The sequence below is a fragment of the Strix uralensis genome, chromosome 11, assembly GCF_047716275.1.
Source record: "Strix uralensis isolate ZFMK-TIS-50842 chromosome 11, bStrUra1, whole genome shotgun sequence".
NCBI lineage: Eukaryota > Metazoa > Chordata > Aves > Strigiformes > Strigidae > Strix > Strix uralensis.
Window position 1 is genome coordinate 26,019,706 of NC_133982.1, and position 101,755 is coordinate 26,121,460.

At 38.2% G+C, this 101,755-nt stretch overlaps 3 protein-coding genes across 19 annotated transcripts in view; 2 read left to right on the plus strand and 1 right to left on the minus strand.

The window, feature by feature from the left end:
* Window positions 1–7,046: 7,046 nt before the first annotated feature.
* SLTM (SAFB like transcription modulator) lies at window positions 7,047–33,207 on the minus strand. Of its 5 annotated transcripts, none has more exons than XM_074880063.1 (21): window positions 32,968–33,207; window positions 32,117–32,204; window positions 23,577–23,650; window positions 23,098–23,283; window positions 22,609–22,656; window positions 21,587–21,614; window positions 19,762–20,230; window positions 19,149–19,198; window positions 17,027–17,145; window positions 15,255–15,404; window positions 15,054–15,163; window positions 14,885–14,964; window positions 14,368–14,459; window positions 13,981–14,144; window positions 12,727–12,901; window positions 12,020–12,144; window positions 10,755–10,925; window positions 9,610–9,924; window positions 9,002–9,152; window positions 8,079–8,236; window positions 7,047–7,712 (listed from the first exon to the last, which is right to left on the minus strand). In XM_074880063.1, exons 1-21 carry the CDS (start codon window positions 33,166–33,168, stop codon window positions 7,604–7,606), a joined length of 3,063 nt encoding a protein of 1,020 aa, XP_074736164.1. In that variant the 5' UTR covers window positions 33,169–33,207; the 3' UTR covers window positions 7,047–7,603. The 5 variants fall into 5 exon arrangements, with proteins under 5 accessions (XP_074736164.1, XP_074736161.1, XP_074736160.1 ...); XM_074880060.1 differs by having other exon boundaries at window positions 14,804–14,964; window positions 23,586–23,650; window positions 32,968–33,206; XM_074880059.1 differs by having other exon boundaries at window positions 14,804–14,964; window positions 32,968–33,206.
* Window positions 33,039–95,112, plus strand: RNF111 (ring finger protein 111). Of its 12 annotated transcripts, none has more exons than XM_074880052.1 (15): window positions 42,604–42,901; window positions 43,212–45,774; window positions 51,527–52,422; window positions 64,143–64,269; window positions 71,694–71,857; window positions 74,611–74,808; window positions 75,691–76,010; window positions 76,875–77,130; window positions 77,884–78,241; window positions 81,203–81,328; window positions 82,093–82,219; window positions 90,739–90,831; window positions 91,774–91,869; window positions 92,717–92,844; window positions 93,388–95,112. In XM_074880052.1, the coding sequence occupies exons 2-15, from the start codon at window positions 45,692–45,694 to the stop codon at window positions 93,503–93,505; spliced, it is 3,090 nt and encodes a 1,029-aa protein (XP_074736153.1). In that variant the 5' UTR covers window positions 42,604–42,901; window positions 43,212–45,691; the 3' UTR covers window positions 93,506–95,112. The 12 variants fall into 12 exon arrangements, with proteins under 12 accessions (XP_074736154.1, XP_074736153.1, XP_074736156.1 ...); XM_074880055.1 differs by having other exon boundaries at window positions 43,212–43,331; XM_074880053.1 differs by lacking the exons at window positions 42,604–42,901; window positions 43,212–45,774 and adding an exon at window positions 33,039–33,057.
* Window positions 95,113–97,316: 2,204 nt separating this feature from the next.
* CCNB2 (cyclin B2) overlaps window positions 97,317–101,755 on the plus strand; it is a 5,078-nt gene continuing 639 nt past the window's right edge. The window contains exons 1-8 of one of the 2 annotated variants that reach the window (XM_074880226.1): window positions 97,317–97,459; window positions 98,469–98,597; window positions 98,678–98,800; window positions 99,201–99,371; window positions 99,445–99,603; window positions 99,912–100,148; window positions 100,957–101,097; window positions 101,679–101,755. The exon at window positions 101,679–101,755 is cut by the window's right edge and continues 34 nt beyond it. In XM_074880226.1, the coding sequence (XP_074736327.1) occupies window positions 97,430–97,459; window positions 98,469–98,597; window positions 98,678–98,800; window positions 99,201–99,371; window positions 99,445–99,603; window positions 99,912–100,148; window positions 100,957–101,097; window positions 101,679–101,755 (1,067 nt within the window). In that variant the 5' untranslated portion in view covers window positions 97,317–97,429. Of the gene's footprint in view, window positions 97,508–98,468; window positions 98,598–98,677; window positions 98,801–99,200; window positions 99,372–99,444; window positions 99,604–99,911; window positions 100,149–100,956; window positions 101,098–101,678 lie in introns of both variants that reach the window. The other variant, XM_074880225.1, reaches the window with a different exon arrangement.

The window sequence follows — 101,755 nt, forward strand, 5'->3', positions numbered from 1 at the left end:
AGCATATTAGAGAAAAGCAAAATTAACAAGCCTTAGTCTGGTTGCAATCCAATGCTTGTATTTTTTCCATCTATGCTATAACAAGACCTTGGTAGCAAGAAAAATCTGACACCGAAAAATGTTCATATAGTCCAATGATAGTAAAGGTCATATGCAAGAACTTAAACACAGGCATTTTATCTGGTGGTTCAGTGCAGGTGTCTTTTTTTAAGCGTAACTAGCAACAGACTGTTAGCAGTCAGTCTTGAGTAGGAAAATTCGGTGAGATGAATGATACTTTCTCATATAAAATCTTCCACGCAGAAGTCTGTCTGATGGTAATTTCCATAGTGTTCCCATATAGCTCCTTCTTGTTCACAGCTTGTTCTTACAGTTGTCCAGTAGAAAAGCAATGTGCTCAACTGCCCTCTGCTCTGATGGGGAAGAATTGCTGTAGTGAAATGCTGGGGAGGAAAGACAGGCCGGAAAGTCCCTAGACCCCACCTCTTGAGATTGTTTAGGGATTTGTCCTTAATTTTGCTGTTATTTCACATGTAAATAGCTGTAGCACAGCATGCAGTGGCCAAATTTTTTCACCTAGGTAATGACCAGCATACTTATTTCATAGTGGATTGGCTGTGTCTGTCCCTGCATGCACTGTTCTTCACTCTCACAGTGCTTCTGGGTCAAGACTAGCTGTTCTGACCCTCTAATAACTCAACATATTTTTATTAAATGTCGGTCATTTACTGTTCAATTTTGGTTATTATGTCAACTCTACCACTATGAGTTCTCTTTACCTGGGGAGTTAGCTCTGGAGAACTTGATGAAACCTGATAGTTCTTTAGTGCCTTTCCTGGTTTGTAGGATATTTTGTGTTTATGGAGAAGCTTCATATGCTGAAATGAGCAATTCCTTGGTTTTTGAGGTTAAGAACTTTAACTTATCTTTATAAGTCAAGATCCCCTGTTTACCTCTACTTGACAGCATAGAAAAATTTTCAACAGAATGTTGTTAGGTTCCAGAAACCCATAGGGAACAACTCAGGTAAGTTTCAGTACTCAAATTAACTGCCAAGTTTGCTGGCTTAGTATAAACAGTATGCTTACAAAATAACTTACTGTAACAATATGATGAAAATAAAGGCATCTGTTTCTCTGTTGTAATCTGTTGATGAAACATGAAATAAGGCACTGCAAATGCTTTCATTGCTAGTTGAGTCATACATTTAAGGAAGCAGGTGGTGGTGTGGCTAATGGTCTTGCTGGGGCCATCCGAACACTGAGCCAAATGTATATGGCTCTTGGGGGCAGACAGGGACACAAACTCATGTAACTTTTGTATTTCTTTATTTTCCTGTTGAAGCCAGTAGTAAAACTTGCACAGACTTTCTGAGTTAACACTTCAGCTAAGATTATGCTAAGCAGTCTTGAAAATTTCACCTGGTGTAGTTTAGTAGATTTCTTCTAAATGTGTTTCAGAGAAAGCTGGGATAACCGGTATTTTTGTCTGAAACCTTCTGTTAACTTTTGTTCTGGTTCACTGGCGTGTGCCAAGGAAAGGGTCAAAATTGCAATTAGAAAAACACCAGCATGTCAGTAAACTTAAATCAGCTGAGTAATGGGTACATCCTTGGGTTTTGTCATGTCTTGTTTTGGGGAACTCCAAAATAATATGAAAACAGGCAATTTTTTCCCCTTTATATGAACTGGCCATATCTAGTCATTAATATTTGCACTGAGTATTTTTTCTTAAGGCTTGCTTATGTGGTCCAGTCTGTGAAGCTGATGCGGTCATGTTTATGCTTGTAATCTAGTAAACCCTGCTGAGCATTCAGATACTAATAGTTCTGCCTCGAGACACAGAAATAACACTGACAAAATCAGTATTTACACTTGTCAACTCTGATGCTTTTCAATACAAGAGCTGTAGAACAGTTAGAGGAAAACTCTAAATAAAGCTTTCTACCACTGCCAAAACATTCTTTTTGACAATGATAAATCATAAAATTTAATGGAAATTATAAAATCAGATATAAGAAAATATTAGTGCTGTTATGCATTGCATCTCAATGAATACAGAATAGGCAGGAGTTTTACAAGACAAGCTGTCTTAGCCACCTGCTGTTGAAAGGCAGTTCTGATTGGGTGTCCAATTCCTTTATCGTGAATTCATGCAGCTCATGAAGACAGTGTAGTTTAACTAGACATCACCATGCTGTCTAGCTAATGCTGGCAGTTTTAATACTGACTTCTCCATGTAACACATGAATTTCAAGTACATATTGTCATTAAGTCCATATTATAATTTTTATATGTGCCAGCTATAATAAAGCTAGCATGATTACTTCTGTGCATGCTATAAATGCACTTACTTTCTGTGAAAGAAATACAGAAAACTAGATGATTGCTTTCCTAATAGACTTTGAAACTACCTTGAAATGTTCTTTGTAATACTGTCTTTTTCAGTCTTGGGAAATTAAAGAATGCATAAAAGTTTCTGAAGAAATGTAACAATATGACACAATCTTTTTCTCGTCTTGTAGTATGTCTATATAGAACATAATATTATTTTTAAAAAACCCACCTTAATTTGATTCTGTAAGAGAATGTTGTATTTAGCTATATATGCTGCAGTCAACTCTGAGAACTAACAAACTGCTGCATCAGTAGGAAACCTATGCTGTAGAAATTTCACTAGAAGGATTTAATAAATATTAGGAAAAGAATTATTTCTAACCAAAATAATACAACTTTTTTTACTCTTGTGAATTGTAATAGCCAACACTACCAGTTCAGGACTATCTTACAGTCACAGTAATTGGTGGTGGCTGAATGCATCTTGGGATCCTTTTAAACTTCTGGAGCAGCACTGCAATACTTAACACTTGTCCTATATCTTTTTTTATTAAATCTATCCAGTCCAACTTCATACTACCAGATACAGTCATGAGGAGGTACATGACATTTCAGTGTAGACACATGCAAGCCAGTTTAATCATTTATTAAAACTTTTCATAGTTAATTACCAACATGTATCAGATCTCCAAACGGAGAGCTGGGAGAAACAACTGAAACAAAAACCTGTACTTCCACCTGTAGCTGGAACTTCCAAAGGGTGTAGAGGAAGCTGGTGACCAATCCTATTCTTTTGAAAAATCTCAGACCAAATAAGAAAGTTTAATCTGTGCTGTTTCTACTTTTTCTAAGAGGAAAGCGTGTGTTAGATTATCCTGTGTATTTTTAGAGAAAAAACAAACTCGATTTTCAATTTAACTGTGTCTTCAGATTTGCTATCTTTTCAGCATGTTACCTGTTCAGTATTTTATGCCTGTTTCCAGTGTAACTTTATTTTCTCTTTAGTATTTTGGTGTCGGGGGATCAACTGGTCTCTTGATTTTAGGGCTTTTGTTACTGCAGATTAACCAGAGCCAAAGGAGCCGTTCTATATTAATTACGGGTTTTGTTTACAGTTGAGTGTTAGTGAAGTCCTTTAGATTGAAAGTTTGAAAACAGGTTCTATGTGAGGTGAGCAAATAACAGTATGGGGGTTTTCTGGCCAATGGCAGCCCTGGTAGACTTTACAATTGAGTTGTATTTACTATGGGAAAAAATTACTGCTGTGGAAATAAAATCCTTCTTTTGCTTGGAAAAATGTAGGAGCTGGCTGTCTTCAGGACTACTGCAGATAGGTACAGTGAACCAATGAAGCTGCTTGTGAGTTTTTAAACTACTTATACTTGAGCATTTGCATTTGTTATCACGAATAGTTGCAATAATTACATGTTTGCATTTCATATACTCAGTTTACAGCAGCATGCTTGCATTTCTGGATTTTCTCTTTAAGGCTGACAAGCAAAAAATGACTTTTGACAACCCATTAAGAAAGTGTCCATAGGTACAATGATTTCAAGAGACAAATCTGTTGTAGTAAGTGTTTCTTCAACTATATTTTGATAACTCATGAAATCACTAGTGTTGTTACATTATGTTAAAGAATGTGATTGGTCACACAACTACAGTACAGATATTCATTAAATAAGCAGGACTCTGGTTTTGATACAGTGTGTACTTGCAAAAAGAAAACAGTTCATACTTCCCCCCAGGTTGCTGTCAGATTGTATTGGACAAATTATGTCACTTGTGAATGTTGGGGTTTTTTTCCCTGTATTTTTGCAATGTATGATCACTGTTTACAGGTCAAGTTTCAAAAAATTTTATACTGGTTCTTTAAAACTATAGAAAGTATCAAGTATCTTGTCCAGTCCCACCAAAACAAATTCTGAATCTCTTGCTACTTGCTCAGGAGTAGTTCTTACATAAAAAAGCCACAGTGTTAATACTTTACAGCTACTTTCTTTATAAGCGAGTGAAAAATACTGTCATCAGTTCCCCCCAAAAACATGATAGAGCTTTAATGTTAAATGACAGTTTTGGTTTCTCTTTTAAGAGAAAGAAGTTCTTACCAAAGTGTTCATAAATAATTTTTCATTATCCTTTTATTTGGTCAACAGATGCATAGCTGCTATTTGTACAACTTTTCATAATCACCTTTTAGATAGATATATAAGCTCATTAAAGAAACTACAGATGAAACATACAAAGATGAATCCTACAGAAGTTGCCCCTAGTTCTCCAGTGTTAAGTCAAATATTTGTTACTGTCTTGACTGGGTCTTTTTACAATTAAATTATATATTTTTTTATATTACTTATTTTAGGAAAGTTTCCAAGGGCTTCCAGATTAGTAATGTCTTTGAGGTGCCATGCATAGACCCACCAGAATTTTGCAATTGCTGTGTTAAATCAGCAGTTTACTTAGGAGGCTGTTAGTCACCTAATGTTTACCTTGATCTCTAAGTCCAGTTGTAAAAGGAAATGAAAAAATAAAAGCTAATGTAAGCTACTGTAGATTTACCAAGAGAGGGGAGAAGTTAAATTTCTAAAAATTGTATTTTAGAAGTGCATGACGTGATTAAATCTAGTCATGCAGTATTATTTGTACCAACATCTGTGATTGAAATCCTTTACCATGATGATATACCATTATCCAACACTGTAATGGCACCTACAAGTTCAACTAATGAATGTTTTGCATCTTAAAAGCCTTAATTGTTTATACTGTATTAATGTGTTTTTAAAGAGTATAAGGAAACAACGTTTTCCTTGTAAATTGTTAAAATAATTGTTAACACTTAAATAACTTTCAGAGAAGTCCAGTTTTGTATCTTAATGGAATTTAACAGTTTTTCTTTTGTGGTACACAAACATAAAGGGTTATCTTTTTTAAAAGTGGCTCCAGTTATCAGCCTCTCTATAGCCTAAGCTCTTTACCCTACTGAGATTTTAGTGAACAGTCTTCTGAAAGTCATTGTACGTAAATAAATTTAAGTGAGCAAACTTAAATAAACATTTCATTTAGGTATCTAAGTACTTTCCTAGTAATAAAGGTTGGATGAAATCCTTAAAAAAAAAAAAATCTTGCTCTGGAAAAGAAAAGGATAGACTTCTGTTGATCTAAATAGTTTGAAAAGGAATTGCCAAAAACTTGGAATTTATAATCATTTTTTTCCCCATCATCCTAGTTTGTTTCAATATTTTAAGTGAGATGTCTACATATGCGCAATCATGTTTTCATTTAATTTAAGCAAAAATGTGACAGGAACTGTTATTTATACCTGTAATAGTTGGAATGCACCTCTAGACCTGTATGCCTTGTAGGTAAGATACCAAGTCACATTTCAAGTTTTATTTTTTGTACCTCTCTCTAGCTCTGTCTTTTAAGGTTACAAACTTCCGTATTTCCCATTTGATCTGTTAGACACTACAAATTCATCTTATAGCAAATATTTATTTTGTATGTGTTGTCACACCTACTGAAGCACTGACTGCAGCCCAATGGAGATGTACTTTTTCAAATGCACTGTTAAACTCTTTTTCTTAGTAACTCCTGCAAAAAAACTCAGTAAATTGAACTTCTTAGAAGAAAAATCAAAGAATTGAACAACAGAGAAGACATATAAAATGCATCAAGATAAGTTAGTTACTGGATTAATGTGTCCTGACATGCTGACACCAAGGTCTTTCTTTTGTTTAAACCTAAATATTTGTCACTTGTGAATATTCACAAATGATTAGTTATAGAAAATGCTGTGATACCAGGTTTCTCTCTCCTCCCATCTTTCCTGAAAGGCTACCTATTCAAACAATTTAGTTTAACTCATTTTCTGCTACTTAATTCCTCTGGAACACCGCAGATACTTAGCAGTTCTTCCACACAGCAGAGAGACTGTCACTGAGAGTGGCAAAGATCTGGGTGCAGTATCAGTATGTTCTTACTGGCTCTTGCCCTAGAATTTGTAACTGAAATCATTCTTTAGAAGACAGTCTGGACCAGTAAAACCTTTCAGTTCTTACTGAAATGCTACTTTACAAGGTTGTCTTATCTTCTGTTAGCAAGGTCCTCTGTTCATTTCTGTAACTATCCAATTTGGTAAAACCATGTAGCGAGTTAGATTTGCCTTTTTTTTTTTTTTCCCTTGCTGAACAAGTGGTGTAACTCCTGCCTGGGTAATAGATGAGTCCTGGACTGACTACCTAATGTTTCTCTGACTGGGCCCAGTCAAGAAGGATTAAACATAAGCCATTCAGTGTTAAACAAAACTAAAAGGTTCCAAAAGATGCATCCCTTTTGTTTGAGACCACATCAATCAACAGTTGTAGGTGTACCTGAACCAGACTGCATGTACAGGATTCCCCAACCACGATAAACAATGTTCATTTGTGGTAGTCTGGTTTCAAAAACAGCTCTATCAAAGTTCTGCTAGAGCTTTGCTAAACATAAAGAGCAAACTGTCAAATTATTTCTTTAGGCCTCGCATGAGTGTTCCTGTCTCTTTTGGTATTAATCTTTCTTTTGCTATTAAATGTGCTTCTAGATTTTCAATTCAATAATAGGGAAGGAGACAATTAAGTCTTGGTTAGAAGCTAGTGGCACCCATGTTTTGATTTGCTATACCAACATGTCTGTTTAATTGCATCTTCCTTCCCCAAAGACTGTTTCAAAGACTTATTAGAAGCTATACAGAATATGAAGGTTTATTTCAAAAGAATACATTTGCAAGAATACACATAAATGCACTCAATGTAACAGTACCTTCTGCAAAAATAGGTTACATAATACCCAGTAATGAAAGAACAATCTTATTTCTCTACAAATTAGAAAGCAGAGATAATAGCCTGGACAACCTTCAAAATGGAGGTTATAGTTGTGTATGTTGTGATAAGTAGCTACTTTAAAGCATGACACCACAGAGCTAATGTTGGTAAATCAAACTACTAGCACACAGCTGCAAACTATTATTTTATACAGGATTAACAAAGATTTTGGTTCCAATTTGTTTTTACACAGCTCTAGTGCCTCAGGGAAAATGCTTATCAAAGATACACAAAAACTATTGAAAATTACAACGTAACTATTAAAATGCCTCCAAAATTGAGAGGAAAGTAATCATGTTAAATTAAAAAAATTTAACCAGGACTTTCAGACAAGATTTCCTGTGTTTAATCAGAGAAAGTTTACAAGAGATTTCAATAAGTTATCTTGAAACCAAGCAGCTGTAGATCTTAGAATCTTCGTGGAGGTCCACCTTTAAAGGGCTTAAATCCTGAGCCACTTCCCCTCTGCATGGAATTGCCTGTGATCTGTACAACTCTATTAATTGGTGAAGAGTTACTGGAAACAAAGGTTTTAAAATAGTGTTAAGTTATGGTAAGTATCTAAACTCTTGGTGCACAGGTGATAACACAGTTATGTCTTGTATCACTCAACTGTTAAACTTGGTCTCAAAAGAGACTTGAAACCATCTAAGAAGAGACTTTGTAAGAAGTTACTCTTCTGTGCGGCTGAACAATGCTGCCACTAGTGATATGACAGTTGTGGAGCCAGGTGCTGGCATGGAAGGACAGGTTTGTGTGTTGTGCAGCAGCAACCCATCCACAGGAAGGAATGCTGCCTGCACTCAGACCACTGTACTGCCTAAGCATAACCAAAGCTTTGAGAGCTCAGCAGGGAATGGAGAGGAAGGAGGAGTTTTTGTACCTTGTATGTGGAGACATCATGCCACCTCCTCCACGGCCATCTCCCATTCTCCTGGTGTCATGATAGCCACTTCCTTGAGAACTAGGTCCATGCCATTCTTTCCTTGGTCCAGTTTCACGGCTATGGCGTTCAACGACATGTCTGTCCTCGTTATAGTGCTAGTAAGAAAGTGATAGTCATTTTCAGAATGAAAGGCATATTTTGTTATCAACAGGAAGTGAGCTTTTCAAGAAAGTTAAGCTTACAGCTTATATAATATACAGAAGTCAAGCATCTTTTAAGATTTCAGTCTGTAGGCAGCTAACCCATGCTTACAAGAGTCCTGTTAAGCTCTAGATAACAAAAAGAAACTAATTTGCAGTAATGACTGGGTATGGGGGGAGTGAAGTTCTGTGATCTCGTACTGGACTCCCAATTCTGCCCTGATCTCATAGAATTGCTGACAAATGTGTTCCATATAGCTACAGAAAAAGAAACACAGTGTTTTCTCAAATGCTTCAGGATCCAGTAGCATGGAGCAATTTAGCCTGCAGACTTTGAAGACAAGCCTTAACAGAAGGTGTTTCTCTCAGTAGTACGTTACAGATCACAATGACCAACTGCACTGGAAGGAGTAGGCAGGGTAAGGATAAGACCCTGAAAATACAAGCTGACAAATTCTGAGAAGCCTAATCAGGAACTCATTTGGGTATTGTTCCGATCTACCTGAAAGATGCTAGACATAAAAAAAAAAAAAAATTGGGTAGTTTTTCTACAACTTCTTGGCTTATTAACAATGAAAAAGAACCTTTAAAACAAAAGAAAGCCAACTTGAGAATAGCTAGCATGCTTGGGTAATGATTTACATGCTGCTATACAGTCATTTTTCCAGCATGATTTGGCATTTTCCAGTGTCTCAGGCACAAAAACACAAGGTGACTCACTTGTCCTCCACCTCTTTCTCCCATCACGCCTCGTTCTCCTTCCCTGCTTCCATACCCAGAAGCACTGCTGCGGCTACCGGGGGGTGCACCTCTCACGTGTCCAGACACTTCTCTTCCTGATCGATCTGGCCTCTCGCCTCTGTAAAAATTGCTTTTATCAAAATTTTGGTTTCAGTATAATAGAATTGGTACCAAGTCGTAGCACATGTAGTAGACTTCAAAGATTCCTTTGTTTTTCAAGTTCCTAGCAACGTGCAGTTAGCTTCTTGGAAACATTCTTTCAGATCTACGTGGCTCTCAAAATAATTAAAGCTTACACATTATTTGTTTACATCTGCATTCTTGCCCAAAAGCCTCCTTACTCTATGTTGCTATACACGATTAAGAACGGACTGCTGGGAGTCAGTATCAAGTTTACAGGTGAGGCTTAGCATATGTGATGACCTACACACAGCTTTTTTCTAATGCTTTTGGAAAGAGACTTTGCCATTTGTTAGGAGGGGTTCTGGTTTTCTCTTTACACATCGATTCTTGAGGAATAGCTACTATGGATAAATTCTACAATAATCAGTACCTTCACTAGTTTGTTGGTTAGCCAGCAAACTTACCTGCCATCCCGTTTGTCCGTGCTTATGTTTCCCTCGCTCTTCCAATTTGTTTGCCTTGGTGGATTCGAACCAGTCTCTCTGGGATGTCGACCATGTGGTATTTCAGGTCTGTCATGAATGATCACTGTTCTTCTTTCATCTCTGTCTCCTCGCACTTCTCGCCTGTCTGAATCTCGAAGTTCACTTCTTGGTTGTGGCGGTTCATTTCTTCTGGACTCACTGAAGTTCTTAGGGTATCTCTCAAACCCTGGCTCTTCTCTTCGTGCTGTTGGGCGAGTCTTTTTTGCTTCACCTTGATTTACAAAACGTTCTCGCCTAAGTTGTTAAAGTAGGAAAAAGTCATTTGCTTGTCTCCCATTTCTCTGCATAGGTAAGCACATGTGTGAGTATACAAAAATATTATTCATTGTTGTATTACATGTTTATTACTACATATGTGGTATGTATCTCAAAGATCCTTCCCACCCCAAATTATATTCATTTCTACAGTTGTCATTTTGAGCTTGAGTTCTTATAGCCAGTGTAACATTTCTTTATAAATTTATCTGTTCACATGTTGGTCACCATAATTTAAGCAAAGGTAGGGTCTCCTTTTTGCCTAGTATGAAGCAGGGGAAACAGTATATTTCTCGAGCCAGCTAGAAAATTCTTAGTTTACAGCAACATAAAAGTAGAAGTCCAGAAGCTACACTTACATAGTCTTAACTTTATAGCTGGTTATGGAGATAAGTTTAACAGAAATATGAACTTGGATCTGGAACCAGCATTTACTGTACACTTGCATGGATCCTGACGAAACTCGTGCAAGTAATGCTATAAACTCTCATTAAATCACTTGCTTTTAGCCTTACTTCTTAAGGGGGTAAGTTGCCACGTAGGACACACCTAATCCATTGGAACCCACTTATGACTAGATGTGAAAGAGGAATAACAGCAAAAATTCTTCCAAAATGTCACCCAGAAAAAGACCACCAGGCAGCTAATTTAAAGTCCTTAGAGAAAAGTGGACTAGATTCCATGATATAAACAGCAAGTCCTGAAGACACAAGAAATTTTGGGACCCTACTGCAATTCTGCTGCATCAGAGCTATATAAAGCCTTTAGCACCATTTCAAATTTTGAACAATTAAGTTATCTAAACCTACCTATCAAAAGAAGATGATGGAACAGAAGAACCTTCTGGATATCGTCCCCGTTCTCTGTGATCAAAGTCATTAAACCTGTTCTGCTGGCGACTGTAATCTGAACTGTGACTAAAACGTGCATCTGTATCAAGAGCCATCTTCTTATTCTCATTCCAGTAAGGATCATCTCTCCTTGAAGGAAAACAAATGAACCCTCATCAGTTCCATATATCCAAATCAAGGCCTAATATGCAGAAAATTGTTGAGTCAGTTGTCTGTTTTAAAGACTCTCATTTGACCTTTGAAAAGCCACTAACAAAGGTAGACTCCTCTTTAAATATTAGTGAGCAAAATAAGAAAAAACAGAACACCCCTCTGTTTCAAGTACAAATTAAAGAGACAAATTATCAATAAAATATGTAATAAAATCTAAGCAATAGTATACTGTGTCAGTTTAAAACAAACAAAACAAAACCCCAACAAAAACACCACTGTAGCAAAGTTTTGCCTTGAAAATGGTCTTCTAGGGAAAAAAGTTGCCCTCCATAAAACCCAAAAACCCACCCAGAACACCCACAAACCAGAACAGCTTTCTCAGGAAACGATACTGTAGTAAATGTCACAGCCTTGCTTACTAGAAACATTAAGGTACAGAGTCTCTAGGGTAAGAATGTGAGATACTAAAGTGTATAATCAGTAGCCTTGAAAAATGAAGCTGTCTTTTTATTCTTCTGGTGAAAAAATATTAGTATTGTGCTAGTATATCTACCATGACAGCTTATGCTCACCTTCCACTGCACCACTGATATGTCAATTTTATGTCTAAGGTCTCAGTCCTATTCTTAAAATCAAATAAATGTCAAAGCCAGTTCAATTCATGTGGCTCAAACTGCAACTGATAGATGTCATCAGCTTCAATAAAAATTAAAAGCCATCACACATTGACTTCCCGTTTAACCAAAAATGTGAATTCTTAAAAAAGTAGAAGCTAGAAATTTCAACCATTAAGGCAGAACAACAGCTTTTCTCAAACACATTGTACGAAAAGAGCATGACACAATTCAGTAAGAATTAATTCACAAGATGCTTCTCTTATCCCAAAACTCTCTCCTACAGAGAAGGTGTGCTTCATGCTTGGCATAAACTGATGTCAGAAACAAATACCGGAAATCCAGTTTTTCTGTCAAGACTTGTTTCAGGTACAAATGCATTTTCAAGTCTGACAAGGCTGGTAGCTGTTTCTTTTTAATCAGTGCTGTAAAACAATAGTTTGAAAATTAGATTACCTGTGATCTACATCACGTGGACGTTTCAAAGAATTCCTCTTTTCCTGTTCATAACGAAGTTGCTGCTGCTGTCGACGAAGTTCCTCCCTTTCCCGAGCAATACGCTCTGCTTCTTTTCGACGTTCCTACCATGAAAGGGAAGGGTGAGTGAACACAACAGAACTGCTCTTTATTACAGATACCTACAGAACAGTTAGCGAGTATACAGAATTAACAGCCTTTAACAGAAAACTATCAATTATCCCATATAATTAATCCTTGGATAGCATCTAAGATTAAAGACTGTAAGCATACTTCTCTAAAGTAGACAGTAGATCTAGAGAAGCTATCGGTTGTTAAGACACAAATATCTCCAGTTAATTTCTTGTATTGATACTGTATTTGTTGCCCAGAAACACATCTCATTACGTTTGCAGCGATATTCTCTAGGAAAAATCTAGTAAAATTATGGAAGACTAGTATGGGCAATACGATCTGCTGTATTTCAGTTTTAGAGACAGATACATATAGCCACCACATAAATCAGTAGGAAGAATTTGCCTTCAAAGTACTCACAAGTCACACAAAGAAGATAAAGATGGATTATGTAATGTTTGGTTGGTTCTTTTATGGGCTGGATGGAAGGGTGAAGAGAAGAATTCACCACAAGTGCAAACTGGGTTATACTCCAACATGATATTGCACTACAGTCCAAAATATATGCCCACCTGTTCAATACGAACACGTTCTCTTTCCAAACGCTCCCGTTCCATCCTTTCCCTCTCTAGTTTTTGCCTTTCAATTTCTAATCGTTCCCTTTCTCTCTGCAAGCATTCTTCTCGTTCATGCATTATTCGTATGCGTTCTCTCTCACGACGCTCCCTCTCAGCAATTTCTCTTCGCCTAAAGAAAAAAAAAGAAGTAGCAGAAACTCATCTGAAAAATTTTCTCATCCAAAACTAACATCACCTTAGGCATAGACATGAAAACAAACAAACAAACAAAACCCACAGCGATTTGAGAGTAAGCTCTTGACAGAAGTCCTGGTATCAGGAGTCCACTCCTTTTAGTCCCAAGTAGCCAAACTGGTTTTATCATATTCTACAGAACCATTTAAGCAGACAACAGATACTAGGAAGTTATATAAAGAATCATCATTCCTGACGTGTTCTATGCTAGATTTGTATTTCTACATTGTCATCTGCCAGACAATAACATCAGCTTAACAAAGAATACGATTTGGGTCTTAAAAACTAATGCTATTTTAGCTCTTGTCCTCTTCAAGCTAACAAAAAATTTAACTTGTCTTCTCTCCAAAAGTAAGACAGAATAACATGACTACTCTGACTTGTACAGGTTAGGTATACTTGTCAACAGCTTCATTTTGCTTTCTTCTTCCCACCTCCTATAGTACAGCTTACAAAAAGGAAGAAAGGCATTTTTTTTTCCTTTAAGCTTTATTCTTGATGAGAACTCCCTTGTTTAGGGAAATCCAGCTAACCACACAAGTCACTTGACTACCCTTTGCAAACTTTTGGCGATATGAAAAGAGCAGAACAGAACAGTGTAGCCCTTTAGTCCTTTTATTTAAAGGGACAAGATTGTATTATGCTTGATTTGTCATTTAGATATACAACAGTTCTATGTTTAAAAACCAACAAAAAAAACCCCAAACACTTTTTTTGACCACATCTCCTAGTAAACTTCTCATCTTTTCAAAAAGAAGACTGGCATGCAGTAACACTGATGAGATACACCCCCCCATAACAAGCACTAAGCTATATTTGTACATATGTGACTATTAAAAGATTAAACAAAAATTTTGGAGTCTATTAATTCATATAAAGATACTGTTAGGGAGAGTCCCAGACTTTAACATCTGAGTAAAAGGCTTGACAGAATGCATTCTGATTAGGTTTCTAAGTATAGTATCTGATCAATTAATGTATAAAATAGCCTTTAGCAAAAAGTTGAATTACTACCTTCGGAGTTCAACAGCTCGTCGTATTCTTTCCAATCGAACCATGTGTTCTCGCAATCTCTGTTCCTTCATCTTTTCAAAAGGCAAGATATCCTTTCTACCCCTGTATTCCCTGAATTTCACTTTATCTTGAATAATACGCTCTTTGTTCCTCAATATCTGTGGCTATAGATAGAGATTACAATGGTTATTTCAGAAGTCTCATTCATTTAGGGAGATTTCTGGATGCTATGTTCAAGTATCATTAACTACTTAGCTATTCCAAAGCATACAAAGCTTCTATCTAAGCTTAACAGTTCGTGATAGTTTATTGACTCTTCAGTGAAAATATCAACTGTAAGGTAGTATCAAACCAGAGAAGGATTGCATCAAATCTATAGATACTTACTTTATCAAACCTTCCCCTTCTAACTGTCCTAGTGTGGCCTTGGTCTCCTTTTGTTTGGTCTAAAACTACAACTTGACCTGGGCTTTTACCACCTAGTGAACGGGGGAGAAAAAAAAAAAAAAAGAAGAAAAAAGGTTTAACACACATACATACATCCCTATTTGCCTATTACAGATTCTCCTTAGAGAAATATCCAAATCTCTTAATTGAATTGTTACTGGCAGGAGAAGCATACCAGCACATGTCTGTAATTAAGTAGTAATACAAAATATGGAAGCTTTTACATCAGCTCTAAAGTAATACGTTACTGTAGTCTAAAAAAAAAAAAAAAAGAACAGGTGTATAATTGTCTGGTTTCCAGTAAGAGCAAAAACATGCCCCCAAAACAAATCAGACACAGATATTCAACAGGAGGAAACATGGCTATATTGCATACTTATTCTTTTCTTTTCTTCAGTTTTTTTAGTGGATTCTTGATTAGGGCCACTTGCTCCATTATCACTCTTCTCATCTTTACCTTCTGTTTTCTTGGCTTCTTTACTTTCTTTTTTTTCAGATTTCTCGGATTTTTTTTCTTCTTTTTTGGTTGATGGAGTTCTTGTTAGGAAAGAAACACACAAATGCTATGAGGAAAATTCAACTTAAAAGGAGTTTCACAACTTCACAAGATACATGAAATTTCTTACTTGCTGGCTTTATCACTTGATGTGGTCTTCTTATCTCCCATGCTTCTACCCGAACCAGATTTCTCATCACTCTCCTTTTTCAACTCCTTTTTGGAGGGATCACCTTTCACCTATATGTTTTTTCCAGAAGCAAATAGGTTAATACAGATTCTTGCTTAAGATGGTCTATTTTGGGAAAAGTTTTCATCTTATTAAACCTACTTTCTCAACAGAAATTTGTTGTCCATGCAGCTCTGTTCGATGGAGGTGTGCAATACATCTAGCCACTTCTGTACTAGAAGACATTGTTACTATGCCATAACATTTTGCCCCTGGGCTTCGTGCATTTGTGACCACCTTTGCACCAAGTACCTACATAAACAGGTAAAATTTAGGTTTTGAGAGAGACAGTTCTAGTAAGGAAGCAATAGTATTCCAAAAATATTTTTCCCCTAGTATATAAAAAACAGAACCAGCCCAATAGCAACAGAAAAACCCACCCCCCCTTGAAAGACTGACACTCCCAAGTTTTCAAAAGCAGATAACTGCACAGGAAGTTGCAGCTTTGAGAACTTTATCCCAGCTTTCACATCAAGGCACATGAATGCTTACATCCTGTTTTGACCAGTCACAACCTCATGCATATTATCTAAATGCTTCTTTTGACAGTTACCGTCAGAATTCATTCACAGAAACACCACTGATGTGAATTTGATGGTTCATCTCTGACTGATGAACCCCACAAACAAGTCAGCAGCTGCCAATCAATGGCAGGAAAGTATAAGCAGTACTATGTAGTAACTTAACAAGTGAGCCAGTTCTTCAAAGGCATCTAGCAAATGTGTTAATTAAGCAATTTTAGCAACCAGCTCTTTGATACCTGCTTCTTGAGAAAGCATTAAGCTTTGTGTTCCTGCTCCCTGATAGAATTTCTGTAACTACTGGAGCCAGTATTCTTGATGTAGTGATGCTCTAATGAAACAATTTTACCCTTCTAGGAGCCTTTAATGGTACACTCATTCAGAAATTAAATATTTCCCAATTAATTTAAAACGGGGAAGCTAAATAAACACAGGTACCAAGCATCTTTACAGCGAAAACAGTCCAAGAATTGGAAGTTTTAACAAAATACACTCTCAGGTTTCAACACTTGTGAAGGCATTAAATAAAATCACCTCCTAAATTAATTAGAAGGATCAGATATCCAATAATCAGTACACATCCTTGATATTCACAGTGCCAAGGTTCTGACTAGTTCCCAAGATGCACTAATGTCATAAGCACAGTCTTATACAAACACTATGAATTCACACAGTTATCAGCAACTCCTTTGAGAAAATGAGAACAATTGCAACAAAAACTGTTCTCAGAAGACTGCTTAGCTTATATGCATTCTGCATTGTTCTATGGAATTTGTATATTAAGTTAAACCAAAATCCAGGACAACAGACTTACTTTAAGCAGCCTGTAAAGAACATTAAAAGAGTGAGTCCCTAAAGGAACAGGCATAAATGACACTTTTTTTTTTTTTACCTATTTTTCCCATTCATAAGCCCTCAGAACACATTTTAAAAGCGGTGTCCCAAAGCAGCAGGTTCTATAAAAGACTGTTTATATTAAAATTTTACTGGTTACCACATTATCTTACACTCATGGTTAAATATAGTTGCTGCAAGAGAACACAGCCATCATTTATTTAATTTTTTAAAAATTTTTTTAAAGTCAGTCCTGACCACTCATATTTGTGACATTTCTTTTGCATCTATCTTACCTCCACAGGAAGAAAAATTTCTTATAAAATTAACACATGGTTCTTCCTGTAAGCATGCACTCTTACTTTAGATGCTGAAAGTACTGGGTTTTTTTAGATTACACTGATTGACTGTTTCCTCTCAGACTTTTATTTAAATCAAGTATCACTCAATTTCTGTAACTGAATAGAGGAGGGGAAGGAGACACACACAACACACATGGTATCACACCCCATGAAATACCTTTCCATATTTGCCAAAGAGATTTTTCAAGTCAGCAGCTTTTGTGTTGGAAGACAGTCCGCTAACCCACAGGTTTCTAGTTGAACTTCCACTGCTACCACTAACACTGCTTGTACTTCCTGAAACAAGTTTCACAAAACAGCCAAAAAATTAAGGAGACAAAGGTACCAAGAATATTGAACTAAACTGTTGCTGAAAAGAGAAACTTAGCCTGTTACCTTTAAGTAACTGTTTATCCGGTTACCTTTCTTGAAAAGACTTCTATATAAAAAAAATATATGCCATAAGATTTCATTCATTTACCCATGTATTGAGACCAACAGCTTGGCTAACTCATACCCAAATGACAAGAGCTAAAAAATTAATACAATTTGTTAAAGGCATGCTTTACCCCTCATTTGAGTATGTACATCTAGTTTCAACTTCCAGTTCTTAGCAATAACTTCCATCAAAAAGTATTTTTTTTAGCACCCAACATTTGTTCTTCATCAGTACATCTTTACACTACTCACAGGACCCAAGAGATGGCAAAAAGGTAAATAGAGGAGACTTGGTTAATCCTAGCCTCCAGAAGAACGTGGTCAATTTCCACAACTTCTTCAAGTATCTGCCCTCCATCCAGAGCAGCTTTTTAAATATACTGCTGGATGGAGAACTGGATGCAACCCACCAAAATGATTTCCCGCATATTAAGGAAAATACAAAAAAGCTGGAAAAACATCACGTGCCTTAAATACCAACACCCCCTCCCCCATATATTAGCCATTTTTGCAACAACATAGAACTAAGCACTCAAGAGTTTCATGTAATTGTATTCCCAACATTTTTTAGTCTTGTATTATTTAGTTCAGCTTGGTTTTGTTTGCTGCTACACGTATGAACTGCTTTTGAGTATGTTAAAACATAGCCAGTCATACAGTCAAGACCAGAACTGGACCTCCAGCTGAACAGCTGGAAGATCTGTTATGCAGAGTTTTAAAATGTAATTTAACCTCCTTGAGGAAAAAGGGTAATTTTCCTCCTTCAATGCATCAAGATGAACTAAGAGCAAAAGGCAACAAATCTCAGTTATCGTCAAACTCAGATTATCTTGATAATTCTAGATATCTTGATAAACCATGATACTCTTAGAATATCATTAAAGAGCCACGATACTGGCTTTGGCTATGTATTTTAAGACAGCCTTATGACAGTTACTATTACAGTTATATATGCTACATGAATCCAGCAGATTTGCTGTATCTTCATTTAATTTAATTGTAAGCATGTAACTATCATGAAAGGACACGCATCTACAGAAGACCGAGTTATGTCTGTCACAAAAATTTCTCCTCAGAAATTAATTCATCGGGTAAAGTTCCATTCAACCATTAGTGATACGCAAGAGGTTCTGTGACAAAGGTTTTTGGCAGAGCAAAATAAGGAGACACATGAGCTTATACAAATGCATTTGTTCAACTATGGAAGCATCAGTATAACTGGTGACATTAACATGCTCTTGAGCTCCACTCTGTGAATCTGGAATCATAACACAGGGGTTTATGGTAACAGACGGAAACTCCAATGTAGACAAATAGGTCAAACTTTAATGCATTAAATAGCCACAAGTGCTATTTTACTAGTTTGCATCTAAACTGTTATACCTGGTTTGAGAGTTCACTTTAGTTAAAAATGAGCTAGAATTAAAAAGGAGACAAAAACTTTCATTGGCGTTACATTTAAGCACTTGCAATTATTTTTTGCGTGTTCTGCATGTAACCTCAACCCAAACTGTTTTAAGTAAGTTACAGCAGGCTTATCTGAAAATTACACCTTCTCATCAAAACAAAGACTTGGAAAACATAAAGTGGAATTTGCTCTCAAAAGTATTTTGAAATAGGAGAATGTATTTTCACTGAGTCTTTAGAATAAATATTTTCAATCTTACAAAGAATCTGGCATAAGGAGAAACAAAAAATATATATGAACACATACATATAGCTAATGACTACGGTACCTCTAGCATAATTTACTACAGATGGACGAGTTCAATTATATAAGCTGTTTTAGTACGTGGCAAGAAATTTCTCAAACAGGAAAGCATTAGTTCAAGACAATACTACCCTAAATTTGTAATAGTTACCTTTATCATCCTTTGACGTTGTCTTGCTTTCTTTAGATTCCTTAGTAGAGCTAGAGAAGCAAATTAAAAATCAGAAGAAAATTGAAAATACAGAATTTGGTAAGTGTTGCATTTTATACTACTAATACTAATAGACAAGTTAACATTTCAAAAAATAAAAATAAAAAAGGGCTAGACTGTTTATTTGAACAAATGATTCCCTTATGGATTCTTGCACTGATTTTCCCCAAGATGCCTGAAGATCTAGATTTTCTGACAACTCTATTCAGTGGATATATGGCAATCTTCTCCAGATTTCAGGACGGGGACTTGACTTCATTTTGTGTTCTTAGAACTGATAGCTGTTCATTACCATCATCACAAGGACATTTAAAAAAATCGTCAATTTGAAAAAAATAAATAAATGCTGACAATTCGACAATGCAATCAGTAGGACATAGTGTCTATACGAAGATCTTGAATTTTAAAAAGTAACTTATGGCGGTCAAAAAAATCTATAGGCAGGAGCATAGGATACTAATTACAAGATTCTTGCTGCTACCCCCTTAATGTAGAGTGATCTTATTGAATGCTGGTACTCAGTATCGTAAAGAACTGACATAGAAAAACAAACCTCTTTGCTTGACCAGAGGCCCCAGTAGACGAGGGACCTTTCTTCAAAGTATCCTTTTCTTTGTCTCCAGATTCTGCTTTCTTTGAACTTTCTCTGGCTTCCTTCTTGACGGGATCACCCTTCACGCAGTCTTCCTTCTTACCATCTTTATGGTTCTCAGTCATCTCATAGTCCTTGCTTTCCTTCTCCAGGCTCTGTGAAATGGTATCCTGCCCATCCTTTGGCTTACTTGCTTCAGAATCTGTAATTTTCACATTTTTACCTGTTTCTAGGAGGTCATCACCATCAAAATCCAGAGTGATGGCATCTTCAGCCTGGATTGTAACCGATATGTTATCATCCTCAGCTTCTTTCACAGAGGTGTTAGCTTCCATCTCTTCATGAGCCGTGTGATCAGCCTCAGCTAGGCTTTCTTCTGAAGGAAGAGGTTTAGATACTTCTTGTGTACCATCACCAGAACCTGCTTTATCTAAGAGGATTTAACAGGAATAAATATGGCAAAACAAGAAGTTTAAACAATTTCATATGCATAAGCTAGAATAGGACCTAGAAAATACAAAGCCAGTTATTAGCACTGATGGAAGGTTAGAAAAAAACACAAGGTGTATTAACACAAATATAAATCCTTTACCCAGGATCACTTATTCTTCATGGCAAAACACATTTTCTAGAGACAAATACCAAAACATTAGGAGGGAGAATATGGTTCCATCCTGGAGATACCCGTTCTTCATAAGAAGTATCCATTTTCCAGTTTAGGATTTAGCGTTCCAGAAGAAAATAGTTGCTTTGGATGCTCACAGTTTGATTTAATCTGTCTTTGAATCTTCCTGGTTCTAGGACTTCTAACCTTCCCAAATCCGGAAGAATTACAGTCTTGGAGAGTTTCAGCCAGTCTTCCACGCTGGTGTTCTCTTTTGCTTTTCCTTTCTAAACAGTTGTTTGGCAGTCAAGCGAGCTGTACAAGGCTGCTGCAGAACACAGACGAGTGAGCTTTAATCCAGAGTTCGTAGACAAATGGTTCTCAGTCTTCATCCGCTGGACAGATTTTTCCATCTCAGTCCCACAAGGCATCTCCAACCGTATTCTTGGATTTGTGCAGATGAGACACTTCAGCCATAGGGTCCCTCGTAAACATGAAGTCTGTAGTTTTATCCTGTAACTTCAGTAATGTGTTTATTCCATCTTGTGTAAAGTGATGGTGTCCCATGTCCTTTCCAGTCCACAATACGTAGAATCCTTAAGACTTCTGTCCAGGAAGTCTGTTTGCCCAAATGCATTACATTCCTTCTATAGTTTCACTAAATGAGCACAGCTTAAAAAAAGGTAGCCACTCCACAGGTTTCCAAACACTTGTTTTACCATCCTAGACACAACTGGTATTTCCAAGTGACAGTAAGCTAAGCATATGACGGTCCATACATTGTTGGGTGCTCAATTTCAGTGTAAGGGTGTATCATTTCCCTCAAACATCAGTTACTGCAGTGCAAGTTGGAAGTTTTTGCATCAAGACTTACCGTATATTAAAATCAGAGTCCTTGAATACTATGTTTTTTCATTAAGAATCATAGTATTACAACTATATTATACATCCACCCCAGTAACTGATCAGTACTGTAATCAACTCTTAAGAGTAAAATAACTCTTAGGAGTGAAATAAACCCACTGACTGCAGTGATTCCAGGTGCTGAGCTTAATAAGGAGACAACTGATACTTAGTACTGGAGACAAGCCTAGTATTAGTAAAGAGATTGAATATTACAAGAGAAAGTTGTCTGCTCTACCAGACTAGAGATCTCTGAACTCTATTAAACTTTAAACATACCTTTCTCATTTTCTTCATCTTCACCATCCTGCAAGAAAAGGAAGTCAAGACTAAATGTCTCCTACTTTAAGCAGAACAGTTCATATTTTCCACAGAATTTCTATTGCATGAAAGCAAATCAATGAACTGAAAACTGCTTCCAAAGAAAAGATGATCTAGAAACCAAGCCTGTGCATCTCTGTTGTCAAACTACTGAAAAATTGTATGGAACTTTATTAGCATCTATTTGCAACACTTGCAGTTCGCAATTGGTTGGAACACACAGCTATTTTCTTCCCCCCCATTAACTCAACAGCACATTTCTAAAATGTCCTATGTCTTGCTAAAGCCTTCAGAATGGATGTCACACTGCTGATTACTGCTTTCGATGAGATGCAAGCAATCTATCAATAGCTTTAAAAGCTTAGGACAGAAGTCAGAAACTAGGTAGACCTCCTCCACTAAGTACTTAAAAATGAAACTGTGATTTTAATAGGTATTTACTTGTTTATCATTAGCCTCACTGAGCAAGACATGCTGTGTGAGATGTCCCTTTTCAGACATCGATTCCATGTAACGCAGAATGAACTTCTGAACTTCAAAGATGTTACTGACGTTAGGTATTAACAACAAAAAAACCCCAACCAACCAACCACCCCTCTGCAAACATTGTCCCAAGGCAAATTTTTACCTTAAAACAGGAGTTCTAAACTCCTGAATAGACTGTAGATACTATGTTACCATTTGGCATAGCCTTCTACAGGATTTTTAAGAGAGTTTGAAACATACTCCTTGCTAAGTCTATGCACTGAATACTCCCAAATTGTAGACAGGAATTTGCATTTAAATAGGACATCTGATTTGGAAGTCACAATTATCTGCATTATAAAAAATATGAATGAAAGCTTCCCATGCTATTTACCTTTACTGTATTACATCATCTGACTCTAAGACGCATGCTGGAACAAAAAGCCACTCTAAAGTGATCTTTTCCAACTAAATAGACATGAAAATCAGCTTAACAGAACTGATTTGGAACTTACATGGACAGTTGGAAAAGTGTAATCTTCTACATCTTGACCTTCATTTTCCTATGAGAACATAAAAGTGACTTGCTCAGCAAACTATGTGTAAGACACTTAAACACTGAGAGTCAAGAGATTCGGTTAACTCAGAAATATTTCAGTTAAGTGGATACACACTCAGTAAGGTGAACATCAATGAGCAGTTCTCATGACTTGCATCCTTCAGTTCAGTGTTCAGGTTACGTATGTCACGACTAGTACCAAGGAAAAGGACCACTTATGAACTCTGTATGGACTGTGGTAGAATTTTATCCATCAATGCCACATTTGTTTCAGAACTATTCAAACTCAAGTCAAGGAGAAGGGAAAGTAAAAAAAGGTCCAAATTATCTCTTCAAGATAAGCAAGACAAACTGAGAAACTAGTTTGGACTTCCTAGTAATACAAACATACTAAGAAAAACGTACCCTTTGCTGATAAAAATGCATGTAAAATACAACAAAGTACCTGACTTTCAGAATCCTTTTCTGCATCTTCTGTTGTCTCTGCTGGCTCCAGGTCGTGGTATCTTTTCTTTTCTGCAGATGGTAGTTCTTTAGAATTCAAGTTCTCATCATCAACAGATTCTTTGAAGTCCTTTAATTCATCATTTCCATCTTGATCACTTGCATCTTGAGTCTCCAATTCACTTTCCTTTTGGTGTGAACAACAAATATTTGTCATAACTATGGGTATTAGCTATATTCTGAAAAATTCACTGCTAGAATCACTGTTTCTGCAAAATACTGTATCACACCCATAATAAAAATTTGTAGCGTGTTTAAAAAACCCCACACCTTCACACCCTTAGACATCACAGCTGTGAACACAGTAAAAACAATGCTCCAAATTTCCACATAAATTAGCGCAAAGAAAACGTAAGCTTTTTTTGGTAAAAAGAGCCAAACATTAAACTTAAATACAAACCGGGGAAAAAATGTACATACTTTTATTACCTTGACAAAGGAATCATCTTCAACTGAAGCATCACCAGTTAATTCATCGGCTTCCTGCTTTTTACCTGAAATAACAGGATACGCTAATGACTAGAGCTGCTACATACAGCAGACTTTCTTTCAACACTGATTATGTGTTGGGCCTTTATTTATTATTCTTTATATGCTCAAGTTTATCTGAACTGTTCACTAAAATATAACCCTCCCAAAATTGAGTATTTTTAAGGTAAGGAAAAAAAACGTCAGCTGAGTGAGCATGAACAATCAATGCTGCTGCATAAACAAGCAGTTACATCCAAGTTAGTGATTTTCATACCAGTCCTCCTACTTTGAGTGATAATGGAATTCAGGATAACATTAAACTGTACATTTCTAGAATTACTGGAGTTAAGTAGACATTATGACTTAAGACTTTGGAAAGGTCTTGCCTTATAGGATAATTAGCATCACTGAGGAACTTAGGTTAAAAGGGACCTCTAAAGGTCATCTAGTCCCCCCCAACCTCCTGCTGAAAAGTAGAGCTAAGTTCCAAATATGATCAGATTGCTCAGGGCTTTATCTAGCTGTGTTTTTGAGTATCCACAAGTATGGCAATTGCAAGCCTCTGCAAGCGACCTTTTTCAGTACTTTTCATCACCAGAGGGAACAATTACCAGAAGAATTGAGTCAGGTGAAGCACTTGGGTTTTCTACATGTTCTTTACTGTACGAAAGGCATGTTCCATTGAAGAATTCTATTCTTCCAGCACAGACACACTTTTCTCTAATAAAGGTGCCTCTGTGGAGATAACTACCAGACATAGTTCACTTTGGAATCATTTGCATTTCCTTAATCTGCTGCAAAAACAAGACCAAAGAACACTAGATACAAATATCTCCAAAAAACCACAACTTTGTATAGCATTCTGTGTCTCTGATCCATTCTATCAAAGATTAGCCTATGCAATGGTTTTCAGTAGCTCAAGATGCAAATGAGATGGCAGTCATGATCATACTTAATGTTTTATTTTTTGAGATCACATCTTCCCTCATCCCTTCATTCTCTAATGAATGGTTAAATCAATTTTATGGATATTCAAAAGGAATAAAAAAAAAAAAGCCAAAGTTTGAAATAGTATAGACATTTCTGCTACCTGGAATAGTCAACTTTTGTCAGCAATTAATTTCCATAGTCTTTCATACACAGTTCTTAACTTGCATTTCAAAGCCAGAAACTGCTCAACTACAGGGCAAGAAGAGACTACTGGTTTGGTTTTACTTAGATTCCAGCTGGTTTTATTCATTTCACTGGCAAGTGGTACTCGGACAGTACTCCTATATACAGCATATTGTCTTTTAGACATAAAGACATCTGGCATAAAAACATCTTGGCCACTGGTTTTACTTCATTTAAAACAAACAAAACATTCCTGGTTTATATTTGTAATGCAATAGATTTATGAGATTTTGGTGCAAAAAGCCAGTAGCACAGGTATACTTAGGGAAGCTAGCTTTCCTCTGAAAGAGGAGTGCACTTACACTGGAAAAGACAGTTTTTGATATGCATGACAGCTGATGCCTAAAAGCTAGACTAACCCAAATTTTATATTACTATTTGAGCATTCTGCGATATGATCCACAGCCACAGATATCTTCAATATAGATAAAAAGCAGCAAGAAACAGCAAGGATTTCTACATACATTCAACTGTTTTCTGTTTTACCCCTCTCACATTGCAGTTCTTTAGTTTGTTAAACCTGAAACACCAAGTTTTTCCTGTATCCCATATCCAGCTAAGCATACACGGAGACAGGCAAACATAGAGCAGATGCTAGACATATTTAGCAACTATCTAGCATATACTATTACGAAAGCTATTTAAATTCACTCATTTTGACTGAGGAAATCTGGCAGGCGAACTAGAATCCAGACTTTATAGGGAATAGGGAAAAAAAAAATTGACAAAGCTACCTTGTTAATCCCAACATTCTGCAACAGCAGCTAGAGAACTGCTCCATTTTACTGACATGTCCTCATCAAGAGGAAGTTATACCTTTCAGTAATGAAGCTGTCCATATCTTTTGCTTGCTGCTAGATTAAGACAGACAGGAATACGTGTTTTCATTAGCCTTTCTTTAGTCTGTCTTTCTGCAGTAAGTCCCATTTACTCTGAGTACCAGAGGTATACTAAGGCTTAAGGAGACCTGAACAATGACCTTTACTGTTCAGCTTCAAGCCAGAGTAAGAAGTTTCCTTTCCCTCTTTGTTCTGTGTTTCAGGGTACTTTGATCTAGAGTCACACTGTTCAAAAGTGGCACTTCCAAGGTTCTAATACAGATAGTTTTCAGATGTTGGTACAGTAACTTGCCAAAAAGCCAGTATCCACAAAAATTCAAAGCTTTTCCCCACTGATACTCATCCACAACGGGCTACTGAAAGGCACACTTGGCTCAATTTCACATAACTAAAATCAGATTGCAACAAACACCTTTCAGAAATGGACTGTTTCTGTGAATTTATTCAAGACCAGTATCACTCTGAAGAAAATAACTGGGATTAAAATATATGTTAACAATCACAGTCAGAACAGCTAGACCTTCTGTAGACAACAGGCATAGCAGGTTTCAAGTCACACAAGTTGTCAAAATATGATAAAATTTCTGTACAGGTTTACCAATGCAGTGGCTATTGAAAATGTCAGTGGCACTCACCACAAATCTGAGTGCCTAACACCACAGATACTAATTTACCTTGGAATGATAGCACTCCTTTATAAGCCAGGCTCAATCCCCTTTCTGGCAACGGCAATTGCTACACACCATAAAATTGCAAGAGACTATTTACATAGAGAATGAATATTCTCCTTAGAAGTAAGAAGATGATTTAGAACACCTTTAAAATGTTGGTTTGATATAATGCAAGTTTAGCTTTAATCTCATTTACAAGCCTTATAGTAGCATAAGCTTGTTCTACTTATTCATGTTCTTCTACATGAGAAATTCAGGCTACCTGAGTGTATACAGAATTATAGAAGAGTGTATTTTGGACAAGTCTTAAATACACTAGACATCCACATCTCATGCAAAAGTAGTGACACACTCATCATAAAGTTCTGGAAGAATTTGCATTTGTATTTCTTCTGGTATTCCCGCTGAAACCCCCAACAGGGTTCTGTTGTACCTGATGCTAAAGATTCATCAAAAACATGGGACAGGAGGCAAAAAGGAGGGAAGGGAGAGAAAATCTTTACAATGGAATAATCTCTTCATAACATTATTTAGTTAAGAGGTCTGCTGCAATTTGAATAGTATCATTTGCCACTCTATTAACAAAAGTAAATTATCCTGTTATATTTCTGTATTCTTAAATGGTATCATATGGTAAAAAGAATATTTAAGTCTTCTACAGTGTCTGCAGGACACTGCTCTTAGTAATTTATGGTTTTTAGAAAGGATGTACTTTGCAAAGTCAGATACCCTCTAGAAAATCACCGACTTGCTCATAAGATTTGCCATCATTTGCCAACATCCGTAACACTTTCTAGTACAGCTCATTAGAGATATCACTCGCCCCCACCTTAATGAAATTACTTAGGAAGCATTTGGCAAGATTACTTCTTCCCATCTGAGGGCACATGAGAGCCTTACCTACAGTTGTACACTGTTTATATCTTGCTTCAATAAGGCATGATTTATCACAACTTAAACAACAAAAACAACTTTCTAGTATTGGAACCACCTATGCAAAGTGTTTCTACGGTTCAGCCTGCATGTTATTTTTCAAGTGTTGATTACGACTTACTACATCTTAAATTTCTATCATCAATACTGAGTTCAGGAATTTTAGCTTAACAATTTCCTCCCTCCAGAGAAAGATTCTTTTCTATACATCATCTACTCATTAACATGCAAGAAGACAGTCTACTTTAGAATTCATGTTCTCTTTACAAATAATTTACATACATCTTTCCTCAGAAGGAGGAGAATGTATTAGTTTCCTTATAACGTACTCTTATCTTAGGTAAAACACTTGAGAAAGAGTAGGTCTCAACAGATGGTTTAATCTTGGCAGAAATATTTTAAAGTTTGCAGGGATATATAGTGATTGAAAACCACTGGTCAGATACCTAGAAACAGTAATAAATTAACAAACCTACTTTGTGAGTCAATTAAGACAGACATGCCTGGTACTGTGTGTAAGGGCACACACACCGCCACCACCCCCGCCCCGCCAACAACATTTGCAAAAGTCACTTTTCAGTCTTTACTATTTTATTCAGCAACTGCAAGCAGATCAACAGAATTGGCCACTGAGAAGAAGCGACAAAGAAGCTACCTGCTTGTCTTAAATTATTTTTAATATATAATTATTAAATAATTTTTAAAAGCAGGTCAAAGTTCAGGAAGAAGATTAATTTAGAAAATTTATTCTGAAAAAATTTATTTAGAAAAGAATTGAAAACTCAGGTTATTCAAGATTAAAATCAAGGCAATGGTACGAGCACCCCACAGATCATGTTATGTACATAGCATTTTCAGTGCAGTTGAGAATCCCTAGCTCTTCTCCAGCCATGATTCACTGGGCAGGAAAACTCTGATCTACCTCTGGACAAGCTCACTGCACAGTACAGTGTTTCAGAAATCAAATCACAGAACTGTAGTAACAGATGTTAACAACTCAGAAGAAGAAATAATAAACTGACAGTTTGTTTAAATAGTTATTTTAATATTCCTGAAGGACAGAAGACATCATGACAGACTACTTCTGACACTCCACTCTCCTTTTGAAGGCCAGCAGTGTACAACTTAGTTTTGTTGGGATTTTTTTAAATAACTAAACAGTTTTAATAAAGAAGTAAAAATTATTTTGGCAATAGCATAAGCCAGCCACGCTGTCAGCTGTGAGCATTTAAACTAAGAAACGGTATTGTCAAAATGGAACTGCAGTCGGAAACCAGAGGGATCGTTAAGACACGAAGTAGTAGATGTCTAACTGGCCTTAGAAACTTGAAAAGCAGCAAATAAACATCTTTGCTCACATTAATACTCTGGGGTTAAAATCGATTAGCCTAAAATCTGTTCTTCATCAACACTAAATTCCAAAACTTGGCCAAAAAGTAACTTTCAATCACCAAGTTATGGTGTATCAATATGCTACAGTATTTCTGACTGCAGATACTTCAAAGGAATGCTCACATCGGAAACGTTTGAAACATATTTCATACCAGCAGTAAAGTAACTGCCTCTAGATACCAGAATAAGCAGCAGAATGTTCAGGCTTGAAAAGAACAGTTTTTTCCAGAAACTGTCACCTTTTTACAAAAAGAGAAATTTGTCCATAGCTACAAAATTCCAGGGTGGAGAAGCACAGTTGAGGCAATTTAAGATGTAGCTCTTGGTATCTGTTCCATCTTTAAGCTTTCAAACTTTAATTGGCAAAACCAACTGATCTCATCTGTACAGCTCTTCTGATTAGCTGTTCTGCAGTTCTTCTTTACTCCAAATATTGAATTATATTAGCTTCTGGAAGAAGTGTTAGATTTTTATTAACTTTGCATACAGGATTGATTCTGGTTGGATTACAGAATCCTTCTGCAAGCATTCTTTAAGTCGTGATGCAAAATCCTCCAATCATACACTTTCCCAATGAAGATCCACGTGGCTCCCTCTATGTTATCTCAATTTTGGGTAAGTCAGTAAATGTCCTATATTAAATATGACTCCTTTTTCATGCAATATCTTGTGCTGCAGAACTTGGTATGGGACACTGGCGAGCTGCTGTTTGTTTTAAGAGAGAAAGAAGGTCTACATTCAAATCAGTTTAGTCAAGGCCTTTTTCTTCTACTCACAGTGTTTTATAGGTGTTTCTTTCCTATCTCATAGCAAGTTGGCTTTCTATCATCATTGTCAAAAGCTTGTCAGTGAAAAACTGCAGTATATTCTCAGCTGATAAACCAATTTATCAGGCCATTACAAAATCTTGTTCTGTGAAAGCAAGTCTCACTCTTAGTCTCATTCCTGTTCTCCATTTTTGTCAACACACACAAAAAAAAGCAATGAGAGGGAAAGCACGTATATCACTCACACACACTATTCCTGCTCTAATTCAGCCTGCACCAATATTCCAGATGAAGTTTTTCTAATAGACAATGCTAGGGAATTAGACATCTCACTTTTTCCACAGACCTTAAGAGTTGCAGTAAAACTGGCTACAAAAGACACTCAGATCTAAAATCGATAGCCATCTGACATAGTTTGTGATTTTTCACAAGGGAAACCTCCTTCCTCCCTCCCATTCACCTCTCTCTGGCCGCTGTGAGGAGGTTTATCCATTACTCCCACTCCCTGGCCTTTTCTAAGGCTGTATTTTCTTTGCAAACAAATATCTAATATTCTTACCCTCCTTTGTACAGCAATAATAGCAGGAGGAAAAAAAATACTATAGGACTAGCAGTGCCGTTAATTTTACTGCTGGACAGCAGTAAAATAATTAAAGACCCATTAGTAGTAGTCTGAAGCTGTGGGGTGGGGGGAAGCAAGCATTAGCAAAAGGCCTAGAGCAATCTGCCAGCAAAACCAGTAAAGGAGGCAACGAAGAGCGTGTACAAGCACAAGGAGGATCAAGAGAGTGAATTTTAAACTAATTTCATCTTACTGAATTCAGTTGATGGGCATGCATCTCCCACATGCCTTTGAAAGTTTCCTAGTGAGACATTAGGGAATGGATTTTTGAAATGCTAGACTTCTAAGTTTTGAGGAATGCTTTCTGGTTACTAGTAACATATTTCAGTGGAAAGCACCAGAGAGGGAGATAACATCAGAACGAGCAGTTAACACATACAAGGAATAGTTAAAAAGAAGTATTTTTTTCTTACAGCTAGAAGTAAAACAGTAAGATCAAAAAAGATTTTCCCTAGATGAATTAGCGAGTTTTTCTTGTTCCACACTTGAAGATTAATATAGCATGAACCTCTCATACTTTTGGCACAAAATTTGCTCTTAAGACTTTCACAATCCAAAAAGTAATGAGGAAAAACTCTTGAGCTTGCAAACTGAACAGATAAGAACTTCATGAAGGTCATATTTTACTTTGAGGTTCACCAGGAACGTACACGTCCTACGTATGCCTTACGATTCAATTCCACAGAAGAGATGGCAAGGAACAGCTACTACAGAAGCCCTGTCTCAGGCAGCAGCATCGCTAGCAGGCAAACTACCTTTGCAGAAGCAAAATAATATAACTAAACAAGAAGCTGGTTCAAGAACTTTATGCACATCATGATATTAGTTTGGAGAATAGGAGGATGAAAAGCAGCAGGTAAGAGAAGTATTCCATCACAGCAGAACAAGTAGCAATTTAGATCTCTACACAAAAAATGGTGGAAGCATTTCCTTATTTAGTTTCCATGTAGTTTTCTTAAGCAAGTTACCTTTCCAGAGTAGGAAATAAAGTAATGTCACAGAAGAAAATGAAACCACATTGTGAAGCAGTTTATCTCCTTTCACTTTTCTAGTGTTTCAAAAGTACAGGTAAGTTATTCAAACTTTCTAAGCAGATACTTTTTATTAAATTCCCCATCCACAGCACCAAAGGCATGAAAAATCACTTCTGCCACAAAACTCAGCCTAGGACAAGTGACAGTGGTATAAGATTGATCATTTCCAAAACAGCACGTGTATAAACATTCTTAGCATGTATGTTCAATGAAGAACGCTATGCATAAAACAGATTTCCTTTCCTAGTATTACTTGATTATGGATGTTCCTGGAACAACAGAAAACAAAAGCCCAAACAAAAATCCCCCTGAACCCAAACTCACAAAACAGTATTTAAATACTTATGCAAAAGAAAACAGAGCCGACATAGTCACTGCCAAACAGATTCATACAGAATCTAAATAATTATTTTTCACAATAGAAAGCCAAAAATCTCAATCAGACATTTCACAGTGAGCCTTCAGAGCCCATTCAGGAAATTCGTATTTATAAATCCTGTCTTCTCTAAAAAGTATGCTAATAAAGCCACACAACACAGTCCTCTTCAGGCAGTGACCCCCCTACCACTTATTATCATACACTCATGACTAGCCTAGGTCCAGCACCTTCTCATGGCTGAACAACTTTAGTTCTCCCTTCGCGGTTGCACAGATACTGTCAGACACTACAGAGATACCCGTATCCAGCACCAGAGCCACACAGCAGTTCTGCACCTGTAACACTCCCAGTTCAGGATCTCTGTTAGCACACTCCAAAAATCTCACAAATCATCTACACAGCCTCAGCACGTCTCAAAGATCTGTGGGTAGTACAGCCACCACCTCCTACCACATCTCTTAACCCACCCATTTTCTATATATATCCAGCATCCCTATACATTGCCTATATACAGTGACCGAAAATAGATGAGTGAGGCAAAAGACATCTTACATGACAGAAGTCATAAGCAATAAAGTCACAATGGTATCCAAACTACAGGCCACAATTCCACCTTCTTGAAGGTGATATATGTAACAAGAACTGCTTAAGAATGTAATGTATATCAACAGATCTTAACCTTTGCCTTTAGTTGGTTTCTTGGTGGGTGTGTCAGCCGAAACAGTTATTTCAATATTATCTGGATCACCTCCTTCCTCTTCAATAGCCTAAATGAGACAAAAAATACAATTTTTAACGTATTTCAGTGGGAAGCTCGACAATTTGACTTCAGCAGAAGTCAGTGAACCAAACACTTATTTTTTTCCATCTCAAAAATATTTTGTAAAACACGATGGCGCGAACCTTTCACTTAAAGCTGGAGGAGAGGAAGGGAACGCTAACGCTAATGGCAAGAGTTTAAGCTGGCAAAATGAAATTTTCAAAGTACAGCTTATCAAGTACCAGCAGATTTCTCTCTGAAAACATAACAGTAGAGGCCACTACGACATCCGTGATGACATTAAGGGCAGCACAAAAACAGGAGGGAGGAGGGAAGCACACAAAATCTACAGCCACACCAGCCCTGGGGCTCGCCCCGGCGGCCGCCTGACGAGCTCCAGCGCCCGGGGTGGCGGGCGGGCCGCAAGGCCGCGGGGTGAGCTCCGCCGGCCGGCCCGGCCTCCACCCGCTGGGACACCGAGCCCAGCCCGGCCCGGCCCGGCCGCCGCCCCCCACCCCGGCGACCGAGAGGGGCGCGCCGCCCTGCCGGGGCCACGCGCGCCGCTGGGGCTACCCGGTCGCGGCAGACCCTCGCCCCTCCGCCGACACCGGCGGCGGCACAGGGAGAGGTCCCGCCCCCCACACCGAGGGCAGCCGGCGGGGCCGCAAGGGCCCCGCCCCCAGAGCTGGGCGGCCAGCGGCGGCGGGCCGGGCCCCTCAGCAGGTCGGGCCGGGCCGGGCCGGCCCCCGCGGCCTGTGCCGGCCTCTCACCTGCTTGAGCCGGGAGACGAGCACGGTCTTCACCCCGGTGATGTCCAGGTTGCGCCGCTTCAGTTCCGACTTGAGGTCGATGACCCGCAGGTCGGTGATCTTCTTGCTCTCAGTAGGAGGCGGCGCCGCCGCCACCGCCGCCGGAGCGGCGGGTGCCGCGGGAGCCCCCGCGGCGGCGGGAGACGAGGCGGCGGCGGCCATTTTAGAGCGACTGAGCGCGGCAGCTGCACGCACAATGAAACCCACCCCCCCGCCCGGCCGGGCCGCCCAGTACCCGGATGGAGGCCGCGGCCGACCTGGAGACGCGCGCAGGCGCGCTGCGGCTCACCTGGCCCGGGACCTCCCCGCCAGAGGTTGGCGCCGGGCGGGCGGGGGGTGTCGGGCTGCGCCTCGGCCCTGCGGAGCCCGCCCAGGAAGGACGGGCCGGGGCTCGGCACGGCGCGGGGCTGGGCTCTTGCTTCTGCAGGGAGCGGCGCCGAGAGCCATGAGGTGCCCCAGGGCGGTGTGGGCGGCGGGGCCGGGCCGGGCCTGGCGGGAGCCGTGGGGCCGCGCTGAGGCGGGAGGTGCCGCCGTGATCGTGTGGGCTTGGGTTTTGTTGGTTTCTCGTCAGAGCTTGTGCTTGAAGACCCTCTCCTCATGCAGCTGCGAGCCTGCTAAGGAAAAATTTAAAAAGCTCACTAAGGGTGCGGTGATTGCAAGTGTGCGGTAGTGCAAAAGCGCAGTGAGTTCCGATCAAGTGTGGGGCCGTCACGGAGACGAGGGCAGCCGCCCGGCCCCCCCGGCCGCGCAGAAGGGTGGCGGGTGGCCTCCCAGGGCGGCATCTGCTCTAGGTTTTCTCTTTTTTTGTGGGCTTTTGAAAGCTTTGCTGAAGCATATCTGCTTATCCCCTGTTTTGGTTTGTTAGCTCTTGTAATGAAGCGTCCCTTGGATTCGTGTTAGTATAATTCTTTAATGATTTTTTTTCCCAAATAAAAGCAAAATATTTATTTACATATTACTGGTGCCACTCTGTTCGCGTTAACAAGTTGGATTGTACCTTCTTGCTTGCTCTGGCCACTGACTCTTCAGAGTTTAGGAAATATGCTTTAATAATTTATTCTGATTTTACCTATTTTACTCAGGTGAAATAGTAGCTCCTTTAATCAGTAACTCAAATGATTTTAAAGATTAGAGGAAGAACAATCTATGGAGAAGTAGATCTAGTTGCATAACTTTTTAATTGGAAGTATTCTAGAAGTACAATACTAATGTTTTAAGTTATTAACAAATAAAATACCTTTTGTTATGATTTATTAGGCTGTATTTGTAGCATGTAATGGAAGGTGTTACCTCTCAGTTATTTCATTCAGTTGTAGGGAACACTTGAAGTTATTTTGTCAATATTAGATGTTACAGCTACTATTAAATCGTCAAATGAGACAGAATCTGTGAATTTAAGTGTGCCTAAACCAGTTTAAGTCACAACAATCCTCTTGTTCTGTCTCTTCATGCAGAAATTGCATATTGACGAAAAAACGAATAAGGTTTCATTTTATTTAATAAATCTTGGTTAAACATCCTTTTGTGCAAATTAATTCCTGAATCCTACAAAGATTTGTTACACCATCCTCTTTTCTTTTCAACATGCATTTGAATATTTAAATAATACTTTGCTTAACTAGTTATCAGTTAACAAAGACTAACATCCCTGTGTTTAAGAGTTAAGCATGCTCAGAAGTTTAAAAGAAAATACAGTTTGGACTGATAATTGCATGTATGTTTTAGATATATAATGTTGCTGTTGCGCTTGGTATCAAGATTTTATAAAAAGAACAATCTTAAATAAGAAATTAATATATATTCTTGCTTATGCTATCTTCTGCAATAACATTTGTATTAACATCAAATATATTAGGATTGACTTTGAGGTTAATAAATGAACTCTTTAGCTTAACTTTAGACTACAGAAACAGATTTTTGTGTGTGACATTTAAACAGTGCATGAAAAAGGCCTAAATATATTTTATTTGCATATTATTTTGAATTCAGCAGTGCAACAAAGTCTCAATCAGAGCTGTCAGTTTTGCTGTGGTAAACTGTTGTACAAATACATACAAAACCCGCTGGTTAGGTTCTAGTATTGGTGAAGACAAGTTTACTGTGTCCAATTTTAGGAAAGAGGATGAGAGGACTAAAAAAATACCTATAAAAAAATGTTTTTTATAGGGTTTGCTTGACTTACATCATCCAACAGGCAGTGAGGTTTGGGTCATGTGGATGTCAAAGCTGTACATCTAACCCACCCCCAAAATAAAAAACAACCAACAGAGCTAAAAGTAACCTTAAACCTATTCTCAGTCATCCTCCTGTCTCAAGGCACAATAAGCTATTATTAACACAACCTTGATGGATGTTTGCCGAACCTGTTCTTAAAGCCTTGAACACAGATTCCACTCATTCCTCAGGCAGTCTAGTCCTTAACTATCATTTTTCAAGTGTCTGGATTAAATCCCTTTTTGCTGCAATTTAGCCTTCTTCTTTAAAGTGTCAAAAGACAGTGTTCCCTTTCTTTCTGCAGTGTCCTTTTACATAAACTAAGACTGTTACCGCATTTTTGTTCAGTCTTATTTTTTGATTAAAAACATAAATTATTTCCTTTTTTTATCAGAGTTCTGAAACACATGACCTTTTGTTGTTGCACCCTTCTAGCTCCTATCCAATCTTTGCACAACTTCTTGAAGTTACCTTGATGACAACGCTTCTGATTATGCATTTCAGTAGGATGTATGCCTCTTTCAATCTCATGAACTTGTTGACATGTTCTTGTGATCCACTCTACCTATTGGTTTCTTTTTTGCCAATTTATCACAATATCTATTTTCTGTGTAGTTGGTTATTTCTTGCTAAGTGCGGAATTTTGCATTTGTGCGTATAGAATATCCACACCACACCCCCTCCCCACCCCCCACAATGATTTCAAACTCTAATCTTGACTTCTGCTCTTTGTAGTACCTCTCAACCTGGTGTCAGCTGTAGGTTTATAAAAACAGAATCTCTTAATCCTTTACCCAAAGCTATTACAATATTGAGGTGTGTGAGGACTTTTATTTGATACAAACTTATAGTTCAATAGTAAACCACTGATAGTAATCCCCTGAGTACAACCATGCTTGCTCCAGATTTATGTCATTTCTGTCCAGATCAAATTTCCTTATCTTCCTTATGAAAATATCAAAGAAACAGAATGTCAAAGCCTCACTGAAGTGAAGATCTTCAGTTTATTTGTGTCTATGGAGCCATAAATGGAAATTGGGTTGGTTTAATAGGTTGTCATGAACAAATCATATTGGTTGTTATTTATCATTTTGTTATTTTCCAGGTACAAATATTTCAAATTTGTCCAGGAATTTTAATTAAGTTGACTGGTTTCTAGTTTCCTGTTTGTTTGTTTAAAGAAAAATACTTTGTTTGTCCTTTTGTAGTCTCTTGAAACATCTACTAGTTTTCAAAGAGAAGATTGTTTCATGCCATTAGCTTCTGAAATTTGTGGTAAAGTTTGATTAGGAAATGGTAATAGGCATTCAAAGAGGAGAAATGTTTAGCCCAGATATTCATATGTAAGCAACAACAAAGACAGAAGTCCACTACTGTGTGCCTGTAAATTCTTTTTTGTCTGTCTTGTATGTGAGACACCTGAAATTTGTGAACATCCCTAGGTTTTTGGTGGGTTTTTTTGGGCTCTGTAATTTTCTTTTTCCTGCATAGATGATTATCCCAGTTGCAGCAGTGCTGACCAGTCTATTGCAAATGGAGCATAATGGAGGACCAAACACTAGCTATTTCATTCTTTTACAGCTTAAGGCAGTTGGTATACTCCATGCAGCTTTAACATTATTGGGCTCTGTAATAGTGCAGTGATATTCAATGTTTTTAAAACATAGAGAAATGGTTCTTGCCTTTTTTTTGGTAAGGAAGCCCCCTGGTTAAAGCATTCACCTAGAGCAGAATGGGCTGTCCCAGTTTTCTCCTCTTCACACAGCCACCCATTTGTCCATATCCCCTTCTAAAAAGCCTTCTAAAAGAACAAGATATTGGTTTAAGGAAAGGGGAGGGGTTGGGAGTACTGGAAGGTCACCTCCAAATAAAGTATATACAATTAAACAGGGTCCTGTCTCATTTGAGACACATTGCTCTTCCATGTCTTTTTATCAGCAAAGCTGTATGCAGTTCTCTGCTTAACATACCGGTTGTTTAAAAACTGATTTATCCAATATGTGTTTTCACTCTTAACTTCAGGCTTTTGTTTCCTTCAGAAATCCAAGTTTCTAATACAGTAATTTGGATTCTACTTTGGGTGTTGACTACATCAAAGCTAGTTGTTACAGCAATAAATGATGCAATAACTCCGTTCCTTTTTGGATCTGGCCCTTTTTTAAAGACAGTGAGACACTGGGCTGATTAACTGAAATCAACAGGAAGAGTCCCTTTTACTCTGAAAGTCTCTGAGTCTTGTCCCAGTTCTCATGTTACATTGCCTGGTTACTACAATTTCATACTTTGCTTTTAGTAATTCCTGATATCAGTCTGACTGTATTCAAACCTCTGACCAAGTTTCAGTTTAAAATTTATTAGCTGGTGTGTTTGCTGCGCTTTCTCTACTTGCTGACAAAGCAAACATGAATAATACCATATGTTTTCAGTGAATGCCTGACAGTAGGTACGTTTTGAGATTAAGATTCACTGATACTTTAATATGCAGCACCACTATAAAAAATAACTTTTTCCACTCCAAATGTATAGTTTTCTTTTTGATGTATTATTGATATACTCTATGATGAGCAGTCAGAAGAAGATTGTAGAAATGAGTTTCTGATCTCTAAGTAGCTCTCATTGTAATTCTACAGAACAGCAAGGGGAAGAGCATAATCTACTTATAAATCAAACACAAATATTTTACTTTATTTTACTACTGAAAGTGTATGTACATGCTAGGAAATGGCTATTGAATTTTAGTGTAAAATTAGATCATTAAATGCAGGATGCTTTTGTTTGTTTTAAACCTAATTGCCCTAAAAATAGCTGCTGATTCATCATTAAAAGGCAAAAATATATATTGGCCCCATTATTGTACAAGCACTGAAAGAATATAAAGGAATATTTCATGTGATCTTTCTATTAACAAGTTGGTGGCGCATTTGTTTTTGATAGGAAGAATGCCATCAACAAAGTAGTTATTTCAAAGTAATTATATATACCACACCTTCTTAATTATATATCAATTTAAATACTTAAAGTATCTTACTTAGAATATCTAACTGCTTGAGATTTTAGTAGGGATTTGCATAATTTCTGAAATAATGTGTTGCGTTTTCAAGTGGTTTCAACCTTTCAAAGCCTTATCAGGGTGTACAATATGAAATTAAATGAGTGACTAGTGGGTTATTGCTGTATGTGTTACTGTAATGTAGGGTATTTTGTTCTTCCATATATTTTAAAAATATAGTTACCTGAGTGGTACGTGCTATTTTCCAGTGCTTTTGAAAGCTTTTAGATCAATCACATTAGAAAATTTCCTGTACTTATCATCATAAAACACATGGAACAGACAGGTGTTGAGTTTTATTTTCAACTCTGCAAATGCATCAGTCTTTTCTCGTTTTCTATGAGCAATTTTTTTTCAGCATTTTTTGTCTCTTCCCTGTTTCTACAGTTTTCACTGGTAAGACCTTCATCTGGACTGATTGGAGCTGTGACAATTTGTATCATCTGAATATCAATCCCACAATTTTTATGATATGTTTTTCTGTATTGTCCTCACAACATACTTCCACGAGAGGCTTTACGGTTACTAATACTACTAGTAATTGTAAATCGACTTAACACTTACAAGCATTTAAATATGTGTCTAAATACTGTCCATTTTAAGTTTGCACAACTACGTATGATGTAAATGTCAAGGATGGGCTGTTTCATCTGAATTAATACCCTGACTGCAAGTGATTTTGAGCTCCTCCAGAAGCAGTATTTGTGACAGGAGACACATACTCCTGCATATAGGCAGGAGATTTTAAGTGTATACTATTCACACTGTCCTGGACACTACCAGGCCTGCAGTTAACAGAGCTCTAAGTAAAAACATCTCTGAGAGTGTGCAGCTTGCATCTTGGCCACGCCGCCAGTGGGACTGCGTTCCAGAAGCTGGTGTTTGCATCTGGGAAAAGCTGTGCCTAGCTTTCATTTGTGAGCGAGCAAACTGCAACAGCACTCCTGCGCAGAACTGTGTCCAACTATGAAGCTGAGCTGCTGAAGGTACCTCAGGATAGGCGTTTGCTTTGTCTTTTTGCCACAAATGTGAAGTGCAATCTCCTGCTGGTTGGTGTATTTTGATCTTAGATAAGATAGTTTCTTCTCTATGTCTTTAGTTCTGCCAGACCCTGGGGTGCGCATATGAATGGTTTTGTTTAGCTCTAGTTAGAAGTTGGAAGAGTTCAGTATGAATTGATGACACATAGCCTGAAAGCTATTCTGAGACCTGCATTGGTGATTTAGAATGAATCGATTTAACCTTTTGGTTTTCTGTAGCTAAGAAGTGTGAAAAGGAGAATCTTTTTTTTTTTTTTTGGTGCAAGGAATCAATAAAATATTTTCAAGACATCTGTCTTATCTCTGCAAGATCCTAAAATAATGGCAGAAATAACTTTAATAAATATATGAAAGGACATAGAATTTAAAAAATAAAAAATATTTTTAAATAATTGTGAATAATTATGGGCATTAGTTCATTTTCTCCATCACTTTTTAAAAAAATTATGTTAATAATTAATAATTGACAAACTAATTTCTATCAAGTGTGAATTTAAGTGTGAGCTGGCCCACAATTTACTAGATTCCTGTCAGCTGGTAGCCCATAGTGAAACAGGAATTAGAAAATCATAGCTAATAAAGATCCTAGACATTCTGCCTTTATTTTAATTTACCCAAGGAGGAAAGCATATAAAGTTAAAGCATTTACAGATCATCTGGCCCCTCTGAGTTTGCACTGGGAGAAAATCAAGGCTATCTATACTTACCATGCATTGCTTTTTCATTTGTGAACTGAAATGTCTAGCCACTCTATAGCCCCTTGTTTTTTGTTTTTGAAATGGTCTTTGTATGTCTTTCAATCGGTGAGCACAGAGTGACTCTACATTTTCTCTGCCAAGAACTACCTTTCGGTCATCTTTGGTATGAGTGTTCAAAACAATTATTAAGTAAATTGGTAGATACATAGCTAGTTGGTATAATTTTTTTGTATTGGTATTAGCCTCTGCTCAGTTTATGGAGAATGGTTCTGTCTCATTTCTTAAGGTAATTTAGCCAAATTTCATTAGAGTCCTCTCATATTATATATGCTATGTTCCCTTGAGTGACCTGTTAAGATTAGAGTAGTTGTTCTCTGAATACATATTAAAAAAAGCTGGGTAAGTAGCTGTAAGACTACATCAGGAATAATTTTTACAATAGTATTGAAATCTCTCTCTCTGAAAAATATTTAGACTAAAATATTGTACAGACATGTTTGCTTTTTTCATGTCATTATCATGTTGTGGCTGTTGGTCTTTTTCTTAATTACGTAGTTTATTGAAGTACTCATCCTACTGCCCTCTACCTGACAAATACTCAATATATACCAAAAGTTTTAGTCATTAATATTCAAGTGCATATTCTTTATATTCTACTCTATTTTTTTTCACCTTGCTTCTATTAGTCTGGTCTTCAGAGTCATTCAGTTCTTCCCATTTATTGTCTTTATTTTTTTTCCCCAGCAGATTTTTATTAATGTATTTCAACTTCAGTCAATAATGAAAAATATTACAATTGTTTACACAATCAAGCCATTAGTCAACTCCATCGAATATGATACAACCTTCTTTCCACTGTCTGTTGCTATCTCCTGTTGAGTGTTCTAGTCATGTTTCTTAATTTTTATGCTGCTCCCCATTCTCCACAGTTTCAGTGGTTGTTTCATATGTGGCCCATTGTCATTGTTTACCAAAGTGTGGCTGGATGCAACATACTGTATTTCCTTGATTTAAAAATAAAAAAACGCCCCAAAAAACTGTGTAGAAAAAGGTAGCCAGTTAATGCTGACTGACCTGTATTTTTGTCTTTATTGAAAACTGACATGAATTATTATTTTGGTTCTGGAACCCCACCTGTGATCCTTTTTTCTGCCTTCACTGTATGTGGGTCTCACTTTTTCTGTGCTCTTGCATCACACATAAAGCTGAAAAATGTGTTTATTTTCATATCATCTGTGTGGTCTTGCAACTTCTGCACTTTGTTTCTACACTTTTTGACATACTCAGATATTCCTTTGCTTAGTAATCTTTTTTCCTGCCCCTAGAAATATATCTTCTTTTGAGGTAGGCATTTACTGAAGTAGAGTCATTCCTTAAAGCCTTTTTTCCTTGTTTGAGAAATAGTTTCCATGTTGTTTTATCCACTTTTGCTTTAAGGAAATTCCATTCAGAAACTCATTCAATTAATAGTCTCAAAATGCCTTTTTTCCCAATGACCATTTCTTTTGTAATGATGCATGAAGGTTGTTTAGCTCCTCCGAAACATGTAAGAACTCTTGTATACTGATTCTGTGGTTGCAATGCATTCTGAGTAAGATCTTTAACTACTTGTAGATCAGACTGCACCTTTCTGCTCCAAAATCTTGGTTTTATGTCTACAGCCCTTTCCTATTCAGTGTTTTAAGCTGGAAGTGTTCTGAACGTGTAGGTTAGCAGGGATGAAAGGGCGGCTGGGGCAGATACCGTGGCCTTTGGCAGACTTGGGCAGTTACAATGTTAACAAACGCTCAAGGAGAGACTTCACAAAGTTGTGATGCTTCCAGTGCGGTGAGGTAGATGTGAGCCTTGGTGGCTGTAGGAAGGCACATCCCTCAGCTGGAGAAGTTCCTGCCCAGGGTGGACTGACATCAGTAGTGTAGTGCTAAATAGGAAGAGTGGGCAGGCTCATAAGTCATTAAGTGCATTGCTGCAGTAAATGCAAATTAAATCCCTATTTCTAAAGAGAGTAAATGCGATTTGTCTGCATTTCCCAGCAGCTGCGCCTATTGTTTGGCTCCCAGACACCCTGCTCGGAGCGCGGGGCTGGCCCGGGGTGCGGGGCCGGCGCAGTGCGCTCAGGCAGGCGGCCACGGCAGCCCAGGCAGCACCGCCGAGAGGCCCGGTAGCTCACGGTTCAGCTCCGACGGCGTAGCTACAGCCGAGCAGCCGTCAGGCACCGTGGAAGAGCCATCTCTGGGCAGAGAACTGGTGCTTTTCTGCAGGATCTAGGAGGAGAAGTGCAGCAACAGCAGCAGCACCGCTGCCCCTGGGCGAGGCTGGGGATGGGCCGGGCGAGGCTGGCCGGGGCCAGGGCAGTGGTGGCTGTCCGCTGCCGCCCGCCCGAGCTGCCTTCCCCGACCTCTGCCGAGCTCTTCCTCGCCCTGGCCATGGCGAGCGGCCGCCGCTGCCGTGCCGCGGCGGGGCAGGGCCCGGGCCCCGGGGACGAGGGCAGCCCCGCGCTGCGCTGCCTCCCGGCAGGGGGCGCGGCGCCGGGCGGGAGGCGTGGCGCGCGCCGGCGCGGCTGCGCTTTGCGGACTGCTGTAAAGCAGCACCGAGTGTCGCGCCGCGCCTGGGGAGGGAGCGGCGGCGGCGGGGGCTGCGCAACAACAAAACGTCGCCCGCCTCGCGGCGTGTCACCGGGGCCCGCGCGGCTGCGGCCAGGCCGGGCGGCAGCGGCGCGGCGAGGGCCGGGCGCTGGGGCAGGGCGCCGGCGAGGAGGAGGCAGTGGCCTCCCGGGCCGCGCCAGGCAGCGACGCGGGGTCCCTGCGGTACCCGCCAGGACCGTTTCCTCCCCTCCGGCCCTGAGCAGGGCGCCGGCGGCACCCGGCTCTTCCCCCTTGGCCTCGCTGTCTCAGGTACGGGGGGGGGGGGGGGGGGGGGGGGGGTGGGCGGCGGCCGCGGTGTTGTCCCGCACCCTGCGGGGCATTATCTCCTGGCGGGTGGGGCCCGCAGGGGCCGGGAGGGGGGCGGTGGGCTCACCTCCTCTCCCCCAGCCCCGCCCCGCCCCGCCCTGCCCCGCAACGGCCGCGGCAACGGCGGCGGCCACGGTGACCGATCCGCGGCGGGGCGGGCCGCCTCTCCCGGCGGAGCTGGCCGGGGGCGCGGGGGCAGTTAGGCGGATGGGAACTTCACGCTGATTTTTTTTTTTTTTTTTTTTTTTTCCAGTGCCTCGTTGACGCACAAAGCAGTATCTTCAATGCGGGAAGCCGCAGCACTCTTTTGGGTTTTGTCTCCTTGAAAATTTGTCACACGTTTTCCCTTATGGAAATGAGTTTTATTATTCGTGTGCGTAGTAGAGTTTGTTATAACGTCATTTGTTTTGTTTGCGAAGTTGGTATTCTGTTTCTTAACCCATATTAAAAAAAAAAAATCACTGTCAGATGGTTTTTGCCTGATAAACAAGGAAGCAATGTTCATTCAGAAATGTAGGCCAGGATCTTCAGTGGTACGTAGGTTTGTAACTCTTACTGAAATGGGCAGGTGTTAAGGATCTATGTACTTTTTTAAGTGTCTGTGTTTGAGCGATTAGGGCTGAGCATATATTTATGGAATGTTTGAGTAAGCTATTTCATGGCTCAAATGGTTTTGTGAAATCATAAGCAAGGCCCGATTGCTTTAGCTGACTAAAAATGATAACCTTAATTCCTGATGCTCAGGTATTCCTCCAAAAGAAGATGTAATGCAGGAGTTAAGATCTTGCTGTAATAGCCCAACTTTATTTGATTCTAACATAATTACTTCAGAATCAAATATTTGACAAAAAAGATAAGGATTGACTGCTCAGCATGGAGATTTAGGTAGTGTTTATCATGGTGGAGTATCTTTATTGTAAGCTAATAAAGAAAAACTAGGTTTTCAGGTGGTGAAATAAGGCCTTACATTGTTGTATCCAGTAGCAAATTCCAAAGATAGATTAATTCTGGATACTTAGCAGAAACATTTTTGAGGAAAATTAATATTTAAAGAATTGGAATATTTTGTCACTCTTAAAAATTAAAGCTTCTTATAGTTCACGTACCTATCGTTCTTGCTGTTGAAGTAGTTCTCCACAAATTTAAATGTTTTTACTCATCTTATTGCTGGATAGAGGGAATACCTGAGGCAAAAAGAACAAAAACCAAGAAACAACAAAGAAGCTGTTAGGCAAGGTTATCACCAATTCAGATTTGTATTCTTGCTGATGTGCGAAGGTTGATAGGGAAAGTTGTGTTCTTGGTTCATTTGATAAAGTGAATATCTGGTCACCTGTCTTATGCTGTTATCTGCAGTATAAAATGACCTACTGAATTCATAAGACAGGAAAGGCTGTGTGCACATTTTGCATTTCACTTTAGTTAAATAAAAGTGTATAAGACACCAGGCTTCCTGTTTTAAAACTCTTGAAGTCTTGCATATTTAAAAATCTGTTTATTTTTATTGATGGTTGAAGCCCTGGCAGTTACAGCTGTGGTTATGTGTAGTGTTGGGAGCCCAGGGGTGAACAACAGCTCTTAGTATTCATGCATATTTCACGTGTCCTTTCAAAATCTGGATGAGAACATTCTGACCTCTCAGAAATGTCTGTTATTATAAAAGTGTATTAAGAGTGTATCTTAATGTATCTGTAACTTGCACTTTATCTTTAAATGAGTAACTTTGTAGACCTACGTAACCAGATCAGTTATGACAGTCTTGTCTTTCAGTGGAAGTGGCCGTGTTGCAATAACATTTAGCTGACAGCAGTTACTGCCTTTTTTTTTTTTTTTCCCCCAAGATGAAGAATCTGTCATTTCAGTTGTTTATATTTCCTCTAATGGTGAGGACATTCTTTTGAGAAGATATAGGTGATAGTGCCCTTCTCCCTGGCTGATGAACTATGGAGGCTTAGATGTCAGGCAGTTGAATAAATGGGGAAAAAATTGCAGGAGGGGATGGGAAGGGGAATGGGATGATTTAATTCACATGTAAACAATGGGGATAGTACAGAGAGATGGATTTGCCATAGGCAGATGTTGTATAGAGGTTTTCCCACAGCTTTACTGATGTGCACCCTCCTTTAGGTCAGTTTTATCCCCAGATCCGTAGTGCTTTAGCTGTTTTCATGTCAGTAACATTGAGAAGAGGTTTAGAAACATGTATATCGAGTAATGTCATATGGGATACATGTACAACATAGGGATAGGATAATTACTCCCAGTCATGGTCTCTTAAGTTTTGTCAGTGTAAGTGACAGTGATCAGCTGCTTCCAAAGTGTACAGTACTCTTAAAAGAAGCATAAAATGTATCCACAGGCGAAGTGTTACACTAGTGAACTTCCTTCAGGCTGAAGTTTAGATTAGTGTTTTTCTTGGTGGGCTGATCTCAGGACTAACAGAGACCCCTAATGGAGCAGAAGGAAAGGAAAAAAGGAAAACGTGGGGGTTTTTTTTGCTAACCCAAAATCTTGCTAACAGGATTATTTTTATGTTTTATATAGTTTATGCTATTTGGAAAAGTAACTAATGTGAATTAAAGTCGTGTCTTCCTTATTAAGTGTTTACCAAGTAAAATCTGAGAAGGCTGGTTCACGACTTTACTAGCAAGAGACTTCCTTCTGTTTGGTTTGTTTTTTTTTTTTTTTTTGCCAGTAAAATGCAGTCCTGATGCTTGACTGCTGTCAAGTAAAATGTTTGCTTTTACCCACTGCCACTTGGTTCTACTGGGTGAAGAGTGGAGAAGTCTGCTGCACTGTCCTTCTCTTTTAAACTGGTAAATCTACTAGATTTAGTATCTGAAAAATCCCCTACTTATCACAGGTTTCCCAAAGAACAGCATAAAACTGTCCTAATGGTTAACTTCATATTTCTCACTTGCAAGGTTCTTGTTAGCAGTTGTGACAAAGATCATGCCTTACTTTGCTTCTCAAAGCTTTATCTAGAAGCGTTTGCAAGATGACACTGCTTTAAGAACAGTTACACATACCTCAAAGGCTGAAACTGCCAGGAGGACTGAGAAATAATTTTTTTAATTAATTTTGATGGCAGTGTAATTCAGAACTTCCCTAGCTGTCTGTGGAAGCAGAACGCCTAGTTATGATCTTAAACTCCAATAAAAAAGTGTATTTTGTCATTCTTTTATAAAGCTACAACTCGTTATTCCCAAGTTCATTGCTGCTACGTTTGTCTTGGAGTCCACTGAAGCCAAAACATTCCTGATTGCCAAATCATAATGCTTGTGTCTTAAAACCATGATTTACATAGTGGTGATGTAGCTAAGCCTAGGACAGAGCAAAGAAGTGTCTAGACTGAAGAATGTGCTTGCGAACACTGTGTTTGTCAAATCCACCTGCTTGCATCCATTGTGCAGAGCCAAACAGATTCCTTGCCGAGGGTATGTGTGTGCTAATGCTTCTCTGATGTTGGATTGATGCTGGGATATCTATGGGTGCCTTATGGTCTTGGACTGATTTGTAGTGTATTGCAGGAGCACTTGTTGTTGGTAGGATTCTATGCAGAATTGCTCTTAGCCTGCCAGCTCATGTAGCTGAGGCGCTTCCAGCTGCGCATGCTCCACGTGTTCTGTCTGTTCCAGCTGGAGCCAGGCCATAGATCCAGTCCTAGGGAAGAGCTCTTCTGTTTGTAGCTGTCCTGTGCTGGATTATATCAGATGTGAGAGACAGACACTTTTAATAGTCTCTCCATAAGAATACAGTGGTGGTGAGTCTCAGAGGTGAATGATAACATGGCATAACAGAGGCATTCTGTAGCTATTCTATAGGTGCCCTGACATTTCTGTTGCAAGATAATTGCTTTACTGATCTGAACAGTATACACAACATCAGATTTCTTTGTGCATACCAAACTTCCAACGGTGAGGTTTTCTCGTGAAGATAATAGTACTATTAGCTTGTCAGTAAAAATGTTAAAAGTAAGATCTGATAAAAGCCACACATTAGGGAAGGGAATTAATAATAGAAGTAAATAATGCAGTGAACATACGCAAAGAAAATGAGAGTTAGGACTGAATAAAGGAACTACAAATGCAACTGATAGAAACTTTCCGAGACAATCTTAAATATTCTCTTGCCTGATACCATTCTATATATGGGCACTTGGACTGGGTACTTAAGTGGTCCAAGATAGCACAGAATTTTTATGGAAGTGGAATTGCTGTGGTCTTTCTGAGATTATGATGACAGTATGTTCCACAAGCTCTTGGTAGTTGTGAGAGCTGTTGTATCAGGAAGAATTTTTGTCTGCACTGGCCTCTAGGCTCAACACTGCTGGATAACTGAGTTGCTTGTAAGTGTGTTTAGGGTCTGAGTGGTGGAGAGTGCATCAGACAAGGGGAAATTACTGTGTTTGTAATGAGAGAGGGGCAGGAAATTGAAGATGGGGAAAAGGAGGAAATAGACTACTAACTGCTTTGTAAATGAAGCTTTTTTTGTTCACTGTTTTTCATCAAGTTGGGTAGAAGTCTAGATATTTGCTGAATAAACTATTTGGCTAGCTGGGTTTAGGTGTGTGTCTCATACTAAACAGGACAGAGACCAGTAATTTGGTGTTACGTAAGAAGCACGTGCTTAAGATAGGCATTTTCTGTAAAGTGGTTGGCTGGTCATGTGTCAAAGCAATGTGTGCTTACTGTAGCCAAGCTTGAGAGAATGGGGCAAGATGCTTTTGACACCTAAAAAGAAGATTGTTTCTTGATGTTGAAGGGAGTTGACTGTATTTTAAAATGTAACTGAAAATACATTTTCAGAGTAATGGTATAGTAGATTACATGTATTCATCAACCAATTTTACACAAAAAATGAGTTAATGTTGTGTAATGAACCATTTCACTGTTTTATAGTGCTTTAATGCTATCATACTTTTTGATTGCTAGTAATGGGATTAATTCTTAGTGACAAAATACTTTGCTCTATCTTATAACTCAACTCAGATATGTTCTGCTTATATATATGAGAACATAAACTTCTCTGCTGTAAAGATCTCAAACTTTGAGCTTGTTTTTTGAGTTGGCATTTTCAAGAGATTTCCCCAGTTTGCATGAATTTTCTTGCACTACTGTATGTCTTGGTATGATTAATATCAAAGGTCTTCAATTTGTGACACGTATGGATAAAAGTTGTGTACACTCCATGATTCTGAATAGAGTCCATACACTTCAGAGGGGAACTTAGAATAACTATAGTTTTCAGGTAGCTGTCTTAACAGCACTTCATTCAGTCTTTACTTAAAATGGCTTGAAAGAAGATGCTATCCCATTTTTCCTCTTGAAGTCTTGATTCTTTAAGTTAATAGGCAAATACTTTGATTAGGAAGGAGGAACACTAATGCTGACTGAGTTTACTGCATCTTGCTGCTTTTTGAAAAAGCTTCTGAGGACTGCTTTTAGAGGGAGATTTTGTAGGATCTTCTAAATGTTTTAACAGCAGATGATCTCATTCTAATGAGTCTTAATTATTTGCATAATACTGTTGTAGTCCCTGTTAAACTTAGTCTTCTGTGTAAAAGCATTGGACTTGTATGTAATATGGATATTTCCTATGTCTAACCACTGAAAATACTTAAAACGGATTGGAATCTAGTTAAATGCTAAGAATCTTCTTCCAGCTTCCATCTTTTTTGGTCAAATGTTTTGTTTAAAGCTTTGTAATAGCATTTCTAAATAGTGAAGGAATGGATTATTTGTCATTGCTGCCATTCACTTTGAAAATATACTCACGTTTCAGCTGTTCTGTGATTTTTTTTTTTAATTGGAAACCAGCAGCTCTCCCATGAGTAAGCAGTCCTTCACGCTCTGTACTGGTTAGCAAAAATGAAGAGTTTGGGATTACTTACTTGAGTTACTGCAGACTTTGCCATGGTTGTAAGAGTGCAAGTATACAAAACCCTTGAATCTGAGGTAACTGGCTATTATATCGAAGTTGCTCGTTGGAATAAAACTAAGCTAGTAAATAGTGTTTCAAGTGCACTAGTTTTCACTGTGTGGTGGGTTAGGTTTTTCAGGGTTTTTTTATCTTATGGCAGGTTGAGGTTTCTCAAAGTGTAAACTTTGTTGCTGTAAATTTTTTGCTGTAACTTAAATAGCTCTATCTGTACTTCAGCACAGTGGCCTCTCTGATAAAGTAAACAGAGCTTATACAAAGATAATCATTCAGAATGCAGAACTTTCATACTGATGGAGATTTCCATACTAGAATTTAACAATAAAATGGGAGGAAAGACTCCAATGAGTAGAACCGAGTCCTTTGTAAACCAGCCCCTGATTGTGTTCACATAATGAGAAAATGTTCAGATTTTTGTTTCTTAAGAAAACTTCAGAATTAAAATTGTCTCCTTAATTTATCATGTTAAAATGACAGGAAACTGTTGTGTATAGGCTGGACACATAGTATAGGATGGTAAGTTATGACTGTTTGAACACGATAAGCTCTGAACAAATTAACTTTTTTTTTCAAATTAAAATATTTTGTGGATTATCTAAAAAAACTTGTGATGAAGTACAGGGCTGTTGTGTGAGGGGCAGGCTTGCTTTGGACTGTGGAAGATTGACTAGACTAAGTGTTGCATTTCTGTAAAACAGTGGTGCCTAAATAACAGACCAAAAATACTGCCTTAAAGGTGACCTTGTGAGGATGAGAAACAGACTGTGTACTGCTTGTTCTCTGTGTGGTTATAACAGGTTTGAATTCTGATTTCCTCTCCTTGTTAGCAGTTTTATAAAATGGAAGTCTCAATCTTAATTTTTCCAAAGAAAGATGGTGCATGTACATGAGAGTAAGTACCTGCATAGGGAGGAGCATGTGAGAGCTGGTGTTTTCCCCAGAAGCAGAGAAGAGTAGATATCAGATTTCCACAGCTTTAATAGAGGCTTCTTTGTTTACTATGTAGACTTCTTACACTCTTAATGTTTATTCCAAGTTTTTTTACAATTTTGCAACTTCTTTTTTTCAGCTCTAGAGAAGAGAGTAGCCTTATATAGTGCATTCCACTAAAACTTAACTTCAATTTAAAATATATATATATTGTCCAGGATGCAACAGTCTTCTATTTAACACTTGAAAATAAGAAATATCTCCTACCATGAACTGTGCTTTGATGAAGACTGTGTTAGCATTTTGAAGAATTTGGAGGTTCAGGCAGAAGATTACAGACCTGAGTAGGCAATGCTACTTAACCTGTCATAGATGATGCTACCTTAGGACTTTTTTTGTGGCTTCATGCTGGGCTGCTTAGGGAGTCTCATTTGCAGATAAGGTATAGTTGCACGTATTTTTCTTAAGCATCCTTCCGGTAGTTCAGCACAACCTGCTGTAAGCCAGGCATAGCTGTTGTGTGCTTATGTGATGAATTGAATTGGTTTCTGATGTGGTTGGGAAATTTATTTTTCAGATTGGGCAGCTCTACATTCTGGTTCAGCACATTTCTTCTAGAAGAGCACAGGAGATGTTCCTTCAAACAAGTGGGGAGGGAGGGAGGGAGAAAAGAGGGAGCTTAAGTAGTACAAGTGTCAAATGTCTGCTACAGCCTTATTGATCTGAGGCACAAAAAAGTGATATTAGTTACAGTAAAGAGTGCTTCAGTGGCTATCACAGTGGGAACCAAATTCTTTTGTCACTTCCTTTTGGGAATTTAAACAGAAAGCAGAGATGCCAGATGAAGCAGGTTGAAGGTGAATATATTACTGAGGTTACTGTTGCCTGTGTGTCTCGTTAGTCTTCCAGTACAAAAGTGTTTCTTCCAAATAGTCTTCAAAGCTAATGTTGTGTGTTGCATGTTGACAGCCCAATAGTTTGACAGGGAGGGGGACCTGCCTGGTACCAACTGTTAAGGGAACATGTGATATGATATGCACAGTTTCTGCGCAGGGTAGAGTCAGTACATGGACTGAAAATAGCTTTGTACACTACTCTATTAATGTGTGGTGGTTTTTTAAAGAAACTCTAGGTAATAAATGGATTTCTATTACTTTGCCCCAAAATAATAAGTTTCAAAGTCAGAAAAGAACTGTGAATTCTAAGTAACCGATTTTTATAGCTCAGTTGTAACCATGCTGCAACATGTATTGTGGTCGAGGTATTTACTATCCATATGTAGAGCTATAGGGGAAGATGTAGGCCTTATTTAAGCATGCAGTTTAGTTGATGGCTATTGGAGCTATTTAACTGAAACTTATGTGACTTGTACAAGCAGTAGCCTGTAAAACTCTCATGCTTAAGCATTGGTAAGACAGACATAGTCCGTACATTTTGCCGGCAACAGACATCAATATTTGCTCTGTGAAACTGATGTTTTCACTGACTGTGAGAACTTCCCTTAAGTGCAAATTATAAGAGTGCTGTCTTAATTCAAAATTACATTGTCAAGCAGTATTTTTAATACTATGAAACACTTGTATTTCAGTTACTGCTGTCTTGCTTTTTCCAGCAGTAAATGGCTTTCTCTTATTTCACTTTTGCTCTCGAAAAATCTGATGCTTCTTTTTCTTGATGTGCATCTATTTTTATTTCTAGGCCATTCTTAAAACTTTCCATGTCTAAATGGACTCCTGAATGTAATATAGTTTATACTCTAAAAGCGGATATGAAGAGTGAAGTTCCTTCTGATGCACCAAAGAGACAGGAGAGTCTGAAGGGGATCCTCTTGAACCCTGAGCCTATTGGGGCAGCCAAAAGCTTCACTGCAGAAGTTGAGATGATTGCCAGTAAAGTAGGGAATGAGTTCTCTCACTTATGTGGTGATTCTCAAAAGCAAAAGGACATGAGTGGCAACCGTACAGACCAAGACAAAAGTATTGTGGTGCGAAAAAAACGCAAGAGCCAGCAGGCTGGTCCTTCATATACTCAAAATTGTCCTGATAAAGAAAACCAAGGAATCCTAGGATTAAGACAGCATCTAGAAACACAGAGTGAAGACAATGATTCTTCTTTTAGTGACTGTATCTCTTCGCCTTCATCTAGCCTACATTTTGGAGACTCCGACACAGTAACATCCGATGAAGAAAAAGATGCTCCTGTAAGACACTCTCAAGCAGTGTTGAATACTACCAGTAGAACTCACAGTGCAAGGTCACAAAAGTGGCCTCGGACTGAGGCAGACTCTGTACCTGGACTATTAATGAAAAGGCCCTGTTTTCACAGCAGTTCTTTAAGAAGACTTCCATATAGGAAGAGATTTGTGAAAACAAGTTCGTCACAGCGGACACAGAACCAAAAAGAACGAATTTTAATGCAGAGGAAAAAGCGGGAAGTGTTAGCTCGAAGAAAGTATGCTTTACTACCCAGCTCTAGCAGTTCCAGTGAGAATGATCTCAGTAGTGAATCTTCTTCCAGTTCATCCACTGATGGGGAGGAAGACTTATTTGTGTCGCCTGGTGAAAACCACCAGAACAGTACAGCTGTTCCTTCAGGTAAAACTAAATTCCTGAGGTACTTTTTCTTAATGAGCTTTCATCATGTACAATATGCTTTTTTTTTTTCAAAGTGCTTTCGAGCAGTTGGTTTTGTGTTTTTATAGACGTTATACTACAAATAGACTTAGTGCAAGTAGTATGAACATTACACCTTAAATTCTTGATGGGAAAAGTACATTCAGAGCTTTCAGTAAAATTACAACAAATCTCAAATCTTTAATGTAAAAGGTAAAGTTAATGGTTTCTAAACAGTGTACTAGAAGATTGCTGAATGTGATTAGTCACATGCTGTGGAGTTCCTCCATTTTCTATTTTTTTTTTAGCTGCTGAATTGTATTAAAATTTTAGCTATTATAGCTTTGTTAACTGATTGTGGGAATAACAATTCTTTCTGGTTTCAGAATGTAGAAATATCTGCTAATACCTAATTAACTACGCTTGACAACTTAAAAAAAAAAAAAAGCTCATTGTGATAAGAGCCTGAAGTAGCATTCAGTTGAAGGTAGCTTTAGTATTGCAATAATAAGAGAAAACTGTAAGGCCTGAAATTGTGGAAAGCAAAGTATTGTATATATACCAAATATTTTATCTAGATAAACTCAGTGCAGTAATCTTCCAGATGGTTTACATAGATGTTTCTCTAGTATTGACACAGTATTTGAGGGCATGCTTGAATGTTTGGAGTGGGATTTTTGAGGTGTTGGGTTGGGGAGTTGGGTTTGGGTTTTTTTCTTTTGTTTGCCAACTACCAATTTTCTTGGACTTCCTTTCATCTTAAATTTGCCAAGTGAAAGGCAGTCCTGAGACTGGGACCAGTAATATTCACAATGTTGTGGTTGTGCCTTCTGTTTATCATTTAAGCTTTTTTAGGGAGCATGGGGAAGTAGATACATAGAACACAGTATAGTGTTAATCTGTGCAACCAGGTTTTTTGCCTAGTGACAAATGTGTTTTAGAAAGTGAAACCGATCTCAGACTTTGCTGATCATTCCTCCAGGAAAAAATGACTGAAAATACAAGCACAAGTGTGGGTTTTTTAAAAAAAAAAAAAAATTATGTCCGTGTTAGGGCAGGATTTATGCTTGAACAGAACCAGAGTACTAAAGACTAGATTATTGCTTGTTATCCACTGTAGCAGGAAATAATGTGTGTGTTGGTCTTTAATGTACTGTTTAAATACAGTACATTTAATGCAGAAGTCTTACTTATGCAGTGCCAGGGCTGCATAAATAACTCTGAAACAGAAGAATTATTGCAGAGCCTTAATTATCTTCGTGCATATTTGTGGGGACAGAAATTAATTTTTTAAGTCTAAAAAAGTTACATTTGACATGCATGTTCAAGTACATTGAAGGGTATGATTTGTAAATAATTTATGTATGGGGATATGCATACATTCATATTAAAAACCAATTTGGGAAACTACTGTGTTAACAACTCTGTTTCCAAGTTAATAGCTTCTTCTCATTTTCAGAGAGGATGGAGTTTCATGTAACTGTAAAATGATGTAGGACCATTAACAACTCTCTTTCCCCATAGAGCACCCTGCAACAGTGAAAATGGTACATTGATGAGAAAATGTAGGTTGTGGCTTCTTAGGTGACCACCTATTTCTAACCATGATAAATGTATTTAAAGATAGAATTTTCAATTAATTTTTTTTAGTCTACTTGAACTGTTAAAACCTACTGCCTTTTTTCACAAATTCAATTAATACCACTTTTGTGCTTTATTTCCCTTGAAGTGTAGAACAAGTATTTCTATAGTGAGGCTTTCCATAGGCATTTCAAAAGAATCTTTTTGCTGAGAGATCTCCTTAAAAATTGATGTAATGATCAGTGAATATTCAAGCTGTTCAGGTAACTTCTGATAATTCAGTGATTCAGTGTGATGTTATTTTGATGGTAGGAGACTGAAACTTGCAGTTAGTTTCATCTAGTTATGTGAAAAAATGCATTGTTAATGGCTTAATTTTTATACTCCTTGAAAAGCACGCTTAATTCATTTATGAAATTACGTTTATTCTCATATTGTGAATGAAAAATTGATTTGCTCTGCACCAGTTAATTTTAGATTAAAATACTGACATCAGTTGTAACTGAAATAAGGTATGCTTTAAAGAATGTATGTTATGGTGGCTGTACTTCAGGACTAACACTTCCAGTGAGCTGAGAAGTAATTCTGGCAATGTAAATACTGTGGGTTTTTTTTCCAGTGAAATTATGTATTGATGGGAAGGTTTTGAGCATTTTATTTACATTGCAGATAAAATGGAAAGTTGAGCAGGCTTCCTGTATAAGTGTGCCCTATTTTTAGAAAGATAAAAGTGTGATTAACACTTTCTGTAGCTTTCTGCTGTTATATAAGGCATTTCCAGATACTGAGTTAATTGGGACAGAAATGGGGCCAGCTGGAAAAATAGCTATGCAACCTCTCTGTATAATGAGCAAGCATGATGGTGTTTCTATATGAGGAAAGGGTTGTATTGCTAGTAATGCTACACTAGCCTGTTAATGTTAGGGAAGAATTTATTCTCTCTAGATTGGCACATGAAGGTTACGTATGCATCTGCTGAAATTACAGAATATACTGAAGGACAAAGAACTTCTGCTAAGAATATGAGGCCTGCAGCATGTATGTGAAAGACTAGAGGACAGACCTGAGAAAAGAGAAGAATAATAATAATAATAATCAGAAAAGAAAATACAATTTAAAAACATATGGTAATAACTGAATTTTTAATAAGCAGGCATCAGTGTGATGTGATTAGCCTTATAGACTACTTAATAGCAATTTGTATTAAGGATATGTCACAAAATATTTCTTTGTTTTGAATGTTGATGTTGTTGTGGTTTAACCCCAGCTGTCAACGAAGCACCCCACAGCCGCGGTGGGAGAAGGGAGAGAATCGGAAGAGTTAAAGTGAGAAAACTCATGGGTTGAGATAAAGACAGTTTAACAGGTAAAGCAAAAGCCATGCACACAAGCAGAGCAAACCAAGGAATTCATTGGGCACTTCCCATGGGCAGGCAGGTGTCCAGCCACCTCCAGGACAGCAGGGCTCCATCACACGTAACGGTGACTTGGGCAGACAAACGCCGTCACTCCCAACATCCCCCCCTTCCTCCTTCTTCCCCCAGCTCTCTATGCTGAGCATGACGCCATATGGTCTGGAACATCCCTGGGGTCAGCTGGGGGCAGCTGTCCCGGCTGTGTCCCCTCCCAGCTCCTCGTGCACCCCCAGCCTCCTCGCTGGTGGGGAGGTGTGAGCAGCAGCAAAGGCCTTGACGCTGTGTAAGCCCTGCTCAGCAGGAACTCACACATCCCTGGGTTATCAACACTGTTTCCAGCACAAATCCAAAACACAGCCCCATGCTAGCTACTCTGAAGAAAATGAACTGTACCCCACCCAAAACCAGCACAGATGTTCATCTAAAGATACAGTGCATTTAAAGAACCAGTAAACTAAATTAGTTTATACTGTTCTGGAAAATGTTTCTTATTGCAAGAAATTAAAGTAACAGATCTTTTTAACCAAATAAGTGTTTAGTATGTTAGTTCTTGAATTAGTAAAACTAACTTGGCTATTTTTTGAAAATCATATGAATGGTGATGTGTGGGGGGGATTTCTTTGTTTTTTTAACAGAACCTTTACCAAAACCCCCCCAAACAACACTATATAGGGTTTTTTCTCCTTTTCTATCAGGGCTTCAGCTGTTCTGGTAGAATTTTATGCTTTGGGAATGGAAGAGTATTGAACAAGTACAGAATCCTGACACCTAGGAGTAGATTATATTGTTCTGCCAACTGTTTGCCATAAAAGGCAGTTGTCCTCAATAAATCTGGGATGTCCAGATGAAGCTTATTCAGGAGACAGAGGAGAGTTGGGAGCATAAGGACAATGTAAAAATAACTATGTGTAGTTTAATGATAGTTACATTTGAAGGTGCAAGTACTTTCAGGGGTATATATTCTAATCTGAATGTTGATCAGTTGGTTTTAACTGAAATACTGGGCTTACAGTTAAAATGATTGCAAGCAGCAACATTTTTGCTGTGAAATACAAATTTTGATTCTGTGTTTTGTTTCGGTAGCTCAGAAACTTTTCTCTAACCTTTGGAGGACCGGTATACACACCTGTAGAGATAATCCTCTTTTGAGTTGTCAAAGGTGGCAAAATTTCAACTTTTACTGTAACTGGATCTCTGTAATATTGTAATGCATATTTTCTGATATGCTTGTACAGGTATTTGATTTTCAGCTTGGATTTAAAGGGCTGGGGGAGCCATTCGGAGACAGCCCATCTGTGGAGGGAAATCTAGCAAAAGCTAAAATTGCAACAAGTTTTTAGCCTCACATACTCTGATTTGGCAGTGAAGCTGAACCCCTGGAAATGAGAAAGTGTTGTTATTAAAAAAAAGCTGGGTAGAATTTTGCATTGTCATAAACTGTTCACTTAATAGCACTAAAATTCCTTCAGGGTCTGACATGCTACTTTGCATTTTTGAGCAGCTAGTGCTAGGCAGGCCTTGCCTCTTTCCTAGAATGTAATGCCAATGAGAAGCTGCTCCAGTTTTTGTTCAGAGCTTCTTAGAATGATAAGACTTAGTTTATTCACTAGTGTCCTTTTGATTCCTCTAACCTATTTGTTGTCTGTCTCCCAAAAATGTTGAATATAGACATCTGACATTTTAAAAGCCAGAGACTGGTAAAAATGTTAAACATATACCACTTCACGTTCAGATTATTTTAACAGGTTCAAGATAAACATGCATTAAGTGGAAATAACCCGCCTGTTGTTAGAGTTGATTATTTTTCAGTTACTTAATCCCTTCTAAAACTACAGCATGTGCTCCTTTTCTCACACTAACTGGTGCAGCTCATAATTCAGAGCTTTTCTCTCAATAGCATTACTGGACAAGGAAGTGAATACATATCCTTTCTACTGTGCCTCTTAGTGGAGAGGGGTTAGGGAAGAACTGGGAAGTGGTGAGGAAAAAGCACCTGGCTTTGTGAGCAGTCAGCATTAACCATTGTTGCCATATCTATCTGCTGTGAATTGGAGCTTTAAATAGCTACAGTAATAAAAGTTAGCATGGAATGCACTTCAGCACTTCTCTGTAGCTGCTGCAGCTTTCTGTGCTGAAAAGATGCTACTTCTAGAATTGGCTTGCTGTGGCGTTGCTGATAAGACCAAGATTTATGTGCTTGGTTGAGAACAGTCATTAGAGTTTTGGATTAGCCTGTATTAGCATGACTCACAGTTGGACAAGATCCCCTAAATTCTGGTAGTTGACAGTCTTTTTCATCAGGGTGCAGACTCTTAAGCAATTTGGTTTTGAAAATGTCTCCCACCATACACAGCTGTTGGAAAGTATATTCCAAGTAAGTTTTGGATACAGAAAAACTGTCGGGTAACCTAGTGTCACCCAACACTAAGGAGACAGGCATGTCCTTTTATGAATCTGTGGCAGAAAATCGTAGTTAGAATTAAAGCTTTATTTTCTTCGCAGGTTATTATGATTAGTGTAGCAAAGAACTTATGACTAGAATGGCACAGGATTTCTACAAGCAGAATCAATATAGTACAATCTCTAAGTAGCATAATACAGAATTTATCATACAACTTTACTTATAATTTCTAATCACCTGGACCCTCTGTGGATCAGGTCAAATCTTAATATGTGGTTTGCGATATCAGTATAACAATCATAAGCTAGACTCGAAAATCATATAGAAGAGTATGAGTCACTCAGTCCTTGGAGGAAGCTGACGATGGTGGGGGTGTCCCTGGCCACTGGAGGGTCACAGTTCTCACTGTCCAGTAGCAGTTCTGGTCCAGGTTCCCACTTAGGACTTGTACCTGCTTGATTTTATAGACAGTGCTCTGTGTGCTGTTATGCTTCCCTGTTCTGTTCTGGGGTCATCAACAACACCTGGTTGGCCGGGTGCCTGGGACCTTCAAGGCTGGCAAGGAAGGGAGTAACTGTCCTGGTGCCCAGCAACCTTGAGGCTGATAGGGAGGGGAAGAAGAAATCTGTTTTGTTTGTCTTCTTGTTCACAGGACCTTCAGAGCCTGAGAGGGGAAAGGGAATGAATACGTGACCCACTCAGTCACAGAGAATGGCTGCTTGCCTCAAAAAATGGCATTAGTTATGCTAGCTGTATGGCCAGGAGTCAGAAGCAGGGGCTACTGCTCACACCTAGTTCAGGAAGTGTGAAAGTTGAAGAAGGGAGTAGTCATTAACTACTAGTAGGATATTATTATTTTATCCATTTCAAGCTGAATTACTATCCAGGTAATTATCTTTAACTCAACAGCACAAGGTGCTGTAGAGGCACATAATACCAGCAAGTTCAAGAAGGGATTAGACACGCTTACTGACAGCTGTCCATGAGCAATGAATAGACAAGAAAGTGCTCTCTGACATCTGTAACATTCTTGTGGATGCTGGGTGGCGTGAGAGGTTTCAGTTAAAGATTGTAGCCTGGATTTTCTACTCTGACCGCATAGTTTTGCCTGCTGCAGCTGGCAGAGAGAATGTGGGCCTCCAAATGAAAGCTTGGAACTCAAAATAAGTCACCTCTGTCACTGGAACTTGACAGCTTATTGTAAATCTCTTCTGTTTTTTCTTATGGCTTAGTCAGACTGTCTCGTTTGAAATTGTGTATTGTAAAACTCCTTCACTATTCTTACATGTTTAAACTAGTTAAACCCCATGTTCATTGCAAAAATAGATATCAAATACCCTTCAGGAAGGACAGCGAGCAGCCAAACATACGTTTGGATGTTATACCAGTGTTTTTTGTATATTTGGTGGGGTACTTGTGTTGATGAGGATTGAGTTATGCCATGATCTTTTAGAGTTAAGTAATAGTATAATTATGTATATTATACACACAGTATAGTTGTATATATATTATACACATTATACTGAGCAAAGCTTAGTTTCTTGCTTATAACTTCTGGATTATTAAACTATTTGATTGTAAAACTTGCTTCCCAGAACAGCATGTGGTCTATCAATGGCACCTAGCAGTTACAGTTCTGAAATAATCTTACAACTTTTGGGGGAAAAGATATCCTCATTTACTGATCTAAATATTGGACTATGCAATATTATATTATTTTTAAAGTTATATTCTGCTTAATAAAGTCCTTTAATGTGACAGATTTACTGTCTTTGTGATGTAGGGCCTAGAGGAGGAAGTGTTTTGTTTTTTGAGGGATGTTCAAATTTGAATTCAAGGCAGTGTAGTTCATCCCTTCCTCTAGGTTGGCTGAGCACTAGGTTTCTATCATAAAACAGGCTTTTAAAAGAGAGGGGAAAAGCTGTACAGAAGTTACTGATTATTACTGGTTCTTAGTCATGTACAAAGCCTAATTACTAACTGTTGTTGATGGGTCTGAATTGTTGGGATATGCAAAACTTGCATACAAAAATTTGGTGTTTTGCATGCTCTATAAAATACTATTCATGAATGTGAGTAGGGAAAAAAAAAAAAAAAAAACCAAACAAAATTCAGTGGAAACTAATAAAATTCTTGCTGTAATTTTCAGAAAAGTTTTGGTTTTAACCAGCTCGTTTAAAATGTAGAATGAGTCTTTCAGTGGTAGCCCAAAGGCTAATTTAGTCACAAACAACTACAGTATAATTTGCTTGCTGCGTTTTGTTATTCAGGAGATGACAGAGAGAAGTAGCGTATACCTGCAGGAGAATTATTTTCTGTTTGTTTTTACAGCCGTAGGTATTATCCTGAAAGAAGTACAAAATACCTCTCAGATCTGCATAACTATTTTGCTGCCAACAGTCCAGTGACTCTTCTCCTTGAAGGGAGATTGCCTTCAAGGAGTATAGGATTAGTATAGTAACACGCTCATTATACAGATTTAGCTGTTCTTTTACAGGGTCAATCATTTAGATGATACATTGATGAGTAAGGTATTCATATTTATACTTTAAGAAAGATCAAATTTACTAGAAGTTCATTCCAGACAGATGACTGGTCAGTGACTGGTATGTGCATAAAAGCAAATAAATGAAGTATACCTTGTCATGGTGGACTATATAAAACATCCTGTGTAGTGGACCACAGGGTGAAAAGTAATACTGAGAAAGATGTGCAAGTATTTTGTTATCTGGTGTGTTTCTGGATTTGGATTTCTGTTCCTTTTGTTGTGGGGTTTTTTTTCCTTGGCTGTTGGTATGTTTTGTGAATTGTGTGTAGGTTAGAACTGGTATTTACTGAAATAACAAATTCTGTTGGTTTTATGCCCTTGCTAGGAAATTTACTTTACAGGTGTGCATCTATACCAAGTATATTCCCATGCAGACACCTTAAAAATATGTTCAGCTGCTTACTGCTTACATGTAGCCTTGGATTCACCAGATGACTCCTAAGAGTTACATATGTGGTAAATCTTTCAGGCATGCAAGTGCCTCAAAATTCTCTTGAGCAAATATTTTTAGAAACAATATAGCAAAACCTCTGAAAATTAATTTGTTTTATTTCAGCACATTGGTCATCTCACTAAAGAAAGTTTCCTTCTGCCTCAGGGTTATGCACTCTTAAAGTTCAAGTCAACCATCTTGAACTACTCTGACATACCAATAAAATTCACCTTCAGATGCTAACTTAACCTGCAAAGTTGCATTATGTGGAACTGCAAATATCATGGCTTTGCTAGGATTAGGCTTGGAGTAGTTCAAACCAGTAGACTTGAATTTTAAGTGCATTTGGCAGTGAACTTTTTTTTCCTCAAGCTTTGGTACTGCAGAACATTCAAAAAGACATCTTAAATTTCACTAGTTCATTAGTATCAGTACAGTTCTAATTCTTAATTCCCTTATAAATTCTCTAATGCTAGGATAAATCCCTTATATATGGGTGTGCTGAAGTTTCAGGGGGCTTTCCTTGATAGCTGTGTTGCTGTTCATGTGCTGCAGGCACCGGGTATTCCTGTCAGCCTGTCAAGAGGCTGTCCTCTGAGACCTCATTTTGACAGATTATTTCAGAGACATTTCTTTGTTTTAACACTATCCTTTGCTCTGCTGTGTAGGAGCCTGTCTAAATCAGAATAAACTGTTGTGGTTTTGTTTGTGATGTTTCAAAAACTATGTTCTCTTTCTTGTAGTAATGTATGAGGAGAGGCAAAGAAGAAACAGTAAATCCTGTTGACAATGAAAGATCAAGTTTTCATATCACTTAGTACTGCCAGCTCTACGGCTAGTGTCTGACTACGGAAGAGCTACTCGATGAGGATTATGAACATTACTTCAGTGTTGCTTATGTTACTGAAGTTTTGTTTTTCAGATGACTTTTTATTGTTCAGATAAATGTAATGAAACCAGTTTGTATTGGTCAATTGTCTAATTTGTATATACTGTTCTCCAAATTACTCCAATGTTCTTAAAATAAGCAAAGTTCACATACTTATACTTTTCCCCTTGGTATGCCTCTAATAGTACTTACCTGAAAGCTTTTTTTATTTAAAAGTTGTGTACGATCATAACTTAATTCATAATTTTTTTACCTAACAATATAATCTTACTAAATGCCTTGCAAATATTTACATAGTTTAGAGGAGTTGTTTTTCTGCTTCATTTTGAAGAAAGTGTGTATTACTGGCTCCTTATGTAGGATGCACTACATGGAATAAAAACCCAATCAGTTTGTGCTTTTGTCTTGGGAGGATGCTAGTAGAAAGCATAAGCAGTAGGAAATAGCATACGGTTGAACTATGTCTACTCTATATCCTAATTATAGCAGCTTTGACTATTTTCCTAAAGATTTTCATTATTATTTTGGAAGTCATAAAACCTGTTCATCAAGTAGCAGTCCTGATGGTTTCTACAGTCTGACTCGTGTAGTCTGTAAAATCCCTTCTTGACTAAAGATTTGCTTTAAAAAAGTATTAAGTAAAATGAACTCTCGAACCACGACAAAAGTGAGTATCTGAATTGTGTAGATATTCAGCTGAGAATTCCCTTTAGTTTTCATGAGATAAGCTTGTGGCAGAATTTTGGTAGAGAGGCACACTGGAATTACATGGTATCTGATTTTGTCCTCAAGGAGGTGCTGTTTATTTTCAGAAGTAGTGAGATCATACTTAAGCTTAAATCTTCCTGCTTTTGCACCTGTTATAAATTCCAATAAATATTGATCCTGAGGACATGTGGACCCCCAGGAGTGCTCTCAAACTGACTGTAATTCATGAAAGTGCATGTTTAGAAGCACAGAGGAAAAATAGTTGGGTTTTTTTCCTGACTGACTTTTGACCGGCTGCTTGGCTATGGTTTTGTCTGAGAAGCAGCTAAGATAGTTTTGTGTCAGGAAGCTGTTGCTTATTTGCCCATGATTTGCAAGATGTCAGAAGCATGACATTTACATTCTACTGAATGTCATTGACTTTAGCTGCCTTTCTTTCACTTTGAGTAACTGGCCTCTCTGTATTTTCAATTTTAGAATGTAACTTTGTTTTTTAGACACATTTTCAGGTTTTCCCAAAATTTTTGTGCAAGTTCTGAGAATTAATTTTGTCGCATTAATTCCAATCCTGAGAATTTGGCAAATACCAGTATCTGGAAGCATCACTCTTTCCATCTTGAGGCACTAGTCTCTCTGGCATAAGTATGACCAAAACCAAACACAGGCCATTGGAAAATAAGTAATGCAACTTTTTTTTTCAAAATATAAAAATGTTGATACTTGGGGTGGGGGAAAATAATCTGCCCTGCCTTGTCATTCAGTAGAGCAGCTGAGAACAGTCAATCCATACAGGATCAAAGTATTGACTTGAATGAGACCACATTCTTCAGGAACTTTTCTGGAAGAAATTTGCAAATCTGAAAATGGTAGTTTGCTATTTCTAAGCTATCTAGCTTGTTTATTTAGTAAATTCTTTTGTGCTCAGTGGTATTACTACAGTGAATCCATAGCTCAATTTTAAGTGTTCTAGATAGCTCAAACTCAAACTTGTTTCCGTCAGTCCTACAGCTGTAGAGAAGTGTTTCCATTTGTCTGGGCATTAAGCTGGAACTTTAATCATTCTTCAAGTGGAAATAGTTTCATATCAAAACTTGACTCTAAATTGATTTGGGGGGGGGTTGGTTCTTGTTTTTTTACCATTGATAGTTTTATTTTAATTTCCTCTGTCTAGTCTATGACTGTGAGTACCACTGAAAGTGTAGAGGTAAAGACATTTATAAACACCGATGGATTTGTGGTCTTCATTTTGTTGTAGAAATGGATAATATATATTAGTTGGTGCATCATTTTTCTCCTGTTGCCACTGTTTAGCCTTGAGACTTTAATAGCTTTAATGTATTATTTGAAAAAAAGGTGTTAATGATAACAAACCACCACTGCTTTGCTAGTTTGAAAGTTTATTTTGTTTTTATACTAAAAGACTGAATTTCGTTGGTGTTACAACAGCTAAAATTCACCATAATTGCTTCCAATACACAGTAGAATGTAAGCTTGCATATCTAACTCCCCCCCATCTTCTGTCTCCTTCCTTTTTTTACTTCAATATTTACAGCAGAGTTGCCAGCTTTAATAATTAGATTATGTATTTGACAGTTGCACCTGAAGTTTGACATAATACCATGAAATTCTCTACCTGCATGTATTTTAAGTCTAGGAGAAAAAAAGTCTCTTATAGCTCCCTAGATGGATGAAGTATACGAACTTTGTTCTTCCTTTTTCCTCATCAGGAAGTATTGATGAAGATGTTGTGGTTATTGAAGCATCCTCCACTCCCCAGGTCACTGCTAATGAAGAAATAAATGTTACCTCAACAGATAGTGAAGTGGAGATTGTCACAGTTGGAGAAAGCTACAGGTGAGACTTGCATCTCTCTGTATTAACATGATTTTGCTTGACTCTGAGTCTGTCACAAGGTTCTGTATCATTAAAAGCGCGTAAGGTGATGTCATAGAAATTCTAACCAGGATGCATAGTATACATTTTTGTTTAAAAAAACCCCAAACAACCAACCAAACAAAATCCCAAACAACAAAAAAACCCCACAAAACCAGAACCCCAAACAAACAAACCAACCAAAAAACCCAAACCACACCTTTGCCAAAGCTTGTCCATTCAACTAATCTGGAATTGTTGAGGTGGTTGTAGTTAGTGTGACTGATGGGCAGAGTTTTGGGGAAGCAAAGCTGTACAGTGAGATGCTAGAGAGAGCTAGGTTAGGCTGAGTTGACTCTCTAGGGATTAGCTGAGTATTTTTCAGGAAAGCATCCTGCTTTTTTGAAGCTGCTACTGTATATGCTTTCCTGTTCTTCATGCCTCTCTGGAAGTTTTGTTCCATATTTCTCAGATTTTGCAGAATCTCTTGAAGTGGAGTTCTTTGAAGAAGAAAATTTGAAGTTGTCTTGTGCATAGGACTGTTGGAGATGCCTGCCTGTTATGTATGTTTTCATACTTGTGAACATGACAAAACTGTAGAGTATGAAGAATAACTATCCATTTCTTTGTAAAATAATGACAAAGGAACAACAGGCAGTAAATTATGAAAACATCCCATGTGTTTGTTGTCAGATAGTGCTTTCACTAAGGCAATTTTAAATTTAGAATAACAGACAAGTTTTCCTGCAAAAATCACTATTATTGGAATAAATATCACATTGAACAAGCCAATTTTATTTTTAAGACAAATGCATGTATAATGTAGATTTCATGAACACTTGGAACTAACTAAATTTTTTGTTAAACTCTGACACACAAAGGATATCATACTTGTAAGAATAGGCAGCCAAATCCATAGCAAAGGGGAAGCGCGGAGATATGAGAGAAATCAACATTTAAAAAATTCATTTCTTCAACAATATGTTTCTTTATATTTCCTTCTGTTTAAAAGAAAACAAAAGCTGCAGAATCAACAGATGCTCTGTCTTGAGGTGATTAGAAATATATTTCTAGGAATAGTTGATTTCTCCACATGATTATATTTGTTGAGAAGAGTTGTTAAAATTTATGAAACAACATGTATGCTTGAAAAGACTTGAGCTAGATCAAGTTAATGCTTTAGTCTCTTACAACTTGCATGTAAAGCTTAAAGGGTAAAAAAATGGGCTAGATGAAAGTGATTGTGTTTATAGAACATTAATTCAAACCTGATTAAAGACAGATAAGATGCTTTTAAAAAATAAACAGCTTTCTCTCTTCCTAGCATCAGTAAGAAACGTGTTGTGTAGTGGCCATAGAAGACTTGAAAAGATTACTTCTTTCTTCCTTTTCTGCAGTGCTACAGCACACACACACCCCGCCCCCTCATTTTTATTTGTGTCAGTATTGTCTTTACTGGTGACTTAAGTGAGGAGATTGATACAAGGGCACTTTCTGGTGAATTTCTGGTGAATTTAAATTTTTGGCCTGTTTGGTTTGTCAGACCTTCTAACATGCAGATTTCTCAAAGGCATTTGACGATTTATCTTTTTTAAGATCATAACAGAATGGTCCAATTAAGTTTTGCTCTTTACCTTTTTACTGTACTTGCTTTCAACTGTTGAGAAGAGACATCACTGAAAATGTTCAGCTGAAAACTTTTTGAGACAATTAAAGAAATAATTGAGTTTCATTTTGTATTGGAAAAAGTCATGATTCTATGTTTAAAAAAAAAATACAGGAAGGAAACAAGTCCAGGAAGTTTGCTATGAGGAGGAAGAGTTGTAGATTCATATCTTGAGCCTGAAATGTCTTTTGTGCTTTGAATATAGAGTATTTCCTATGCAGGTTTTCCTGTGTTTCAAGTGTAGTGGTTTTGCGAGCCACAATGTAAGGAACAAAGGCAGCTCTGGGACATCTAAATGATAGTTCAGTATAAAATTATAAATATCAGTACTGTAAGCAAAGTGAACATTACGAAGGTTGTTTACCAAACTCAGAATACTGTTCAGAGTGAAATAAAGGTTTACTTTTATTCTTTATAACTTGTGTATAGATGAGAGAGGTTACTGTATTTTTTTTTAAAGGCAAAAGTGTATTTTTGGATGGAAGTAAAAAAGAAAAAAGGTCAAATCACAAATGCAAAAATGAAGATGCCTCTTTTGACACTTCATAGTACTGCTAGCTTTTTTCTGTGAAATCTGAGGCGAAGCTTTTTAATGCTTGTTATATACATTGAATAGAACTAACACTTGTATTTTTTTCAAAATTCAATTATTAGTTGAATAGCAGTGTATATCGCCATAGTAATAGAGGGACTTACAGAATGCAAATTAATAGTAGTGAAAAAGATTGTAGATTTGGTTAAGTTTACTTAAATTCTGGAGGCTGTCACTTTGACATTTGTCTTTATACAAAGCATTCTGCAGGGAAGTTGCAACTTTACACCTGACAGTTTCAGAAAACTTCAAAAAACTTAAAATTCTGAAGTGTTAATCTTGACCTTAGTAAATAAGAGATGAATGTAATAGTAGGCTCTAAATTTTAGCTGTGGTAAGAATCTATGGTTGGGATATTTATGCATGTTAAAGCTGGTTTCTCAGCTTTCCTAAATGGAAGATAAAAAGCATTATTTTTTTATAAAAATGCTTTTAAACAAGTGGCCATGTATAGATAATAGAAATATTTTAATTTATGTGCAATTTACAGGTGAAACGTACTTTGAAAGGAATTGAGACACTTGAATACAGAGGGGTTTTTGTATGAATGAACTTGCTAATATCTGAAGGTCAGCTGATGGTTGAGTGGGCATACAAGCTTACAGGGCATTTTACTACTAAAGATCAGAAAGAAGGAAAGAAAATTCATGAAGTGATTGTCTCTTCCTGAATTCTTCTTTCAGTCATAACCAGTTTTTTTGAGAGAGATGTCATGGTTTGAGCCCAGAGGGCAACTGAGCACCACGCAGCCATTCACTCACTCCTTCACGCGCTGGGAAGGAGAAAAAAACCAATCAAAAAGCTCAGGAATGGAGATAAGTATGGGGAGGGGTCGCTCCCCCATTATGGTCACAGGCAAAAGACAGGCTTGTTAGGGGAAGGAAGGAAGGAAGGAAGGACATCACGTTAATTCCAAACACTAACAACTACACTTAACAGTCAGAATGGGACAGTGAGAAGCGCCATCATATCTTAAAAACACCTCCCCCCACCCCTCCCTTCTTCCTGGGCTCGGTTTTGTTCCCAATATCTACATGGGGGCAGGGGATGGGGGATGCAGTCAGTGTGCTGCTCCTTCCTCCAAGGAGGGGAGAAGCACTCTCCTGCACTCTTCCCCCTGCTCCATGTGGTGTCCCTCTCACGGGAGACTCCTCCACAAACTCTCTCTGCCGTGAGTCCTCTCCACGGCATGAATTCTTCTTGAGATGCTCTGGCGTGGGTCCCCTCCACGTGTTGGCAGTCCTCCCAGCACCCAACTGCAGCAGCGGGGGCTTCTTCCCACAGAGTCCCTGGGGTCCTCCACAGGCCGCAGGTCAATCTCTGCTGCCCTGGTGACCTCCAGGGGTGGCAGGAGGGTGCCCTGTCATCTCACCATGGGGTACAGGGAGGGGGGTGTCTCTGCTCCGGCACACCTCCCCCCTTCCTCCTCCTTCCTTCCACTGACCTTGGTGTTCACACAGGTGTCCTTCTCACAAGTCATCCTCAAAGTCCCCAATCCCCTCTCAGGTTTCCCTTCTTAAATATGTTATTGCAGAGACACGGCCACCATCGCTGATGGGCTCGGCCTTGTCTGGAGGCAGGTCCGACTTGGAGCTCGGGGAGCTTTTGAGAGGCTTCTCACAGGGGCCACCGCTGTAGCACCCACATACCCTCCCACACCCCCCCCCAAAAACCCTGCCACACAAACCCAGCACAGGAGAGAAAACTACTGGAAGAAAGAAGGAAACCCACATTCTCCAGACAGCACACCTGGATCCCTTAGAAACTCAAACTTTGTGCTTATACTTGGAAAAGCTAGAGACAAAAAAAAATAATTGTGTCTTGAAAAGGTTGAGGCAAAGCATCTGTTGTGATGTAGAACCAGGAGCATGTTAGTGGATGTGAGATTATCTTTCACTATTGTCCATGTGTTGTGAGCAGGATAGATAAAGAACATAGAAATAGAACATTCCAAGAAGGAAAATCCTCTCAAAGAAAAAGGTAGTAGTGCTGAATAGGGAAAAGATAAAGTAAAAACTTCAGAAAGCTAGAGCTGTGTGACAGAAAGGGTTTCTTTCTGCAGTGCCTTCAACCAGACTTTTTGTGTAACTTTACAGGTCCTGCCTTGCTTGTCAAGACAGCAAATACTACAATTTTGTGCTCTCTTTTAAGCTTTGCTGTCTCTTGTCTTAAGTGTAATATTGTATGGGTTTTAAGAGCTCTCTTTTCCCTCGCCCTCCATCACCGTATTTATTTCATGTCATCCTCCTCCATTCTGTTAGTGAAATCCTACTCTGATGATTACTATTTTCCTAAAAGTAAGATCTGATAAAACTGGCAGTGGACTCTGGAAAAGCCAGTAATGGGACACCATTGCTCAACAGTGAATACATAGTGCTTGATACTAGACCACACATAGTATACTTTATCAGTAGCATCAGTGTAAATTGTCCACTTCTAGAAGTAAGGAGGAGAGCACTTGTGAAAACCACTTCCTTACTTTCATTCACTCCTGAAGAAACTATTCTGAAACGTACTAAACCCAGTGAAAATCATTTGTCTCTAGAAAAACACTTTTAGTGGGAATTGTTAATTGCAGTTTCTTTGAATTTATCCCACAACTGAGAATTGCAGACCCAAAAATTACTGATAATTTAAACTAAGAAATTACCCTAAAACTTTGTGATTACATCCCTTTGTTGGTTCTTTCATTACCGGAGCTGGTTAATTGTCTAATTTTTACTTGCTTTGTGAAATCAAGATCCTAATGCTCTTGTTTTCTGAGTGGTTGCTGGTGAGATGCTGTTGGTGGCATGTTGAATCCTCACTTGGTCGCCTGCATATAGAAGTTTGTCACTTTTTCTGATGTTGCACACAGTCTCAGGTTTGAGAAAATTCCATACAGAAATCCATGTGCTAGTTTCTTCTTCCACGTCCTTCATTTTGCCCAGTGTGCCATATTCCATCAAGAAATTGTTACGTACTGATGATTATTCCCTCCTCCCCTCTTCGTCAAGATAGGGCTGTTTTCAAAGCATAGAGAAAGTAAATCTTTGATGCAAAATAAACTGCAGTCTCAAGCAGCAGTGTAGCAGCTGGAATCATAGCTAGGAGAATTAGATAGTATCTACTGAAATGCTATGAAGCCTTCATTGACTGTCCTTTTCTGATTAAGAAAAATCTATTAAGATCTGGTTGAGAGTCATCTTAGCATTAAAGGGACTAAACAATTTGGTCATACATACTTCAGAGGTGGACTAACCTAGTAATTTTGAAATTACGTGGACTCAGCCACAGACTGAATATACACAGCACCATATAGCTAACACATTCATTAGTCATTCAGAATAATGTCCTATTTAATCATAACAAGGAAATAAAGACCCAGACCTCTAACTTTGCCTGCTTCAATTCAGTAGTCCTTTGTTTCTATCTCCATCTTTGCTTGAAATCATACCTGATTGTAAAACTCTTGAAGATTGTTAGCTCACTGTATGGTTGTATGGTAGGCCTTATTTCTCTGTCTCTGGTTTGATGCTTTGTCATGTTGTCTGCTTGTTCTTTTGTGCAAGAAGAAATCCAAAGAAATTTCTTAATGTTCAATTTATGCTTGCATTGATAAACAAAAAATATGGATGTAGTAAGTACTGTACTGGTTTTGTTATGAAGCTGGATTTCCTGTAAGGGAAGTAAACTCTGGCAATCCTGAGTACCCTCCCGCAGCTAATCTCTCCTTTACTACCAAACCCGAGGTCCTTCCATGAACCTTAACTCTTAGTTAACTGAAGGGAAGGGGAAGATGAAGTAGGAGGTGAGACCTTAACCTCTCCATATTACCAGAGTGCACCTTGGGTCACCAGAGAGTAATAGTAAAGTTTTTAAAGGAGCTTGGGAGGTAAATTTAATGCTGGAGTGTTAGTAGGACACACAGAAAGCACAGACAAATCAATTTGGACATTGTGTAAATCCAAACTTGAAAGAAACAGTACCTTTTGGAAACAACTTGATCTTTAAATTACAGTGACTGCTGAAGTGGAATTGAAGTGTAAGTCAGTTGAGAAGACTGCAGCAAGCATGTTTTTTTGCACTACAGGAAAATATACTGATCTTTGTTAGCGAGTTACACACAGAGGGGTGAAGGGAGTACAGGCAGAACAGAAATGTAGACTGAGCTCCGTGGTGATTTGTGCAGTGGGTTTTGTTTATTTTTAGTGAAGTCATTCCCTTTTCTTCACATTTTCCTCTTCTGAATTTCTGAAGTCTGAGTACATTGTTTTTGCAAATCGGAAAATAAGAGCCACCTGATTTATGTAAATACTGGAGAGTCAGAGGTTTTTGAGAGCGAACTGGTAAATACAATACTGTAAAAATATTCTTCCCGTAATTAAAGACAGTATTCTCTTACCTTAAACTCTAAAGCATTGTTGATCTGAGTGTTTGAGTTTGTATGGCTAAATTGAATAGAATGGGTGTTAAGTGTTATATTACAGAGATAAAACCATCTCTTTCCTTAGGTATGGTTACAGGCTTATGATTTCCTCTCCTCAAGGAACATTTCATTTAAGTGTTACACAAAGCTGTATTCGTTCTTAGAGGAGGGGAAGGGAAACATTCAAGAGAGAAAAGTCCAGAGATTTTGCACTTTTAGGACATTTTTGAAATTTAAATTAAAGTATAGAAGTTATCTTCTGAAAATATTCTATTACAAGTTAACATGCAAAATAACTTAATGTTTACAAATTTTTATTGTCTTTACGGCTCTGTCATCATTCATATGTCAGCTGTTTCAGACTGCATAGTAATAATATAGGATGTGCAGACTCTTCATTTACTATTAACAAAGTTAAAACACATCTGACATAAGTGCTGCCTGACTGTGGTTGATGGTTTCACAGTGAATTTTTTATAAGTTACCTGTATGTATTTCATAGGAACATGGTTTAAAGACCTTTAAACTCTGTTGGGTATTTGCTGTTCTGTTATTTGATAAAGGCTGCAGTAATGTTTGTAGGTACACATCTAGTGAATGCAGAGTAGTGGGGTATTTCAACATACCAAAATGCTCATAATAATTAAAAAAAATACTTCAAATAGCTTCTCAAACAGTGAGGAGAAAAATGTAATAATGTCAAAATTTAGGTCAATACTTAAGGTGTTGCCTTTTTTAAGGTCTCGTTCAACACTTGGCCACACAAGATCACACTGGGGACAAAGCTCTAGTTCTCATGCTGCACGACCTCAGGAACAGCGGAACCGCAGTAGGATTTCCACAGTCATACAGCCACTGAGACAGAATGCAGCTGAAGTAGTGGACCTTACAGTGGATGAAGACGGTAAGTTGCTTTGGTCTAAGAAATCTCTTCCTTTTCAGAAGCAGGATGATCAGTGTAAGGGGAGTGGAGTGAATTGCATCAGTTATAACATACCATTCTACAAAAAAGTCTCAATTCTAAACAAATTAATTTTCAAGCCTGTCAGAATATCTTCTTGTAGCCTTCCTTTTAAAATTAAAAGTTTAGCCATTCCTAGTGAGTCTACTAGATCTAATTTTTATTCCCAAACCGACTTGGGTGTGTGTCTGAAGGCTGACTCACCGGGTAGAAGTTACAGAACAGGTTGGAACTACTACTTTAAAAATATGCACTTACTTGAATACAAGACTATAAAAGGAAAAAATCTATTGCTGCCTGTGCTTTGGAATAGTTTCTGTTCTTTCAGGCCTTGGAGTAAAAATAATTTAAAAAAAAAAAAACAAAAAAACAAAAAACTAGTGAAGTATGTTAGGTTTTTGAAGCTGTAACCTTTCATTGTTTCCTGACACTAAAACCTACTGGCCCTTAGTAAGTCCATTCCTGCTGAAATCATAAGAGCAGCTTCCAGGTATTGTCAAAAGTTGAGAGAAGGAAGAACTAAAGCTCATGTACACTTCTGCAGGTTTATTTTTTTTGTTGTTGGTTTTGGGGATTTCTTGGGTGGATGTTACAACTAATGTTTAACAGAAGTTTCGTCCTGTTGTGGTTCCGTCTCTGAGTGCATCACAAGCTAGTATCTTGCACTGCCTTATTCTTCAAGTTGTCTTGATTTTTGGGGTGGAATGGAGAGTTGAAAGGGTTTGGAATTGATTTTGGTTGTTTGATGGTTTTTTAAGGAAGAGGATGGGTTGATTTACAGATTCTTTTCTTTATGGTTTTACTGTGAAATATCCCAGCAGCTCTTATCATTGAAGGGGAATAGACATCTATTGCTTCAGTTTATTCTTTAAACTAAAATTGTAGAATTTAGTCTTAAATTCAGGAACAAAATTATTTTAAAAAAGATTATTGCTGAATGAACTTTTAGTTCTGTAATGTGTATATTTAAGACTAGATGTTTCTTCCACCCCCCAGAGGAAATACCTTTCTTAGATGAGTCTTCAAGGATTTCAGGGATATTATTTTTGGAGATAACCATAAAATTTCATACATGAACTAATGTAAAATGATAAAAATTCTGAATTAATACTGTTACAAGGCAGCTATGCACTTTATCGTAACTTCACCCGTGTCTTCAAAAATACTGGTCTTAAAACTTTGCCTGCTACTTCCATGATCATATCTCCATCTATCTTCCTGGTCTGTGAAGTGTGTTGAAATTAAGTTTCTCCTAGTAGATTGAGATTGACCAAGCCCTCTAGCTTTTACTTGTTTTGGAGGGTAGAAGCAGGACTGTGTGTATTGTTGATGGTGAGTCAAAATAGTAACAGGCTAGCAGGGTGATGGAGGCTGATAGAATTGAGAATTGTCTGACTGAAGGATTGCTTACAGAAGGTATTAGCATCCAGCCTCGAACAGTGTGTGATCACATATCAGTGTTAGGCCATACACATCCTATATGTTTCCTGGGGTTTTCCTGAATTTAAACATAAATACATTTATCCAAAAATGTTTTCCTTTAAATAAAATTAGTATATTGGAATGCCAAATTAAAATCCAAAAGAATTTAAATGTAGGTATCAGGTCATGGTTTTTTAATGTGATAAGTTGGAAGACTTGCAAGAAGGAGGATATGTTTATTCTCTTGCTTGCTGAGTTGCTGATATACCTACTAGATATAGAGAGGAGTCTTGAAAACCAGTCATATTTTATTTTGAGACTTTGTGTGAGAGAAGTATTTGAAGTGTCTTGATGCTTTCCTTTTCTGATATCCATGCAGACATTTTTACTAAAAAAACCTGAGCTGCTTCTGATGATACTCCCTTTTATGGTATCTCATATTCCTAGTCATGTCATTTGCCTTGTCAGTAACTAGAGAGAAATTTCTAACTTGCAGTCAAAGACAGACTTTTTCAAAACTAAATTTGAATTATCCCACCAAGTATCTTTTTAAATTTTAACCTGTTTACAATTGTGTAGTAGATTACAAGATTCATCAAGTGTTTGGTGTATTTCCCTGGATTCAATTAAATATATTGCCAACTATTACCTTTACAATATGCAAAATGAACATGTATGTACTTTTAACAGAAGTCTCAAATACTGATGTAATGGATCTGCTTTTGATGTGTATTGAGACTAGAAACCAAGTTGATATGTATCTAGAATGACTGAAGTACTGCTAGTTTAGATGTTGTTATGCTGTTCTTGGTTAGTTATCTAAAAGTTTTTCTGCACTTTGTGGACATTTAAAAAATGGTAAAGGTAGTACTTAATCATAGAGTAGTTTCCCTGTGGATTTATGAAAGATTTCAGCAAGTGTTTTCATCGTAAAGTAGTAAAGTAATTTAACTTCCTTTCTAGTAGTATTTTATTCAGTAAATAAAACTTGATATGTCAGATTTGATTGGGAATTAATTTTCTATTTACTCTTAAAATTTGAGTTGATTTTTAAAAAAAAAGAAAAGATTTTTTTTTTTCCCCCACACATGAGTGCAACAGAATTAACTTCTGTACTTTGTACCTGTCAGGCTTTTGTGTTCCAACTTTATTAGCATCTGGCAAGACCAGAATCAAGGATTTCTTGTAAAATACTTAAAACCAGCAACAACGATAAAAAAAACTCCAGCAGCTTTTAAAGCTTAAAGAACATGAAAGCTTTTTTATTTCGCTAGAGCCAACAGTTGTGCCAACCACGTCAGCTAGAGTGGAGCCACAGGTCGTGAGTTCTGCTTCCAGTAACAGTTCTAGTACGTCTACCTCAGAGCAGGCCTCTGATGCAGCTCCAAACATCTCCACCAACCAGCCCTCTGCAGCACCAGAGACGACTTCTAGTCTTCCCAGTGGCGGCACTGCTGGTACTTCAGCTGGAGGTACAGAATAAGTGAGCTTTCTAAACTGTTGTGTTGCCTCCTAGTACAAAGGATGTGGAGGAAGTTAATCAGCATTCTCTAGATTAAATGACGTGAACTTTTAGTACTGAACGTAACAGTAGTAAGTTGAGAGGACAGGAATCTGAAAAAGATCATTGATTTCTCCCCAAAGATGAAGGAAGTTGTGCTGGAGCCTTCTGCTTTTGCTTGTTGGAATGATTTTGTTATACTTAATGAACCACAGCGTTGCTTTTTGAGGAGGTAGAATGTAGTTCACAGGGAATTAAGTCTTCCATTGCAGTGTGTTACAGGGGTGGTTTTTTTAATGGGTATTATAAGGAAGTGAAGGATGTATTCCTTGAACTTCCCCCCTGTAGATTACTTCACTGGAAGCATGTTTATACAGATCTGTGCAGATACTGACCTATAGTACAGCTGTACATACAAGTAGCACTTATAACATCTCTGAAACACAGGTGCTCTGCCCCTGTCTGCAAGTTAGGTGAGGTAGAAAAAACCTGAGCAGACCACAGTTGCACAAGAATTCGAGATCTCTGCACACTAACCACAGGGACAATCTTTCCTTCTTTCCCTACTGATAACATGTCTTAAATTAGCAAAATAAACCAAGTGTCAGTTCACGTCCTCTAGTGGTTCCCATGAGTACATCCACCTGAACCATTCAGTTTTGGTTCATTTGGCAGGCTTAGCTAAATCTTCTTTTTAGTATCCAGCTTGTTTTGTTTTACTCTAGATCTCTTTTTCAATTTGTTAGTTATGTAATTGTGGAGTACATTTTTTTTTTCTTTTTAAGACTCTGCTTTATGGTGATCAGCTTTACTAATTTCTTTCACTTTAATATTAATTTTCTTTATCTTCAAGATGATATGAGAAGAACTGCATCTAATACGACACTGGAAACTGGCCCTCCAGCCATGCCAAGGTTACCCTCATGCTGCCCTCAGCATTCTCCCTGTGGAGGACCTTCACAGACTCATCATGCATTGGGGCACCCGCACACAAGCTGCTTTCAGCAGCACGGCCACCACTTTCAACATCACCACCACCACCACCACAACCCTCACCCAGCTGTTCCACTATCTCCTTCATTCAGTGACTCCAGCTGCCCTGTTGAAAGGCCTCCTCCAGTGCCTGCACCTTGTGGAGCAGGCAGCAGTTCTGGCACCAGTTACCACGACCAGGCACGTTTAATCCTTGTGACTCTCCCTCTGCGATTTCAAGTTGTTATAGATGTGAGAGAATAGAACAGGATGCTGAATTGTGGATTATTCTATTGTTCTGTAGCAGGCATCATAGAAGGGAGTTAAAAGGAAAATTTGAGTTATAATATATGGACACAAAAAATTGAAATTTTACAGAAAGTCATAATCCAACAATTAATCATTGACAGCTGACATCCTCTTGATGGCTGTAAGATGACAGTGGCTGTTAGAGCAAACCAAACATAAATACCTTGAAATATACTCTGCTGATCACAGCATTTTTGCAATGCAAATAATTGAGCTGCTTTAAGGAAAAAAAAATTAAGTCTAATGTTCTGTTTATAAAAGAACTGCTTTTCTAAAAGCATTATTTTTTAAGACTTTATAAGTAACTAAAATCACAGCTCTAAAACAATGTGGTTATAAGTAAGAACAATACTGTGCAAACTTGATTTACAACATGCAGAACTATCAACCTCGTATCTGTTTTAAGTGTAATTCATTAGGCACAATTGAAAAAGCTAAAGATTGCTTTTTGCCTCCAAATACTTCAGTGCATGTAGCTCCCATATACTCACTGATTTATCTATCATAGGGTTTTTGCTTTTTTTACACCATCTGGTGTAATGAATTTAGTCTCTCTCACTAGATTCAAGAGTTTAGGAATAAGAAATGTTAACCATATATAAAGAATGTTCTAAAGTCAAGCCTTAACACTTAAAAATTGGGATCGCAGTTGCTTGCGATAGTATTTATTTTTATTTTTTATGACATGATGTTTGAAGATGACTTTGTTTTCAATGTCTGAAGAATTGCTTGAAAAAAGATGGTTTGTTTACGCAGCAGGCGTTGCCAGTAGACTTAAGCAGCAGTGGTATAAGAAGTCATGGAAGCGGAGCTTTTCATGGGACATCTGCTTTTGATCCCTGCTGTCCTGGTTCTTCGTCTCGAACTGCAATTTATGGGCATCAGGCTGGTGCTGGCCCAAGCCAATCAATAACAATAGACGGATATGGATCGAGTATGGTAGCACAGCCACAGCCCCAACCTCCTCCTCAGGCATCACTCTCTTCCTGTCGGCATTATATGCATTCTCCTTGTAAGTACTGATAAGTACTGGGTACCTGGGAGGGGGGACCAAACAACAGGAAAACAGCTTTCCTGATGACATACAAAAAGTCTTACTGTCTGCTTGCTTTGATCTTAGAACTGCCCTAGCAAAACACATACTAAGAAATGTATTTAAAGAGTTCAACCTGTGTAGGGGATTAGAACAGGATCAAGGTGATGTTAAAATATTTTCTTTTGAGTGATCTTAATAACATTCAAACTTCAAAATCTGTATTTACTATGAAATATTTTTCATCTCCTTTGTAATTTAGCAGTGCCTTTTTATTTCTTTTTCCTTGGTCCATCCCCACAATGAGTTCTGCTTGAGCAAGCTCAGAGTCAACTCATTTGTTTGATTGTGACTTCTTTTTTGGAATTTGTCTCTACAGAATAGTAGACTTGTTGGGGGGGAATTGAATTTTTAAAAAATTAAACAACAGACTTGAAGTAATTTCTCACCATACATACCTTTTTCAGCATGCATCACACAGATTTTTTTAGAATTTGCTTTTCTTTTTACCAGCACTGGCAAGTGGAATACTTTTGGCTGCAGAAAGTGTGGGGGTTTTGTAGGGTATATTGCTGGTATCACTTTATTTAAAAAATGCATAAACACATATTCCCACGTTGCCACTGTTTACACTGGTGTAATAATATTGAAGCACCTGTGTGAAGATACATTTTAAATTAAGTCAAAACCTGCTACTGACCAAGTTAAAAGCACCTGATGTTTTCATTGCAGATGCTTCTTTGACCAGACCTCTTCACCATCAAGCTTCTGCATGTCCTCACTCTCATGGAAATCCTCCTCCACAGCCACAACCTCCACCTCAAGTAGATTATGTTATCCCTCATCCAGTGCATCCCTTCCATCCTTCAATCTCCTCTCATGCATCTTCTCATCCTGTTCCACCTCCACCTCCACCACCAACTCATCCTTTAGCCAATGCTGCTGCTCCAATACCACAGCATCTTCCTGCAACACACCAGCCTATATCCCATCACATCCCTGCAACAGCACCTCCAGCACAGAGGCTACATCCTCATGAAGTGATCCAGAGGATGGAGGTCCAGAGAAGAAGAATGATGCAGCACCCAACGTATGTCACAAATGTACTCAGAACAATATCTAAACATATAATTCATTTCCCTCAGGTTTGTAAAATGTTGCATGTGAATCTCAAAACTGTTAATTGCATGGTTAGGAACTGTTAGTATTAAACCATGGTACCGTCGCAGTCGCGTGAGCGTTAAGACTGAACCTGTTCCATTACATCTCTCAATAGTGTCTCCAGGTAAGGCACAAATGGGGCATGGAAGAGAAGGGAAGCTTATGTTTCTCTTGCCCATTACTCATCCTACATGTAACAGGCAGGAATTCCTTTTTAAGATGGACAGCCTAGAAAGTACATCCTAAGATCCTTTCAAATGTGTTCCTTGACAGTGTGTTTTGTTTTGTTGATGCTGTTAAGATCTTTTTACCTAACTAATGCTTTAAAATAAAATGAACCAATTTATTAGACCATTTACCAGGTTTAATTCACATTTAACCTTAGATACTTAACTAGCTTTGCTATGCCTTTATATTCTTAGAAGAGAAGGAAGAGACTGAATAATATTTGTATGAGAATGTGACCAATGTTGAGATGTAGCTTTGGTGATATTGTTTAAGAGATGTTACTGCTGTTACTAAACTAGATTCATGACACTAGTATCAACAGAAATCAGGTCAATACTGCTTGGTATTCAGTCACAAAGTAACTGAAGTTATTTTCATTCTGGAGATAATGCTTTTAAATATCCAAGATCGTTTCAAGAATGAGCTCTCTAGTTGTTGCTCCTTAACAAATTACTCGAATTCTACTGGTAACTAACTTAAAACTGATTTAGAAGCTAATGCTTAAATAAAAGTTTAACTGCAACTTCTGAGGCAGTTTCCAGGTAATTCATAGCAATATCTACAGGCAGTAACTGCTTGTGAAGTGGCACATGACAGACTTTTCCCCCTTCTCCACTGTCCCCCAGGAAAGTCAAATATAACCCTATTTTCTCAGTCATTAAAATTTTGATCTGTCTGAACCTACACCTGTTCTTTTGTTATCTTTGCTACATAAACAGCATAACCTCTAAACACCCTAATCTAAACATACAGGAATACCACTTGTGTCTGCCCATGATTATGCAGTCATACCCAAAAATTAATTTTGGAACATTGAAGCCAGTGAATGTGAGACAGCAAATAGCATTTTAAGGAAAAATAATAGTGGTGGCTATCTATCAGTTCTGGAAACTTTCTGGTAGTTTGGAAATTGGAAATGTGAATATTGCCATTTTTTAGCCCAGTGAATTTTCTTTGTATGTATAGAAACTGTAGTCAAGTGTTGATAATGGGTTCTTCCTTGACATTCTCTCTGAAGTCACCAGTCCCAGGTCAGACAGTGTCAGTTTCCTCAGTGAGGTTTCTCCTTTATAGTTTTGTTTTGTAATCTTATGAAATTGTTCTGCCCTTGGTCTTTCTTTTCCCCTCTAATACTCATACAAATTACATGCAAAATCAATACTGTAGGTGTCTTGGCCCAAGCCCACATAAATCAGATTATAGTCTGACAGCCAGAAACTTGTGTATATTTACTCTGTTATTTAATACACAGCCTGAGACTGCCAGCAGCCTTGCAGTTCCTTCGGTTCCATGTCCCAGCATCTCAAAGGGTTCTTAAGATGTTGTTTCATCCTTCATTTCTAGAAATGGCTTATGGGATAGTCTAGCTTGTCTACCTTCTGTCTAATAATACAGGACTTTTTCAGGATTGGACATAGAGAATGGTTAGAGTCCTCTTCTCACTGTCATGTCTCAAGTGTGGGTACGATGGCTGTAACTTCTTAGGGTCTTGGAATCAGCCACAAAACATGCAAAAGGCAGTATATGAGGGTGCACTGCATATTTTAAATCTGATCACCTGCTTTATAGTAAGATTGTGGGATAGACTGCCTAGGAGTTCTGCATTCATAGACATAATTTAAAACATGTTTCCTTTTACATGAAGATGCATTTTAGGAAATATGGGCTTGCGTGACTTTCAGTTTTTATGGAACTGTAGAAGTTGTTTTGCTATGTTTTTTTTTTTATTAAAATGCTCTTCCAGATTTTTCCCCATAGTTATTTGATAGGTCTGTTCCCATGTTGGTCTGTACCATTGCAGAAAACTAATACTTCTGACATAATTTATACAAACTTGACAGATTTCTCTGGAGAAGTGTCAATTTACAGTAATTAGAATGGTGGTGTTAAGTAACTTTTTACTCCTCTAGACATGAAAACTTACAAAATGTCTAGTCTGCTTTGTCAGGTAGTCTAAGGTGGTATTGAATCTGAAGACAGTGTACTGCTTTTGGCAAAATTCAAGTTTCTAGATTGCATTTAAAAAAAATACTTTCTGCATTGAAAGCAATGTGAAGAAAAATACCAATCTGTTTTGTTCTGTAACTGGGAAGTGGTAAAGTAACAGAAATCAGCCAGCAGGTTTTTTTTTTTAAAGATTTTTTTTCCAAAGATGTAGTTGTTCTATACCAGCTGGCATGGAAAAAACTGTGTGCTCTTATTACTTGAGCTATGACGCAGACATGTTTCAAGGAAAATGTCCTCTGATAATTGTATCAAGTTTCCCTGAATTACTTTTGCTGGTATAGTTTTACTAGAAATAAACTTCATCATAGCTGTGAGTTACTCTGAATCTCAACATGGCCATCATGTGACCTTCGCTTTCCCACCTGCAGTTTGAGGTTAGGATTAAACACTTTGTCAGTTCTTCTATGGTCGTGTCTGCCAAGTGAAGGACAGATCACAATAGCTGAAGCTGGCTTTTTCTTTGAATATGAAATCTGTATTATGATTAGTTTCTAACCAATATCTAACGTTGAAATTTAAATACTATATGGGGAGCTTCATTTTTTTATTTTAAACCCGTTCCAGTAATTCAGTCTGTAATGTTTTGGTTATGGATGTTGCTTTCTTGATACTAACAAGTATGTGGAATTAACTATTGCTGTTCTATGTTGTTTAGACGCGCTCATGAGCGGCCTCCTCCACATCCTCACAGAATGCATCCCAATTACGGTCATGGGCATCACATTCATGTGCCTCAGACAATGTCTTCCCATCCTCGACAAGCTCCAGAGAGATCTGCCTGGTTAGTAATCAGATACTATTTTAGTTCTCTGGTACTCAGGACAAAAGACCATAATGTGCAGATCACAGTGCTGATAATGCTGGCTGTGATTTTAAAAGCTACAGGCTGCATGCGCCTGTAGTTTAAAATCTGTAGATCTTGATACGGCTTTGAAATATTGCTTTGAGTACTCAATATCTTAAATATATTTCTTGGGGGGTTTATCCATTGCTTTTAAAAATGGATATCAAGATTTGATTTTAAATTGATTTTAAAATAGGCAAGTAAAACATTGCTGAAGACTATTCTTATATTTATGTTCTTTGTAAAATAGAGGTTTGGATTTAAGTTACAAACTAATTTATTCTCTCTGTCTGAACTTATTTAAAATTGCATCAGACCCACTCATGAAGGTTACATTTAAGTTCCACAATATATAAAAGATACTTTTGACCATTAGGGAAGAGGTGCATACATGACAGCTGCTGTTCACCATGGCGTGAGCTACAGAGAAGACTCCACACTGGTAATATTCCTGGGCACAGTAAATGTGGAGTTGTCTCTACTGATTTAGCATACTAAATCTTCACAGCTGATTTTAAAACAACTTTTAGTTATGATAGGATTAAGATTATTCTTTAGCAAAGTCTAAATAAGTTTAAAAAAATGTTTATGTAAAACAGTTGTGGTAGTTGTGCTGTGTCATATGCTTTCCAAAGCAGTGGACTTGTACCTAGGAGTCAAGATACACCTTTGCTGTAATTCCACTTTCATTCATGTAACAGGGAGCTGGGAATTGAAGCTGGTGTGACTGCAGCTACTTACCCTCCAGGGCCCTTGCATCCTCACTTGGCCCACTACCATGCTCCTCCTCGACTTCATCATTTGCAAATAGGGGCTCTTCCTCTAATGGTAAGGCGATAGCTTATGAAAGATGATGATCATTGGTCATTGTAATTATTTTGTTTGTCAGGAAAATTATTTTAAGGTTTACTGTGTCTAACTGGACATGCATACACTGCTGCAAAAGTTAGTGCTTCAACCGAAGAGGAAAATACTCCAGTGTTTCTGTGTGTTTTTCTCAGATAGGGAGCTAGAACAGGTTTATGTCTAATAAGAAAAAACAGTATAGGACACTAACATTTTTAACTTCAGCTCTTGTAAAATGAAACATATTTGAAATAAATTGTCACTTGCATTGCAATACATTGACCCTCTGCATCTGATTTTTAAAGTTCAGATTCTTCTGTAATGAATTTTGGATTGTTAAAGGTACCAACTTTCCACCCAGTGCATGAGGATTAGCACTGATGCTTCATTTTTGAGGCGTGTATACAGCACAGCTAGAATTCCGTCTAGAAATTTGCTTGTTTTCAAATAATATTTGGTGTTCATCAACCTAATTCTGTGTGATAAAGTACATAATTTTGTAGCGTGAAGTGCTATAAGCAACAGAAAGTGTGAGGGTAAACTAGTCCCTTGTTACATATAACTTTTTTTAATCTACAGTAGAAAACCAAGGAAAAGAGTATAATTATTTTTTTTTAAAATGTTTATAGGTTTATTTAAAATATTCTTAATTTTGTTTAAAGAAAATTCAGAGACACAAATTTAGTTTAACAGAGTATGTTTAGTGTCTCTATGTGGTATTCTGTGTGGCTAACCCATATTATTTAACCCTCTTAAAACTAGATAAGCTAATCAAAATTGTGGGCTCATCTGTAAACAAATGCTAAAATTGTAACTAAAAATCAACCTGCAATTGTTCTTGTTTATCCAAAATTCCTCTGTTAGTAGCCAGAATTGACATCTAGGGATTGAACTGTAAATTTACAACCAATACAGTAATAGCTGTCTCTTCATAGTCTGGTCTTACATTGCTTGTTCCTTGCTATTTAACTAACAAACATAATAATAATGCCTAAGTACTTCCCTGATACATCAGGGTTGGTAATTCATTGATGCACAGCTTGCATACTTAACCACAGACTTTCTAAAGTAGTCTGTAGAATTTGGTATTTTAGTGTAGTCAACAAGATTCTTACTGCATAACCTTGTCTCCTGTGCATCATCCATTCAAATTAAGATTTTCTGCATTCTTTTTCAGTTAGGTGTCTGTTTTTTCAAGTGGAAGAAAAATGGCTTGCCTCTCTCATTTATTTCATGGGTTGTACTCTAACAGATAACAGCAGTTGCTTTAGGTTCTCAAAGAGAAAAGGCCCTCCTAATAGTTCAGGGAACTGCATTAGGAGGCAGCAAGTTAGACATATGCGTATTTTACCTCATTTTCTATCAGAGCTAGTAAGTTACTTACGGGATTTATTTCCACTGTTGTGAAGTTTCTAGAAACTTCAGAGGTCAGCTGATCCTTATATTACAGTGCGATGAGAAACTTTTAACTGTATTTAATTTTCATAGGGGTATTCTTAAAGGTTACACAAGCAAGGAGTTGGGACCCCACTGTTTATCTTCTTTTTAGCAGTAGGATGGAAGAAAGCTGTGACAGAGAATCTTCAGAAGTATTTCCTGAATGTGTGATGCAGTACTTTAGTGAGTCTTGCCCTTCTGCTCAGTAACTGCTGTTTACTAATACATAAAAGTGTCAGATGAAATAAGGTTCATTAACTCTATAGAAACTTGTGCATATGTTTGTGTAGGGATATCTAATCCTAATAACAGTAATTCTTTAATCTCTGGATGAAATGGAATTGAAGTTGTTTGTATTCAGAGTTTTTGTACACACTGTACTGACAGCGTGTTTTACAGTGTATAGACTGCTGTAAACAATACTTCCTCAAATGTTTAGGATCTGTTTTGAATCTTGCTGTGATCAGATCAAGTGTTACGACTTTGAAGTGTTCTGTGTCTCTGACTACCTCGAAGTGTATCAGATTACATGCACAAGAAGAACATAAAGGCAGGTTAGAGCACTGCTAGAAGTTATATATACAATGAGTTCAAAGCATTACAAATGCCTTTCAGTGATTCTACCCCTTCTGTGGAATAATGAAAGCCAAAGTTTTCTTCATTTGCATGTATGTGAGAGTACAGCAGATCTGCCAGCAAAATTGAATATAGAGCAAGTAGTCAGTGAAATTTTTCATCTAACAAACTTAACTGGATATTAAAAGTGCCATTTTAGTTTTTATTAAAGAGCAACAGATTAATTGCAGCTGTCATGTGGGTTTTTTCATCGTAACTTTAAGAATGGGGGTAGGGGAGGAGAGGGTGAAATGTGATTAGAGTCCCTCTGCTAAATGGTTAATGTTATGAGGAGTGCTTTATTCTTTAAGTACAGAGGGTACTAAGTAGCAATTTACAAGGCTCATTAGTTGTATTCTTGATGCAGATGTCATCAAATGTTGATGTTCTCCATTCTTTATCAGGGGAGGAGTCTTCTAAAGTAACTCGGAAGCTTAACTGAAAAATTCATTTGTGTTGAATCCACTTTCTTCAATAGCATGTTGCCCAGTAGGCAGTGTGCATTCTTTCTGTCTGTTCTGGAGTACTAAAACCCCTTCAAACTACTGCCAGACCATAAAGGGCATAATGGATTAGTTGGTCTTTAATGATGCCAGTACCGTGATATATGAATTTCAGATTTTAATTGAATCCAGATAACCTAATCTTCATCTAGTCAGTGCTGGAATGGAGACTGCAGTGTTAATCCTCAGGGAGACAAAATGGTAAAGATATGTTAGGGGAGATAATTAGTGCTCAGCAGCTTTGACAGTCCAAATAGAGCATGGGGGGAAACAAAATCTCCTGTTAGCTTGATTGAAGAAACTTTCACCTGTTTGTTGCTTCAGGATAAATCCTAGATTAAAAGCAGTTAAAAAGAGCTTACTTCATATCTCTGTAGACAAGGATTAGGCTGCTTCCCTCCTTGATTTAACACAATTACTTGAAGTGTGACCCTGGCTTAGTGTAGCTTGTGTTCCCATAATTATGGCTTTAATGCCATGTATGTGCTGAGGAAAGATCCTATGTCAAAGTGATTTTTACAATGGACTCCGTTCTGCAAACTTGAACAACATTTTTTAGGAAGAATCAACTTAAGGTCAATGCATGTCATAAATAACAAAATGTTAGACAAGACAGATGCAGGAGACAGAGGCTTTATCTGTTCCTCTGTTCTCTGATGCCAGTGGTTGTTGTTAGATGACGCTTCAATTTCTGTTTACTCTGAGTGATTTTGGCTGCTCTTTTTTGACTCAGAGTGCTTAGCACCAGTTACCACATCTGGGTGGACAGGCTGGGAATTTCTGTGACTTAATAAGCTGAGATGGATGTTAAAAGGAACATGACTTTTTCATATACCATGCAAAACCATAACTTTTATATGGAATATATGAAAACATATGAAATATAAAATCTGAAAACATAACTTTTTTTCATATACCAGCCGTAATTCTGACTAGCCAAACCATACTTACAGCTGTAACGCATATCCAAGCAGAATTCCTTTTCTCTGTTGCTTCACAAAAGAAAAGGCATCCTAGTTTGTAGGGAAATCTGGAAGGGGAAAAGTGTGAAAAGAAATCTCCAGAAGATGTTTCTAAATTTGGCCAGAGGACACCCTGAAATGGTCCCCTTCTCTATACTGCTGGCTCTCCTGTGTCTCGTGTTTTCCAGATGTTACCCGTTTACCTGGATGACCAGAATGATATGTTTAGCTGTTAAATCAGTTACTTTTTGTAATTGCAAAGATGATAATATTTCTAACATTTTTCAGACTTGAAAAAAAAAGGATTAGAAAAATGGAGAATGATATGTTATTTGCTATAAAGTTTTGAAAGTCTGCAGACATTTAGAAATTGTAATTTAGTTTAGCTTTGAAACAGGAACTTGATCTGAATATGAGTTTGTTACTGGGACACTTAAAAAAATCAGTGCTTTATATCTTACATTTGCACTGGTCAAGAAAGGGTTGTTTTTATGACTTGGATTTGTTCCTGTTTGTCATTTAATGGAGGATGGGGTGGAAGGTTAAAACTAGAAGGTCTTGTTTCTCACCCCTTCCATCTTCTTCATAACCAAAGAAGAACAAAGTATCAACTCTAAACTGATAACTAAATCTTAAATGGAATATAGACCTGAAGTGAGCAGTGTTCCCTTTGTGCCTTTTAACTTAGTAGACTTTTACTCTTGTTTAGGTGAATAACTAGCTACAACTGGTCTGGGATTCTGAGTGTTAAAACATAAGCAACAAACCTGCCACTGATAGAGTATTCTAGTCACCTTGATGTTTTTAAAACATGCAAGGCTGTCAGATACAATTTTCAGATCATACTATGCCTAGTAGTGGGATTTGGTGGTGGGTGGTTTTTTATGGGGTTTTTTGTTGTGGGTTTTTTTTTAGTTTCTGTTTTATATATCTTAAATAATGGAAACTATCTACATGCCTCTCATTGTCTCAGCTGCCTGTTAATCAAAGAAGTTCCAGGGATATGCTGTTCCAGTCTCTTTGGCTCCAGCTTCTTCTGCCTTTGACTAGTTTATTGTTGATAGTGAATTTGGTGGGGGTGAGGAATTATCTGGACTTTAGAGTTTGCAAGCTATGGTATAATAAATTTCTATATGGTTGATGCAGGCCTGGAGAAGACTCCTTAATTTATCTGTGAACCTAGACTGCAGTTTGCCAGTTAGAGGGAGATCTCTGGGTCATAATTTAAAAAAAAAAAAAAAAGTTACGTATGGTAACTTAATGTCCCTCAGGTGTTACACATCCAGCTTTCACATGCTGTCCCCCCTTTTTCTTCTGTTTCAGAGCCTTACTGTTTTGTTCCTTTAACTGTTGAATACCTCAGAGTGGTTGAGGCCACCTTTATACTTAGTTGTAAAAATTGGGAGGGATTTGGAGGTATAGGCAAGTAGGCCACAGTACATTGTGGTAGATGTGTGCTGGTCAGAATAATATCACTCAGACTGTAGTCATACAGGTATGACAGAGCTAAGAGCTACAACTGTTGCATACAAAAAAAGCTAACAGACTTCCTGTAAAATATCTGAACACTGAGCTTAAAGCTGTAACGTAATGTAGCAGTAGTAGTTCAAGTTGAACTTTAGGTTTGAAATAGCCTTGATTAGCTGCAGGAAATTTAACTGCATTTTTCAAATAAGAAAATGGACTTTTGTAATGCAGCTGTTACTTTTTTCTTAAGGCAAACGTGAATTACTGTTCTTCATTTTTTTGTAAAATATAGGTTGTTGAAGAGTGGTCATTTTATGTTTCCCTCAGATGCAGATACAGTTAGGTTTAGGTTTGGGATTTGTTTTAATATGTATGAAGATCATACTTAATGTGAACCATTGAATAAAAGGTCGGGATAGAGTAGTACCACACACCTGTTGCGATAAGTAGTACTATACAATGGAAGAATCTCTTCACCGACTGTGGCAACTGAAAGGCAAAAAGATCCTGGAAAGATGGAAGGTGTTTACAGGAAGATAGCAAGGAAAAAATCTTTCCTGCTGGTTAGCTGTTTCAAACTGTTTCAGAATGTTTGTCTTGTAAATGGTTCAGACTTAGTCTTGAATTTTTTATTTGCTGCAAACTTTTGTGGTGGTGGGAAGTGTCAATAGAAAGTGCAAAACCAGAAACAGCTGATACTTGTTCTACAGGAAACAAACAGTACTTGGCAAGCTTGCACTGGAATTTGCAGGTCCAGAATATATTGCTTTTAAAGTATGTATTATAATTTGACTGTATCCAAAAGTATACAAGCACTTAGTGCAGACTGGCATTATCTTTAACTCTTTTACTTTCTTTATTAGCTTTAAGCTTTTCCTTTTTTCTTATGTTCAATATGAAAACTTACTGAAAACACACTTCTATTTGTTTCAAGAGAGCTGGAATCTTCTCTTCGCGTTTGAAGCTTGATGGTAACTGTCAAAGGGATTTTAGTTAGATGGTTCTTAGTTGGGCATTATTGATAGTTCTCTCTTGCCCATGTTTCCTCCAGCTTGTAGTCACAAATGTAATTAGTTAAAATCTTGCTATGTTAGCAGACTGCTTATTCTGCCTGCATAAAAGAGCTACTTTTTCTTACAGAGATGCTTTTTCAAAATATAGTGTTTTACCTGGCCAGAAATATAAGCTGTGCTCTCACAACATTTTGTAAAAGAGCCTGTACATAATGTACGTTCAGGTAGTTTTGCAGAGGTGGTATGCCATTACCCATCAGGATAAAATGAAGGCCCATATATTTTCATGAAAATGTATTGTCCCGCCCAATCTTTCTGTTGTTCAGTATTTCGTTGTGGTATGTGTACTCTGAGAAATTCTTGGTTGGCTTTGTATTGTTAAAATTAAATTTAGTATGTTTCTTAGTCTCCGGTAGCAGAATGTTTTCCAAATGGGAGATCTGTAAAGGTGGATGTCACTGCAGTTGATAAACTCTGACCTTTGAAGCGATTGGAACTGTAATTATTGCATTACAGCAATACACCTGTGACTTTACAGCTCCTGTAATGATGCAGTATCTGCACAATCATATGCATTATTTTCTAACAGACTGTTTTAAAATCCTGGTGAATCAAAAAAGCAAGCAGTGAAAGTCATTCCTGAGACTTGGATTAGGTTTTGTCAGGAGTTTCCTTTCCTCTGAGTGGAGGCAGTTGGTTCACAGTATAGTAACACCCAGTGGAAGCTTTCAAATGATGCCAAACAGGTCTGTGCCTAGTAGAAACCTGGAGCAGCAAATACGTTCATAGTGTGGATGAGTGACCTCGTTCTTTAAATGGGTTTTCTGTAAACACCAAATACCTGAGACAGATTTCTTACAATGTATTTTTTTACAAATTAACATATTTTTAATGCACTCTCCCAAATTCCTGTGTTACAGCTGTGGGTTATGTTGTCAAACAGTAAGACCTGACACCAACAGATGTTACTTACATGAAATGTTTAGGTATGCAGATGAATATTCATATCTTGTGATACAAAATTCTATATTTGCAATCATACTGAATTCATATATTAGTATATAATCTCTGTGAATACATCCTTCATATTGCATAACAGCTTAGATCTTTAAATTGATACACTGTTGGAGTTTGCAGCAGTCATCCTGTCTTGCTTGTTTCCCGTCTTTGGCTCTGATTAGTACCAGACCAACAGATGCTTGCGCTGCTTATGAGAAGGGCACCCCCTATACTAGGATTCTGGAAATATTGTGAAAGTTAAATCTCTATTTCTGTTACTGTGGTTTGTAAAAATCTAATACCAATATTGTGGCTGTATTTGTGGCTTATATTGTCACTACATGCTCATCATTTAACAAACACCATATAAACTGCTTCAAAATTAGATTATGGTTTTCTTTTCTGAAAAAAATTATTTAGGGCAAAGAAATCTTTTCTCTCCCTGTCAGTTTTTAGTTACCAGGCAGGGTTTGAAAAAGAGAAATATAGCTTATTGATCTGTATTCTCTCATGAGATGAATTTTGAGCTGTCATATACAGCAGCAGAGATATTGCCAGCTGATAGCACAGAAGGGAAGATAGTACTTAAATACTTCATGATATTTCCAAATGAACTGCTGCTTACAGTCCTCGTATCAGTGCACTCTACATGATTAAGTGAACTGAATCTGCTGGTCATTTTGCTTGGGTTTTTTTCACCTGATCATTACAAATTGTTGCTGGTATGTTCCTGACAAAAAGCCAATATCATTATTCATTTATCTTGTGAGGGTAAAAATGGAACGCAGAAGCCCAGCTGTGAAGGTGGTCCTTGGTATATTAACTACCTTTCTGCTTTTCTATATGAAAAGTGCTGGTGCTTGAAGTGCCTGTAGGGTATATGTTCACTGCTTGTATCTCTTAATAGGCAAGGAAGTCAGTAGTGCTTGAATATAGAGTGTATGTAGAGTTGCCCATGTCTTAGATGTGAGTTTTGAGTGTTATTTTTTTTTTATCTGCCTCTAAATTTGAAGTGTGCCTTAAGATGTTCAGTTGTTTTGGGTAAGATAAGGACATTGGTTGTTTTTTTCTAGAATGACTGCTAGCCTTGTTTCTTCTGTGGTACCAAAAACTTACATTTGAGAACCTATAGCAAGTCCTTTTCATAACTTCATGCATAGCTTTTAGGTGTTTTGTTTACAAAAATAGGTAGATATTTATGGTGGTTTATACAAAGCAGGCTGAGATTTTGAGACTCGGGAAGTGAGACCGAGCAATATGTAATGCAGCTGTGGAGAGACTGTAAGAGATGATCTAGTCTCGCTTCTGGTTTGCTTCTGGTTATGTTTAGAGAGCTCAGAGTGGTGGTGTGTTATGCCGTCAGCTGGAATTGTATGCTCAAGCTGAGGAGTATAAATAATAAGTGATTCAATAAAAACAAAAAGGATCTTAAATTTTACAAAGTGAACAGTAAAATACTGAAACTGTTCTGAATAGGTTTAACTTAACATCTGCTGTTTGAATAGGTACCAGACATGGCGGGCTACCCTCACATCCGTTACATTTCATCGGGATTGGATGGAACATCATTCAGAGGCCCTTTCAGGGGCAATTTTGAGGTTTGTAATAGAATAAAACTAGATATATGTCAAAATGTGTCATGAGGGAATATGGGGAGGGTATATGGTAGAGCTAGTTCTATAAATAGATATAAAAGAATCATAAAATATACTGTATTTATAGAACGACCTCACTATCATGACCTGGGATAAAAGCATATTGAAAAGTCAGTCAATAAAAGGTGCCCTGGACAATGTAGACTTAGGTGGTTACTAACTGACAGTACATCTTCCTCTGGTCACCACCCCAGCTAGTAGGATGTAGTATTCACATGATATGTTGGTCAAAGGTAATGGTGTCTCTGAATAACTGTGCCAGGATCCTCCTAGTGAGGCTGAAACTTGGCAACTTTAACAGTGCTGTCCTGTTTGTTACGTAGTGCAGGAATTGAATCTGAGGGAAGGGGAAGAAAAAAAAAAAAAAGAGAAGAAAATAAAAGGTATCAGATGCAGAGAGTTAATGACCTGGTCCACTGAAAACATCTTCAGTGACATCTCATGGTTCTAATAAACTCATTGCTGGAGAAAAATAAATCAGCCATTGTATTTCAACTTAAGCAACTTCTTTTTCTTCCAAGCCTTAATGACTGACTGTTGGAAAGCAGTATTTACGTAGTGCATTTTAATTGCATTTTCCTCATTAGACACACAAGTACGTGTGAACATACTGATAACCACTCTTAGCTGACAAACAGCTTCTAATTTTTTTCGTAGTAAAATAGTGTTTCCCTATAACTTAAAATACCAGGTGGTGTTGTGTGGGTTTTTCTACAGAAACCCATCACTTTTCCCACACAACATACTCTTTTTTGCTTTGCCTGTATTTGAGTAAGCTGGGAATTGAGCGTTTGTCATTCTACAAATGGGTTAGAATAAAATTAATATTTACTCAAGGTAGTTGAAGTAACAGTTCATACACTTTATTCCTTGATCATTTTTTAGGAGCTGATTCACTTGGAGGAACGATTAGGCAACGTTAATCGTGGAGCAACACAGGGGACTATAGAAAGATGCACATATCCACATAAATACAAAAAGGTGAGGATTTTTCAAATTGTGGCCTGCCTGTAATTCTTCTTTGAAAATGTAATAATGTTTATGTTTAGCTTAAATCTGCAGAAATGTCAGCTTCAAAGAGTGCATGTTTTCTGTATGTTGCATTTCAGAGATTGTAAGCAAAGCTTATAATGCTACTTCTTTCACAAAGAAATGTGATAAACAGAAGTGGTTTGATATGATTTAATAACTTGTCCAGCAGTTATGAATAGCCCTGTGAGCAATGAAGTAACTATTGTAATAGTTAAATTGTCAACAGACTTCAGTGATAACTCATAAAATAAGACTTTATTTTTGCAATAAATTGTTCATGATGCTTACCTGCTTGGTATGTATCATTTTAACCTTTACTCTGATCACAGTAGGAAGACTGAGACACTAGAAGTTTTGAATCCAGTACAGTATTTTGGCAACTTAAGTTGTCACTCAATTGGAGTTTATTATACCATAATATAGAATTCCATCCTCATTTACATAGTGTTCTTTCACACTTGATAAATAGTGGCTTAAGATACTAGGTTTGACAGAAGTCTTTTTTTTGCCTCTTCATGAATGAAATGAGGATATTTATACATAGACAACAAGTAAAAGGACTGGTTGCAACAATATGAAATTAATATATTCACAGTCCAGTAGACTTTTGTAATTAACAATAGTTAAATAAATCTGAAGTGTCTTGTGATTTTGCTCCAAGTGCTAGTTCTTGATTCATTTTGGTTCAAATACATTTGCATAAATACTACAAAAAGTTTTCAAAGAAGTATATGTTGAATATGTATTAAAAACAGGTTTTACTCAGTTTGTCAATAATGTCATCTCTACTAATAAGGTAACAACTGATTGGTTCTCACAGAGGAAACTGCACTGCAAACAAGATGGGGAGGAAGGAACAGAAGAAGACACAGAGGAAAAGTGTACCATCTGTTTGTCTATATTGGAGGAAGGTGAAGATGTCAGGTAAATAGTACCACTGGATATCAGAATATAATGCTAATGCTCTGGCTTTGAGGCCTTACTTGAATATGGTACACTACTCTGCAATATGCCCTAGGTTAACAGTTACAGTTAAAGACTATCTGTCATTGAACCTATAAATAAAACAAGTTGCAATTGAAAACATGCATTTTTCGGGCTCTATTGTCTTTGGGTAGAATGTAGGTTATTTTCTTACAGTCTTCCATAAGTTGACTGTGTCTGTCTTATGACATGAGCCCAAGCTGATACCCTCAATTAATCAGGACTGTCAATTTTAGTTTTTCTGGAGTAATGCTACTTAACCTGTAACAGGTTTAAATTGGTGTAATACAGTAGAAGATAGCTGATGCTTGCCTTCATTGCCCATACCTGTTTCTTCCTAGAACTAGAAAAATGCAGTGAAACTTGTGGAAGAACATGTGCAGTAGACACCTCAATAGCAAAACCCACACTACTGTTTTTCTAATGGGTATGTTGATATGGAGATGCTTTATTAACACTAATGTTTTTCTGTTCTGATGACAGGCGCCTTCCGTGTATGCACCTTTTCCACCAAGTATGTGTAGATCAGTGGTTGATTACTAACAAGAAGTGCCCCATCTGCAGAGTGGACATTGAGGCTCAACTGCCTAGTGAAAGTTGACACGGCTTTCCAGAACTCTTGTCCTTCCTCTCACTCCCTCTCATCCTTCCTGGTACTGCAGTCAACCAAAGATGGCATGACTTACCTGCGCAGATTTGGAAGCATTGAACCTAGAGTGCTGGCTCTGCTATATGGTACAACTAATGCTAGACCTACAGTTTGTGTAGAAGACAGTTGAGTTTCAGTGTATTTATAAAACATTTTTTTAGGTTTTACATGTTTTCTTTTAATTCATTACTGTATTTTTGCATGGTTCCTTGTATTGCATTCGTTTGCACATATTATGGGCTTTGTGACCCCAAACTTGCAGGCAAGATTAGCTGCTTTAGTAAGTAGAATTGTGTGGTCTCTTTTTTGGTTTGTTTTACATAGTATCGAGCTTTGAAAGTATGATTTCACTCATTACTAACCTCGGATTCTTTAATTTAATCGATCATATATTTTAGTTTAAATGTATAAAGATCATCTAGAAAAGGATAATATTATGTATTGAGACATTCCTTAATTAGGAAAAAATGGCTGCTGTATATTTACAATATCAGTTCTGAGTCAAATAACATCCTTAATACTGGGAACAGAATATGAACTATATTCAGTTTGACTGATACATATAGCATACTCATCACCAGAGTTTTTGTCTGATCAGATTTTTGTGTTCGTTTTTAAAATTTCAGCACAATGCAGATATATTTGAATGTCAATATTAAACATTTAGACTGCTGTTTGGATTGTATTTATCATTTTCTTCCTATGTCTAGAAATTTGAATCCCTAACTTAAATATTTGCTGCTGTGAAACAGCTCTAGTGAACACTAAATGTTGATTTCAGTTAGCTGGATTGTAGATACTTGCAGATTGAGTTATTAGGGAAATGGAAAAAGAGCTTAGAATCTGTTTGGTCTTCTGCTAACTTAAGTTGAAGTATCTGCGCACATTGAGGGGGTTTTTTGGTTTTTGGTTTTTTTGAATATAAAACCATTCAATAAGGACTTAGAGCTGCAAGGTTTTTGTTTTCTGGTTTTTTGGTGGTTTGGTTTTTTGGGGGTTTTCTTTGGCAGATATACATGCGTTCATAGAACTTCTAAGGATTCCAGGCTTGTCTTGGGGTTTTTATTAAAGTTAATAGTTAGCTAAATCCACTTGTCTCTTGTTTTATTTTTCATTAGTAAATTGAAAGCCTGTAAATTTCTGTAGAAACTGAGACACAAATGATGTGGTTACCTAGTTTTTGCCTTGATCATAGATTCCCTCTTTATAAATTACCAACAGTCCATCACTGATTGAAATATTTTCTATAGTTAAGATTTGCTGCATAATATAGTATATAGAATTAAGTTATAATGTACTAACATTTCGCCTTTGGAGGAGGTTTTAATCCACATCAGGATCCAAGTTGCTCATCAACATTCTTTCACATATAATAGATTATAGTTTATTTAAATGTGCTCAACATTGCAAAATGCAAATGTGCAAAAACATTGAGACAGTATTACTGTCACTTTGCAAAAGATGTTCCTCGGGGATCATATATGAACATGTCAATAAGCTTGCATTAAGCCACCTGCTTTGTAAGTGGATTGAATAATAAATACCTTCAGTTTCTCTTGTCTTTGTCTTTCATAGTCAGATTAAGTGTAAAATGGTTTACAGTAAACCTAGGAGATGAACTGTTATGTTTACACTAAAAAAAGTGATCCATTTATAAATATTACCTTATCTAATTTGATGCCTGTTTTTGTCTGGTTAAAGCTGCTTCCCTTTTATATTTTTTTTTTATCTGCTAGGAGTAGCATTTGCCAGTGCAGTGTCTATTGCTGGCAACAAATTTAACACCTCTGGCACTGAGGCTTTAAGTGGAGAGAAATTTTATTCCAGCATGTGTGATAAATGGCCATTTTCAAGCCTAATTGCATTGCTAAAACTGAATTTAAAACCACTTTGTGCTTGTATGATGGGGGATATGGGAGAAAGGCAACACATGATTTGTCTGCTTCAAAACCTGACACGGTTTTATGCTAAAGCTTCTTGAACATTATGACTGTAGGAAACTGAAAGTGAGTATAAAGTTGAAGCTGCATTGGTAAAAATGAATAAAAGTAACTGGAAGGACTGAACAGACACTTTTTGTTCTTCAGTGATTGTTGAAAAGGAGGGAAGTTGGTTGACCTCTGGTGCTTGAAGTCTAATAATACTCACTTTTAAAAGTTTCCAAGAAGGTACTTGAGAGACATGGGACAAAAAAAAAGGGGGGGGGGCCTCTGAAATAATTGAGACCCTGGGTATGTGATAAAATGTATTTTGGCTTCCTTACAGGACAAAGAAGCACAGGTTTGGGGGATTTTATTTTTTTTTTTTAATAAATCTTCTATGCGCCTGATTTGGCTGCCTGGTACTAGAAGTATTTTAGTGGTCCATGAATTGACTTGTTTTATAACTGCTACTGATATTGTCTTGCTTTTAAATGTATGCGTAACATTGTAATGTGATGTTGAACACTTAGGTATTTGCCAGGAATCACAGTGTTCTGACCTTACATGCTATTGCAGGGGCTAATACAGCTGCAGCCTACTTCTATTCCAGAAAGTTGTGACTTAACTATAATTTAAGGGAAGGAAAAAGAATAGGCTTTTGATTTTGAAAATTTCCACCACTTACTGTGCTTTATATGCTTAGATGCATTGCCTTAAGTTTTCTGCAGCATCTTTGAATTTGAAGATAAGATTTTCAACAGTATGCATCAAATTACTTTTCATATAAAATTCCATTGTCAAAAGAAATCCTTTTGTATGCAATAAATAAAATGTTAGACTGGTATCATTCAAAATCTGTTTCTTATGCAAGTTTGTTTTGTTTCCTTTTGCCTTGTTTTGTCTTTGTAAGTCTCGATCTGTAAAAATTCTTTTGTATACATGTATTCCTGCATGTACTAAAAAAATTCTCGCAGTGAAGGATCGGCATTTAGCCACAGTTATGTTGATAGATGGAATCATCCAGAACTTAAAGAGTTCAGGAAAACTGCCCTTATGAAGGATATAAAAATATTAACTTGTGCCTATGTGAGTAAACCTGTAATGCTAGTTTTGGGAGATTGCAGAATAGTTGTAATTGAACTTTTCTTGTCAGTTTAGGCAACACTGTAGGGTAGAAGTTTCAGAACCTCAGGACTAGTTTTAAACTGACTGTTACGAGCTTTCTACTGGCTAACTGCGATGCCTTCCTCCAGTCATGTGAAATTTAGAAGAAAAGCCCTTAACATGCATCTGTTTGGAGTAGTTCCCCGCACAATGGGGTTGCTCTTTGGAGCGCGGTGAGCCGTCTCTGCGGGCGCTCTCTTTCACTGGTCCTGCAGTATTTAAGTCCCCGTTGCTGAGGTCCGGCACTCCGAGGGGTGCAGGCGGCTGTGCCGGTGCTTCCAGCCAGCCGCCATCGATAACCCGGCTGGGAAGTGCGGGTGGGCCCGGGGCCTCCTCCGCTTCCTCGGCCTGCCGGCAGCTCAGAGCGCCGCGGCAGCCACAGCGCGGCTTCTAACTACCCAAACTATCGCCGGCAAATGTTTTTCGCGATAGCCGGCGCAGCTGTGTACGTCCTGCTCAAGGTAAAACTCTTGTTTTGTAACCTTGGGTTAGTCTAAACATGAGGCGAGGCAGCTCCGCGCCCCTCGCCCCAACCCCCTCGCCCCGGGCGCATGCGCCGCCCCCCGCGCAGGGCCCGCCTTGCCGGAAGCATTTCAAACTGCTTCCTGTGTGGGCGGAGCCTGGGGCGATGGGCCAATGGAGCGCGTGCATCGTACGAAGCTGTCCAATAGGAGAGCGGGAGGGGGTTTAAAGGGCGCCGCGGCGGCACGAGCTAACAGTCGTCGGTGTGGTTGTGGTGGGTGTGCGTCGGTGAGGAGAGCGGCTGCAGCCTCCCCTGCGCTCCAGAGCAATGGCACTGCCGGCCGCCCGCCGCGCCCCTGTGAGTGCCGCTGCTGCCGGGGGGGGCGGAAGGAGCGAGGGGGCGAAGGTGGGAGTGGGGGCGAAGGTTGGTGAGAGCAGGCGGGGGAGGGGGCGAAGGTGGGGGGAGGAAGGGGGGAGCAGGCGGGCGAAGCTGGGCGAAGCTGGGGGGGCGCGAGCCGCCCGCGGGCTCTGCCGCTCGTTCCCCTCAGGCGGCTGCGCTGGGGCCGCGGCGCGTGCGGGCAGGGGAGGGTCTGCCCGGCACTGGGGGGGGGGGGGGCGGCGCTCTCAGCGCTTTATCTGGCCGGGAGCCCCCCGGCGCTTTTGCACTGGGCAGCGGCTGGACTGGAGCGGGGGGAGGCGGAGGAGGAGGCTGAAGCCGGGCTGAGCTCGGGGCGGGGGGACGCGCTGCCCCAGTCATCCGGCGGGGCGCTGCACCTGGCCTTGGCCGCCTGCTCTTCCCCCTCAAGGTGCGGGGAGGGTGTGCGGGAGGGAGAAAGGTAAAGCTGCTTAACGGGAGGGTGCAAGAAGGGAATACAAGAACCTGTTTTCTGTGGCTTAAACTAAACTTTGTGAGAAACTCTTGAAACTTAGTGATTTCATTGCTGTGCATAACAAAGGATGTTTATTTTTATATGCGTAACATAACTAATTTGCATGGCATGTATTTAGTAAAGAAATAGTGTTGTTCACGGGAATACAGCTATAGTTACCAAGTGTGTAAATAAGTAAGTAGTAAGTAATAGCACTCTAACCTTAAAAAGTTGTCAGTGGGGAAGAAGGAGATTGGGTGAGTTGCTCTAATCTTGCAACACAGTTTCAGAGAGTACAGTACTCTCTGAAACCTCTACTGAAGAGGTTTCTTCCCCTGACCACGTGTGAACAGGTAGAAAATAAAAACAGGTTGAGTAGTGGATAGCACGCACAGAGTCGCATTGGTACAGTGGTGATAAGTGTACAATGGAGTTAGGCATCTGAAAATTAAATAAAGCTGGTCCTCTAACTCTTAAGCTGCAATTTTATTGTTTTAGGTCACTAGAGGAGTGGAGAATGCTGTGCCTGAACTTAAAAGTAAAGCCAAAACTCACCTTGCTGGCAAAAGGGCTGCTTTGGAAGAAATAGGAAATAAAGTTGCAACAAGAGGAACACGTATAGCTAAGGTAAAGAAACATCTGAAGTCTGTCTATAAGGAAAAGCTGGATTACTAGCTCTGTACTAATAGTAATTGTTTTCACTACAGAAACCAGAATGCTCCAAAGCATCCGTAAAGCCTACAAAAGGACCTAGTAAGACAACAAATTTAACTGTGCTGCCTAAACCTCCAGCTGCTGTGAACCAAGCAGTTGAAGCTGCTGTTCCAAAGGTAGGAAGTAATGATACTGTTCTGATTCTTAATTTGACTTGCAAGTTAAAGCTGTAACTTCTGAATAGTTTGTTTGTAGATGTATCTCATTTCCTTGCTGAAAAAGCAAAGCCTCTGTACTGAGGTTTTGGCTTAATGCATGTTGTGCTTAAAGGATAATGTTAAAGTGACAGAACTAGCTGTTGAAGTACTGGATTAAGTTTCTGCTTTAGTTGGCAGTTACTAGGTCTTCTGATTCTGTCAGTACGACATCTTGGTGAAAGCTTGCCACACTAGAGTGCAAGCCTCAGTTCCAACTTCTTTCCTCTTAAGAAATTGTATCAGTAGTGGGAAAAATGTGGAAACAAAGGAACGCTGCAGGTAAAACAGGAGATATGTAAGCACTATGTTTGTTCCTTAGGTTCTGTCTCCTGTCCCTATGGATGTATCTATGCAAGAGGAGGATTTGTGCCAAGCCTTCTCTGATGTGTTGCTCAACAATGTAGAAGACATTGATGCTGAGGACTGGGGGAATCCCCAGCTGTGCAGTGACTACGTAAAAGATATCTATCTGTATCTGAGAGAGCTTGAGGTATGACATACTGAGTCTGGGCTTCTGCAGTGTGGTGTCAATCCTGTTACTCACACAGCTCTTTCTCCAACAGCTGCAGCAGTCAGTCCGCCCGCATTACCTTGATGGGAAGATGATCAACGGGCGTATGCGTGCAATTTTAGTTGACTGGCTTGTCCAGGTCCACTCGAGATTCCAGCTTTTGCAGGAAACACTGTATATGTGTGTTGCAGTTATGGATCGCTTCTTACAAGTAAGTAGGATATTTTTCAACTCATGTTTGGAATAGGAGACTTGCTCAATGACCGTGCTTTTGAAGGAGTTTAATCTATGAACCTACGAAATCTGCTCTTTGTGCAAGAGCTCTGTAAAATGTAGCATCTTCACTCTGAGGCTCTGGTCTTCTGTCAGTATGGGGACACTTCTGACTCGAAGTGGAAAATCTCATTTACGTTACAGGAATTAACACTGTCATACTGCTGTGTTAAAACTGATAAATTAGAATCTGTTTATCTAGAGTTTGACAGTTTGGGTCCTGCTTTTTAAATTCCTATATTGCAGAGTCATCCAGTACCTCGTAAGAGGCTTCAGCTGGTGGGTGTAACAGCACTGCTTGTAGCTTCAAAATATGAAGAGATGTTCTCTCCTGATGTAGCAGACTTTGTTTACATTACTGACAATGCCTACACCGGTGATGAAGTTAGAGAAATGGAAATTACTATTCTTAAAGAGTTAAACTTCGATTTGGGACGACCTCTTCCAATTCACTTCTTGAGAAGAGCATCAAAAGCTGGGGAGGTGGGTACTTGTCCTCATTACCTAGAACTTTCCTGTATGTTTAAAGTCTATTAGGATCGCTTCTGGCATTTTTATCATGTGATCTTACTTGTTTTCTGTTTATATGGCGGATCAAGAAATACTCAGCTATGTAACTCCACCATGTGGAGTAACATGACAACATCCCTGTGGCAGCCAGCAGCTGTTCACATTTGTATTTACTGGGGCCTGTGTTCAGTCTTAGTGGCAGTAATTTTACTCTTAGAGTAAATTAAACATATCTGGAGCAGAACCCTTGCTTTTAGAGTGATCTTTTTGTCTGGTGATCAGGGTATTCCCTAGTAAAAGGGCAGCAGTGTTGCAGTTACTCATAATTCTTGGATGCAAATGTTGCATTATTTAAGAATCAAAAGATAATCTTTGATCTGACCCTTTTTTCCCACCTCAGTAGTTACACTTGAATGAACTGTCCACACTTGAAGTGGGCTGCAATTGCCTCAACAGACCACTAGCTAACACTTGACGTTAGCTGCTGCTTTAACAGGGATCTCCTTAAGTCATTTCACACTAACCCCCTGCTTAGTGTGTTACAGAGGGAGTGTGTGGATCCCCGGTTGGGCTGTTGACATCCCTCACTTGACTTTTTGTGTCTAAATTCCAGCTGGCTGCTAGACTAGATTGGTCTCAATTCTGAGATGAGTGCCTGTTACAGAGTATGGTTTTTAGACCTTAATAACTGTTTTGTCTGTTAATGAATGCGATAAACAATCCTGAATTACTGTGATGAGGTGAAGTTACACTGTGAATTAACAAACTGTCAATCTGGTAGGCTGATGCTAAGCAACATACACTAGCAAAATACCTAATGGAGCTGACACTGATCGACTACGACATGGTTCACCATCGTCCTTCAGAGATTGCAGCTGCTGCGTTATACTTGTCCCAAAAGATTCTGGGACCTAACAAATGGGTAAGTATTTTAATCAGACTCATTGTTAGGATTGTTTTTCTTCAGTCGATTGAATTAAAACAACTACTTCAGAGAATTGCATTTAAGTCGGTAATAATGCTGGTGATCAAATGACCCTTGGACAGCCTGATGCATAGTTGCAGGTAGAAAAAGGAATATACCACCAGAAACTTTCTGTCTTTTTCTATGGGAAGGAACACTGTGGTACGAAAGGATTTTTTTTCCTCTCAAAAGTATTGAGTTACAGGAGGCCACGCTGTAAATGAAGGCAGATTTTCATAATTCTCACAGTACATGTAGAACAATGAAGTCGTGGACCATGAATAGTGCATTGTGATTCAAGTAGCGGTTACTCTTGCAAGGGTTGCAGCTTTTATCCTCTGGGCAGTATAGAAATGCGGATCTTGGTACTGGCTTGTCCAGGCTTCTGCTGCACACCACCAGTTCCTCTGGGGATGTTGCCTGAAGTGACAGCTTTAGAGTTCCTGGCACACAAGGCTGGTGTGTGAAGCTTGGGGCGTTGGCTGCCTGGAGCAGCAATGCCTGTTTCATAAATCTCATTTCTTACCGTTACACTGCAGGGTACAAAGCAGCAGTACTACACGGGGTACACAGAAGACAGTCTTGTGATGACTGTGAAACATATGGCCAAGAATGT

Coding starts and splice junctions, on each gene's coding strand:
- SLTM (XM_074880059.1), bottom strand. CDS start 33,168: ATGGCCGCCGCCGCCTCGTCTCCCGCCGCCGCGGGGGCTCCCGCGGCA. Junction 22,657..23,097: donor AAAAGGATTCTGAAAGTCAG/GTACTTTGTTGT, acceptor ATGTTCTCATAG/GAAAATGAAGGTCAAGATGT. Junction 15,405..17,026: donor TCTTTGGCAAATATGGAAAG/GTATTTCATGGG, acceptor CTGTTTATGTAG/GTACTTGGTGCAAAGGTGGT.
- RNF111 (XM_074880052.1), top strand. CDS start 45,692: ATGTTTGCTTTTACCCACTGCCACTTGGTTCTACTGGGTGAAGAGTGG. Junction 76,011..76,874: donor GCACCAGTTACCACGACCAG/GCACGTTTAATC, acceptor TTGTTTACGCAG/CAGGCGTTGCCAGTAGACTT. Junction 81,329..82,092: donor GCTCCAGAGAGATCTGCCTG/GTTAGTAATCAG, acceptor TTCATGTAACAG/GGAGCTGGGAATTGAAGCTG.